Source organism: Malus domestica, chromosome 01 (genome assembly GCF_042453785.1).
Source record: "Malus domestica chromosome 01, GDT2T_hap1".
In the NCBI taxonomy this organism is placed as follows: domain Eukaryota; kingdom Viridiplantae; phylum Streptophyta; class Magnoliopsida; order Rosales; family Rosaceae; genus Malus; species Malus domestica.
In genome coordinates, this window is record NC_091661.1 from 23,994,172 (window position 1) to 24,097,920 (window position 103,749).

Genomic DNA, 103,749 nt, shown 5'->3' on the forward strand with positions numbered 1-103,749 from the left:
GCTGAGGTCTACCTTCGTTCAACTGTGAAAAACTCAGTTATAACAGCGACAGGCTACAAAAAAGGCCGGTGCCTGTTCTGGCCTAAATGTAATAAGTAATCATCAATGAGCCGACTGCTGCCGCGATTGCTTATGGACGTGGCAAGAAGTCTGGCTGGTATATATAGCAAGAGAAATATGATGATATTTGAATTGGGTTAGGGTACTTTGGCCTTTTCACTACTGACCATAGCATATAGCGTTTGTGAAGTAAAGGTCACTGCTGGAGATATACTCATCTCCGAGGTGAAGGCTTTGATAAGAAAATAGTGAATAATTGTGCTGGAAAAACAAAAGGAGACATAAAGTCGACATTAGTGGAAAATGCATGTGAGAAGGTAAAGAGGAGGCTTTGTGTTGAATAAGTGGCCAAGTGGCCAAGTGGAGAACAAAAATATAAAAAAAGCTTTTGGCTATTAAACAAATCAAAAGAAAAAAAGGACAACATGATTATGTTTCCTTGTTTTGTGGCTTGTTCTCTGGCTTTTTCAAAGCCATAATTATGGGTTTTTTTTTTCCCGATAGAAGAAATAAGGAAGGGAGAGCTCATTGTCAGTTAGAGAGCTCATTTTTTGCCGAGAGCAAGGAGAGTTGTAGAGAGCCCAAAACAAAGAAGAAGTTGCTGCTTCATTTGGTTAGTAATTATCCACCAAAGTAGTTGTTGTTGTAATAGCTTTGTGCTATATGTATAGAGAAGAAATTATTCATTATATTTCTTTCTCTATTTGTTTCTTTGGTGTGTGAGAGTTATTGGGTGTATTGGGTTATTTGGGTTGTGAGATTGCCAACACTTTGTAAACTTCCATTTGGTTGATAGTGGATTATTGGGTGAGCTCCTATTGCTCCGAGGACGTACTCCAGTTACACTGACTGTTGAGGAACCTCGTTAAAATCTTGGTGTTCTTTTATAATTTGTTCTTGCATTCCATTTGATATATTTCCTGTGGGTTAACTTGAGTTGGTTCCATAAGGTTTGGTGCTATCCTAGCACAACACTTTGATATATGCTTGAGACTGACGTTGACATTGTTGGAGGGGAAGGAGCTGTGCAAGGGCATTTATCCAGATGAAGCTGTGGCATATGGTTCAGCTGTTCAAGCTGCCGTGTTGAGTGAGAATAATGAAAATGGGAAGCTTCAAGACTTTGCACTCTTGGATGTCATCCCTCTATTACTTGGGGTGGAGACAACTAAGACAAGGTGGGAAAGTGGTTCTGACGATAAACATTTCATGCTAGTTGTGATCCCAAGAAACACCAGAGTTCCGATAAAAGAGAACGTTACTTTGTTTACTTCGGTTGACAACCAAGCTGTGGCCAGATTTTCAATTTATGAGGGCGAGAGTTCATCAACCTTAATAACGTTTTGGGTGGATTTCACATCCATGACATTTCTCCTGCTCCTGCCAGAGCTGCTAAATTCAAACTTTGCTTTGATATTGATGAAAATGGTTTCCTGAGTGTCTCTGCAGAGGACATGTCCACCGGCCAAAAGAAGGTGATTACTTTCAACTGTGACAGAAGAACTTGTGAGGGAATTGAGACATTGATATAAAAGTCGGTTGACTACTGCAAGAAACGTTCATTTCTAATTTCTCCAGCATGCTTCAGACTGAATAGACATTGGATTACAGGGGAAGCGTATTTTCTATGGTCGAGCTTCTCACTCATGCTCTGGTGATCTCATCCAACCTCTCTGTTATTCCATTATGATAGAGCCGTTGGAACAATAACAGAAAGTATGAGAATAATAAAATAATTCTAATGATGATAATCATAAAGAAATCACAACGCTAATTGTGTACAAGATTAATGTAAACAACTAGAGAGAAAGTAAGAATGACTACAAATTTGGAGATTGAGGCTTGCACAAATGCGATGTCCTAAAGACAAAATTTCGCTCTTGTGCTTGTAGTTCGGTAAGCGTCCATCTTCTAGAATTCAAGAATCTATAATACGAAGTTGAAGCACTGCAATTTTCGGACTCTCAAGACACAACTGGAATTTGACAAAGAAAAAAAAATGAGAAAAACAGAATCGAGAAACTCCTTCTCTTGATGCATATCTCACTGCTATACTGACTTGGGTTTATATCAAACCTAAGACACTGATTGACGAAGAGATGAAATCATGCATCTATTAGACGACACCATTTACTAAGGAAATGCACTGATCTGTGTAGAGTAATCTTTTCAATTTGAAAAGGTCCATACACAAAGTGTTTAGAAAAGAATAACTTTTCATTTCTTTGATAAAATTACAAGATAGTTGTATTTATACAACTCATTTACACATGTCACCATCAGCCACTCTAACTAACTAATTACACATTTCAACTAATTAACAAATATTGAACTATATCTCTAAAGTGTTAACTAACTCTTTTATTTACATAAGTGTCCTTAATATCCCCCCTCAAACTGAGCTGAGGGGTGCAAAGGGAGAGTTTGGATCTGAGATAATGAAAACGGTCCTTAGCAAGAGCCTTGGTACAAATATCGGCAACCTGTTGCTGAGTGCAAATATAATGAACAGAAATCTCTCGAACCTTTTCACAAGTGTAATGATAATCCAACTTAACATGCTTGGTACGAGCATGGAACGACGAATTCTTGGCCAGAGAAAGAGTAGAGACATTATCACACCACAATCGTGGAATAGAAGGTGATTTGTAGGCAATATCCACTAAAAGTTTGCAAATCCAAGTGAGTTCGGTAGCAGTATTGGCCAGAGATCGATACTCAGCCTCAGTGGATGAGCAAGCAATAATAGGTTGCTTTTTAGCGCTCCAGCTAATAAGAGAGGAACGAAGAAAAATGCAGAAACCTCCAATGGATTTTCTGTCAAGAGGACACCCCTCCTAATCGGCATCAGAGAATGCAGTAATGGATGGAGAATATGAGGTTTTGGGAAACCATAATCCCAAATCAAGAGAGCCCTTAAGGTACCTGAATATGCGTTTGACAGCTTGAAAATGAGAGTGACGGGGACTATGCATATATTGGCAGACTAAATTCACAGCAAAGGAAAGATCAGGCCGGGTCCAGGTTAAGTATTGAAGGGCGCCCACAAGAGATCAGTATTGAGCAGCATTGTCCAATAAGGGGGATGTATGATCAAGCTTAGATGTACTCAAAGGAGTAGCATAAGGTTTTGCCCCATCCATGTTAGCTTTCTTCAACAAATCCAGAATGTATTTAGTTTGGGATATGTAAATACCCTTGGAGGACCGCTTCACCTTAATGCCAAGAAAATAGTGTAGAGCACCAAGATCCTTGATAGGAAACATAGAACGAAGTTGAGTGATAACTTGTTGACAGGCGGACGTAGATGGTCCAGTGACAATAATGTCATCAACATAAACTAAGATGAACACCATTGGATCTGTCTTGACAAACAAGGAGTGATCGGATTGAAAACCAGTAAATCCCAAAGAGGTAAGTGCGCCATGAAGTTTGTCATACCAAGCTTGGGGAGCTTGTTTGAGGCCATATAGAGACTTGTGAAGATGGCAGATGTGATTGGGATGAAGAGAGTCTTCAAAGCCAGGTGGTTGTTGCATAAACACATGTTCAAAGAGAGTACCGTGCAGGAATGCATTGCTGACATCAAGCTGATGAAGAAACTAGTCATATTGAGCTGCCAAAGTGAGGAGAATTCGAATGGTGACCGGTTTAGCAACCGGACTAAAAGTCTCTGTATAGTCCAATCCGGCTTGCTGGTGAAATCCTTTTGCAACTAGACGGGCCTTATACCTGTCAATTGTACCATCGAGTTTGCGTTTGATTCGGAAAACCCACTTGCAACCTACTACATTGGTGGAGTGAGAGGAAGGAACCAAAGACCAGGTTCCAATTTGCTTCAAGGCAAGAAACTCATCCTGCATAGCTTGAACCCAGTGTGGATATTTAGAGGCCTGAAGATACATAGTGGGAACAAAGTCATGAGAAAGATGAGAGGGTATAAGATATTTGGTTGCAATTAAAGCCTTAGGCTTGTAGATGCCAGATTTAGCTCGGGTTTGCATAGGATGGATATTGGTAGGAAGATGTGACCGGGAAGGAGAATGGGAAGATGGATGTGAGTGTGATGGAGAGGCACAAATGGGAGAGGAGGAGATCAGAGAGACATTAGAAGGTTAAGAAGCTTGAGGATGTATTGGAGGAGAAGTACCTGGTATGGTGGTAGAAAAGGTTAACTGAGTTTGAATAGAGGGAGGGGGAGGGACAAGGGATGGTGGAGAGGATGTTGCAGAGACTTGCATGTGAAAAGGAAAGCTGGACTCATCGAATATAACATGTCGGGATACATAAATCCGTTAAGAAACAGGATCAAGACATTTATACCCCTTGTGATTAAGACTATAACCTATAAAGATGCACAGTTTGCTTTTAGGATCCAACTTTGAAGTAGAATAAGGCTGCAACCAAGGAAAGCAACTGCAACCAAATATTCTCAGTGTGTGATAAGACGGAGATCTGTGAAATAGTGATTCCCATGGAGAAGCTTTGGATGCAGTAGGCATTCTATTTATCAAATACACTGCAGTAGCAAACGCATGATCCCAATAGATATGAGGAACATGAGAAATAGTCAATAATGTCCTTGCTGTCTCCACTATATGCCGATGTTTACGCTCAGAGCAACCATTTTGCTCCGGAGTGTGAGGACAGCTGAGTTAATGGTGAATGCCATGCTCAACAAGAAATTTAGAAAACTGAGAGCTCAAATATTCACCACCAGAATCAGACCATAGAGTTTTAATTTTGGTGCACAACAAATTTTCAACATGAGCCTTGAACTTCACAAAAATACTAAAGACATCAGATTTGTATTGCATAGGAAAGAACAAACAGTATTTGGTAAAATCATCCACAAAAATGACATAATATTTGTGATGATGAACAGAAGATACAGATGCTGGCCCCCAAACATCTGTGTGAAGTAATTCTAAAGGGTTACATGTCCGACTTGGCACTGGAACAAACGGGAGTTTAGAACTCTTGCTCAATGCATAACCATTACAGAAAATAGAATGAGTATTGCTAGAAACAGAAATACAAGACGCAGAGGTCAACATATTTATGATCTTAGAAGAGGGATGGCCTGATTGTTGATGCCAAACATCCCTAGAGGCATTGACCGAAGCAGCAAATGCATGATGAGAATCATTCACCAAACTAGAGTTGAGAGGTTGAAAAGGATAGAAACCATTTTGCACTGGTCCTTTAAAGAGCATCTTCCCCGAAGAAATATCCTTCACAGTGAAGTGAAAGGGATAAAGATGCATAGAACACCAATTATCAATGAGAAATTGATTTGCAGAAAGCAAATTGTGTTTCAATTCAGGGACATGTAACACATTGCGAAGCTGAAAATTATAATGAGAGTAGGTAATTGAGAAGAGCCAGAGTGAAGAATTGGCAAACATTTGCCATCGCCAATGTAAACTTGCTCAGGGCCTATGTAAGGTTTTGGATTCTGAAGTTGATTATAAGAATTTGTCATGTGAGTGCTAGCACCAGAGTCCACAAGCCATGTTGGCGAAGAAGAAGTTGTACTGGCAACCATTGCAGAATGAGAGTGAGAAAGAGAACCAGAAAAATGGGGATTCATTCGTTGATGACAAGCTAAGGCTTCATGACCAAATTGGTGACAAATTTGGCAGGGAATCTTCTTGCCAGAGGAGTAGAAATTGGAGCGGCCACCTCGATTATACCTTTGGTAGACTTGTCAATTGGAATTTTGGCGAAAATTTTTAGATCGAAAGTTACCACGACCTTGAAAATTTCGAGGATAAGAGACGGAACCTCGAGCTGGAGTATTGGTGAGATCTGGTCCACGGCCTTGAGAATTGAAGTCTTGAGCCACCAAAAGAGCTTGAGAAGGCGGCGTAGGAAGAAGACCAGCAGAGGAATTGAAGGCTTGAAATGGCAAAGACGAAGATGTTTTCTTTCGATTCGTCAATTGAATCTCCTTGCTGAGAAGAAGGCCATGGAGGTTATCAATTTTCGTGGAACCAAGGCGAAATTGAATCGCATCAACAAACGAGTCATATTCAAGGGGAAGTCCATGAAGAATGACAGAGATTAACTCGGAATCTTCAATCGGAGCTCCGGCACTGGCCAGAGCATCAATAATCTCTTCAATTTGTTGAAGAAATCGTGCAGCAGAAGAATCGCCCTTAGTCAGAGTTCAAAGACGAGATCTGAGTTCATGAATGTGCGATTGAGACGCAGTCGCAAGCCGTGATTCCAATTTTTCCCACAGTTCTCGAGAAGATCAAACTCCAACAGTGTAAGGAATCAAGGAATCAGAAAGTGTAGAGTTGATCCAGATGAGAATGTTCTGATCATTCTTAAACCAGGTAACATAGGCCGGATTCAGAGTACGAGATCCAGTTGCATCAGTGAGAAACTGAGGCGGTGGAGGAATCGAGCCATCAACGATGCCTACAAGATTGTACCGACGGAAAATAGGAGCGAATAAAGCACTCCAGGTTAAATAATTCGTCGTGGTCAATTTGATCGGCACCAGAGATCCAATGTTCTGGATTGTGATGGAAGCAGTATGAGATGCACAAAAAGGATTAGGGCTGGAATCAGCGATCGGAGGAGCGTGAGAGCCAGAATTAGAGGAGGGAGAAGCGGCGGTCGCCATGGAAGAGAAGCGAAGAAATTAGGATTTCAGATGCAAGAAGCTTCAAGAAATGGAAGCTTAGCAGTGAAAAAAATTGAAGAGTCGCAAAAAGCGTAGTGACGAAGGAAAGAAAGAGGATCGGGTCGTTTGACAGAGGCGAGAGATACCATGTTTAGAAAAGAATAACTTTTCATTTCTTTGATAAAATTACAAGATAGTTGTATATATATAACTCATTTACACATGTCACCATCAGCCACTCTAACTAACTAATTACACATTTCAACTAATTAACAAATATTGAACCATATCTCTAAAGTGTTAACTAACTCTTTCATTTACATAAGTGTCCTTGATACAAAGTACTGCCACTTTGTATAAGATGGCACCAATTGTATAACATATCCATTTGTTACAAACGGTTAAGAAATTTTCATTCTAACAAGAGCTTCTCATCCATCCTCCTGATTTCAACTTGGAAATTGCAACTTCATGCTATGTTGTTTTTGTAACATATGAACTAGTATATATATATGTGTGTGTGACTGGGCATAAAACCACAGTTGTTCTATCATTTCTCAGCTGGTAGGTGATAATGTTCCTCTGCACGCTCCGATAAAGCTTATTTTTCTATCCACCAATTTTACAAAGCTGCTTTAAAAGGTCATCGAATCAGAAGAATTCTCGGAGGAGTACGTAGCTACTGAGATCTGTGCTAGGTTTCTATGTGCAACACTGCAAGTCCACTTCCGCTTTCTGTATGTGTAACTAATCTGCCGTTTTGTTTTCTGTTCATAGTTCAGTACACAAATAAATATTAAACTATGTATACTAGCTATCATTTGTCGCAGTTTTGTAGAACTAAATAAAGTTGTAAAGTTTTCTCATATAAAAAAGAAGGTAAAGTTATAAGGTAGTAAAGGTAGCAAAGAAGGTAAAGTTGGAAATGTAGTAAAGATAAAGTGACGTAACACAAAGTTGAAGAATTATAAGTGTAATTCTTTGAAGAATCAATAGTCTGGAATCCACCAGATTTGAGAGAAATCCTAAAAGTTGTGTTTGATTAATTGATTGAAAGATGATCACAATGGAAGCAGCTAATGGCTTAAATAATCTAATTACAACTCCTAAGACAACTCAAAGTCTTAGATAATTAAACAAAAGTCAAACAACCTTATTTAGACGGAAAATGAAATGTCCAATTTTTTATTACAGAACTTAAAACACAATTTTGAATTGCAACGTTCTTTTCTTTACAAAAAGGTATCATGCGCCCAAATTGGAGCTCAGATGCCAAAACTGCAAATTCCCACTACGTCTCTTTGTCTTCCGTCAGTCCATTTTCTCTTCAATCCACTTGACCATTTGTTCTACATCATAAAGTTATAAGGAAGTAAAGAAAGAAAGAAGGTAAAGGTTGTAAGAGTAATGCTACACTTACATATTTGTACCATCTTTCTAATAAAGGAAGGAGTCACTTATCTATTAGAGAGATGATACAAATGTAGTATGAAAAATATGATAAGAGTAAAATCTTTTAGATAGTAAAGGTAGTAAAGTTGGAAAGGCATTGCACACCAAAAGGTTTCAAAATTTGTGCTTTGGTTGATATACTTTAATTTGGAGAGATTTTTTAATGTGCTTGTAATACGGGATGGTACATCACATGTCATTATATATGTGGAGACACTTGAAAAATAAAATTTCTCTCCATATATATGATGACATGTAGTGTATCATCCTGCATTTCGGGTACAATGAAATATTTCCCATTAATTTGGCATAAACAGCCAACAGAAAATAAAATTTGGGGACGTATTGGATTCCAAGGTTTTTTGCACAAGAAGTTAGACAAGCAAAACATAAATGATTATTCGTTCCCAAGCATAACATAAATGAAGAAGATTACAACTTACTATACATTGCAACTTTATATTTGGAACTTAATGAACCAAAAGTGTCCAAAAGAAAAAGGATAATGAACCAAAAAGTGTCCAAAAGAAAAAGAATGACCTCTCAGACCGCTCTATGTTCCCCAGAATATCTTCTACTTTCAAGCACATATATTATCTTGATCTTCTTACTCTGCTGCCGTTCAGTTCTCTTCTTAGTACTGTTCTTCTTCCAGTTTCTCAGCTTAGAATGGCGGGAAAAGACAAAGCTGCAAGTCATGCAATCGGGATTGACCTGGGGACAGCCTACTCGTGTGTGGCGGTGTGGCAGTATGATCATGTAGAAATCATAGTGAACGATCAGGGCAACAGGACCACTCCATCTTATGTTGCTTTTACAAATACTGAGCGATTGATAGGTGATGGTGCATTCAACCAGGTCATAAAAAACCCAACCAATACACCATCTTCGGTATGTTCATCTCTTCCTGTATGTATCCATCTACATATATACCATTTTCCCATTAATTTATTTCTCAAATTAGTTTTTATTTTTCTCTGAATATTTATAACAGTATTTGAAGTTATAAAATGTGGGGTGTTGATGATAAGTTATAATTTAGTTAATGATTTTGATGATAATTAAAAAGGTGTAGTACATTTACAGTAGAGTGACAGAATTTGGGATAGTTACAACACCGTTTGTTTAACAATATGCTTTTATTTCAATCATATGACCTATTTCTTAGTAAGTTTTGGTTGTTGGGTTGTGTTTCTAATTCTGTCCTCAATTTGCAGACGCGAAAAGGATAATCGGTAGGAGGTTCACAGATGAATGTGTTCAAAACGATATAAAGCATTGGCCTTTTAAGGTCATTGGAGGTCCTTCTGACAAGCCAATGATTGTCGTCACATACAAGGGTGTAGAGAAACAATTTGCTGCTGAAGAAATCTCATCTATGATTCTTGTGAAAATGCGGGAGATTGCTGAGACCTACCTTGGTTCAACTGTGAAAAATTCAGTTATCACAGTCCCTGCTTACTTTAACGACTCACAGCGACAGGCTACGAAAAAGGCAGGTGCAACTGCTGGCCTAAATGTGATGCGCATCATCAATGAGCCGACTGCCGCAGCCATTGCTTATGGGCTTGACAAGAAGGCCGGTTGGTATAGCAAGAGAAATGTGATGATATTTGATTTGGGCGGGGGAACTTTGGATGTTTCGCTACTTACCATAGCTGACAGTGTCTTTGAAGTGAAGGCCACCGCTGGAGACACTCATCTTGGAGGTGAAGACTTTGATAACAGAATGGTCAACCACTGTGCTGAGCAATTCAAGAGGAAGCATAACGTGGACGTTGGTGGAAACTTCAAGGCCCTTAGGAGGTTAAAAAATGCATGTGAGAAGGCAAAGAGGAGGCTTTCATTTATGTCTGAGACTGACATTGACATTGATTGTTTGCATCAGGGTGTTGATTTTTGTTTGACTATTACGCGTGCTAAATTTGAGCAACTCAACATGGATTTTTTCGGCAAGTGCATGGAGCCTGTGAAGAAGTGTCTGGAAGATGCTAACATGGACATAAGCAGCGTCCATGATGTTGTTCTTGCTGTTGGCTCTTCTAGAATCCCCAAGGTGCAGCAGCTTTTGCATGAGGTTTTGAAGTGAAAGGAGCTTTGCAAGGCCATCAATCCGGATGAGGCAGTGGCCTATGGTGCCGCTGTTCATGCTGCTGTCTTGTGTGGGAATGGAAATCTGAAGCTTCAAGACTTTACTCTATTGGACGTCACCCCTCTATCACTTGGGATAAGGACTAAAGGAAAAAATGTCATGTCAGTTGTGATTCCAAGAAACACTAGGAAGCCGGTCAAAATAATCAAAGGTTTTACTACGCTCTATGACAACCAACGTGATGTTACTTTTGCCATTTATGAGGGTGAGAGTAGAATGACAAAAGATAATAACTATCTGGGAGCATTTGAACTCAATGACGTTCCTCCAGCTCCCAGGGGTGTTCCTAACTTTGATGTTGGCTTTGAGATTGATGAAAATGGCATCCTGCATGTCTCTGCTGAGGACATGTCCACCGGCCAAAAGAAGGGGATCACATTCAACTCTGACAGAAGAACTTATGAAGGAATTGAGACATTGATTTAAAAGTCAGTTGACTGATGTAAGAAACGTTAATTTCTCGCATGCTATAGACCGAAATATCTTGTATTAACCATATTTCCTGTCTCACTGGGTTTGCTCAAGTCCTAATCTTGACTCTTCAGTCTAAAGTTGGTGTTACTGTCTTTAATTAGGACTGGTCTTTACTTGAATTATGGCTCATGCAGACATGAATAGAACATTGGATTCCAAGGGAAACATAATTTGACAAAGAAAGACAAAGTGGAGAAGCTCGTCCTCTTCATGCATATCACACTATTATACTGACTTGGGTTTATATAAAACCTAAGACACTGATTAGCGAAGAGATGAAAACATACATCAATTAGACGACACCATTTACTAAGGAAATGCACTGATCTGTGTAGAGTAATTCTATTCAATTTGAAAAGGACCATACACAATGTACTGCCACTTTGTATAAGATGGCACCAATTGAATAACATTTACCGTTTGATAAAAACGGTTAAGAATTTTTCATTCAAACATTGAAGTAAATATTATAAAACATTATAATATATAAATTCCAACAAGAGCTTCTCACCCATCCTCCTGATTTCAACTTTGAAATTGCAGATTCATGCTATGTTGTTTGTGTAACATATGAACTAGTAAATATATATGTGACTAGGCATAAAACCACAGTTGTTCTATCATTTCTCAGCTGGTAAAGCTTATTTTTCTGTCTACCAATTTTCCAAAGCTGCTTTAAAAAGTCATTGAATCAGAAGAATTCTCGGGGAGTACGTAGCTACTGAGATCTGTGCTAGGTTTCAATGTGCAACACTGCAAGTCCACTTTCAGTATGTGTAACTAATATGCCGTTTTGTTTTCTGTTCAAATGTTCAGTACACAAGTAAATACCAAACTTTATATACTAGCTATTGTTTGTCGCAGTTTTGTAGAACTAAATAAAGTTGTAAAGTATTCTCAAATAAAAAAGAAGGTACAGTTTTAAGGTAGTAAAGGTAGTAAAGGAGGTAAAGTTGGAATTGTAGTGAAGATAAAGTGACGTAGTACGAAGTTAAAGGAGTACAAGTGTAATTCTTTGAAAGATGATTACAATGGAAGCAGCTAATGACTTAAATAATCTGATTACAACTCCTAGGCCAACTCAAAGGTCTAATGTAATTAAATGAAAGCCAAACGACATTAATTAGATGACAAATGAAAAGTCCAATTTTTATTACAGAACTTAAAACGCAATTTTGAACTGTAGCGTTCTTTTCTTTCAAAAAACATATGGGCCCAAATTGGAGCTTAGACGCCAAAACTGCAAATTCCTGTTGTGTCCTTTTGTCTTTCGTTGATCCATTTCCTCTTCTTTCCACTTGGCCCATTGTTCTACATAATAAAGTTATAAGGTATTAAAGAAAGAAGGTACATGTAGTAAAGGGAGTAAGAGTAATGCTACACTTACCATATTTATACCATCTCTTTAATGGAAGAAGGGTCATCTCTCTATTAGAAATATGGTACAAATGCGGTATGAAAAATTAAATTAAAACAAAACAAAAAGGGGCCCACCCACTCTTCTCCCACCCGAGACCTCCATCAAAGCAACTCCACCGGGGGGAGTAGCCCAATGGACCGACAAGAGAACAGGAGCCAATAACCCCAACAATGATGTCCAACCCATGCGGGCGATTGCGTAGGAGGGGGCCCGAGCGAGAGGCCCAGCTCGAATCGGTGGCCCGAGAGCCCGAGGTGGAGGTGATGCAACGCTGACGTCAGGGCGACGTCAGCCACAATTTAATTTTTTTTTTGCGTCAGGCGCGTGCATAACACATGCGCGTGGGGGCACGTCCCCGACAGGTTTTCAGGCGCTGGGGCCCATAACGCAGACCTCAGTAATGTTACTGCTGGAGGCCACGTGGCACCTTCGCATGCGTTGGATTTCAACGGTTACTTTTTCTAGACTATTGGATTTCCAAAGGTAAAAAAAAACATTCAAACCTTCATTAGTTTCAACTGTTGGATTTGAGATCAACGATCCATGTTATTCGCCTTTATAAATTAAAAAAAAATAACAGTAAAAACATATGAAATTTTACCATTGTACCACGTGGCACAATCTGGAGGGTTGGATTTAAAATTTTTTTAATCCAACGATAGAAATTAATTATGTGAATAAAAAATCAGAAAAAAAAATTGATTTTATTTTTTTTATAAATACCTTTTCATTATCTTCTACCTTACACCACAATTTCATATTTTCTCATATACTTTCAACCACATTCCAATCTTTCTCTTAAAGTTTCAATCCAATTTGTTTCCAACAAAATGACTAATGATATAGGTATGAATTGGACGCTTATTGAAGATGTTACGTTGTGTTCTAGCTGGGTTGAAGTAACTCATGGTCCAATTACGGGTAATGAGATGTCGTTGCGAGAAATGTAGAGTCTTATTCATACCAATTATCTTGAGAAAATTGGTGGGAAAATAACAAAAAAATCGATGTCCAGTCGTTGGAGAATACTCAGCTAATCGTTTAGTCTTTGGAGAGACGTGTTACACCCGCCCCTAATTTAAATCGTATTTTTACTAAGTTTGAGTTTATCTTGTTTTTAAAATTGTTTTGGGTCTTAAATGGTGTGCCCAAGGGCCCACCCTCTGTTTTGTCCCCCGTTCCTTTCCCTTTCTTTTATTTATTTTCTTTTTCTTCTGAAAAGTCTCTCTTTCTCTCTTCTCCCTCTTCTCTCCCTCGGCACAACTCTCTCCCTCTCACCCGTGCCCTTCCTCCCTGCAAATCCTCACTTCCACACCACATCAATGAAGATGACAGCACCCATCACAACCTCTGCAGTTTTCTCTCACCTGTTGTAGAAAGGACGACGAAATCCCAGAAGCCTCCGACGAGCATCGCCCCTTTCGAGGCAATTTTCGGCCAAACTACGGCGAGTTGGCCGGCGTACAAGGTATCAATCTCTTCGTCTCGTCAAGTACTACAACTTTCCTTTTTGTTTCACCCAATTTAGTTGAGTATTGAAGAAGTTATACTCATTTGAATCTTACCCAGTTTCCGGCGAGTCCGACGGCTTTCGATGCGTTTTTCGGTCAAACCACGGCGAGTTAGACGTCAGGTACCATTCTCTTCGTCTCTTCAAGGGCTACAACTTTCGTTTTTGTCTCGCTTGATTTCGTTGAATTTTGACAAAGTTATGGCCGTTTAAAGATTGTGCATTTTCCGGCCGAATTCCGGCTTTCTCTCCCATTGGGTCCGGCGACCCACCAAAACCAAGCCCTTTGGGCCTTCCCTGCTGAGCCCAACCCTTTTGGTTGTGAGGCCTTTGTGTTGGAAAGTCAATGAGATTTTACCTTATAAGGATTGATTTAGAAGAGAAATTGATTTGTAATTTATATGTAATTGATACATTAGTTAGTTTCCTTTGTTGTATAGCAAGATTGTAGGACGTCAGTTGTATAAATTAAGTTCATCAAATCAATGGAAAATATCCTGGCAGAATATTTTTCCATACCAATTTTATATGGTACCAGAGCAGGTTAATTCCTAGCTCTTTGCTTCCGCCATTGATCTCCTAGCTTAGAATATTGCGAGTTTCTTTGAGTTGTCCTCTTCACAATGGGCAGCAATCAAGACATCAAAGATGAAAGCAAGACTAATGCTTCTCATCCAGTTTTTCTTGATCACTCCAATATTTCTTGTAGTCTTCCTAAAGGTCTGTCAAAGTTAGTGCCTGATCTTCGTTGGATTATTGATAGTGGGGCAACGGACCACATCGTCTCAACCCCTAACTTACTAAATAGGAAAGTTATGAAGCCTTCTATGCCACAAGTGCTTCTTCCCAGTGGAGAGAGTGCACCCATCACTTCAACGGGGACTCTATCTCTTAACTCTTACCTCTATTTACGCGATGTCTTATGTGTGCCTACCTTTCAAGTTAATCTTATGTCTGTGAGTCGGCTTACAGAAGGATTACAATGTTCAGTGACTTTTTTTCCTCGTTGGTGTATTTTGCAGGACTTGGCTACGAGGACGACGATTGGCTTGGGTAAAGAACGTAATGGACTTTACTATCTCGTGGCATTGGCGTCTAACAAAGCACCTTCCATCCCTCGCCCAACCTGTCACCTAGCTATTTCTGCTGCTGATTTGTGGCACCGTCGTTTAGGACACATCTCTTCATCCCGTTTGCAGTTTTTAGCCAAGTCATCGTTAGATTGTCCATCACAATTCAATGGTGTGTGTGATGCTTGCCATTTGGCTAAACAGACTCGCCTTCCTTTTCCCATTAGTTCAATCTCAACTTCAAGACCATTTTCCCTTATTCATTGTGACATTTGGGGTCCTCATAAAATTCCTACCATGTCTGGGGCACACTATTTTTTTACTATAGTGGATGATTATTCCCGTTTCACTTGGGTTTCCCTAATGCACCATAAACATGAAACACAAGGCCTACTCAAATCTTTTTTTTCTATGGTTCGTACCCAGTTTAATACTAATATCCAAAACATCCGTGTGGATAATGGGGGAGAGTTTGTTTCGTTGAAAGATTTTTTCCTAGAACAAGGGACCATTTACCAACATACATGTGTCTATACTCCCCAACAAAATGGGGTAGTCGAGCGCAAACATCGCCATATCCTTGAAGTGGCCCGGGCTTTGCGATTTCAAGCACATCTTCCTCTTCCTTTTTGGGGGGAATGTATCTACACAGCGGTTTACTTGATTAACCGTTTACCTACTTTGCTTCTTTCAAAGAAAACCCCCTTCGAAAAGCTGCATAATAAATTCCCCTCTTATAGCCACATGAAGGTTTTTGGGTGTCTTGCCTTTGCCACTACTGTTGGACCTACTACCAAATTTGACCCTAGGGCCAAGAAGTGTGTTTTTCTCGGTTACCCACGAGGGCAAAAGGCCTACAAGCTTTATGATTTGTCTACCAAAAAAATCTTTACAAGTCGTGATGTTGTGTTTCACGAAAATGTTTACCCTTTTCAAGGTCAAGATCACAGCACCACCAAATCTATCATTCCCACTCCTGAACCAATCCTTGATTTGACTAGTCAACCACAAGAACTTCATGACTCATCAACAACCACTCCACAAAACCCCCAAGAACCTGACACCTCACTCACACCACCTCATGACTTAACCATTGTACCTAGTCAACCACAAGAACTTCATGACTCATCAACAACCACTCCACACAACCCCCAAGAACCTGACACCTCATTCACACCACCTCATGACCCAACTTTGACTTCTCCTGCGTCACCACCACAACCTGCCCCCTCAACTCCACCACCACAACCTATTCGCCAGTCAACACGTCTTCGAGGTCCTCCTACCTACCTCAAGGATTTTGTCTGCAACCAGGCCGCATTGCGGGGACCCAAACAATCGTTGTCTTCGTCTTCAAGTCTCACACCAGGTACACGTTATCCGCTTTGTAATTTCCTTTCATACCATCGATATTCACCCAAACATTTGGCCTTTATTAGCCAAATCAGTCGCGCTGTGGAACCCCATTCTTTTGCAGAGGCTAAATCTGATCCCCGATGGCAACAAGCCATGCAATCTGAAATTGATGCGTTGGAATCCACTAATACATGGACCTTTACCATTCTCCTTCCCGGGAAGCAACTCATTGGCTGCAAATGGGTCTACAAAATCAAGCATCGTTCTGATGGCTCTATTGAAAGGTATAAGGCTCGTCTTGTTGCCAAAGGTTTCACCCAAACTGAAGGCATTGATTACCATGATACATTTTCTCCTACTGCAAAAATGACTACTGTTCGTTGCTTGCTTGCTCTTGCTGCTGCACGTAATTGGTCACTTAATCAGCTCGATGTCAATAACGCATTCCTTCATGGTGATCTTCAAGAAGAGATTTACATGTCTCCTCCACCTGGTTTTCAGCGACAGGGGGAGAACCTAGTATGTCGCCTTAACAAATCATTGTATGGCCTCAAGCAAGCCTCTCGCCAATGGTTTGCAAAGTTCACGGAAGCTGTTCACGCTGCTGGTTATGTTCAGTCTAAAGCGGACTACTCTCTCTTCACTCGTAAATGTGGAAAGTCTTTTACTGCCCTTCTGATTTATGTTGACGACATATTAATCACAGGTAATGATGAAAAAGCTATCTCTTCCCTCAAACAGTTTCTTCACACTAGGTTTCGTATCAAAGACCTTGGGGATTTGAAATTCTTTCTGGGGATTGAAGTCTCTCGTTCAAAGAAAGGCATATGTATTTCACAAAGAAAATATGCTTTGGATATACTCAAAGATGCTGGCTTGCAGGGTACACGACCTGTCAATTTTCCAATAGAGCAAAACCTCAAGCTCTCAGATTCTGGCGAAATACTCAATGATCCATCTCGATACCGAAGGTTAGTAGGACGCTTAATATATCTAACCATCACTCGACCTGATATCACCTACACAGTTCACGTTCTCAGTAGGTTCATGCATGAACCTCGCAAACCACATCTTGATGCAGCTCTCAGGCTCTTACGGTACATCAAGACTACTCCAGGTCAAGGCTTGTACTTTTCAGCAGAAAATAATCTAAAATTTAGAGCTTATAGTGACTCTGATTGGGGAGGTTGTCGACTTACTCGGAGATCCACTACTGGGTACTGCATTTTTATGGGAAATTCATTAATATCTTGGCGGTCCAAAAGACAAAAGACAGTTTCACTTTCTTCAGCCGAAGCTGAATATCGAGCCATGGCAGGGACTAGTTGTGAACTTACATGGTTACGATACCTTTTACATGATTTGCAACTACCTCATTATGAACCTGTGACGCTTTTCTGTGACAACAAAGCAGCATTACACATCGCTGCTAATCCGGTTTTTCATGAGAGAACTCGACACATCGAGATGGATTGCCATTTTATTAGAGACAAGATTCAAGAAGGTTCAATTGTGACTAGTCATATTCGTTCTGCACAACAGCCAGCTGATGTGTTTACCAAGGCTTTGGGGGAAGTTGCTTTTACTGGAATTTTGCGCAAGTTAGGAGTTCTTGACATTCACTCTCCAACTTGAGGGGGAGTGTTGGAAAGTCAATGAGATTTTACCTTATAAGGATTGATTTAGAAGAGAAATTGATTTGTAATTTATATGTAATTGATACATTAGTTAGTTTCCTTTGTTGTATAGCAAGATTGTAGGACGTCAATTGTATAAATTAAGTTCATCAAATCAATGGAAAATATCCTGGCAGAATATTTTTCCATACCAATTTTATACTTTGGGCCATGTGTGTGTGTGTTTTAGATTGTGTGGGTGTGTGGGTGTGTACCCGTGTGTGTGTGTATGTATATTTAGTGTGTGTGTGTGCTGTGTGAGTGTGTGAGTTTGTGTGTGTGTGTTTAAGTGTGTGTGCGTGTGTGTATATGCATGACATGCATGCATGTGCATGCCGTGCATGTGTATGTGTGTTTGTGGTGTGTATGTGTTTGGGCTTAGGCCCAAACCCCATTTCTTCACCCTAAACCCTTTTAATCCAAAAATCTTAGGACCCTAAACCCAAAACCCAATAAATCCTAATCCTAGTTAACCTAAACCTAAACCCTAATCCAGATGTCAAGCCTAAAACCCATTTGACCTAATTTGACCGTTGACCCCCGGTCAACGTTGACTTTAGGGTGGACTTTTCAGGTTTTCGTCCGGAAGCCTTCTTAGGGTAATTCGACGTTCTGAATCCGTTTCCAATGTCCGTTTTCCCAAATTCAATTATTATAATAGAGTTTTATTAATTGGACCCTTTATGTGCTTAGGGGCAATATTTGTGACGTTTTCGTGGTTGCTAGTTTGCATGGCTCTTCGGCGGCTAAGTACTGTGAGTGGACCCCTTCTAAAATGCATGTTTTATAGTAGAAATGCATACATGAAAAGCATGATTTGATGATTACGTTTTACGAAACGTTTTGTAAGATAACATGCTTACTGAGGCCACTTTGAATTATTACTATTTTTCCTATAACCCGTGTTCTTATAGAATATCCGATGGATGACGATATGATATTTAGAACATGTTTCGAACACCTCTTTATAGTATAGATGATGGATGACTTTATACTATGAAGTTGTTTTTCAATATATATATGTTCAATGGTTTCGTACTTACCTAGTGGTCCTTTCCGCTACGGGACGTAGGGATAGATTCCGGTCCGTCTCGGGCGACGGTTTGGTGTTGGCATAGGGCCTGGAGTGTGTTTCCTCTGGCTATTTAGCACAGAGACGGGGAGCCGGCATGGGGCCTGAAGTGTATTTTCCTTTGACTGTCTGCTCAGAGACGGGGAGCCGGCATAGGGCCTGGGGGTTATCGGACAATTCACTAGTGATTATTATATATGAGTTATGATTTGAGATACTGCACATCATGCTAGGTTTCGGAAAACCTATGTTTATCATTATATATGTGTTTTCATAAACCTGGGGGTTAGTACGTTGATAACTGTTTTATTATATATATATCAACTTGGTCCACTCATGTTTGTTTTGCGCCCCCTTCAGGGCTTAGAATCGAGGCATACAATCCCGGCATCCAGGCACTTCCGCATCGATGTCTTCGAGTTCTTTTGGTGTGGGACCCATTCCTTTGTTCATTAAATTTTATATCGTTTTTTTTGTATTCTAGTTAGTCATATGCTTTGAACACGTTCCTTAAATGCTTATTCTTTTATATTTATAAGTCTTAGTTATCCTTTATTTTCACCAATTGCATCAATAAATGGCTTTCGTCACCCTCGGGTGTCGGCCAGCACGTGCCTATCCTGGTATTCGGGAAATATCGGGATCGGGGCGTGTCAGATTGGTATCAGAGCGTGGTTTGTTCAGAGCATACTTAGGATCCTCTTCTATTATCGTAAAGTGTTGGTTTTGACATCATTTGGATGTCCAGACTTCTAGATTTGGTGCCATTCGGCGCAGTCGTACGAATCTTCCTCTGTTTGAATTGTCACATTCGGGTTGATATACAAGAATTTGTGTCGGGATTGTGCCTCATCGGTGACGTGTTTGAATTGTTGGACGACTTTCAACTTCGGATCGATGCTCTGCGACGTGCATTCCCTGGGAATGACGGGTAGAGTTGGTGTTACCTGGAAGCGGCATGTTTTAGAAATCTCAGTTTAAGGAAGTCTGGTCAAGACCAGCTGTAAATCCGAAATGGCGATGCCACTCTGCAACATGCGTTCCCTAGGAATTGCGAGCAGAGTCGGCTTTGCATTGAAATCTTGGGAAACGGAAAAATTTTGGCAGTACGAATTGGTTAAAACCAACTGGAGATCTGAAGCGATGATATCACTCTGCAACATGCGTTCCCTAGGAATGGCGGGCAGAGTCATATCTATTGGAAATTGCTTGAAATATTCAAAGTGCGTGCTAAAGAAGCGAGTAAGTGCTAGTGGTGACGACGGTTAGTAGGTGGTAGTTGGTGGGAGCAAATCAATGTTCTCGGACTCATTACCACCGAAGAAATTTGGGTGAATCTTTATAACAATTCTCGGCGATTGTTCTATCGATTACCTTCTTGTTTACTCAATGAAGAAGACAAGTTCACGAACCTTTGATCGTCGACTTCACATCAAATCCTTCGGGAGTTGACTTCGTCTAGAGATTACACTTTTCTTGGGAAACTCCTCGGTAGCAGATGTTGTTCCCATCAATTTCCCAAAATGGAGTTACGATTCTCGTTGTTGTGGTAGTTGGACTTGGATGATGAAGATCTAGTTTTGTTTGGATAAACAAATTCCTTGAATTTCACCTGGGTCTGGTACTCGGTGGTAAAATGCCCCTTGTCCTTGTACTTTTCGGTAGAGGTAAACTTAACCTCTTGCTTGTAGCCCAACTGACCAGTGCTCTTGTCCGTTAACTGTTTAGCCTTGTAATTTTCAGTATAATGGCTTGAGACTCTACCATATTCATCATTGTACGAAGATCGAGCTTGACTCTAAACTTCTCTGGACTCATTGAGCTTTGGTTTGCTTAGAGGCATCACTTTAAGGTAGCCAATCGTGTCACTGCATGCATACGCAGACTGCTTCATATCTTTCTTCATCGTCATTCTGTTGATTCAGAGGTTCTATGTTTAATTTTAAACTTTGAAACAGCTCTCACAAAGTATTGTGAATTTCGAAATGTCTTTGGCCTCGTCAAATCTTATTAACAGTTCTTAACTATTCTTGAGATTAGACCTATTCCTTTTGGCTAAGAAACCCGTCAACCTTATTGTGATGATTAGCCAAATAATCATAAACAGTGACTTCTATTTCTGCATCTTCATTTTCCTTCGCTTGTTTGTTTCTCAATGTAAATTGAATCATGCCGGAACAAAAATAAATAAATTTGTTCTCAGCATGGTTTCTGGTTTAAATCCCGATATCTTGTACTCCAGTTTTAATGGACTTGTTTTGACTCTCAAATTCTTGAGTGTTCTTTTAGCCTTACCGACATGTTTTCTCGCTCAATCAGTGAGGAATTCACGATCGATCGATTCGGCGGAAGTGTGCACCCAATTCTTATCGTTTTGGATAGGAATGATGGGAGTATAATATTTTGACAAGCTTACCAGACTTACCAGAAAGAGTTCCTCGTGGGTGTGAAGTTTGAGTCGTCTTTTGGTAAGAGACCGGTGAAAGATTGTGATGCAGATGAGTAGCATATTGCATCACTATCTTCACGCTAATTGAATGGTCACCATTCATTATCTTGCTACAATTCATAACCATCATATCTTACTCTAGTACATCTTTTCGATGATGTGATGTGTTCGCCTCAACGCAGCTTTCCACTACCTCTCACCAGGATCATTCGGTTCGAGAGCACATGGGCGTGAGGTTTGAGCGGTCTTTTAGTAAGAGTTGGTTGAAGGTTTTAGTACAGAAGGTCAGCATATTGTATCACCATCTTACTAGAATTCATAGGCATCACATCGGTTATTTTCCAACGATATGTGTTCATCTCAACGCATATTTCCACTGCTTCACTTCTTAACCTTATTGTTGTGAGTAGGTGGATGTCGAAACACTTATAGCAGATCTGTTTGGTGCACTCTGGAATGACACCACCGCGTTGTCGATGTGAGAATCGGAAGATCTTTAAACTTCTCTTGAATGGGGTGTGCTCTCATGGGGTTTTTACGTTGATCACTTGAGAGTCCTTCTTCTTTCCACCAACTTTGACCTTGTTTGACTAGAAGTCTACAACTAAGCAAAAATGGAGAGGTGGATTGAGCATTACAACAACTCCCAAGAGATACTGTGTGTTGAGGAAGATGACTTCTCGTTTTCTGCTTGCTTGGTTCGAGCTTTTGGGTCTACTACTAACATGGTAGCCACTTCCCTTGAATCCCAAGGTACAGTTTTCAAAAGGGTTCTTTACTGGTGAAGCACTGGAGTAGTTAGTCACATTTGGAAGAACTGAGGAGGATAGGATGCTTGGTGATGGATAAAGTTTTACAAGGACAGTTCTTATTTTGTTCGGTTTGAGTATGGCACTTGTTGTTGCATGGTACGAGAGTTGGTACATGCAACACTGGTTAGCAGATGAGTATTGTGAGCTAGTAGTCGGAGGATTGAATTTTCGACGTGTAAAATTGTGCACCCTCAGTTAATTACTGCTTGCTTATCGAGACAACAAATGTGTGATCGATATCACAGGCGGCCGACTGTTGTATCGATAACTTATTTGTTGGGTTCGTTAAGCAAGTGGGCAGGAAGATCCGTCTACGGCAATTGTTACAGATTCGTTATTCTTGGGATTCGACCCAAAGGCACATCTTTTCTCGGAGTACGTGAAGTTACGAATTCTTGGGCGAGACCCACTCTCATCTTTCAGTTTTGGTTTTCAGTATAAGTATTTTAACTTCATTTACTTTGGTTATTTGTTTTTGGTGTTACAAATGTTTTGAGGAAAGTGTTTTCTGTTTTCAATTTTAAATTCAGCTCGAGTTTTTGACCTATATGTTAGTACATATCTATTTTTGACGCTATAGTATTTTGCGTACTTATTTTTGACCTTATGTCAATATATGTTTTTGACCTTATATCTTATTAATGTTTTCTACTTTTACACTGATGGGGATGAAAGTAAGAGTTTGGAGGCATGATAGAGGATTTTGCAACCCGCTCGCGACGGTGTGGCATATTCTCTTTGATGCACCCACTCTGACTTGATTTCTCTTTAGACATATATTCTTTTTACTATTTACGTGTATTTCAGTTTAGTAGGTGATTTTAAATTTCGGGGACGAAATTCTTTTAAGGGGGTAGATTGTTACACCCGCCCCTAATTTAAATCGTATTTTTACTAAGTTTGAGTTTATCTTGTTTTTAAAATTGTTTTGGGTCTTAAATGGTGTGCCCAAGGGGCCCACCCCCTGTTTTGTCCCCCGTTCCCTTTCCCTTTCTTTTATTTATTTTCTTTTTCTTCTGAAAAGTCTCTCTTTCTCTCTTCTTCCTCTTCTCTCCCTCGGCACAACTCTCTCCCTCTCACCCGTGCCCTTCCTCCCTGCAAATCCTCACTTCCACACCACATCAATGAAGATGACAGCACCCATCACAACCTCTGCAGTTTTCTCTCACCCGTTGTAGAAAGGACGACGAAATCCCAGAAGCCTCCGACGAGCATCGCCCCTTTCGAGGAAATTTCCGGCCAAACTACGGCGAGTTGGTCGGCGTACAAGGTATCAATCTCTTCGTCTCGTCAAGTACTACAACTTTCCTTTTTGTTTCACCCAATTTAGTTGAGTATTGAAGAAGTTATACTCATTTGAATCTTACCCAGTTTCTGGCGAGTCCGACAGATTTCGATGCGTTTTCCGGTCAAACCACGGCGAGTTAGACGTCGTGTGAGGTACCATTCTCTTCGTCTCTTCAAGGGCTACAACTTTTGTTTTTGTCTCGCTTGATTTCGTTGAGTTTTGACAAAGTTATGGCCGTTTAAAGATTGTGCATTTTCCGGCCGAATTCCGGCTTTCTCTCCCATTGGGTCCGGCGACCCACCAAAACCAAGCCCATTGGGCCTTCCCTGCTGAGCCCAACCCTTTTGGTTGTGAGGCCTTTGGGCCATGTGTGTGTGTGTTTTAGATTGTGTGGGTGTGTGGGTGTGTACCCGTGTGTGTGTGTGTATATTTAGTATGTGTGTGCTGTGTGAGTGTGTGAGTTTGTGTGTGTGTGTTTAAGTGTGTGTGCGTGTGTGTATATGCATGCCATGCATGCATGTGCATGCCGTGCATGTGTATGTGTGTTTGTGGTGTGTATGTGTTTGGGCTTAGGCCCAAACCCCATTTCTTCACCCTAAACCCTTTTAATCCAAAAACCTTAGGACCCTAAACCCAAAACCCAATAAATCCTAATCCTAGTTAACCTAAACCTAAACCCTAATCCAGATGTCAAGCCTAACACCCATTTGACCTAATTTGACCGTTGACCCCCGGTCAACGTTGACTTTAGGGTGGACTTTTCAGGTTTTCGTCCGGAACCCTTCTTAGGGTAATTCGACGTTCTGAATCCGTTTCCAATGTCCGTTTTCCCAAATTCAATTATTATAATAGAGTTTTATTAATTGGACCCTTTATGTGCTTAGGGGCAATATTTGTGACGTTTTCGTGGTTGCTAGTTTGCGTGGCTCTTCGGCGGCTAAGTACTGTGAGTGGACCCCTTCTAAAATGCATGTTTTATAGTAGAAATGCATACATGAAAAGCATGATTTGATGATTACGTTTTACGAAACGTTTTGTAAGATAACATGCTTACTGAGGCCACTTTGAATTATTACTATTTTTCCTATAACCCGTATTCTTATAGAATATCCGATGGATGACGATATGATATTTAGAACATGTTTCGAACACCTCTTTATAGTATAGATGATGGATGACTTTATACTATGAAGTTGTTTTTCAAAATATATATGTTCAATGGTTTCGTACTTACCTAGTGGTCCTTTCCGCTACGGGACGTAGGGATAGATTCCGGTCCGTCCCGGGCGACGGTTTGGTGTTGGCATAGGGCCTGGAGTGTGTTTCCTCTGGCTATTTAGCACAGAGACGGGGAGCCGGCATGGGGCCTGAAGTGTATTTTCCTTTGACTGTCTGCTCAGAGACGGGGAGCCGGCATTGGGCCTGGGGGTTATCGGACAATTCACTAGTGATTATTATATATGAGTTATGATTTGAGATACTGCACATCATGCTAGGTTTCGAAAAACCTATGTTTATCATTATATATGTGTTTTCATAAACCTGGGGGTTAGTACGTTGATAACTGTTTTATTATATATATATCAACTTGGTCCACTCATGTTTGTTTTGCGCCCCCTTCAGGGCTTAGAATCGAGGCATACAATCCCGGCATCCAGGCACTTCCGCATCGGCCTCTTCGAGTTCTTTTGGTGTGGGACCCATTCCTTTGTTCATCAAATTTTATATCGTTTTTTTTTGTATTCTAGTTAGTCACATGCTTTGAACACGTTCCTTAAATGCTTATTCTTTTATATTTATAAGTCTTATTTTCAGCAATTGCATCAATAAATGGCTTTCGTCACCCTCGGGTGTCGGCCAGCACGTGCCTATCCTGATATTCGGGAAATATCGGGATCGGGGCGTGTCAAGACGCCTTGGCACAAGCTAGTAGTAATCTTCGAAGTGGGGAAAATTTAGCAGATCAGGTAACAATATATTATTTATTTGTTTGTACTATACCCAAATTTACATTAGCTACTTTGATTATAATTATTTCTTTTCCCTCATTGTGTAGACACTTCAAGCACAAGCTTGGTATAATGCCAAAACCAAAAACAAAAACAAATCATTCACCCCCGGTGGGAATGTTGGAATATTGTCAAAGATTGTCCTAAATTCAGAGTTGTGCATATCGGTCCAGAAGTTGTCATGAACATCACCCATCTACACTCTACGCCCGATCATGTCTCACATGTTCATAAAGATGATGCAGAAGAAGTGCTGGAAATGCCCCATGAACAAGTGCCAGGGTCGACCCGTTATCCAATTAGGCTTTAAGGTAAGAAGGCTTCAAAGAGAAAAGAGAGTGCTTCCAAGAATGATTATGCAAAATATATGGAAGAACTTGCTCACCAAGGTGAATTGACTTTGGCATGGGAAATGGCTAAATTTGAGGTTCATAAGGCTAGAAAGGATGCAAAAGTTGCAGCTGTTGAGAGATTATTTCAAGCTAATGAAAGAGAAAGAAAGCTACTTAGGCAAGAAAGGGAAGCGCTTTGACATGCCTCGATCCTGATATTCCCCAAATATCAGGATAGGCACGTGCTGGCTGACACCCGAGGGTGACAAAAGTCATTTATTGAATGCAAATGCTGAGAATAAGGAATAAATAAGACTTATAAATTTACAAATAAAGAATATGCATTTAAGGAACGTGTTCAGAGCATACATCTACCTAGAATACTAAAATAATTAATATAAAATTGAATGAATAAAAGAATGGGTCCTACATCAAGAGGACTCGAAGATGCCGATGCAGAAGTGCCTGGACGTTGGGATTGTATGCCTCGAACTCTAAATCCTGAAGGGGGCGCAAAACAAACCTGAGTAGACCAAGTTGATATATATATATATATATATATATATATATATATATATATAATAAAGCAGTTATCAACGTACTAACTCCTATGTTTTATGAAAACACATATATATATCATGATAAACATAGGTTTTCTGAAACCTAGCATGCCGTGCAATGTCTCAAATCATACCTTGTATATATAATAATCACTAGTGAATGTCCAATAACCCCCAGGCCCCATGCCAGCTCCCCATCTTTGAGCAAATAGTCAGAGGAAAATTACCCCCAGGCCCTATGCTGGCTCCCCGTCCCTGTGCTAGTAGCCAGAGGAAAAACACTTCAGGCCATATGCCAACACCATAACTGTCGCCCGAGACAGACCAGAATCTGTCCCTACATCCTGTAGTGGAATAAGGACCACTAGGTAAGTACAAAACCATCGAACATACATACATTTGAAAAACAACTTCATAGTATAAAGTCATCCATCATCTATACTATAAAGAGGTGTACAAAACATGTTCTAAATATCATATCGTCATCCATCATATATTCTATAAGAACACGAGTTATAGGAAAAATAGTAATAATTCAAAATAGCCTCAGTAAGCATGTTATCTCATAAAACGTAAGCATTAAATCATGCTTTTCATGTATGCATTTCTACTATTAAAACATGCATTTTTAAAAGGGGTTCACTCACAGATACTTAGCCGCTGAAGAGCCACGCAAACTAGCGAACACGAAATCATCACAAATAATTGCCCCTAAGCACATAAATGGTACAATTAATAAAACTCTATCCAAATGATTTAATTTGGGAAAATGGACGTCAAAAATGGATCCAGGACATTGAATTACGCTAAGAAGGGTCTTGGTTAAATTTTGCAAAATGTTAACATAGGAATATTCCAGGAATTTTCCTTGGAATATTCCAACTGGATCTGGGCTAGGTTGGTGAGTTTGGGCTGAAGGGTGCTAGGCCCAAAGACCTAAATTCAAAGGATTTAGGGTTTAAAGTGCATGGGCCTAAGGCCCTAGAGAGAAATGGCCCAAAGGCCTTTAAATTAACAACATAATTAAAAAATAAAAGAAATAAAAGAGTTGGGTTGGGTTGGGTTGGGCTGTCCAGGGTTTTGGGCTTGGCATGAACGGCCCGAAGGCCTGGGATAAAAGGTTAAAGGGACACGGGTTGGGCTGCCCTAAGGGATGGGTCATAAAGGGTTTTTAGGTTAGGTTGAATGGCCCAAAGGCCTATCTACAAGGCCCACATTTTACACAGCCCCAAGGGCCTAGTTCGAAGAGGCTTTGGGCTTGAAAGGCAGACCTGAGTTCAAAACATGGGTCGTCGGGCCCAAAGGAAGGAAAATGCTGAAATTCGGCTGGAAACCTGAACAAACTTTAAACGTTAATAACTTTGTCAATACCCAACTCGCCGTGTTTTGGCAGGGAAACACCTCGAAAGCCGCAAAGATTGCCGAAAACTGGGTAAGATTCAAATGGATATAACTTCTTCAATACTTAACAAAATTGGGTGAAACAAAAAGGAAAGTTGTAGTACTCAGCGAGACGAAGAGGTTGATACCTTAAACGTCGGCTAACTCACCATGGTTTGGCCGAAAAGTGGCCTGAAAGTCACATGTATTTGTTGAAATCTGGGTTTAGTTCTCTGAGGTGGTTTTCCTGTGTTAAAACATCCCCAAGACAGTACCTATTTTCATTAAAATCACCAAAACGTTGAAAATGATGAATAAGTGATGGTATTTCGAGCCTCACCTAGTCAGGAATAGTAGAACTTGCTGGAGTGGGTGTGCTAAGCATGTTTGAGTGGTCTCTGTGCTTCACAAAGGATGAGGGAAAGACGAAAGGCCCAACGATGGTGGTGCTGTTGTCGTGTGTTTGTATGTTTGTTTGTGTGTGTGTGTTCGACGGTGAGGAGGGAATAATGAGGTCAAGAGAGAAGTGCAGAGAGTTTCGGGGAGAGAAAGAGAGAGAGATAGAGAAAGAGTTATAAAAATCAGAAAAAGAAAGAAAAGGGGAAAGGAATCGGGGGACAAATCAGAGGGTGGGCCCCATTGGGCTCACCAATTAAGACACAAAAACCATTTTTAAATAAAAACCTAAAACTACCTTTAAAATTGAGGGTGGGGTGTAACACGCTTAGAGAAGAAAGAAGGGCTCAACAAGATCGTGACATTATGAAGGAGCCTGTAGAGGCGATGTCTCTGAATTCTAAATATTTTTGGAATTTAGAGAAAGCGAATGTGGTGCGAAGGAGGCATACAAGAGAAGCGAGAGCAAGAGGAGATGATCCTAGCATGACAAGAGGAGATGATCCTAGCACCAGAAATTGGTTAGGTGATGATTTTCCATTCACGAGGGACTAGGGAATTTGTTTTTAATCGGAGCCCATAACTTTCCAATCATTTTGGGTTGTAATTTCTTATTTATTGAATAGAGTACTTTATGTTGTTTCCAATTTATTGAATTTAGTACTTTATTTAAACTAAGAGTATATTTATTTAATTTGGTAATTTATTTAAACTAAGAGAATTTTTATTCAAATGACATAAACACACCAAATAAAATTACAGAAACATACCAAATAAAATTACAAACATACAAAATGAAAAAAAACTCACTAAATGAACTTAAAAAACACACCAAATAAAATTAAATAAACACACCAAATAAAAACAAACACACTAAATGAACTTAAGTTTCTTGAGCTTGTTTCAATTCCCATTGGTGCTCTATCAAGTCAATTTGCCGGCCATTGTGCATATATGGGTTCTGAAGTGCAGTACATCGTTGAATGAGCTTTTCATTGTAATGTCCATCCCTTTGTTATGGCTCTTGTTGCATGGGTTATTCGGTGGCATCATGAGCACAATATATTTGTGTTCTAGAATTGTTCATCGTGTCTGCCTCATATTCATCAATGGCATCATAATTGTACTCATTTTTCATAATCATGTTGTGAAGAATGATGCACGTCATCATGATGGATCGAAACGACTCTAAATCAAACATTTTGGCATCACCCCTGACAATCGCCCAACGAGCTTGGAGGATACCAAAACAACACTCCACATCCTTCCTACACCTCTCTTGATAGCTTGCAAAGTGTTTTTCCTTTGCACTTCGCGAACGTGGCACTGTGACAAATGATGACCACCTTGGGTAAATGTCGTATGCTAGGTAGTATGGCCTGTGGTACTTATGTCCATTGACCCAATACGTGACTCTTGATGCTTTTCCTTGCAAGACATCATTGAACAATGGGGATTGGGTAAGGACATTGAGGTCATTTTGAGCCTCCGAAACACCCAAAAAAACGTGCCAAATCCATGTATCAAATGAAGCCACCGCCTCCAAAATGAATTTTTTTTTTGCTCATTTTTTGTTCTCATAAGCTCTTTGCCATGCACTTGGACATTTTTTCCAGGTCCAGTGCATACAGTCGATGCTTCCAATGTGAAATCCCATTCCCGGATTTCATTGCTTAAAATTATGTATTCCGCATTTCGTATTCTTAGTTTCGACGTTTTATATGTACGGCGTATTCGACCCCTACGTATTTTTCCACGTATCCTTATATATCTGGATAGTACTTGTCGATACGAATGCATGGGCGCCAACATAATGTGATTCAAAATTATAACGAAGATTTTATAAGGTTTTGAATGTTGAGGATATTTTGGTAAATTGATAATTAATTGGACATGTGATATTTTTGTCAAACCATTGGGTGAGTGTCACGTGGGCACCCAAAAATGCTGGAACTCTCTCTCTTCTCCCTTTTCTCTCCCGTTCTCTCTAGAGTTCTCTCACTCTCTCTCAGCTCTCCCTTTCTTCCTGTGAAACAAACCACCATCATCACCAAAAATTTTGGCTTGTTGAACACCAAAACCACCATTATTTGCATGTCTTCACCACCATAAACCCAGTTTTGAGTTTTGTTTCATTGAAAGCGAATCCTAACCTCGAGGTCGAAGAACAAGGTTTTGGGCTGAGACTTCTAGGCGTGATTCAGACAATTTTCAGTCATCTTTTGAACTCAAAATAGGTAAAAATCGATTCATCTCATCGATTAGATAAATTTTCATGTTTGGGTCGTGTGATTTGGTTGAGAAATGAGAAAGTTATAACGATTTGAAGTTTGCCCAGTTTTTGGCAAACCCGTGACATTCCAGGCCATATTCCCACCAAACCACAGCGATTTAGCCATCAGAAAAGGTATCAATCTGTTCTTCTCGTTCCAAGCTATGATTTTCGTTTTTGAATCACTCGATTTCGTTGAGTATTGACAAAGTTATGGACGTTTAAAATTTGCCCAGAAATTCTGGCGAGTTAGCAGTTTTCCCGCAAACAGCCGTCTTTCGGGCCATTTTCCGGGAACCTACAACCACCATTTGGGCTTTAAGAAGTATAATCTTATTCTATGCTTCTCTAGCTTCGTTTTGGTATATTATGGGTCGAATTTGGGTTATTATGGGTTGAATTTGGGTGAGAAACGAGTTAGATATGGAGTTCTAAAGATTGCCCAGAAAATCTGCAAAATCTGCAGAATCCGGCGAAATTTCGTTAAGGTCTGCCACTTGAACATTATAGCAATCAACAATCAAACCGTTGGATCGTCACCAAACTTTGATACATTATAGTACATAATATTTAAGGACCTTAGGAACTTACAAATCCAAAATCTCATGGTTGGATCTCACGGAGCAAGTGACGTAGGATCTTGGACCATACTTTTGAACGACGGTTTGATTCTCATTAAATGTTGTTGTTGTGGAGGACGTATGGGAGTTTTTCAGTATGTGAATTATCGAAGGAAATCTAAATGTGGACTTGTACTTTGTTTTAGGCGATGATAGTGCCTAACGTCTCAATTCTTCCGCTAGGGTGCGTTAGTGCAGGCTCCAGGTGAGTGACTTTAATATATGTGATATTGGTGATTACCCTGTTTTCTTAATTGTTATCCTGTGTGGATATGATTTGGTTTTATAAATATGTTTTCTATTGAATTGTTATTTTTAATGCTTAGCCATCGATTTATGTTTATGAAATGAGATTTGACATGTATATTTGAAATATGGTTTGACTTGTATGATTGGCATGTTGTGATGAAATGTGAGGGCTAGTAGTGGACTGTTAACCCATTGTGACTGGGATTTTTTGCTTCCATATTGTTTCGTTTCTCGCTTCACTGATTCGTTCTAAGTTTCGTATTTGTGTCTTGTTTCACTTTGTTGAGCTTTTGTTAAATTGAGTAACTTGTGACTTGTCTCGTTTCTTTAAGCCATTGTATATTATGGTTGTTGGCCTTCCGCTCGATTTCGTTGAGTGATCCGGAACTGGGTTTCCGCTGGGGTTCCGTTGAGTGGTCCGGTTCCCTACTCTGTTTGGATTCCGTTGAGTGGTTTGGAATCCCTTGTAATCTGTGATTCCATTGAGTGGTCTGGAATCGTATCCATCTTGGATTTCGTTGAGTGGTCTGATATCCATTGTACTCCACGATTCTGTTGAGAGGTCCGGAATCCCTTTTACTCTGTGATTCCGTTGAGTGGTCCGGAATCCCATTTGGTATTATGGTTCCGTTAAGAGGCCTGGAACCAGATTAATTGCTTTGTTGATTCTTCGGATTGAGTTTGGATTGAGATAGCTTCAGAGATGTAGACTTCAGCCGGACTATGTCGTTGTAGCCTTACTTTTCATTGTGTTGTATGAGTCTATGGTTGTGAGCTTTTGTGACTTGTTTCAGACGAGCCGTTGGATGTCACCATTATGATTTCATAAAATATGATTTTATATTTGATGTATATAAACCGTGATTGATAGATGTTTTATTAGTATCACATACATCGAATTATTGTCACTCACACGAGTTTTGCGGTTTATCCAGATTGTTGTTTGCTCGGTGCACCATTCCCATGGTGTAGGGATGATTGTGCAGGTTTTAGTAGATATGGGGAACTTTGGGGGTAGCAAGCAGAGTTTAGAGGGCTTGGAGTGTTAGGTTACCCTTATACTTTTCCTTAAAAATATGTGATTATTGTTGATTTCAACTCAGTAGTTCAGTTTGTATTGGCATCCCTCTACAGTCTTCTGTCGCGCGTCGATCCTGGATGTACTTCGGGATCGGGGTGTGACATCCAATCATCCCACAAAAACCTCGCACCTCGACCTTCTTTAGAAGCCTTTGCAAGTCCATCTTAGTAGGTTTCCGAAGGTACTCTGCGGTGTAGAGAGATTCGATTGTGGAGCAAAACCTCATTAGGGAGTCATGAATGGTTGATTTCCCTATCCTCGCTATCTCATCCACTTGGTCTGCAGATGCTCCATATGTAAGCATCCGCAAGGCAACAGTAATTTTTTTTCTCAAGAAGGAAACCCATAACACCAAAAACATCATTCTTTTGAACAAAGTAAGAATCATGGTTGCAAACAACAATTATGATTTTATTAAACAAATGTCGTTCCATTCTAAAATGACGTCTAAAGTACGTATCAGGGAATGCACTGTTACGGACAAAATAATCGTCCAAGAGATCCGTACCTCGTCATTGCCTACTTCTATCAATTTTTGCGGAACGCCTAGGCCTGCAGATCTGAGCCACAACTTGGATGACTCGATGGAAATATGAGGCTCTTTGGCTTCTTGCTTCATCATCTATTCTTCTACGCTTCTCATCCTCTTTCTCTTCCATCTCATTTTCACCCACCTGGAGATTGAGCATTTCTTCCCCTTGCTTAAACAATTCTTTCTCTTGCTCATCAATTTCCCACAACGTCCTTGAAGAAGACATTGTAAGAAGGATGCAGAAACTATGAATAATGATAGAGATTTTGATTTTGTTATGTGATTTCTAAGGACGGATGGTGGGTTATATGGAGGAAAAAGAAAGGATTAGGTTGTAGATAATGCCACGTGGCATGCGGTCATTCGTTAAAAATTTGATCGAAATCTATCCTCAAATATTGTAAACAGATTGTGACACGTGACACGAGGTGATTGGTTAAAAATCTTATCGGAAATCTATCATCAACGATTTTGAAAAGGTAACGACATGTGACACGACGGTATTGGATAAACATCTTATTGAAATCTATCACCAAAAATTGTCTTCTTGGATAATGACACGTGGTGTAACGAGAACGATTAAAAATCTTATCCAAAATTACAAATAAAATTATTTTGTATTATTTTATAAAATAAAAAATACTAATATTTTATTGCTTATTGCCATGGCTATTTAGTTTTAGGGGTGGAGATGCAAAAGACAGTTACTGTTCATTAATGGAAGTTACTGTTCACTAGAGGCTATTCAATAGTGAGTTGCCCTAAGAGGCCTTTGCAACGCTGGTGTGAAATCCCGTTCCTGGATTTCACTGTTATAATCTACATAATTGTATTATTGAGATTTTATGTTATTTTTGAGAAATTATATTAATTTATTTGGATTTAGATTTTAATTAAATTAGTTACAAAGTTTGAAGTTTAGAAAGTAATTATCTAAAATTTGTAGACCTTTCGAAGTCACAATTTATATTGTTGAATAGATATCGAGATCATGAACGCATAGGCGAAAGTCGTTTGTGAGTCCAGATTATAATGGTATAGTTATGGACGTTTGAAGTTGTTGCTAAAAAATAAAAAATGAAAATGAAAAGAGAAGAAAAAGCCACGCGAGTGGCTGAAAGAAAAAAAAAAGGAAGCCCAGCCTTCCTTTGCACCTGTGCACCAACCTAACTCCATTTTTGGCGGTCTCCGCCATTCTTTCCGTCGATTCATCACCATCCATCACCTACAACCTCTTCCTCAACCTTCCCTCTACCATCTTCACCCATATTTGAGAGTTTTTAGGCCCAATTTCATGAAGAACTTCACCGGGTTCGCGGGTGAGTTCGACGGTGATTCCGTCGTTCCAGCGACTTGCACCACTTACCACCACCCTTAATCAACTTCCCTTGGACCCAGGAACAAGACCCAACAGGTGGTTGGAGCGTTGGAACACCAAGGAAGCCGAATTGAAGAACACCCACCTTAGGGTTTCGACGGGTGCGAGCCAATTTGAGGGCCTTCCTGGCCAAATTGGACTTGGCCACAGGTATAAAGTTTACTCTACTTGTTGAGACCTTCATTCTTGTAAAATTTGAGAATTTTTGGAAAAAGTCGAATTTCCAATGTGTGACATTAGATTTATGAAATACTTCTTTCATTACCAAGCATCTAGACCTAGAAGGGAATTATAGTTGAAATGACATCCTTGTTAATCTTGTGCTTATTTGAGTGTGTTTGATTGGGGTTTAAGAGTTTAGATTGTTTACTAGTAGTTATATTCAAGTTATTAGTAAACGATCCAGTTTCTCTTAATATATATAGATATATATATATATATATATATATCTATATCTATATATAGATATCTATATCTATATATAGATATCTATATCTATATATAGATATCTATATATAGATATAGATATATATTGCCGCATATACATGTCAAAAGGGGTAGTGGCATGAGTGAAGAGGTGGTGTTTTAAGTTGAAAAACCATTAACTTTGGGTTGGTTTATTAAAGGATGGAGAATGAAGGTTACAAGCATAGGAATATAACGTTAAAATGTTGATTTCATGGATGAGAAATAATATGTATGGTTACTAGTATAAAAGGGTGAGTGACTTTAATATATGTGTTATAGGTGATTACTCTATTTTCATAATTATTATCCTGAGAGGGTATGAGACGATTTTATGATTATGTTTCCTATAAAGTGCCATCGTTATAGTTTATGATGTGGAATTTGACGTGCATATTAGAAACATGGTTTGCTTTGTGTGGTTGGCTTGATGTGATGAAATGTGAGGACTAGTGGTGGACTATGAACCCATTGTGATTGGGGATTTGTTGCTTCGATATTGTTTCTTTTCCCTCTTCGTTGATTCGTTTTAAATTTAGCATCTGTGCCTTATTTCCCTTGGTTAAGCTTTTGTAAATTTAGTAGCTTGTGCTTGTCTCATTTCTTTGAGCCGTTGTACATTATGGTTGTCGGCCTTCCGCGATTCCGTTGAGTTGTGTTCCGGAATCGTATCCACTTGGATTCTGTGAGAGATGGTTCAAAATCTCTTCTACTCCGCGATTCCGTTGAGTGAAGTTTCGGAATCGTATTCACCTTGAGTTTCATTGAGTTTGGATTAAGATAGCTTCAAAGGTATAGGCTTCGGCCGAACTATGTCGCTCTAACCCTACTTTTCATGGTGTTGTATGAGAATATGATTGTGAGACGTTGTGATTGTTTCAGACGAACCGTTGGATGTCTGGGTGACTCCTTCGGAGTTTGCGAATGTTTGGTATTAATTTCTTATGAATGATTCATATTCAAAGTTTATAAACTGTGATTGATAGTTGGTTTTATCACTATTATCACACTTTGTATTATTGTCGCTCACCTGAGCTTCACAACTTATCCAAGATCTGAATTGCCCAGTGCACCATTTCCATGATGTAGGCACTGATTTTAAATGCAACAAGTCTGGATAGATTATGAGAAACCGATTGATATTTTGGTTCCGTTGAATGGTCCGGAACCCGATGTCGTTGGATTCCGTTGAGTGGTCCGGAATCCTTACTCTTGCACATTCCAAAAGGTTAGTCTAGAACCCTAGATTCGAGCGAATGGGAATTATCCATAGACCTTGTGAATATAAATTAGAATTACCATGTTATTACTCATAACCCAAGTAGGGAATTATATAGAGTTCTCTAATTGAATTGGTGAAATGGTATGTTATCTCATTGATTGATTAACGTAGTTAAATGCTAAGATCAGCATCCTTGATTCATGAAGGGATTAATTGATGGGAATTGTGGAATGACGTTGGATATGATTGTTATTATTATGATTATTTAGTGATCAATGTGGCTGAAGAATAATATTGTGCTTCGTTGGTTATTGGATAAGTTACATGTTGTGGATGGAGATATCACGTTGAAAACATAGTGATTTATATGATAGATGGAATGGAAACCTTGAATGTCATGTGGATTTGTTATGTAACCATGAATCTAGTAATTCATGCTTGTTAAGTTCTAATAATTTATTGAGGAATGCTATGTTTTTCGATTTGAACGTATTGTGATAAACGTCGAGGTGTAATGAATGGCAAACTACGAATGACAAACTACGAATGTCTTGATCCCAAATGAGGGTACGTAGGCAGTCTAACGAGGAGGTTAGATGCAGCCATAAAGTATACGAAAAATTCTATGCAATTCGAGGCATGGCATGTGCTTGATACATAGCCCAGGGGACAGGTATGTTAGATATGTGGTTATTTGATGACGTCACGTGTCGATCCCAGACGTATGTCGGGATCGGGGCGTGACAGCTGGAGTTGCTCTCACCATCTCCTTCTTTCTCCAATGCCTGTACAAAGTTCATAGTTGTGTGCAAAGCTGCTGCATTTTCTCCCATTTCTCATCACATTACTGCCCCAAACCCTTATCACTCTTCCTCGGATCACGGATGATAAAACCCGACCCAAAATTTGAAACCCAAAACCCAGTTGCCTATTTGAGTTCTGGAGCTCAATATGAAGGAATGTTAGATAAATAACATTATTATTTAACATATCGGGTGGAACAAAATATTGTATAAAATGTCAAATTGCCACATAAACCATCAAATATCATTTTAATGTTTAAAATTTGACATTTTCTTTGGAGATGCTCTAATATGTTATTTCTCATGATCATGCATCCTTCTGGTTCTTACATATAATTATGTTGTTTGGGGGATGCAAAGCCACTTTTACATCTCCCGAGATGTAGAGCTCATTTGTACGTGTTTTTAAAATGACTGAAAGCGCTTTTGATGAGAATATTTTTAGAATCAATCATTAGTAAATATGTAAGTAAATCCTGGAAAAGCACTTAAAGTGCTTCCTGGAAGAAGCACATAATTGGTGCTTCTTGCATAAAGCACTTAAAGTACTTTTGAAGCCCAACAATAATTTTTCTAAAAGCGCTTTCATTCATTTTAAAAGCACATCCAAATGAGCCTGTAAATTTTAGTTTTGCTCCAATGCGTATAGATCTAAACGAGAAGATGAAAATTTTGATTTTCAAGTGTTCATTTATTTTTGTGTAGATTTTTTTTTTTAATTTTTGTTAACATAATTTTTTCCCGCACAATTCAATAAAAAAATTTCAAAATTTGGACAACGTTGATTTCATCTCATTTAGACGCTGATTTCATAAGAAAAAAGCTGAAGCAAAACTAGAAAAACTTTGAAGAGGAAATGTTTTGTGTGAGAATTGCCAGTAGTATTTTTTTTTCTTCAATGATAGAGAACATTCATTAATCGAAGTCCTACCAAAGGGATTGCAATTTACATAGCCTTAGAAATGATCAACATACAGATAGAAGACATCACTTATGCAACATAAATAGGTTTCAATCTAAAAAGAAAAGTTCCACAAAGCCCATAATGTGGCTAATAGAGAATCTTCTAAAAGCAGTAGTGGATGATCCGCCGTAGCTATCCAGAAACAAAAAGCGACCGACAACCCTTGTGTGAGAAACTGAAAAAAAAACCCCGGAAACAAGAAGCGACCGACAACCCTTGTGTGAGAACTGAAAAAAAAAAAAAAAAAAAAAATTGGTGGATGGATGAACGAAAGGTTATGCCTATGTATAAAGGAAACTGTTTTCTTTTTAAATAGTATTTTGCATCCCACGGAACCTCTCTTTTTCTCTTGTGGAGCCCAATTTTTGTGATGCAAACTCAGATGCAAAAATGGATCTTTACTTGCCTTATCCGGTGAGTTGCAAAATTTGCAACTTATACATCACCAAGACTCGAGCAACTTCCGGCAGCAGTAAACGGAATTGCATGTTTTTGTGCAGGTTTAGTAGAACTGGAGGGGCAGATTTTCGCTCTTATGGTTGATTTTCGACAACTGTAACGGCAGCCACACTTCCTTACGCCTCTGTGACTTCGTCACTAGCCGACCCTACTTAGTGGGAATGCTTTGTTGTTGTTTAATAGTAATATAGTATTGGTATCCTTTGTATGTGTAGACATCGAAATTTCAGTGAAAACAAATGTTCACCAACACATTAAATTTCGACATGCTAGAGCATGATATATTTCACAAATTGTACACATAGATGTGACTCATCAAAACCGAACAAGTCATCAAAAGAGACACGTGGTGACATTTAGCGGAAAATAGTTAAAAAATTATCTTTATTAAATTTTTAATTAATTTAAATTTTAATCAAACAAATGAATTGATTTAAATTAATTGATGGAGTATCACGAATCAAGCCTCAATTAACTCCTAGTTCTTTCGTCAGTGAATCAAGTCCACAATCATGGGCAAATCTAGCCGTAGGCAAGACTTGGAGAGTGTATAAATATGAGGCTCCAGACAAAGAAAGGGTGAGAAATTCATCCAAACACCGAGACGCACAAACTCCTAATTTCCCAATCACTTAGAAGACTCAGTAAACTCTTTGCGTTCTTCATCAAACCCATGAGGAATCATCAAGCACCACTACAAGTGCCGATTGTTCCATCACCACAAGCCAAAACTTTGAGGCGTTTGTTCATTCGAGATTAAGGGCTAGTTTGGTATTGTTGTGCTTTTTAAAAAAAAATTGTTTCTATTGTGCTGTAAGAATAAACAATTGTAAAATAATGTTGTTAAGTGTTTGGTAAACTTTTTGTTGTAAAAGTGATTTTATTAAAAAAAAAAGTAGTGTCTGAGTGTTTGGTAAATTTTTATATAAATTGCTTTGAATATGTAAAATGACTAAAAAAGATATAGTATTTAATGTGATATAATAATTGTCAAAGACAAAATGTAGGGCAAATATTGTAATTTTGTAAAACATGTGGGGGTATACTTGCCATTTGAAAAGTTCATTAAATGAGCATTAATTACTATTCTTTGAAAAAAAAACACTTTTTTTAAAAGCATGGTAAACCCTGCTTCTGCATTTCTATGCTTTTCTACTTTCATTGACAGCATTTTAAAAAAAAACATTTTTTTTTTAATTTTACCAAACACATTTAATGTTCCAGCTTTTTTAATAAGATGCTTTTATTGGAAGCACCACAATCCCAAGTCAACCCTAAGTCATTGCGACCCTCGGATCAACAACACACACATTTTTCACCCCGGAGATCGAATCAGAGAATTCGAAGTTGTAAAGAGATTGTAACCATCCATTTACATTGATACACATTTTATTTTTTACACGTATTTTTGTGTTATTTATCACTATGTTTGGTTTTTTTTTTTTTTGTATAATTAATAAAGTTATAAGGTAGAAAAAGTATGCACACCAAATTTGTATTTTTTTTCTTGAACAAACGATATTATCTACAATAAGAGATGGGGGTGAACTAAGCTGCACAATGAGCCAAGAATAATGTGGTTCAAATTCACTTTTGGTGATTGACACACCCCGATCCAGAGGATCCAGGTGTGCTGGCCGTCACGTGGGTGTGACGTAACCATAGGTGCGACACGGAAGTGAAACAACCACAAAAGTAAGCAGGAATTCAAACCAAACTCAAACATATCAACCTACGAACATAACCGGACGAGTTATAAGGTAAACACATGAGTTCAGAGCATAGGTTAATTGCAGTCAAGTAGGACTAAAATAAAGATACATCACCCTAAGGTGAGTCCTACATGTCGAGAGTCTGTCAGAAAGCCGGAATAAGACCTCGAGAGCCACCAACCGCTAAACTAGAACCTGGAGGGGCGCAAAACAAAATGAGTGGGTCAGTAAAATCAAATAGTTTTCCAAAACAGTTCATTAAAAACAATTTTATCCCCTCGCCGTAAAACCTGTATACTTTCCCAGAAAATAGTATATATACATATATATATATACGCAACATCATAACTCAGCATAAAACCATCATCATAATATCTCAGAAATGATATGCCATGCCCAAACTATAATCAGAATGCATCAATAATAGTCAGGTGAATAATAAATCAACCGGAGACCCTATAATGGTCCTGTACGGCTGATTCTAAAGCTCAACATCCAAACCAACCGGAGTCACCTCGGTGACCTGTACGGTTCAACTCTGCACGTCACTCGGAACTACATATAGTAGTCTGTACGATGACAGGTGTATGAATACGCTCTAGTGCTTCTCACATCAATCATCAGCGCGCATAACTAAGGTCACCCACTAGTTGGAATCACATCTAGTGATCTGTACAACTAGCATGTCGGAACCCTCACTTGGTCTGTACGACATCCACTTACTTGGATCCAAGACGAGCGTGCGTTGTGGTGAATAATAATATAAGCACTATCACCTAGGTGCAGGTTATGAGTTTTCAATGCAATTCAATATAAATAACTTAGCTGGAAAATAAATAAACTCACCTGAGCGTCCATCGCGTCATTTCACATATATATGCATCAATACTCAAGCTAGATATCTAACTTAGCTGGAAAATAAATAAACTCACCTGAGCGTCCATCGCGTCATTTCACATATATATGCATCAATACTCAAGCTAGATATCTCAATAATTTCATGCATGGCAATTAATTTCATAACTTTCATAAAAACGTATTTTCTGGGAAAATAAATGTATATAGGTAAATACGAAATCAAAATTGCCCACTCACTGATAAGTCGACGGGTCGTAACCCCCGTGGCGTCTCCTTCTTCCTTGGCTCGCCGAACTGGTTTTTCTGGCGGCTGTTTTCCGGCGAGTTTTAAAACTCTTCGTTCTCCTTCGTTTTTCACCCATTTTCTTCGTATTTTATATCAAATTGAAGCCCCAAACATGTAGAATCACGATAGACTAGTTTAAGGCTCTAAAAATCAAGAAATCTCACCGGAAAATTCCCAAGAAATTCGGCCAAAATGGAACCACGTGATCCCGACGTCCAAATCCTTCAAACGAAGTACTCCGAGCCTCCTTAGGACTTCACTAAGCTCACCACAAGCTTAGAATTTCCTGAAACACAACATTTTACGTTCGCATGAACAGTGACAAAAAATGGAGGTTCGAGTTTCACGTGATTCCGAAGGTTTCACTTCCTAAAACTAGTACCAATGAACTCAGAACGTCAAAAGGATGAAGATGCATACCTTGGTTGCCTCGATCCATCGAGTTTTTGGAGGATTTGGGTGTGTGCCGTACGTTTTGGGTGAGAGAGAGTGAGAGAGGGTCGTGAGGGACGAGAGAGAGAGAGCCACGGGTTGGGAGAGAGAGAGAGCAGGAGAGTTGTGATGTCCCAAAAACAATCTCCACCATCCATTTTCTAATTCCCTAATCAACTTAACAAATATCAAATCAATAAACCAACTCATCTTATAATTTCTTCCAACACATATCTAATATTAAACCAAATAATGTCACACACCCACGAACCTTAATACCCTTCAAGGGTAATCCCATCATTTCACATTCCCGTCAAAAGTACCTCCGGGACGGGCTGTGACAGTGATAATCGAGTCTAAAACATCTCACGCTAAATTTGTATTAAGCACTTCAAATTCAAATTTTGTGCTTTGGCATTGATGAACCTTAATTTGGCATAAACAACGAACCAAATATAAATTGTTGCTCCCTGCACAACTATTTAGACAGAAAAAACATAAATGAGTCTACATTTCCCAAGTATAAATTAATTCCCCAGCCAAATTCATCTCCCTATTACTCTCTCTGCAACAGTTTTTCTTCTGCTTTATACTTACTGTACATTGCTTCCTTAAATTTGGAACTTAATAAAGAAGATTACTTCATGAAGAAGATTACAACTTACTGTACATTGCTTCTTAATTAAATTTGGAAATTAATGAACCAAAAGTGTACCCAAAAGAAAAAGAATAAAGAATCAAAAGTGTCCTATGTTCCCCATAATATCTTCTACTTTCAAGCACATAATATTCTCTTTTATCTTCTTTCTCTGCTACCATTCAATTCTCTTCTTTAGTACTACTCTTCTTCCAGTTTCTTAGCTTACAATGGCGGGAAAAGACAAAGCTGAAGGTCATGCAATCGGGATCGACCTGGGGACAACCTACTCGTGTGTGGCCGTGTGGCAGTATGATCATGTAGAAATTATAGTGAACGATCAGGGTTACAGGACAACTCCATCTCACGTTGCCTTCACTGATGCCGAAATACTGGTTGGTGATGCTGCATTTAACCAGCTCATCAGAAACCCTTCCAACTCCATCTTTGGTAAGGTTCTTCTCACTTGTACTTTCCAAATTGATAATGAGCTTTTCTCAAATCGATAATTACACATATTGTGTTATTTTAATAAAAGAGGCTGAAAGATTTGCTTAATTTTGTTATGGTGATCTTAATGGGAGGCTTAAGATTGATGCTTAAGAAGTCATAGTCGAACTACAATGATAGTATTAATGTTTGCACCAGTTTTCTGATTCAAATTATTGTTATTCTATACAATTTTTATTTACAATTTTTTTTAATTATTTTAATTTGTTAGATTAATTGTTTTCTAATTGTGGCACCAATTTTTAGATGCAAAGCGGTTAATTGGTAGAAGATTTAGTGACGCATGTGTCCAAGATGATATTAAGTTGTGGCCTTTCAAGGTCATTGAAGGTCCTCATGATAAGCCTACGATTGTGGTCACTCACAAGGGCCAAGAGAAGCAGTTTTCTGCTGAAGAAATCTCATCCATGCTTTTGGGAAAGATGCGAGAGATTGCTGAGGCCTTCCTCGGCTCAACTGTTAAGAATGCGGTCATCACAGTCCCTGCTTACTTCAGTGACTCACAGCGTCAGGCTACAAAAAATGCAGCTATCAGTGCCAGCCTAAAGGTGTCACGTATCATCAATGAACCAACTGCTGCAGCCATTGCTTATGGCCTTGACAAGAAGGCTGGCTGGTACAGCAAGAGAAATGTTATGATGTTTGATTTCGGTGGTGGTACTTTAGATGTGTCACTAGTTACCATTAGTTGCGGCGTGTTTGATGTGAAAGCCACTGCTGGGGATACTCACCTTGGAGGTGAAGACCTAGATAACAGAATGGTGAAGTACTGTGTCGAGCAATTCAAGAGGAAGAATAATTTAGACGTGACTGGAAACTCCAAAGCACTAAGGAGGTTAAAAAATAGTTGTGAGAAAGCAAAGAGGAGACTTTCATTTACGTCTTCAACAGACATTGAAATTGACTGTTTGCATGAAGGTAGTGATTTTTGTACAACTATTACTCGGGCAAAATTTGAAGAACTCAATAGGGATTTCTTTATCAAGTGTATGGAGCCGGTGAATAAGTGTTTGGAGGATGCTAAAATGGACGTAAGCAGCATCCACGATGTTGTTCTTGTTGGTGGCTCTTCGAGAATTCCTAAGGTGCAAGAACTCTTACAAAATGTCTTCAAGGGTAAGGAGCTGTGCAAAGGCATTAATCCGGATGAGGCAGTGGCTTACGGTGCTGCTGTTCAGGCTGCAGTCCTGAATGGGAAGGGAAATGAAAAGCTTCAAGACCTCACTTTGTTGGATGTCACGCCGCTATCACTCGGGGTGGAGACTGGGCGTGAACGGGACATGACTGTTGTGATACCAAGAAACACTAAAATGCCCGTCAAGAGGAATTATACTGTTACCACTCGGCATGACAACCAAGCAGTTGTTAGATTTGCCGTTTATGAAGGCGAGAGTACAACAACAGTGAATAATTACTTTCTGGGTGATTTTAGGCTCAAAGACATTCCTCCAGCTCCGAGGGGTGTTCCTAAATTCAATATTGTCTTTGATATTGATTCCAATGGGATTCTGAACGTATCTGCTGAAGACATGTTGACTGGCCAGAAGAAGGGGATAACTCTCACAAATGACACAACTTGTGAAGGAATTGAAAGAATAATGTAAGAAAGAATCTTATGTCATGCTAAAGACTGAAACATGATTTGTTTTACTTATACGTGCCTACTGTGTAATTTATCTTGATAAAATGGTTCTAATGTTTCAACTATTATGTTAATTTTGAATTCGTGCTTTCACACGTTTACCCTTTATTTATATACCTATAACAATTAGGGTTTTAATCTTCCAAAATAAAAAATTAATAATTAGGGTTTTTGAAACAATGACCTAATCCTTCATCTAACAAACAATGCACAAAACCAGTACAATTATTTACACACTTTAATAGAGATGCATCATATCAGGGATGGAACCAGCTGGATCTAAAAACGGGAGGGCCGAAAGCATGAATCTATGCGTAAAACATACAAATTTCAACAAATATATAAACCTTTGGAAAAGTTGTTGGGGCCATGGCCACTGCAGGCTCAACATCAGTCCACCCTATATCCTATCAATATATATCAGATTTACTTGTATATATACGAGTGTGTGTTGACAAGTGTATTGATTTTATGTATTCAAAGACGACAAAAAATTAACACTTTACCAAAATTTATACAAACCAACATGTTTTGGGACCTAGATGAAGCCAATATGTGATTTATATTCCTATCTCCGCTCGATTTGTCAAGGGACAAGTTAGTCCTTTCCTGCAGTGTGGCATTAGGACCATGCTGAACTTCAATTTGATATTGTAAGGCACCTACATTTTTTTTCCTTTTCAAAACTTCCTTTTATCACTTGCACCTTGATCAAAACTTATTTGCTCTTCATTGCAAGTGGTGGATTGCCCAGTGAATATGGCTCCTTTTCAACTCACTACTTTTTAGATGCAAGCTATCTAATTCCGAAGATATTTTTGATATAGCTTAGAGTAATAGTATCGCTTCTAATAAATAAATAAATAAATTGAAAGAAAGAAAAAAAAAACCTATTTGTTCTTCATTATCTTTTCCCTTTCATTTAGTACCATGAAATTCCGAAGACATATATATCTGGTTTGTGGTGAAATATGTATAACTAATAATTTTGTATATAAAATTCATTCTCTTAGTGTGGGAAGGGAGAATTGAACTTGAATATTGGGTGCATGAGTAAAAGCTCTTAACCATACATATCCCTTGCAAGTATTATTATTTTATTTTTTTAACTCTGTTGAGGCTGCAATCTTATTGAATTTTAGAAAGTGAGACGGCCAGTAGCTTAATTTGATTTGAGTTGTGTAATTAAAGGAGTTGCAATTGATAAGTTTAACCGTAGAAACTTGTTCTTTTTGTTTTATAGGTTTTGCGCTTTGGCATGGATGAACCCTTTGTTGTGCCTTGGCCGTTCGTTAGTGTGGAAACGAGATTCAGATTATAACATCACCAAGTCATACTCAGTTGAACAGAATAAAATACAAGAAATAAAGACACTGAGAAATTTACGAGGTTCGGCAAAAACATGCCTGCGTCCCCGGAGAGATATTGCTCTTCATTATGAATAACAGTACAAGTACACATGAATAACAGTTCAAGTAAACATGCATACCCTAAGAGTTCTTTCACTGGAATACTTTTCACTCCAACTCTCTTGATTTTCTCACAACCCATGTTCAACCTTTCCCATGGGAGAGCCTAATGCTCTCTCCACCTTGGATGCTTTTCTGATGCAAACCTTCTCCCTCGGCAAGCACACATAATGCAAGCATTTCCTTGCATTAAATAAAGGTCAAGCCATCATCACATTTCTTGCATAATGTTCCCAAAGTCAAAAGGCAAACCCACTTTTGCTTTTACTTTACAGAACTTGTCTGTAACTTTTATGCAACACACACCATGTGATATTTCTACCGAAAGCAAACACACGTCACTTCATTATTGCCAGCTCAAAATATGAGCCAATCACAACACCTTTAACAAACAATTAACCAAAACTATCGGTTGTTCTTCTTTGAGTTAGCGGTGAGAATGTCAGGAGAAGAAGAAGAATTCTCCCAATTTTCCAAATATGCCGTAAAAAGTCATCGAAACAGAAGAATTCTCGGAGTACTTAGCTACTGAGATATGCGCTAGCTTTCTATCTGCAAAAGCCCAGATCCACTTTCAATAAAAAAAAGAAGGTAAAGTTAAAAGGCAATAAAGGTAAAGGTATAAAGTAATGCTTGTCGTTTATGTTTTTTTTATTTAGGAAAATTAATAAAAATTGTTTGAAAATTTTGAGTTTTAACGATAAGAATAAAATAAAAAGTAAAATGAATAGTACCAAGATTAACTTTTAATGTAAAAATGTGATTTTTCGTTAAACTGAACTGTACCGAAACTTTTCGTTAAAGTTCCCTTTTTTTTTTTTTGGTAATCGTTATCGTTTGTGCTTTGGTTGCTGCATCATTTGGCATAGAACAGGCAACAGAAAATAAATTTTGGAGACTTATTGCATTCCAACGTTTTTTGCACAAAACTTTAGAAAAGCAAAAGATAAATGATTCTTCGTTCCCAAGTTAGATCTAAGTTATGAAAGACACCACTCTGAACTCTTTCTCTTCCCCAATAATTTCTGACTCACTCTCTCTAGTCCCTCCCTATTACTCTCACTGAAATAAATTTTCTTCTCTGCTCTTCTTCTTTATCTTGTTCCCGTGCAGAGAATGGCAGGAAAAGAAGGCCACGCAATCGGGATTGATCTGGGGACAACGTACTCGTGTGTCGCAGTGTGGGAGCACGAACGTGTGGAAATCATAGTGAATGATCAGGGTAACAGGACCACTCCATCTTGTGTTGCCTTCACTGAGACTGAGCGATTTGTTGGTGATTCAGCCATCAACCAAATCATCAGGAACCCCACCAATTCCATTTTTGGTTAGCTCCTCGTTTATCTGCTATTAATTTAACAGTGTTTAATTTCGGAGTTAGTTCATGGAAAATGCTTATATGCCATAGAATTTATTTTTTTAACACAACAAAAAGCTGTAAGTACGAACATTATGAAGTTGAATTATAACTATCTCTGCAGCGTATTTTGTCGTTAAGATGAGTTATTCATTAAATATTCGAATAACTTATCTTACTAACCACATAGAAATTGTTCTTTCTTTGTAGGAATGTGTTTTTTTTTTTTAATTAATCATTTATTTGCAGATGCAAAGAGGTTAATTGGTAGGAGATTCAGTGATGCCACGGTTCAAAGTGATTTGAAGCTCTGGCCATTTAAAGTCACTGAAGGTCCTGGCGGCAAGCCCTTGATTGTGGTTACCCACGAGGGACAAGAGAAACAGTTCGCTGCCGAAGAAATTGTTACAATTTGGTAAGGTTAATTCTATGGAAGAAGAGAAGATGAATAGTTTTGGAATGAAACAGGGAGAGAAGAATGAGGTTGTTCTTTTCTCTGCAAAGTCACAGAGGAATAAATGATTTCATTAATTGTCTCTCACTATATTGCACACAACGTGCAAAGAGAGATATAATGCCTTTTACAAAACTGAGCTGGATCAGTACAATTTGAAATAGATCTCAGCCACACATTCAGCTAATAGCTAAGATCATCACACATGGCACTCATGGCCTTTTATACCTATATACCCTCTCACTTAGTATTTAACATAAGTGCATACACATATTAACATCACAACTTATTTCTAATCAGATTTTGGACTTATACTTCAACACTCCCCTTTAAGTCCAAAGCTGATATAACTCCTAGCTTGTCCCTGAGATAGTTAAACCTGTCCTTTGGTAATGCCTTGGTGAAAATGTCTGCCACTTGTTCTTTGGTAGGACAGTAAACCAAGTCAATTATCCCTTGCTGCAAGGCATCCTTGATGAAGTGATATCTCCTGTCAATGTGTTTTGTCTTCTGGTGAAACACAGGGTTCTTGGATATTGAGATTGCAGATGTGTTATCACACTGCAGAGGGGTTGCATCAACTTGTAACTCTCCAAAATCTTCCAGAACAAATCTGAGCCATATGGCCTGAGCTGTGGCTTCAGAAGCACTGATATACTCGGCTTCTGCAGTAGAAAGAGCAACACAGTGTTGTTTCACAGAGGCCCATGAGAACACTCCACTTCCAAAAGAAAATGCATAGCCTGAGGTGCTTTTGCTGTCTTCAAGAGATCCTCCCCAGTCACTATCGCAAAAACCAATTAAGACTGCCTTCTTGCCTTTCTCATACTTCAAACCATAGTCCAATGTGCCCCTAACATATCTGAGCACTCTCTTAGCTGTTCCATAGTGTTTATTGGTAGGACAATGCATATATCGAGCTAATAAACTAGCTGCATACATTATATCCGGTCTTGTAGCAGTAAGATACAGTAAACTGCCTACAAGCTTTCTGTATTTCTCTTCATCTGCTGCACCACTGCCATCTTCTTTACTCAACTTTTCAGTAGCCACAAGAGGTATAGAGACAGATTTACATTCTTTCAATCCAAACTTATCCAACAGGGAAGAGGCATACTTCTTTTGATGAATGAAGATGCTAGATTCTGTTTGAATTATCCCCATTCCCAGAAAATGATGAAGAAGGCCCAAGTCTGACATCTCATACTTCTCCTTCATATCTTCTTTGAACTCATCCAACATGTCTTGATTGTTTCCAGTATACACAATATCATCCACATATATGGAGACTATTAGTATATCCTTTTCTCCCCTTGTCTTAGTGTAGAGAGTTGCTTCACTTAAGCTTTTCTCAAACCCACACTTAGTAAAATAACTGTCAATCTCTCCATACCAGGCTCTAGGTGCCTGTTTTAACCCATAAAGAGCCTTATGCAATTTGTAGACCTTGTCCTCCCTGCCATTAACTACAAACCCCTCAGGTTGATCTACATATACTTCTTCCTGCAATTCTCCATTCAGAAAAGCAGATTTAACATCTAGTTGATATAATTTCCAGCTTCTCTGTGCAGCAAGAGCTATCAAGGTTCGGATTGTGTCCAATCTTGCAACCGGGGCAAAAGTCTCATTGTAGTCAATTCCTGGTTTCTGCACATACCCCTTGGCAACTAGTCTTGCCTTGTTCTTTTGGACTGAACCATCTAAGTTCAACTTAGTTTTGAACACCCATTTAACTCCAATCACCTGCTTATCACTTGGTCTGTTAACAAGCTCCCAAGTTCCATTCTTCTCAATCATTTGCAGTTCTTCTTCCATTGCCTTTATCCAAGCCTGATCTTGTGCAGCTTCTTCGAATTTTTCAGGTTCCACAATACAGAGATTGCACTGTGCCATAATATCATTTATGTTTCTCCATTTCACTGGAGTATGATCATAAGACTGAGGGATCTCAACAGATTCTTGAATGCTGCTTTCTTGTTCTTCAGTATGAGAGGAGGTATAGGAACTGGAGGCACTGTCTTGAATCTCACCCAACTCATGTGAATTCTGAATGTGGGTCACAGCAACAGAATTCTCTGAATGTTTCTTCCAATTCCAGGTTATAGTTTCATCAAAAACTACATCTCTTGAAAGAATTAACTTCTTAGTGCATGGATCAAACACTCTGTATCCCTTCTCACATGTAGCATATCCAACAAACACACCTTTGACACTCTTAGCATCTAGCTTCTGTCTTATTTCAGATGGTATATGCACATAGCATACTGATCCAAACACCTTTAAATGGCCAACCCCTGGTTTTCTGCCACTGTAAGCCTCAAATGGTGTTAAATTATTGAGTGCCTTTGTAGGTGATCTGTTCAAAATGTACACAGCTGTGTGTACTGCTTCTGCCCACAGAAAGTATGGCATGCTTTTATCATGAAGCATTGCCTTAGCCATTTCTACAACCGATCTATTCTTCCTCTCCACTACTCCATTTTGTTGTGGAGTGTAGGCCATAGATAACTGTCTTTGAATCCCTGCATCTTCACACAGTTTGTTGAATTCACAAGATGTGAATTCTCCCCCTCTGTCACTCCTCAAACATTTTATCTTAAAGTCACTTTGTAATTCCACCATGGACTTGAATTTTCTAAAACATATCAATGCATCTGACTTGTATTTCAGAAAATAAACCCACATCATTCTTGTACAGTCATCTACAAGAAGCATGAAATATTTGTTGCCCGCAAGTGAATCATTCTGCATAGGACCACACAAATCCACATGCACCAGTTCTAGAGGTTTACTTGCTCTCCATGCTTGATTCTTTGGAAACCACTCTCTATGTTGTTTCCCAAACTGACAACCTTCACAAACTTCATCCATTTCTTCTAAAACTGGGAGACCATGCACCATTTCTTTGTTTTTAAGCTGCTGAAGACCCCTAACATGCAGATGGCCTAGTCTCTTGTGCCATATCCAAGTAGACTTAGAAATACCTGCCCTCAGTACAACCTGATCATTTGGTATCAGTGTCAAGGGGTAACACCTGTTCTTTTTCATTTCAACTTTGAGTACAAGACAATCCAATGAAGGTCCATCAAAAATACTGCACATTTTTCCCCCAAATAACAGATAGTAACCGTGTTCATCCATCTGCCCCACACTTAACAGATTTTCCTTCAACCCAGGTAGATACATTACATCTTTGACATATTTTCTGCCTTTGCTAGTATCTATCATAAGTGTTCCAAAACCTGCCACATTCATGAGTTCCCCTGTGGGCATTTGAACCTTGCCAACCACATTTGTCTTCATGTCTATTAACAAATTAGAATCCCCTGTCATATGGTTGCTACAACCACTGTCTACATACCATTCTCCATTCACTTTTGATTCAGTGATTGTGCTATTTGCATAAAACAGGTTCCCTGTCACCTCTACCTGATTAGCATTATTTGCCTTTTGCACTAATTTACCTACTGTGTACTCTCTAGCCCAGTGACCAAACTTTTCACAGTTATAGCATTTAGGTTTCCCTTTATACCTACACTCTCCAAAGTGAAACTTAGAACATACCCTGCACTGTGGTTTTGTACCTATCTGCCCCATTGACTGTGCATTATGTGCAGGACTAGCAGGAAATTTCTGCTGAAACTTAGGTTTTGAACCCCATTTCTTGCCCTTATTATTCCATTTTTTCTGGAACTGAGATGAACCAGATTGACCTTCACCCCTATTCTGCTCTTTTGAATTCACTGAGAAAGATGAGAATGCTTTCCCAGTAGTATCAACAGTATGCAGATCAAACCGTTGTTCTTGACTCTTCAAGATTGCAACTACTTCCTGCAATTCTACAGTCTCTAGACACTTTGTGTTTTCTATAACCAAACAGATAGAATCATAAGGTTTACTAAGACTAATCAGAACCTTCTGCACAAGTCTCTCATTCGACAGAGATTCACCAAATGTTCTCATTTGATTAATTAGCTCATTCAGCCGTGTAAGATAGCTAGATAAAGACTCATCATCTCTCATCCTAGCATATTCAAACTCTCTCCTAAGATTCTGCAATTTCACAGATCGTACCTGATCACCACCATGATACTCCCCGTATAACAAATCCCATGCCATCTTAGCTGATTCGGCATTGGCGATTCGTGGGAAGATCTGATCCGAGACTGCATTTTGAATGATTCCTAGAGCCTTCGCATCCTTCATGAACACAGCAGCCATTTCTTCATCGACTGCATCGTCCGATGACCCTTCAACTTCCTTCTTCTTCTTCGAGTCAGGGGTTGTAATCCCTTTGTCCACCAGCTTCCATAACCCAAGCGATTTGAATATCGTTACCATCTTAATCCGCCAGAACTCGTAGTTCTCACCAGAGAAGATTGGGGTTCTCACCTCCGAGCTTCCAGATCCAGACATCTTGATCCGTCTGTTGCTTTCTCGCCTCAAATGAAAACTCCGGCGACTTTCACCGAGCTTTGACTTAGCTTAGTGACTTCACAGCTTCACGCCCAGATTCAATTGATCGAAAATCGGCTCTGAGGCCATGTTACAATTTGGTAAGGTTAATTCTATGGAAGAAGAGAAGATGAATAGTTTTGGAATGAAACAGGGAGAGAAGAATGAGGTTGTTCTTTTCTCTGCAAAGTCACAGAGGAATAAATGATTTCATTAATTGTCTCTCACTATATTGCACACAACGTGCAAAGAGAGATATAATGCCTTTTACAAAACGGAGCTGGATCAGTACAATTTGAAATAGATCTCAGCCACACATTCAGCTAATAGCTAAGATCATCACACATGGCACTCATGGCCTTTTATACCTATATACCCTCTCACTTAGTATTTAACATAAGTGCATACACATATTAACATCACAACTTATTTCTAATCAGATTTTGGACTTATACTTCAACAGAAATTTCAGCCATGGTTCTATCGAAAATGCGGGAGATTGCTGAGGCCTACCTCAACTCCACTGTGAAGAATGCAGTTATCACTGTCCCTGCTTACTTCAATGATTCACAGCGTCAGGCTACAAAAAATGCTGGCAACGCTGCTGGTCTAAATGTGATGAGCATCATCAACGAACCAACAGCTGCAGCAATTGCTTATGGCATTGACAGGAAGGCTGGTTGGTATAGCAAGAGAAATGTGATGATATTTGATTTAGGTGGTGGTACTTTAGATGTTTCACTACTTACCATAGGTGATGGTGTGTTTGAAGTGAAGGCCACGGCTGGAGACACTCACCTTGGAGGAGAAGACTTCGATAACAAAATGGTGGACTTTTGTGTTGAGCAATTCAAGAAGAAACATAATTTGGACGTGAGTGGAAACTCTAAAGCACTAAGGAGGTTAAGAGACGCATGTGAGAAAGCAAAGAGGAGGCTTTCGTTTACTTCAGCCACTGACATTGAAATCGACTGTTTGTATGAGGGAACTGATTTCTATACAACTATTACCCGTGCCAAATTTGAGCAATTGAATATGGATTTCTTTAACAAGTGTATGGAGCCAGTCGAGAAGTGTTTGAAGGATGCCAATATGGAAGTAAGCAGTGTCCATGATGTTGTTCTTGCCGGTGGATCTTCTAGAATTCCCAAAGTGCAGGAACTGTTGCAGGATGTGTTCAAGGGGAAGCAGTTGTGCAAGAGTATCAATCCGGATGAGGCAATTGCGTATGGTGCCGCTGTTCAAGCTGCAGTCTTGAGTGGGAATGGAAATGGGAAGCTTCAGGACTTCACTGAGGATGTCACCCCTTTATCACTTGGATTTGAGTGTCTTGAACGTGGTAGTTCCAAGTTATTCATGAACATTGTGATTCCAAGAAATTCTAGAATTCCAGTCATGAAGAAAACTAGTGTAACTACCGTTTATGACAATCAAGATTTGGTGGACTTTGCTGTTTATGAGGGTGAAAGCTGCATAGCTAAAAACAATAACTTTTTGGCTAAATTTACCCTCGATGGTATTCCTCCAGCACCGAAAAATGTTCCTTCATTTGAAGTTTGTTTCAATATTGATGCCAATGGTATCCTGAATGTCTCTGCCGAAGACAAGTCCACCGGCCAAAAGAAAGGGATTACAATCAAGAGTGACAGTGACATTCGAAATTTTGAAGGAATTGAGAAAGTGAACTGAAGACGTTATGATGAATTTTGGTAGGCTGGATCAGATTGGAACATTAGTATTGGTATTAACGATCAATTAGTTGAATGAGGCGTTGTTAGAGTTTTCATTTTGCATTCCGATGTTAAATCCTTATTATGATGAATTTTGATGAAGTTTTAATAGACTTTCATAAATTCTATATGTATGATTTGTGTAAATTTCTTCAAAATCTCATAGGGATGAATTCGAAGAGGTATGATTTGTCAAATCTTGATTGAATATACCCTATTAAACTTTGTAGGCTCCATTAAAATTTTGATTGAATACATCCGAATTTTACTTTTATAAAAATTTATAAATCCTAATTAAATATAGAATAAATTAGGTTTCATTTCCAACCACTGGGCTAAAATAAACTCTGGAAGAAAAATATATTTCTAGGCTAGATTCTTTTCAACTGGGCTAAAAAACAATTATTTGACAACTAATTTAATCATATTATTATCCAAGGGCGAAAGACCTTTTTATAACTGACATTACACGCTTCTTAAAATGTTTGAACGTGTTTAAAAATAGAGAAAATAGTATTTAATGAACAATTGATTGAATCACATTATTACTAGCCTATTGTGAGGTACTAATTATTAAAAAATACTATTAAAAATGACGAAAATACCTCTGCCATATTTGATGCATTATTTTGGTTTGCTTTTGAAGCTTTTTGTTTGAGGGGCATTTTTGTCCAATTTCTTTTGGTGAAGCTTGTCACACCGAAAAACATTGTTCATTGAATGCTTGGCTTTATATATGAAGATTATACTCTTTGGACCCAGATCCTCTCCGGATCAGTCCTGTGGGGATCCTCCTGACGAATTGATCTCATCGGTTGGGTCGGATTAGTTGCATGTCTCTCCTTCCCTTTCCGCAGCTCTCCCTTCCGCTTCCTCTCTTCCCCCTCAACTCCTCTCTGCCTCACTTCGATGCACCCACCACCACCCCCTGCATCTTTTCGGTCTTCTTCAGCCCAACCCAACCCACCCCAATTAAATTCCTTGTTTACTTTTTTAATTCTTATTTTTTAGTCTTGCCGTTTGTTCTTTGATATTTTCTTAGCTCCTTCAAATTGGGACTTTATTCAACAGGAAGAGGAATTTGCAGCTGGGGACGCTGGGGTGGGAGAGAGCTGGAAAGGGTTGCTGGGTTGTGTAAGATGTGGGATTACAGTGGCGGCGGGTGATTCGAAGTGAGGAAGAAAGAGGAGTTGAGGTGAAAAGAGGACGGGGAAGAGAGAGCTCCGAAATGAGAGATTTTTCAGTGTCACTGTCATACGAGATGGTACACCACGTGTCCCTATATAAATGATTGGTTATGTGTGTTAAAAGGTTAATAACTTAAAAATTAAAATTTTTCACCACTTGCATAAAACCACATGGTGTACCATAGTGTTACCGTCACAACTAAAAATTTCTCCTCTGAAAGGGGGAGAAAGACTTGCAACTAAGTTGAACCATTGGATTTGTACGAACGGATGAGATCAATTCGTCAGGAGGATCCCCACAGGATTGATCCGAAGATGATATGAGTCCATACCCCTTAGACCATCTCCAATCCTGACTTAAAACCTAAAAATATTTAGCCCAGAAGATTTAGGTTTTAGCCCAAAAACAGTTTTTCTACTTCAACCTTTTTGGCCTAAAATTTTAGCCCCAGATTATCAAAAAATGAATTAAGGCTATTTTTTTAAATTAAATTTAAAAAAAAAACAAATTATGTAGACTATCCTAAATTAATTTTATGAACATTTTAACCTAAAAATATTTAAATTCCGATAAATTTTGAAAAATCATTAAATCAATACATGAAAATCATGATAAAGCACATAAACTTAAAAAAAAAGTATTCTAGCCGTTGGAAAAAAATATTTAAATTCCGATAAATTTTAAGATTATTCTAGCCATTGGATTTAAATTTGGACCGTTAGATTTTTTTTTTTACCATTAGATTTAATTATATTCAATTTAAGCCGTTGGATTCAATAAATATATAAATATAAAACAAAAAAAAATTGAATGTGGACCGTTGGATTAACCAACGGTCCAATTACCACCACCACCAATGAAGAAAAGTAGCCGTTGGCTACAGGACAAGACCCACTTTTCACTCTCATCCGTGAGTCCCATCAGCTTTTGTGGGCTAAATTTGTGACCTATATTTACCTTCATTTTAAGTTTTAGGTTTTAGGTTTGGTTTAGGTTTTGGGTTGGAGTGGATTTGGGGGGGGGGGAAGGGGAAAATTTAGGTTATAAGCCACTATTGGAGATGGTCTTAATGGCAGCTGGTATACTTAAAAATCCCTAACAATAAAAATAAAGGAAAAATAATAAACAAAAACTTTAAAACTTTGAGTTTTAATTAAGGGAATTGATTAGCACTTCAAAAATCTTATTTTGCACTCTTCAAAAGTGTATTTTTCTTTCTAATTATAGAAAGTTTGGAGTGCCAAATGAGATTTTTGAAATGCTAATGACAATTTCCTTAATCAAAAGTAATTTAATAATTTTATTTAATGATAAAGACAAAAGAAATAAAAGGAAAACAAAACCCCAATCAAAAGTGCGTGCAAGGCGCATGTCATTAGATGATTTTTTTTGTTAATAAAAAGTTCGGAAAAACCTTTTTCATTAAAGATTCCTAAAACTAGAGCATAAAACCTACAATTTAACTCTCTAACGGGTGATTAAGGCAATCAAAATTCAATCCTATTTTACATTCATAACAGACTGCCTACATTCCAATGGGTTGTTCTTCGTTGAGTTTTCATGCTGAGAATGTTGAGAATGTCAAGAGAAGAAGAAGAAGAAGAAGAATTCTCCCATTTTTTCCAAAGCTGCCTTAAAAATTCATGAAAGCAGAAGAATTACTGTTGCGAGTTGAATATGTGTGGATAGTTTATCCCACTTCAATGAGGGACAAGGCTAAATAAGGGTTTATATGATGTCAAGCTATTTCTCATAGTGCCTATTGGTTGTAGTTATGATAGAATCTTAATTTTATTATGGTATTAGAGTATGTTTCTCTTGCGTGAAAGTCCAAAGGGCTACACATGCTCACGTGCTCATGTGTCAGTTTGTCCCACAACGGTGAAGGACAAGGTCAGCTAAGGACTTACATGGTTTTGGATCACTCTCTATATTGCCAACTAGTTTTATGGTAGAGCTATTGAGATCTCTGCAACTAATTTGCAGTTTTGTATTCTGTTCATATTTTATTTTTTTTTTGTCCAAATTTTATGTTCATAGTTCAGTACACAGATAAACATTGAACTTAATTTGTATACTAGTTATCATTTGTCGCTGTTTTGTAGAATTAAATATAAAGTTGTAAGGTTCTATCAAAATGTTGACATCATTCGTATTTGGGATTAGGCTGGAAATCTTTTTACGAAAATCCGAAACCAAACTAAAAAATCACGATTCCATACTAAAAAATTTCTAAGCCAATAATACGGAAATTTTCTGGATCCATACTGAACCAATCCCAAACTTTTTGGTACGGGAATCGAGATTACATATTCAATGGTTCAGGAATGTCGAATCGAACCATATATATATATATATATTTTTTTTTTTTTTTGGTTGCATGCATATTGAAGGTTGAGTTTAAGTAGTTTGATAGTAGATTATATTAGAAATAGAAGTATGAAATTAAGTTGTTTGGAACTTTGGAATGTCAATTTAACTTGATATGAAATTTCAAATTGGTATAAGATAAAAAACCTAAATTTCAATTGATATGAAATTGGGCAACAAAATTTAAGGCTAAAACCCAAATTTTAGCCGACATCTCCAAAATCTCAAATTTTGGCCCAAAAGTCAAAAATCCAAAATTCAGTCCCAATCTATCTCGAAATATTTTCAATATTTCGGAAATTCCAAAAATTAAGAATACCAAAATTTTAATTTGGGATTGATTTTCAAATTACGTCAAAAAAAAATTCAGTTTGAGATTCAGGATCCTATTTTTTATTCGGGATTCCATACCAAAATACCCCAATATGCAAAAAAAAAAAAAAAAAAAAAAAAGAGGAAAGTCAAAAGGTAGTAAAGAAGGTAAAGTTATGATAGACGAAGCTCTGAACTCTCTCTTCCCCACTAAACTAGCCAGACTCACTCTTCCCAGTCCCTCACCATTACTCTCACTGAAATCAACTTTCTTCTCTTCTCTTCTTCTTTATCGTGTTCCCGTGCAGAGAATGGCAGGAGAAGAAGGCCACGCAATCGGGATTGATCTGGGGACAACGTACTCTTGTGTCGCAGTGTGGGAGCACGACCGTGTGGAAATCATAGTGAACGATCAGGGTAACAGGACCACTCCATCTTGTGTTGCCTTCACTGAGACTGAGCGATTGGTTGGTGATTCGGCCATCAATCAAATCATCAGGAACCCCACCAACTCCATTTTTGGTTAGATCCTCGTTTATCTGCTACTAATTTAACAGCATTTTGATGGAAAATGGTTATATGCTTATTTTCTTAATGAAAATAGCTTAAACTTTGAGTTTTAATCAAAAGAACAGAAAAGTGTTGTAAGAGAATAATATTAGAGTGACTATTTAGAGTAAAAATGTCTTAAAAGTTCATAAAATATATTTTTGAACAAAAAAAGCTACAAGTATAAACAGTATGAAGTTGGATTAAAACTATCGTTGCAGGATAACACTTTTGATTAAACCAAATAAGTCATTGGGTTGTTTTTTATATTTGATCTATTGATTCTTAGCTGTTTTTCTTTCTAGGAGTGGTTTTTAATTTAGTCATTTATTTGCAGATGCGAAGAGGTTAATTGGTAGGAGATTCAATGACGCCACTGTTCAAAGTGATTTGAAGCTCTGGCCATTTAGAGTCACTGAGGGTCCTGGCGGCAAGCCCTTGATTGTGGTCACCCACGAGGGACAAGAAAAACAGTTTGCTGCCGAAGAAATTTCAGCCATGGTTCTAGTGAAAATGCGGGAGATTGCTGAGGCCTAGCTCAACTCCACTGTGAAGAATGCAGTTATCACTGTCCCTGCTTACTTCAATGATTCACAGCGTCAGGCTACAAAAAATGCTGGCAACACTGCTGGTCTAAATGTGATGCGCATCATCAACGAACCAACTGCTGCAGCAATTGCTTATGGCTTGACAGGAAGGCTGGTTGGTATAGCAAGAGAAATGTGATGATATTTGATTTAGGTGGTGGTACTTTAGATGTTTCACTACTTACCATAGGTGATGGTGTGTTTGAAGTGAAGGCCACGGCTGGAGACACTCACCTTGGAGGAGAAGACTTCGATAACAAAATGGTGGACTTTTGTGTTGAGCAATTCAAGAAGAAGCATAATTTGGACGTGAGTGGAAACTCTAAAGTACTAAGGAGGTTAAGAAACGCATGTGAGAAAGCAAAGAGGAGGCTTTCGTTTACTTCAGCCACTGACATTGAAATCGACTGTTTGTATGAGGGAACTGATTTCTATACAACTATTACCCGTGCCAAATTTGAGCAACTGAACATGGATTTCTTTAACAAGTGTCTGGAGCCAGTCGAGAAGTGTTTGAAGGATGCCAATATGGAAGTAAGCAGTCTCCATGATATTGTTCTTGCAGGTGGATCTTCTAGAATTCCCAAGGTGCAGCAACTATTGCAGGATGTGTTCAAGGGGAAGCAGTTGTGCAAGAGTATCAATCCGGATGAGGCAATTGCATATGGTGCCGCTGTTCAAGCTGCAGTCTTGAGTGGAAATGGAAATGAGAAGCTTCAAGACTTCATTCTCTTGGATGTCATGCCTCTGTCACTCGGGGTTGAGACTGAGGAAGACTATTGTGAGACGTTCATGTGGGTTGTGATTCCAAGAAACAGCAGGATTCCCATCAAGAGGAACACAACTCTACAAACTCGCTATGACAATCAAGTGACGATCAAGTTCCCCATTTATGAAGGTGAGAACCCAAACACCAAAAATAATAATTTTCTGGGTCAATTTAATCTAGAGGGTATTCCTCCAGCTCCAAAGGGCGCTTCTAAATTCGATGTTTGGTTCAGTATTGATGCCAACGGTATTCTAAGTGTCTCTGCTGAGGATAAGTCTACAGGCCAGAGGAAAGGGATTACAATCATGAGTTATAAAGACATAAGGAACTTTGAAGGAATTGAGGCAGTGAACTAATTAAGAAGCCTAGTCCTAGAACTGAATTAGGACATATATTATAAAATCAGCTTTACGTTTTAATTTTTGGAGGAGTTGTTTATCTTTATTGGAATATGAATGTTGGACAAAGCTTCAGTAGAAAACATGGGAGTTGGTACTCAGGAGAAACATACATGAACTAGTGAACTTTGGGCCCATTTGATATCTTTGTGCGAATCTTTGGGCCCTTTTAATATCTTTACGGAAACTTGTTCACATTCTTCATAAGAAAACATGGAATGCAAAGGATTACATAACATAAATACAGAAAAGGATCATCTTCGGATCCTCTTTATGGGGATCCAAGGATCAATAAATTATGTCCGTTCATTGTAGATCGTGCGGTCAGAAATCATTTTAAATATACAATTTAACATTGAATATAAATAGTACCTAACGAAAACTGATTGCACGATATACGATGAACATACATGATTGATTGATCCCCCTAGATCCTCACAAAGAGGATCCGGAGGGGATCCTTTTCCACATAAATACAGCTGCAAACAGTGTTATGAATTTTCACCGTTTCACTGACCAAATTGGAGTTGTTCTCCCATGGGCGGACTATTGGAGGACCGAGGATGTATCCCGTCTTGTTGAGAATGAATCATACATTGATGGAAATAGAGATCTTGCATGTGCTTATAAGAAGTTTGGTTACTTTTCATATTACCAAGTGGTTGTATGCTATAACCCAACTTCTTCACATCTCACCCCAGTGCAACATACAGTTTTCGCCTGGCACGCCTGAAGGCCCACTTCCACTTCCCGAGCAAATGTCCCACCAACAAACTCCAATGTTCTCCACCATCAAACCACCCCTTTCGAAACACCATTTGTCCAAAAGAAAGGGATTACAATCAATAGTGACAGAAGAACTTTAGGAATTGAGAAGATGAGGTAAGAAATGATAATTTGTGGCATACAAAGGCTGAAAATAGCATATACATTATTGTGGATGCAAATTTCCGCCATCTTCTCTTTAGACGAAAATGCACCTGCAAAATGATAACACCTAAAATTAAGGTCAAAAGCCTCACACACCCATGATGAATGGGGGGGGGGACTTTGCCCGAAGAATCTCCGATGCCAAAGTTAGAATTTGAGAGAAAATGTATTTGAGAATTTTTTGGAGAGAATAAACCCAGGATTTTAGTGGAGATATGGGGCTATATATAGGGGTGTGGTCGGCCCTAGGCCTGGCAATTCCTGACACGACCCGATAACCCGACACGACACGACACGAAATTAACAGGTGTTCGGGTCGACACGATAACGAAACGGGTCGTTATCGGGTAACCCGATAAGCACCTGTTAAGATAACGGGTTTGTTCGGGTATACACGTGGGTAACACGATAAGCAGAATATTAATTTAATAATTTATAACCCTAAAAAAATACTATAATAATTATATATATATATATATATATATAAATTTAACAATTTTATACCCCTAAAAACTATAATAATTATATATATATATATATATATTAAATTAACTATAATAATTATAATAATTATATATACTATAATAATTATACCCAAAATATTAACTATAATAATTATATATATATATATATATTAAATTTTATACCCCTAAAAACTATAATAATTATACATACAAAATAAATAGATTTAAATCTACTTAATAAATAAATATATATATATACACACACACACCATTGAACTTCATGGGATACGAATTATACGAAACTAATTTCAACGATCCAACCGTCAAACATGTTTGTATATACTTCGAGATCGCATACGCCAAAAATTGCAAAAAACAAACATTCAGAGAGCAAGTACCGGGACAAAACATTTTGACGGTTATAAACGAAAAATCACGATTTAACGGTCATTTTAACTCCGATTTTGATGATTTTTTAAAACCACACTCCTTTACCCTATATGAATACAATGATTCAATTCGATCTTCAATTTAAAATATTTACACTAGTGGATACCACAAAATCTTATGTTATACTTAATAAAAGTATAAATAAATTCTTAAGTATTAGTGAATCTATTGTTTTGATGGGATACTCATTCTACAAAACTAGTTTCAATGATCCAACCGTTAAACATGTTTGTATATACTTCGAGATCGCATATGCCAAAAATTGAAAAAAACAAACATTCAGAGATCAAGTAATGGGACAAAAGTTTTCAACGGTTATAAACGAAAAATCACGATTTAACGGTTATTTTAACTCCGATTTTGATGATTTTTTACAACTACACTCCTTGACCCTATATGAATACAAGTAATGAATTCGATCTTCAATTAAAAATATTTACACTAGTGGATACCACAAAATCTTATGTTATATATACTTAATAAAAGTATGAATAAACTATTAAGTATTAGTGAATCTATTGTTTTGATGGGATACTCATTCTACGAAACTAGTTTCAAAGATCCAACCGTCAAATATGTTTGTATATACTTCGAGATCGCATACGTCAAAAATTACAAAAAACAAACATTCAGAGATCAATTAACGGGACAAAACTTTTCGACGGTTATAAAAAGAAAAATCACGATTTAACGGTCATTTTAACTCTGATTTTGATGATTTTTTGCAGCTACACTCCTTAACCTTATATGAATACAATGATTGAATTCGATCTTCAATTTCAAATATTTACACTAGTGGATACCACAAAATCTTATATTATACTTAATAAAAGTATGAATAAACTATTAAGTATTAGTGAATCTATTGTTTTGATGGGATACTCATTCTACGAAACTAGTTTCAATGATCCAACCGTCAAACATGTTTATATATACTTTGAGATCGCATACGCCAAAAATTGCAAAAAAACAAACATTCAGAGATCAAGTAACGGGACAAAACATTTCGACGGTTATAAACGAAAAATCACGATTTAACGGTCATTTTAACTCCGATTTTGATGATTTTTTACAACTACACTCCTTGACCCTATATGAATACAATTATTAAATTCGATCTTCAATTTAAAATATTTACACTAGTGGATACCACAAAATCTTATGTTATATTTAATAAAAGTATGAATAAACTCTTAAGTATTAGTGAATCTATTGTTTTGATGGGATACTCATTCTACGAAACTAGTTTCAATGATCCAACCGTCAAACATGTTTTTATATATTTCGAGATCGCATACGCCAAAAATTGCAAAAAACAAACATTCAGAGAGCAAGCAACGGGACAAAACTTTTCGACGGTTATAAACGAAAAATCACGATTTAACAGTTAATTTAACTCCGATTTTGATGATTTTTTACAACTACACTCCTTGACCTTATATGAATACAATGATTGAATTCGATCTTTAATTTAAAATATTTACACTAGTGGATACCACAAAATCTTATGTTATACTTAATAAAAGTATGAATAAACTCTTAAGTATTAGTGAATCTATTGTTTTAATGGGATACTCATTCTATGAAACTAGTTTCAATGATCCAACCGTCAAACATATTTGCATATATTTCGAGATCGCATACGCCAAAAATTGCAAAAAAAAAAACATTCAAAGAGCAAGTAACGGGACAAAACTTTTCGACGATTATAAACGAAAAATCACGATTAAACGGTTAATTTAACTCCGATTTTGATGTTTTTTTACAACTACACTCCTTGACCTTATATGAATACAATGATTGAATTCGATCTTCAATTTAAAATATTTACACTAGTAGATACCACAAAATCTTATGTTATACTTAATAAAAGTATGAATAAACTATTAAGTATTAGTGAATGTATTGTTTTGATGGGATACTCATTCTACGAAACTAGTTTCAAAGATCCAACCGTCAAACATGTTTCTATATACTTCGAGATCGCATACGTCAAAAATTACAAAAAAAAAACATTCAGAGATCAATTAACGGGACAAAACTTTTCGACGGTTATAAAAAGAAAAATCACGATTTAACGGTCATTTTAACTCTGATTTTGATGATTTTTTGCAGCTACACTCCTTGACCTTATATGAATACAATGATTGAATTCGATCTTCAATTTAAAATAATTACACTAGTGGAAACCACAAAATCTTATATTATACTTAATAAAAGTATGAATAAACTATTACGTATTAGTGAATCTATTGTTTTGATGGGATACTCATTCTACGAAACTAGTTTCAAAGATCCAACCGTCAGACATGTTTGTATATACTTCAAGATCGCATACGTCAAAAATTACAAAAAACAAACATTGAGAGATCAAGTAACGGGACAAAACTTTTCGACGGTTATAAACGAAAAATCACGATTTAACGGTCATTTTAACTCTGATTTTGATGTTTTTTTACAACCACATTCCTTGACCCTATATGAATACAATGATTGAATTCGATCTTCAATTTAAAATATTTACACTAGTGGATACCACAAAATCTTATACTATACTTAATAAAAGTATGAATAAACTATTAAGTATTAGTGAATCTATTGTTTTGATGGGATACTTATTCTACGAAACTAGTTTCAATGATCCAACCGTCAAACATGTTTATATATACTTCGAGATTGCATACGCCAAAAATTGCAAAAAACAAACATTCAGAGATCAAGTAACGGGACAAAACTTTTCGACGATTATAAACGAAAAATCACGATTTAACAGTCATTTTAACTCCGATTTTGATGATTTTTTACAACTACACTCCTTGACCCTATATGAATACAATGATTGAATTCGATCTTCAATTTAAAATATTTACACTAGTGGATACCACAAAATCTTATGTTATACTTAATAAAAGTATGAATAAACTCTTAAGTATTAGTGAATCTATTGTTTTGATGGGATACTCATTCTACGAAACTAGTTTCAATGATCCAACCGTCAAACATGTTTGTATATATTTCGAGATCGCATACGCCAAAAATTGCAAAAAACAAACATTCAGAGAGCACGTAACGGGACAAAACTTTTCGACGGTTATAAACGAAAAATCGTGCGGTTAATTTAACTCTGATTTTGATGAGTTTTTACAACTACACTCCTTGACCTTATATGAATACAATGATTGAATTCGATCTTCAATTTAAAATATTTACACTAGTGGATACCACAAAATCTTATGTTTATACTTAATAAAAGTATGGTATAGTACTATTGTTTTATTTTTTTTCATAATTATTTTGGTAAACTTCTCATAATTTGAATGATTTTTAATGTTTGGTTTTTCTATGCTTAGTTTATGCAGAAGATAGTTATGACGTGGAAAACCTTACTGAAAACATCATCAACATAACTCTTGAAGGCAATAGATCAAGCCAAAGTTCCAATGCAATTTCATGATGATCGATGTAAATCGAGGATTTTGTAAATTGAGGTTTAAATTTTTGAGAAAGATTTCACAACCTTGAAAACAAAAACTGTTTCATTTTGCATATCCTTGCACATTTAAAATTTGTAATAGATTAGTAGTGTATGTATTATTTTTTTATTAGGCTCTTATTTTCGAGTGTAGATGTAGTACTTAAACGACAAATGTGTTTTTATGTTTTGAAGTAATATTTATGTGGCAATGTGTGGTATGTGCAAATTTAAGAAAAAAAATATATTTTTCTTAACGGGTCATAACGGGTCGGGTCACTTTACCCGTTGGGTAAAGTGACACGACCTGTTAAAGACCCGTTAAGATAACGGGTGTGACACGACACGACCCGTTAAGATAACAGGTATTACACGAAAACGACACGAACACGACTGACACGACCCGTTTGCCAGGCCTAGTCGGCCCTATTTGGAGAAATAGGGACCGGCCACTTATGGTGGTAATTGGAATGTAATTGGCAATTAATCAATCAATTAGGCAATTAATCAATTAATTTGCTAATTAATCCCAATTTGAAAAGAATAATTAGGAGTTACCTTGTGGGGAGGATTTGATGAGGATTGATAATAAGGTTTTGAATAAATACCATTTTGATCACCTTTGACCTTGATTGAGCTGTTATTATCCATTGTATGCGCGTGAAAATTTGGGTGTGCCTCAAGAGTAATTTTGTCCTTCTAATCCAAAAATCCACATGTCACCTTCATAATTTTCTTAATTATTTTTGGCACCACAATTATGAAATCAATTTGATACTCTACATGTTTAGCTGTGAGTTCGGATGGTTTTGTTTCTGCCAGGTGAGACGGAGCCTCCAACGCACTAACCCTGGTTGTGTTGCTTTGGGCTTATCGAAAAATTAGGGGAAGCAAACAGTTTATAGGCACTCCGTTTGCTTGCTTGTCATGCATCATAACATCGTTTTGATACGCTGGTTGTTTTTGTTATGAAAGAAATCATGTGTTGAGTTCTGTGATCTAGCTACAGCTCAGTGCGCGAGACGAGTTTAATGAAAAATTTGACATAGATAAACAACTGATGTGTCATGTTTGCTCTGTTTCATGAAATTTCTTGAGTCATTACAAGATTAGGATTCTTTTTCTTCTTTAGTTTAGTACGTTGGAAGTCAGACTCCATGATGTTTGTTGCAAGACAACGGGAAATGGGTATGTTACTGTTCTGTAGGATCGATAATACTACCGTGAGAAGATTTAGCAACTGCTGATAATCTAATCCAAATCTTTGTAAAACAAAATGTCAATTTTATAAACTATGATTCATAAATAAGAATTTAATGACTTTATTTGCACCTACTTTTGAAAATTAAGTTTGTTCAGACATCCAATCTGCTTTATGTGTGCGTATGAACATAATTCGTTGAGCTCGATCAAGCTCATTGTAAAAGCTCAAACAAATCATTGAAATAGAATACTTTTTCCGTTTGGCAATTGAATGAATAAGATTACTTAAACTAAATCCAAATCACATTTTTTTTAATTATCTAGTCTTATTAGATTTGGAACTTAATGAAGAAGGTTACAACTTACTGTTGCTTCTTTAATTTTGGGACCACAAGTGTCCAAAAGAAAAAGACTAGTGAACCAAAAGGTGTCCAAAAGAAAAAGAATAACCTTTCAGACCGCTCTATGTTCCCCATAATATCTACTTTCAAGCACGTATATTCTCTTGATCTTCTTTCTATGCTACCATTCAGTTCGCTTCTTTAGTACTATTCTTCTTCCAGTTTCTCAGCTTAGAATGGCGGGAAAAGACGAAGCTGCAGGTCATGCAATCGGGATCGACCTGGGGACAACCTACTCGTGTGTGGCGGTGTGGCAGAATGATCATGTAGAAATCATAGTGAACGATCAGGGCAACAGGACCACTCCATCTTATGTTGCTTTCACAAATACTGAGCGATTGATAGGTGATGGTGCATTCAACCAGGTCATAAAAAACCCAACCAACACCATCTTCGGTATGTTCATCTCTTCCTGTATGTATCCATCTACATATATACCATTTTCCCATTAATTTATTTCTCAAATTAGTTTTTTTTTTCTCTGAATATGTATAATATTTGAAGTTATAAAATGTGGGGTGTTGATGATAAATTATAATTTAGATAATGATTTTGATGATAATTAAAAAGGTGTAGTACATTTACAGTAGAGTGAAAGAATTTGGGATAGTTACAACACCGTTTGTTTAACAATATGCTTTTATTTCAATCATAAGACCTATTTTAGTTTTGGTTGTGGGTTGTGTTTCTTGTTGGGGCTTAAAAAGACTTCACTACTTTGGAGGTGTTTATCTCACATAGAAGAATGTAATGCAGCGGAATTGATAGGCAAGAGAAAGAAAGAATACTCAAAGTATTACACAAGATTTTTATTCACTCACAAACTTAATACAAGAGGAAACACTCAAACATTCTTAGAAGCTTTGTTGCTTCTTCCTACTTCTCACTTGGCACTCTCACTTCTCACTACTTGCTCTCTTGGTTGTTACAAATGGTGTGGATGCCTTCTCCTTTTATAGGCATGGATGGAACCTTGGAGAAGCATGGAAACATCATGCTAGAGATATCTAGATAATTCCACTACCTTCCTAAGCTAGAATTATCTACACTAATTTTGTATGTTGGTGGAATCCTCACCATTATTCTAGACTCTTCCACCAATTTGAACTTTGCTAGAATTCTCTAGCATGTGCATGGATCTTTCTTTGTGCATGGGCTGGATTCATTATCTTTGGGCCAAGACAAGATTACTATTCAACATTTCTAATTCTGTCCTCAATTTGCAGACGCGAAAAGGATAATTGGTAGGAGGTTCACAGATGAATGTGTTCAAAACGATATTAAGCATTGGCCTTTTAAGGTCATTGGAGGTCCTTCTGACAAGCCAATGATTGTCGTCACATACAAGGGTGTAGAGAAACAATTTGCTGCTGAAGAAATCTCATCTATGATTCTTGTGAAAATGCGGGAGATTGCTGAGGCCTACCTTGGTTCAACTGTGAAAAATTCAGTTATCACAGTCCCTGCTTACTTTAACGACTCACAGCGACAGGCTACGAAAAAGGCAGGTGCTACTGCTGGCCTAAATGTGATGCGCATCATCAATGAGCCGACTGCTGCAGCCATTGCTTATGGGCTTGACAAGAAGGCTGGTTGGTATAGCAAGAGAAATGTGATGATATTTGATTTGGGCGGGGGAACTTTGGATGTTTCGCTACTTACCATAGCTGACAGTGTCTTTGAAGTGAAGGCCACCGCTGGAGACACTCATCTTGGAGGTGAAGACTTTGATAACAGAATGGTCAACCACTGTGCTGAGCAATTCAAAAGGAAGCATAACGTGGACATTGGTGGAAACTTCAAGGCTCTTAGGAGGTTAAAAAATGAATGTGAGAAGGCAAAGAGGAGGCTTTCATTTATGTCTGAGACTGACATTGACATTGATTGTTTGCATCAGGGTGTTGATTTTTGTTTAACTATTACCCGTGCTAAATTTGAGCAACTCAACATGGATTTCTTCGGCAAGTGCATGGAGCCTGTGAAGAAGTGCCTGAAAGATGCTAACATGGACATGAGCAGCGTCCATGATGTTGTTCTTGCTGGTGGCTCTTCTAGAATTCCCAAGGTTCAGCAGCTTTTGCAGGAGGTTTTCAAGGGAAAGGAGCTTTGCAAGGGCATCAATCCGGATGAGGCAGTGGCCTATGGTGCCGCTGTTCAAGCTACCATCTTGAGTGGTGGCAATCTAACTGGAAAGCTTGGGGACTTTGCACTGGTGGATGTCACCCCTCTCTCACTTGGGGTGGAGGTTCTTGTAGAAGAAGAACATATCATGAAAGTTGTGATTCCAAGAAACACTAGAATACCGGTCAAAATAACATTCAAAGGTTTTACCACGCTCTATGACAACCAACGTGATGTTCGTTTTGCCATCTATGAGGGTGAGAGTAAAATGGCAAGAGATAATAACTATTTGGGAGAATTTGAACTCAATGACATTCCTCCAGCTCCCAGTGGTGTTCCTAAACTTAAAGTTTGCTTTGATATTGATGAAAATGGCATCCTGCATGTCTCTGCTCAGGACAAGTCCACCGGCCAAAAGAAGGGGCTCACGTTCAATTGTGACAGAAGAACTTGTGAAGGAATTGAGACATTGATTTAAAAGTCAGTTGACTGATGTAAGAAACATTAATTTCTCGCATGCTATTGTCCGAAATATCTTGTATTAATCATATTTCCTATCTCACTGGGTTTGCTTAAGTCCTAATCTTGACCCTTCAATCTAAAGTTTTTATTACTGTCTTTAATTAGGACTGGTCTTTACTTGAATTATGGCTCACGCAGACATGAATAGAACACTGGATTCCAGGGGAAACATAATTTCTTTGAGGATGTTCTCTGTTTACTCCATACGCGCACTCACCCTGAGCTCTGTTAACGTGTTATTTTCAGATTCAAAGTGTTTAATAGGAAGGAGATTTAGTGATCCTTCTGTTCAAAATTATAGGAAGCTGTGGCCATTCAAGGTCACTGAAGGTCCAGCTGAGAAGCCCATGATTGTGGTTACACATGAAGGTCAAGAAAAAACAGTTTTGTCCTGATGAAATCTCATCCATGGTTTTGGTAAAGATGCGGGAGATTGCCGAGGCCTATCTCGGCTCAACTGTGAAGAATGCTGTGATCAAAGTCCCTGCTTACTTCACTGACTCGCAGCTTCAGGCTACAAAAGATGCTGGTACCACGGTTGGCCTAAATGTCATCCAATCATCAAAGAACCAACTGTGGCAGCGACTTGACAAGAAACCCGGTTGGTATAGCAAGAGAAACGTCAAGATGTTTGATTTGGGTGGTGCTACTTAAGATGTGTCTCCACTTACTATAGGGAATGGTGTGTGTTTGAAGTGAAGGCCACTGCTGAAGACACTCACCCATGGAGGTGAAGACTTCGATAATAGAATGGTGATTTACTCTGTTGAGGAGTTTACGAGGAAACATGGTTTGGCATCAGTGGAAACTCGAGAGCACTTGAGAGGTTAAGGAATGCTTGTGAAGGCAAAGAGGAGACTCATTTACGTCTTTTGTACAAGATGAAACTGATTGTTTGTATCAAGCTACGGATTTCTATATAAATATACAAGTGTTTGAGGGATGCTAAAATGGACATAACCAGTGTCCATGACGTTGTTGTTTCTGGTGGCTCTTCTAGAATTCCCAAATGCAGCAGCTTGTACAGGAGGCTTTCAAGGGAAAGGAGCTTTGCAAGGGCATCAATCCGGATGAAGTGGTGGCCTATGGTGCCGGTGTTCATGCTGCTGTCTTGTGTGGGAATGGAACTGGGAAGCTTCAAGACTTCACTCTATTGGATGCCACCCCCTTAACATTTGGGATGGAGACTTTAGGAAAACATGTCATGGGAGTTGTTATTCCAAGAAGCATGAGAGTTCCCATGGAGAAGAAGATGACTTTAGTTACTATCTGTGATAACTAAAGTACCATTACCTTCCCCATTTATGAGGGCGAGAGCAAAACAACTTTGAATAATAACTATTTGGGTGAATTTAAACTCCATGACATTCCTCCATCCCCCAAGGATGTTCCCAAATTTGACGTTTGCCTTGAAATTGGTGCAAATGGTGTCCTGGCTGTCTCTGGTTAGGACACGCCCACTGGCAAAAAAAGAAATTAAGGGATTACAATCAACAGTGACAGAAGAACTTTTGAAGGAATTGAGAAGCTGAGGTAAGAAATAATTTGTGTTATACCAATTTGATAGTTACTAATGCCAGGTGAGCCGAAGCCTCCATCATGTGCAGGTTGTATTGCTTTAAGCTGAATCAAAATTGGGGGAAGGAGGCAGTTGATAGGAAAATGTTTGCTAGCTGGTCGTGCTTTATGACATTGATATGATATGCTGGTTATTTTGACAGAGATAAAATTGTTCTTTCTGTCCTGTTTGCAACTCATGAAAATGCTCGTTCCTTTATAAGATCTGCATTACACTTTTTTAATATATTGTAATTCAAACTTTCAAACTCCATGTTGTAATTCTTCTGAGCCATGGCAATGGCGTTGGCCAGTGACCATAGGAACCACTTGATATGGCTCAAAATCGAGGTGACATTGACGGCTGAGTGTAAGGGATTGATTGGAGGAACGGCTTTGTAGAGGATGAACCTGATTCTGAGAGAGAGCGAGAAAGAGATGCATAGTTTTCGGTAATGACACTTGTGCACAATTTGAAAAGGTGTAATACACTTTAGCCACTTTGCTTGAGTGACTGAAAGGTATATAGTGACAGAATTCGGAATAGTTACCAGTTACAACACCATTTCCTTATCGGTCTTTTTTTTTTTCAAATTTTGCATCAATATTCTTCAGATGAGAAAAAGTTAATTAGTACGAGTTTCAGGGATGAATGTGTTCAAAATGATATGAAGCATTGGCAATCCAAGGTCTCCTTCTGATAAGTCAATAACCGTTGTTACCCACAACGGCGTAGAGAAACAATTTCGTGCTGAAGAAAATTCATTCTTGGAAAAATACAGGATATTGCTGAGGCCTACCTTGGTTCAACTGTGAAAAACTCAGTTATAACAGCGACAGGCTACAAAAAAGGCAGGTGCCTCTTCTGGCCTAAATATAATGAGTAATCATCAATGAGCCGACTGCTGCCGCGATTGCTTATGGACTTGGCAAGAAGTCTGGCTGGTATATATAGCAAGAGAAATATGATGATATTTGAATTGGGTTGGGGTACTTTGGCTGTTTCACTACTAACCGTAGCGTATAGCGTTTGTTAAGTAAAGGTCACTGCTGGAGATATACTCATCTCAGAGGTGAAGGCTTTGATAAGAAAATAGTGAATAATTGTGCTGAACAAACGAAAGGAAACATAATGTCGACATTAGTGGAAAATGCATGTGAGAAGGCAAAGAGGAGACTTTGATATATGCTTGAGACTGACATTGACATTGTTGGAGGGGAAGGAGCTGTGCAAGGGCATTTATCCAGATGAAGCTGTGGCATATGGTTCAGCTGTTCAAGCTGCCATGTTGAGTGAGAATAATGAAAATGGGAAGCTTCAAGACTTTGCACTCTTGGATGTCATCCCTCTATTACTTGGGGTGGAGACAACTCAGACAAGGTGGGAAAGTGGTTCTAACGATAAACATTTCATGCTAGTTGTGATCCCAAGAAACACCAGAGTTCCGATAAAAGAGAACGTTACTTTGTTTACTTCGGTTGACAACCAAGCTGTGGCCAGATTTTCAATTTATGAGGGCGAGAGTTCATCAACCTTAATACCTTTTTGGGTGGATTTCACATCCATGACATTCCTCCTGCTCCTGCCAGAGCTGCTAAATTCAAACTTTGCTTTGATATTGATGAAAATGGTATCCTGAGTGTCTCTGCGGAGGACATGTCCACCGGCCAAAAGAAGGTGATTACTTTCAACTGTGACAGAAGAACTTGTTAGGGAATTGAGACATTGATATAAAAGTCAGTTGACTGCTGTAAGAAACGTTCATTTCTAATTTCTCCAGCATGCTTCAGACTGAATAGACATTGGATTACAGGGGTATTTTCTATGGTCGAGCTTCTCACTCATGCTCTAGTGATCTCATCCAACCTCTCTGTTATTCCGTTATGATAGAGCCGTTGGAACAATAACAGAAAGTATGAGAATAATAAAATAATCCTAATGATGATAATCATAAAGAAATCACAACGCTAATTGTGTACAAGATTAATGTAAACAACTAGAGAGAAAGTAAGAATGACTACAAACTTGGAGATTGAGGCTTGCACAAATGCAATGTCCTAAAGACAAAATTTCGCTCTTGTGCTTGTAGTTCGGTAAGCGTCCGTCTCCAAGGATTCAAGAATCTAAAATACGAAATTGAAGCACTGCAATTTTCGGACTCTCAAGACACGATTGGAATTTGACAAAGAAAAAATGAGAAAAACAGAATCGGGAAACTCCTTCTCTTGATGCATATCTCACTGCTATACTGACTTGGGTTTATATCAAACCTAAGACAATGATTGACGAAGAGATGAAAACATACATCTATTACACGACACCATTTGCTAAGGAAATGCACTGATCTGTGTAGAATAATCTTTTCAATTTGAAAAGGTCCATACACAATGTACTGCCACTTTGTATAAGATGGCACCAATTGTTTAACATATCCATTTGATACAAACGGTTAAGAAATTTTCATTCTAAAAGAGCTTCTCATCCATCCTCCTGATTTCAACTTGGAAATTGCAACTTCATGCTATGTTGTTTGTGTAACATATGAACTAGTATATATATATGTGACCGGGCATAAAACCACAGTTGTTCTATCATTTCTCAGCTGGTAGGTGATAATGTTCCTCTGCACGCTCCGATAAAGCTTATTTTTCTATCTACCAATTTTACAAAGCTGCTTTAAAAGGTCATCGAATCAGAAGAATTCTCGGAGGAGTACGTAGCTACTGAGATCTGTGCTAGGTTTCTATGTGCAACACCGCAAGTCCACTTCCGCTTTCTGTATGTGTAACTAATTTGCCGTTTTGTTTTCTGGTCATAGTTCAGTACACAAATAAATGTTAAACTCTGTATACTAGCTATCATTTGTCGCAGTTTTGTAGAACTAAATAAAGTTGTGAAGTTTTCTCATATAAAAAAGAAGGTAAAGTTATAAGGTAGTAAAGGTAGTAAAGAAGGTAAAGTTGGAAATGTAGTAAAGATAAAGTGACGTAACACGAAGTTGAAGAATTACAAGTGTAATTCTTTGAAGAATCAATAGTCTAGAATCCACCAGATTTGAGAGAACTCCTAAAAATTGTGTTTGATTAATTGATTGAAATATGATTACAATGGAAGCAGCTAATGGCTTAAATAATCTAATTACAACTCCTAGGACAACTTAAGGTCTTAGATAATTAAACGAAAGTCAAACGATCTTAATTAGACGACAAATGAAAAGTCCACTTTTTATTGCAAAACTTAAGACGCAATTTTGAACAGCGAAGTTCTTTTCTTTCCAAAAATGAATCATACACCCAAATTGGAGCTCAGATGCCAAAACTGCAAATTCCCTCTACGTCTCTTTGTCTTTTGTCGGTCCATTTTCTCTTCAATCCACTCGACTATTTGTTCTACATCATAAAGTTATAAGGTAGTAAAGAAAGAAAGAAGGTAAAGGTAGTAAGAGTAATGCTACACTTACATATTTGTACTATCTTTCTAATAGAGGAAGGGGTCACCTATCTATTAGAGAGATGATAAATCTGGTATGAAAAATATGATAAAGAGTCATTATATATGTGGGGACACTTGAAAAATAAAATGTCTCTCCACATATAATATGATGACATGTGGTGTACACCCTGTATTTCGGGCACACTGAAATATTTCCCATTACTTTGGCATAAACAGCTAACAGAAAAAAAAATTTGGGGACATATTGGATTCCAAGGTTTTTTGCACAACAAGTTAGACAAGCAAAACATAAATGATTGTTCGTTCCCAAGCAGAACATAAATGAAGAAGATTACAACTTACTATACATTGCTTCTTTAAGTTTTTTGCACAACAAGTTAGACAAGCAAAACATAAATGATTGTTCGTTCCCAAGCAGAACATAAATGAAGAAGATTACTTAACGAAGAAGATTACAACTTACTATACATTGTTTCTTTAAATTTGGAACTTAATGAACCAAAAGTGTCCAAAAGAAAAAGGGTAATGAACCAAAAAGTGTCCAAAAGAAAAAGAATAACCTCTCAGGCCGCTCTATGTTCCCCATATTATCTTCTACTTTCAAGCACATATATTATCTTGATCTTCTTACTCTGCTGCCATTCAGTTCTCTTCTTAGTATTATTCTTCTTCCGGTTTCTCAGCTTAGAATGGCAGGAAAAGACAAAGCTGCAGGTCATGCAATCGGGATCGACCTGGGGACAACCTACTCGTGTGTGGCGGTGTGGCAGTATGATCATGTAGAAATCATAGTGAACGATCAGGGCAACAGGACCACTCCATCTTATGTTGCTTTTACAAATACTGAGCGATTGATAGGTGATGGTGCATTCAACCAGGTCATAAAAAACCCAACCAACACCATCTTCGGTATGTTCATCTCTTCCTGTATGTATCCATCTACATATATACCTTTTTCCCATTAATTTATTTCTCAAATTAGTTTTTCTTTTTCTCTGAATATTTATAACAGTATTTGAAGTTATAAAATGTGGGGTGTTGATGATAAGTTATAATTTAGATTATGATTTTGATGATAATTAAAAAGGTGTAGTACATTTACAGTAGAGTGAAAGAATTTGGGATAGTTACGACACCGTTTGTTTAACAATATGCTTATTTCAATCATATGACCTATTTCTTTGTTAGTTTTGGTTGTTGGGTTGTGTTTCTAATTCTGTCCTCAATTTGCAGACGCGAAAAGGATGATCGGTAGGAGGTTCACAGATGAATGTGTTCAAAACGATATAAAGCATTGGCCTTTTAAGGTCATTGGGGGTCCTTCTGACAAGCCAATGATTGTCGTCACACACAAGGGTGTAGAGAAACAATTTGCTGCTGAAGAAATCTCATCTTTGATTCTTGTGAAAATGAGGGAGATTGCTGGGGCCTACCTTGGTTCAACTGTGAAAAATTCAGTTATCACAGTCCCTGCTTACTTTAATGACTCGCAGCGACAGGCTACGAAAAAGGCAGGTGCTACTGCTGGCCTAAATGTGATGCGCATCATCAATGAGCCGACTGCTGCAGCCATTGCTTATGGGCTTGACAAGAAGGCCGGTTGGTATAGCAAGAGAAATGTGATGATATTTGATTTGGGCGGGGAAACTTTGGATGTTTCGCTACTTACCATAGCTGACAGTGTCTTCGAAGTGAAGGCCACGGCTGGAGACACTCATCTTGGAGGTGAAGATTTCGATAACAGAATGGTCAACCACTGTGCTGAGCAATTCAAGAGGAAGTATAACGTGGACGTTGGTGGAAACTTCAAGGCTCTTAGGAGGTTAAAAAATGTATGCGAGAAGGCAAAGAGGAGGCTTTCATTTATGTCTGAGACTGACAGTGACATTGGTTGTTTGCATCAGGGTGTTGATTTTTGTTTAACTATTACCCGTGCTAAATTTGAACAACTCAACATGGATTTCTTCAGCAAGTGCATGGAGCCTGTGAAGAAGTGTCTGGAAGATGCTAACATGGACATAAGCAGCGTCCATGATGTTGTTCTTGCTGGTGGCTCTTCTAGAATTCCCAAGGTGCAGCAGCTTTTGCAGGAGGTTTTCAAGGGAAAGGAGCTTTGCAAGGGCATCAATCCGGATGAGGCAGTGGCCTATGGTGCCGCTGTTCAAGCTACTGTCTTGAGTGGTGGCATTCTAACTGGAAAGCTTGGGGATTTCGCACTGGTGGATGTCACCCCTCTCTCACTTGGTGTGATGGTGAGGGTGGAGGCTTGTGAAGAAAGTATCATGTCAGTTGTGATTCCAAGAAACACTAGAATACCGGTCAAAATAATCGAAAAAGGTTTTACTACTCGGTATGACAACCAACGGAATGTTAGGTGTGCCATTTATGAGGGTGAGAGTAGAATGGCAAGAGATAATAACTATTTGGGAGAATTTAGACTCAATGACATTCCTCCAGCTCCCAGGCATGTTCCTAACTTTGATGTTTGCTTTGATATTGATGAAAATGGCATCCTGTATGTCTCTGCTGAGGACACGTCCACGGGCCAAAAGAAGGGACTCACGTTCAACTCGGACAGAAGAACTTGTGAAGGAATTGAGACATTGATTTAAAAGTCAGTTGACTGATGTAAGAAACATTAATTTCTGGTATGCTATAGACCGAAATATCTTGTATTAACCATATTTCCTATCTCACTGGGTTTGCTTAAGTCCTAATCTTGACTCTTCAATCTAAATTTTTTTATTACCGTCTTTAATTAGGACTGGTCTTTACTTGAATTATGGCTCACGCAGACATGAATAGAACATTGGATTCCAGGGGAAACATAATTTGACAAAGAAAGACAAAGTGGAGAAGCTCGTCATCTTCATGCATATCACACTGCTATACTGACTTGGGTTTATATAAAACCTAAGACACTGATTGACGAAGAGATGAAAACATACATCAATTAGACGACACCATTCACTAAGGAAATGCACTGATCTGTGTAGAGTAATTCTATTCAATTTGAAAAGGACCATACACAATGTACTGCCACTTTGTATAAGATGGCACCAATTGAATAACATTTACCGTATGATAAAAACGGTTAAGAATTTTTCATTCAAACATTGAAGTAAATATTATAAAACATTGTAATATATAAATTCCAACAAGAGCTTCTCACCCATCCTCCTGATTTCAACTTTGAAATTGCAGATTCATGCTATGTTGTTTGTGTAACATATGAACTAGTAAATATATATGTGACTAGGCATAAAACCACAGTTGTTCTATCATTTCTCAGCTGGTAAAGCTTATTTTTCTGTCTACCAATTTTCCAAAGCTGCTTTAAAAAGTCATTGAATCAGAAGAATTCTCGGGGAGTACGTAGCTACTGAGATCTGTGCTAGGTTTCAATGTGCAACACTGCAAGTCCACTTTCAGTATGTGTAACTAATATGCCGTTTTGTTTTCTGTTCAAATGTTCAGTACACAAGTAAATACCAAACTTTATATACTAGCTATTGTTTGTCGCAGTTTTGTAGAACTAAATAAAGTTGTAAAGTATTCTCAAATAAAAAAGAAGGTACAGTTTTAAGGTAGTAAAGGTAGTAAAGGAGGTAAAGTTGGAATTGTAGTGAAGATAAAGTGACGTAGTACGAAGTTAAAGGAGTACAAGTGTAATTCTTTGAAAGATGATTACAATGGAAGCAGCTAATGACTTAAATAATCTGATTACAACTCCTAGGCCAACTCAAAGGTCTAATGTAATTAAATGAAAGCCAAACGACATTAATTAGATGACAAATGAAAAGTCCAATTTTTATTACAGAACTTAAAACACAATTTTGAACTGTAGCGTTCTTTTCTTTCAAAAAACATATGGGCCCAAATTGGAGCTTAGACGCCAAAACTGCAAATTCCTGTTGTGTCCCTTTGTCTTTCTTTGATCCATTTCTTCTTCTTTCCACTTGGCCCATTGTTCTACATAATAAAGTTATAAGGTATTAAAGAAAGAAGGTACATGTAGTAAAGGGAGTAAGAGTAATGCTACATTTACCATATTTATACCATCTCTTTAATGGAAGAAGGGTCATCTCTCTATTAGAAATATGGTACAAATGCGGTATGAAAAATTAAATTAAAACAAAACAAAAAGGGGCCCACCCACTCTTCTCCCACCCGAGACCTCCATCAAAGCAACTCCACCGGGGGGAGTAGCCTGATGGACCGACAAGAGAACAGGAGCCAATAACCCCAACAATGAAGTCCAACCCATGCGGGCGATTGCGTAGGAGGGGGCCCGAGCGAGAGGCCCAGCTCGAATCGGTGGCTCGAGAGCCCGAGGTGGAGGTGATGCAACGCTGACGTCAGGGCGACGTCAGCCACAATTTAATTTTTTTTTGCGTCAGGCGCGTGCATAACACATGCGCGTGGGGGCACGTCCCCGACAGGTTTTCAGGCGCTGGGGCCCACAACGCAGACCTCAGTAATGTTACTGCTGGAGGCCACGTGGCATCTTCGCATCCGTTGGATTTCAACGGTTACTTTTTCTAGACTATTGGATTTCCAAAGGTAAAAAAAAAAATTCAAACCTTCATTAATTTCAACTGTTGGATTTGAGATCAATGATCCATGTTATTCGCCTTTATAAATTAAAAAAAAAAAGAAATAACAGTAAAAAAATATGAAATTTTACCATTGTACCACGTGGCACAATCTGGAGGGTTGGATTTAAAATTTTTTTAATCCAACGATAGAAATTAATTATGTGAATAAAAAATCAGAAAAAAAAATTGATTTTACTTTTTTTATAAATACCTTCTCATTATCTTCTACCTTATACCACAATTTCATATTTTCTCATATACTTTCAACCACATTCCAATCTTTCTCTCAAAGTTTCAATCCAATTTGTTTCCAACAAAATGACTAATGATGTAGGTATGAATTGGACGCTTATTGAAGATGTTACGTTGTGTTCTAGCTGGGTTGAAGTTACTCATGATCCAATTACGGGTAATGAGATGCCGTTGCGAGAAATGTGGAGTCTTATTCATACCAATTATCTTGAGAAAATTGGTGGGAAAATAACCAAAAAATCGATGTCCAGTCGTTGGAGAATACTCAGCTAATCGTTTAGTCTTTGGAGAGACGCCTTGGCACAAGCTAGTAGTAATCTTCGAAATGGGGAAAATTTAGCAGATCAGGTAACAATATATTATTTATTTGTTTGTACTATACCCAAATTTACATTAGCTACTTTGATTATAATTATTTCTTTTCCCGCATTGTGTAGACACTTCAAGCACAAGCTTGGTATAATGCCAAAACCAAAAACAAAAACAAATCATTCACCCCCGGTGGGAATGTTGGAATATTGTCAAAGATTGTCCTAAATTCAGAGTTGTGCATATCGGTCCAGAAGTTGTCATGAACATCACCCATCTACACTCTACGCCCGATCATGTCTCGCATGTTCATGAAGATGATGCAGAAGAAGTGCTGGAAATGCCCCATGAACAAGTGCCAGGGTCGACCCGTTATCCAATTAGGCTTTAAGGTAAGAAGGCTTCAAAGAGAAAAGAGAGTGCTTCCAAGAATGATTATGCAAAATATATGGAAGAACTTGCTCACCAAGGTGAATTGACTTTGGCATGGGAAATGGCTAAATTTGAGGTTCATAAGGCTAGAGAGGATGCAAAAGCTGCAGCTGTTGAGAGATTATTTCAAGCTAATGAAAGAGAAAGAGAGCTACTTAGGCAAGAAAGGGAAGCGCTTTGACATGCCTCGATCCTGATATTCCCCAAATATCAGAATAGGCACGTGCTGGCTGACACCCGAGGGTGACAAAAGTCATTTACTGAATGCAAATGCTGAGAATAAGGAATAAATAAGACTTATAAATTTACAAATAAAGAATATGCATTTAAGGAACGTGTTCAGAGCATACATCTACCTAGAATACTAAAATAATTAATATAAAATTGAATGAATAAAAGAATGGGTCCTACATCGAGAGGACTCGAAGATGCCAATGCGGAAGTGCCTGGACGTTGGGATTGTATGCCTCGAACTCTAAATCCTGAAGGGGGCGCAAAACAAACCTGAGTAGACCAAGTTGATATATATATATATATATAATAAAGCAGTTATCAACGTACTAACTCCTATGTTTTATGAAAACACATATATATATATCATGATAAACATAGGTTTTCTGAAACCTAGCATGCTGTGCAATGTCTCAAATCATACCTTGTATATATAATAATCACTAGTGAATGTCCAATAACCCCCAGGCCCCATGCCGGCTCCCCATCTCTGAGCAAACAGTCAGAGGAAAATTACCCTCAGGCCCCATGCTGGCTCCCCGTCCCTGTGCTAGTAGCCAGAGGAAAAACACTTCAGGCCATATGCCAACACCATAACTGTCGCCCGAGACAGACCAGAATCTGTCCCTACATCCTGTAGTGGAATAAGGACCACTAGGTAAGTACAAAACCATCGAACATACATACATTTGAAAAACAACTTCATAGTATAAAGTCATCCATCATCTATACTATAAAGAGGTGTACAAAACATGTTCTAAATATCATATCGTCATCCATCATATATTCTATAAGAACACGGGTTATAGGAAAAATAGTAATAATTCAAAATAGCCTCAGTAAGCATGTTATCTCATAAAACGTTTCATAAAACGTAAGCATTAAATCATGCTTTTCATGTATGCATTTCTACTATTAAAACATGCATTTTTAAAAGGGGTTCACTCACAGATACTTAGCCGCTGAAGAGCCACGCAAACTAGCGAACACGAAATCGTCACAAATAATTGCCCCTAAGCACATAAATGGTACAATTAATAAAACTCTATCCAAATGATTTAATTTGGGAAAATGGACGTCAAAAATGGATCCAGGACGTTGAATTACGCTAAGAAGGGTCTTGGTTAAATTTTGCAAAATGTTAACATAGGAATATTCCAGAGAATATTCCAGGAATTTTCCTTGGAATATTCCAACTGGATCTGGGCTAGGTTGGTGAGTTTGGGCTGAAGGGTGCTAGGCCCAAAGACCTAAATTCAAAGGATTTAGGGTTTAAAGTGCATGGGCCTAAGGCCCTAGAGGGAAATGGCCCAAAGGCCTTTAAATTAACAACATAATTAAAAAATAAAAGAAATAAAAGAGTTGGGTTGGGTTGGGTTGGGTTGGGCTGTCCAGGGTTTTGGGCTTGGCATGAACGGCCCGAAGGCCTGGGATAAAAGGTTAAAGAGACACGGGTTGGGCTGCCCTAAGGGATGGGTCATAAAGGGTTTTTAGGTTAGGTTGAATGGCCCAAATGCCTATCTACAAGGCCCACATTTTACACAGCCCCAAGGGCCTAGTTCGAAGAGGCTTTGGGCTTGAAAGGCCGACCTGAGTTCAAAACATGGGTCGCCGGGCCCAAAGGAAGGAGAATGCTGAAATTCGGCTGGAAACCTGAACAAACTTTAAACGTTAATAACTTTGTCAATACCCAACTCGCCGTGTTTTGGCAGGGAAACACCTCGAAAGCCGCAAAGATTGCCGAAAACTGGGTAAGATTCAAATGGATATAACTTCTTCAATACTTAACAAAATTGGGTGAAACAAAAAGGAAAGTTGTAGTACTCAGCGAGACGAAGAGATTGATACCTTAAACGTCGCTAACTCACCATGGTTTGGCCGAAAAGTGGCCTGAAAGTCACATGTATTTGTTGAAATCTGGGTTTAGTTCTCTGAGGTGGTTTTCCTGTGTTAAAACGTCCCCAAGACAGTACCTATTTTCATTAAAATCACCAAAACGTTGAAAATGATGAATAAGTGATGGTATTTCGAGCCTCACCTAGTCAGGAATAGTAGAACTTGCTGGAGTGGGTGTGCTAAGCATGTTTGAGTGGTCTCTGTGCTTCACAAAGGATGAGGGAAAGACGAAAGGCCCAACGATGGTGGTGCTGTTGTCGTGTGTTTGTATGTTTGTTTGTGTGTGTGTGTTCGACGGTGAGGAGGGAATAATGAGGTCAAGAGAGAAGTGCAGAGAGTTTCGGGGAGAGAAAGAGAGAGAGATAGAGAAAGAGTTATAAAAATCAGAAAAGAAAGAAAAGGGGAAAGGAACCGGGGGACAAATCAGGGGGTGGGCCCCATTGGGCTCACCAATTAAGACACAAAAACCATTTTTAAATAAAAACCTAAAACGACCTTTAAAATTGAGGGTGGGGTGTAACACGCTTAGAGAAGAAAGAAGGGCTCAACAAGATCGTGACATTATGAATGAGCCTGTAGAGGCGATGTCTCTGAATTCTAAATATTTTTGGAATTTAGAGAAAGCAGATGTGGTGCGAAGGAGGCATACAAGAGAAGCGAGAGCAAGAGGAGATGATCCTAGCATGACAAGAGGAGATGATCCTAGCACCAGAAATTGGTTAGGTGATGATTTTCCATTCACGAGGGACTAGGGAATTTGTTTTTAATCGGAGCCCATAACTTTCCAATCACTTTGGGTTGTAATTTCTTATTTATTGAATAGAGTACTTTATGTTGTTTCCAATTTATTGAATTTAGTACTTTATTTAAACTAAGAGTATATTTATTTAATTTGGTAATTTATTTAAACTAAGAGAATTTTTATTCAAATGACATAAACACACCAAATAAAATTACAGAAACATACCAAATAAAATTACAAACATACCAAATGAAAAAAAACTCACTAAATGAACTTAAAAAACACACCAAATAAAATTAAATAAACACACCAAATAAAAACAAACACACTAAATGAACTTAAGTTTCTTGAGCTTGTTTCAATTCCCATTGGTGCTCTATCAAGTCAATTTGCCGGCCATTGTGCATATATGGGTTCTGAAGTGCAGTACATCGTTGAATGAGCTTTTCATTGTAATGTCCATCCCTTTGTAATGGCTCGTGTTGCATGGGTTATTCGGTGGCATCATGAGCACAATATATTTGTGTTCTAGAATTGTTCATCGTGTCTGCCTCATATTCATCAATGGCATCATAATTGTACTCATTTTCCATAATCATGTTGTGAAGAATGATGCACGTCATCATGATGGATCGAAGCGACTCTAAATCAAACATTTTGGCATCACCCCTGACAATCGCCCAACGAGCTTGGAGGATACCAAAACAACACTCCACATCCTTCCTACACCCCTCTTGATAGCTTGCAAAGTGTTTTTCCTTTGCACTTCGCGGACGTGGCACTGTGACAAATGATGACCACCTTGGGTAAATGCCGTATGCTAGGTAGTATGGCCTGTGGTACTTATGTCCATTGACCCAATACGTGACTCTTGATGCTTTTCCTTGCAAGACATCATTGAACACTGGGGATTGGGTAAGGACATTGAGGTCATTTTGAGCCTCCGGAACACCCAAAAAAACGTGCCAAATCCATGTATCAAATGAAGCCACCGCCTCCAAAATGATTTTTTTTTTTGCTCATTTTTTGTTCCCATAAGCTCTTTGCCATGCACTTGGACATTTGTTCCAGGTCCAGTGCATACAGTCGATGCTTCCAATGTGAAATCCCATTCCCGGATTTCATTGCTTAAAATTATGTATTCCGCATTTCGTATTCTTAGTTTCGACGTTTTATATGTACGGCGTATTCGACCCCTACGTATGTTTCCACCTATCCTTATATATCTAGATAGTACTTGTCGATACGAATGCGTGGGCACCAACATAATGTGATTCAAAATTATAACGAAGATTTTATAAGGTTTTGAATGTTGAGGATATTTTGGTAAATTGATAATTAATTGGACATGTGATATTTTTGTCAAACCATTGGGTGAGTGCCACATGGGCACCCAAAAATGCTGGAACTCTCTCTCTTCTCCCTTTTCTCTCCCGTTCTCTCTAGAGTTCTCTCACTCTCTCTCAGCTCTCCCTTGCTTCCTGTGAAACAAACCACCATCATCACCAAAAAATTTGGCTTGTTGAACACCAAAACCACCATTATCTGCATGTCTTCACCACCATAAACCCAATTTTGAGTTTTGTTTCATTGAAAGCGAATCCTAACCTCGAGGTCGAAGAACAAGGTTTTGGGCTGAGACTTCTAGGCGTGATTCAGACAATTTTCAGTCATCTTTTGAACTCAAAACAGGTACAAATCAATTCATCTCATCGATTAGATAAATTTTCAGGTTTGGGTCGTGTGATTTGGTTGAGAAATGAGAAAGTTATAACGATTTGAAGTTTGCCCAGTTTTTGGCGAACCCGTGACATTCCAGGCCATATTCCCACCAAACCACGGCGATTTAGCCATCAGAAAAGGTATCAATCTGTTCTTCTCGTTCCAAGCTATGATTTTCATTTTTGAATCACTCGATTTCGTTGAGTATTGACAAAGTTATGGACGTTTAAAATTTGCCCAGAAATTCTGGCGAGTTAGCAGTTTTCCCGCAAACAGCCGTCTTTCGGGCCATTTTTCGGGAACCTACAACCACCATTTGGGCTTTAAGAAGTATAATCTTATTCTACGCTTCTCTAGCTTCGTTTTGGTATATTATGGGTCGAATTTGGGTTATTATGGGTTGAATTTGGGTAAGAAACGAGTTAGATATGGAGTTCTAAAGATTGCCCAGAAAATCTGCAAAATCTGCAGAATCCGGCGAAATTTCGTTAAGGTCTGCCACTTGAACATTATAGCAATCAACAATCCAACCGTTGGATCGTCACCAAACTTTGATACATTATAGTACGTAATATTTAAGGACCTTAGGAACTTACAAATCCAAAATCTCGTGGTTGGATCTCACGGAGCAAGTGACGTAGGATCTTGGACCCTACTTTTGAACGACGGTTTGATTCTCATTAAATGTTGTTGTTGTGGAGGACGTATGGGAGTTTTTCAGTATGTGAATTATCGAAAGAAATCTAAATGTGGACTTGTACTTTGTTTTAGGCGATGATAGTGCCTAACGTCTCAATTCTTCCGCTAGGGTGCGTTAGTGCAGGCTCCAGGTGAGTGACTTTAATATATGTGATATTGGTGATTACCCTGTTTTCTTAATTGTTATCCTGTGTGGATATGATTTGGTTTTATAAATATGTTTTCTATTGAATTGTTATTTTTAATGCTTAGCCATCGATTTATGTTTATGAAATGAGATTTGACATGTATATTTGAAATATGGTTTGACTTGTATGATTGACATGTTGTGATGAAATGTGAGGGCTAGTAGTGGACTGTTAACCCATTGTGACGGGGATTTTTTGCTTCCATATTGTTTCGTTTCCCGCTTCACTGATTCGTTCTAAGTTTCGTATTTGTGTCTTGTTTCACTTTGTTGAACTTTTGTTAAATTGAGTAACTTGTGCCTTGTCTCGTTTCTTTAAGCCATTGTATATTATGGTTGTTGGCCTTCCGCTCGATTCCGTTGAGTGATCCGGAACTGGGTTTCCGCTGGAGTTCCGTTGAGTGGTCCGGTTCCCTACTCTGTTTGGATTCCGTTGAGTGGTTTGGAATCCCTTGTAATCTGTGATTCCATTGAGTGGTCTGGAATCGTATCCAGCTTGGATTTCGTTGAGTGGTCCAATATCCATTGTACTCCACGATTCTGTTGAGAGCTCCGGAATCCTTTTTACTCTGTGATTCCGTTGAGTGGTCCGGAATCCCATTTGGTATTATGGTTCCGTTAAGAGGCCTGGAACCCGATTAATTGCTTTGTTGATTCTTCGGATTGAGTTTGGATTGAGATAGCTTTAGAGATGTAGACTTCAGCCGGACTATGTCGTTGTAGCCTTACTTTTCATTGTGTTGTATGAGTCTATGGTTGGGAGCTTTTGTGACTTGTTTCAGACGAGCCGTTGGATGTCACCATTATGATTTCATAAAATATGATTTTATATTTGATGTATATAAACCGTGATCGATAGATGTTTTATTAGTATCACATACATCGAATTATTGTCACTCACACGAGTTTTGCGGTTTATCCAGATTGTTGTTTGCTCGGTGCACTATTCCCATGGTGTAGGGATGATTGTGCAGGTTTTAGTAGATATGGGGAACTTTGGGGGTAGCAAGCAGAGTTTAGAGGGCTTGGAGTGTTAGGTTACCCTTATACTTTTCCTTAAAAATATGTGATTATTGTTGATTTCAACTCAGTATTTCAGTTTGTATTGGCATCCCTCTACAGTCTTCTGTCGCGCGTCGATCCTGGACGTACTTCGGGATCGGGTGTGACATCCAATCATCCCAGGAAAACCTTGCATCTCGACCTTCTTTAGAAGCCTTTGCAAGTCCATCTTAGTAGGTTTCCGAAGGTACTCTGCGGTGTAGAGAGATTCGATTGTGGAGCAAAACCTCATCAGGGAGTCATGAATGGTTGATTTCCCTATCCTCGCTATCTCATCCACTTGGTCTGCAGATGCTCCATATGTAAGCATGCGCAAGGCAGCAGTAATTTTTTTCTCAAGAAGGAAACCCATAACACCAAAAACATCATTCTTTTGAACAAAGTAAGAATCATGGTTGCAAACAACAATTATGATTTTATTAAACAAATGTCGTTCCATTCTAAAATGACGTCTAAAGTACGTATCAGGGAATGCACTGTTACGAACAAAATAATCGTCCAAGAGATCCGTACCTCGTCATTGCCTGCTTCTATCAATGTTTGCGGAACGCCTGGGCCTGCAGATCTGAGCCACAACTTGGATGACTCGATGGGAATATGAGGCTCTTTGGCTTCTTGCTTCATCATCTATTCTTCTACGCTCCTCATCCTCTTTCTCTTCCATCTCATTTTCACCCACCTGGAGATTGAGCATTTCTTCCCCTTGCTTAAACAATTCTTTCTTTTGCTCATCAATTTCCCACAACGTCCTTGAAGAAGACATTGTAAGAAGGAAGCAGAAACTATGAATAATGATAGAGATTTTGATTTTGTTGTGTGATTTCTAAGGACGGATGGTGGGTTATATGGAGGAAAAAGAAAGGATTAGGTTGTAGATAATGCCACGTGGCATGTGGTCATTCGTTAAAAATTTGTTCGAAATCTATCCTCAAATATTGTAAACAGATTGTGACACGTGACACAAGGTGATTGGTTAAAAATCTTATCGGAAATCTATCATCAACGATTTTGAAAAGGTAACGACATGTGACACGACGGTATTGGATAAACATCTTATTGAAATCTATCACCAAAAATTGTCTTCTTGGATAATGACACGTGGTGTAACGAGAACGATTAAAAATCTTATCCAAAATTACAAATAAAATTATTTTGTATTATTTTATAAAATAAAAAATACTAATATTTTATTGCTTATTGCCATGGCTATTTAGTTTTAGGGGTGGAGATGCAAAAGGCAGTTACTGTTCATTAATGGAAGTTACTGTTCACTGGAGGCTATTCAATAGTGAGTTGCCCTAAGAGGCCTTTGCAACGCTGGTGTGAAATCCCGTTCCTGGATTTCACTGTTATAATCTACATAATTGTATTATTGAGATTTTATGTTATTTTTGAGAAATTATATTAATTTATTTGGATTTAGATTTTAATTAAATTAGTTACAAAGTTTGAAGTTTAGAAAGTAATTATCTAAAATTTGTAGACCTTTCGAAGTCACAATTTATATTGTTGAATAGATATCGAGATCACAAACGCATAGGCGAAAGTCGTTTGTGAGTCCAGATTATAATGGTATAGTTACGGAGGTTTGAAGTTGTTGCTAAAAAATAAAAAATAAAAATGAAAAGAGAAGAAAAAGCCACGGAAGTGGCTGAAAGAAAAAAAAAAGGAAGCCCAACCTTCCTTTGCACCTGTGCACCAACCTAACTCCATTTTCGGCGGTCTCCGCCATTCTTTCCGTCGATTCATCACCATCCATCGCCTACAACCTCTTCCTCAACCTTCCCTCTACCATCTTCACCCATATTTGAGAGTTTTTAGGCCCAATTTCATGAAGAACTTCACCGGTTCGCGGGTGAGTTCGACGGTGATTCCGTCGTTCCAGCGACTTGCACCACTTACCACCACCCTTAATCAACTTCCCTTGGACCCAGGAACAAGACCCAACTGGTGGTTGGAGCGTTGGAACACCAAGGAAGCCGAATTGAAGAACACCCACCTTAGGGTTTCGACGGGTGCGAGCCAATTTGAGGGCCTTCCTGGCCAAATTGGACTTGGCCACAGGTATAAAGTTTACTCTACTTGTTGAGACCTTCATTCTTGTAAAATTTGAGAATTTTTGGAAAAAGTCGAATTTTCAATGTGTGACATTAGATTTATGAAATACTTCTTTCATTACCAAGCATCTAGACCTAGAAGGGAATTATAGTTGAAATGACATCCTTGTTAATCTTGTGCTTATTTGAGTGTGTTTGGTTGGGGTTTAAGAGTTTAGATTGTTTACTAGTAGTTATATTCAAGTTAGTAGTAAACGATCCAGTTTCTCTTAATATATATATATATATATATATATATATATATATTGCCGCATATACATGTCAAAAGGGGTAGTGGCATGAGTGAAGAGGTGGTGTTTTAAGTTGAAAAACCATTAACTTTGGGTTGGTTTATTAAAGGATGGAGAATGAAGGTTACAAGCATAGGAATATAACGTTAAAATGTTGATTTCATGGATGAGAAATAATATGTATGGTTACTAGTATAAAAGGGTGAGTGACTTTAATATATGTGTTATAGGTGATTACTCTATTTTCATAATTATTATCCTGAGAGGGTATGAGACGATTTTATGATTATGTTTCCTATAAAGTGCCATCGTTATAGTTTATGATGTGGGATTTGACGTGCATATTAGAAACATGGTTTGCTTTGTGTGGTTGGCTTGATGTGATGAAATGTGAGGACTAGTGGTGGACTATGAACCCATTGTGATTGGGGATTTGTTGCTTCGATATTGTTTCTTTTCCCTCTTCGTTGATTCGTTTTAAATTTAGCATTTGTGCCTTATTTCCCTTGGTTAAGCTTTTGTAAATTTAGTAGCTTGTGCTTGTCTCATTTCTTTGAGCCGTTGTACATTATGGTTGTCGGCCTTCCGCGATTCCGTTGAGTTGTGTTCCGGAATCGTATCCATTTGGATTCTGTGAGAGATGGTTCAAAATCTCTTCTACTCCGCGATTCCGTTGAGTGAAGTTCCGGAATCGTATTCACCTTGGGTTTCATTGAGTTTGGATTAAGATAGCTTCAAAGGTATAGGCTTCGGCCGAACTATGTCGCTCTAACCCTACTTTTCATGGTGTTGTATGAGAATATGATTGTGAGATGTTGTGATTGTTTCAGACGAACCGTTGGATGTCTGGGTGACTCCTTCGGAGTTTGCGAAGGTTTGGTATTAATTTCTTATGAATGATTCATATTCAAAGTTTATAAACTGTGATTGATAGTTGGTTTTATCACTATTATCACACTTTGTATTATTGTCGCTCACCTGAGCTTCACAACTTATCCAAGATCTAAATTGCCCAGTGCACCATTTCCATGATGTAGGCACTGATTTTAAATGCAACAAGTCTGGATAGATTATGAGAAACCGATTGATATTTTGGTTCCGTTGAATGGTCCGGAACCCGATGTCGTTGGATTCCGTTGAGTGGTCCGGAATCCTTACTCTTGCACATTCCAAAAGGTTAGTCTAGAACCCTAGATTCGAGCGAATGGGAATTATCCATAGACCTTGTGAATATAAATTAGAATTACCATGTTATTACTCATAACCCAAGTAGGGAATTATATAGAGTTCTCTAATTGAATTGGTGAAATGGTGTGTTATCTCGTTGATTGATTAACGTAGTTAAATGCTAAGATCAGCATCCTTGATTCATGAAGGGATTAATTGATGGGAATTGTGGAATGACGTTGGATATGATTGTTATTATTATGATTATTTAGTGATCAATGTGGCTGAAGAATAATATTGTGCTTCGTTGGTTATTGGATAAGTTACATGCTGTGGATGGAGATATCACGTTGAAAACAAAGTGATTTATATGATAGATGGAATGGAAACCTTGAATGTCATGTGGATTTGTTATGTAACCATGAATCTAGTAATTCATGCTTGTTAAGTACTAATAATTTATTGAGGAATGCTATGTTTTTCGATTTGAACGTATTGTGATAAACGTCGAGGTGTAATGAATGGCAAACTACGAATGGCTTGATCCCAAATGAGGGTACGTAGGCAGTCTAACGAGGAGGTTAGATGCAGCCATAAAGTATACGAAAAATTCTATGCAATTCGAGGCATGGCATGTGCTTGATACATATCCCAGGGGACAGGTATGTTAGATATGTGGTTATTTGATGACGTCACGTGTCGATCCCAGACATATGTCGGGATCGGGGCGTGACAGCTGGAGTTGCTCTCACCATCTCCTTCTTTCTCCAATGCCTGTACAAAGTTCATAGTTGTGTGCAAAGCTGCTGCATTTTCTCCCATTTCTCATCACATTACTGCCCCAAACCCTTATCACTCTTCCTCGGATCACGGATGATAAAACCCGACCCAAAATTTGAAACCCAAAACCCAGTTGCCTATTTGAGTTCTGGAGCTCAATCTGAAGGAATGTTAGATAAATAACATTATTATTTAACATATCGGGTGGAACAAAATATTGTATAAAATGTCAAATTGCCACATAAACCATCAAATATCATTTTAATGTTTAAAATTTGACATTTTCTTTGGAGATGCTCTAATATGTTATTTCTCATGATCATGCATCCTTCTGGTTCTTACATATAATTATGTTGTTTGGGGGATGCAAAGCCACTTTTACATCTCCCGAGATGTAGAGCTCATTTGGACGTGCTTTTAAAATGACTGAAAGCGCTTTTGATGAGAATATTTTTAGAACCAATCATTAGTAAATATGTAAGTAAATCCTGGAAAAGCACTTAAAGTGCTTCCTGGAAGAAGCACATAATTGGTGCTTCTTGCAGAAAGCACTTAAAGTGCTTTTGAAGCCCAAAAATATTTTTTCTAAAAGCGCTTTCATTCATTTTAAAAGCACATCCAAATGAGCCTGTAAATTTTAGTTTTGCTCCAATGCGTATAGATCTAAACGAGAAGATGAAAATTTTGATTTTCAAGTGTTCATTTATTTTTGTGTAGATTTTTTTTTTAATTTTTGTTAACATAATTTTTTCCCGCACAATTCAATAAAAAAATTTCAAAATTTGGACAACGTTGATTTCATCTCATTTAGACGCTGATTTCATAAGAAAAAAGTTGAAGCAAAACTAGAAAAACTTTGAAGAGGAAATGTTTTGTGTGAGAATTGCCAGTAGTATTTTTTTTTTCTTCAATGATAGAGAACATTCATTAATCGAAGTCCTACCAAAGGGATTGCAATTTACATAGCCTTAGAAATGATCAACATAAAGATAGAAGACATCACTTATGCAACATAAATAGGTTTCAATCTAAAAAGAAAAGTTCCACAAAGCCCATAATGTGGCTAATAGAGAATCTTCTAAAAGCAGTAGTGGATGATCCGCCGTAGCTATCCAGAAACAAGAAGCGACCGACAACCCTTGTGTGAGAAACTGAAAAAAAAAAAAAAAAAAAAAAGAAGAAAATTGGTGGATGGATGAACGAAAGGTTATGCCTATGTATAAAGGAAACTGTTTTCTTTTTAAATAGTATTTTGCATCCCACGGAACCTCTCTTTTTCTCTTGTGGAGCCCAATTTTTGTGATGCAAACTCAGATGCAAAAATGGATCTTTACTTGCCTTATCCGGTGAGTTGCAAAATTTGCAACTTATACATCACCCTTATACATCACCAAGACTCGAGCAACTTCCGGCAGCAGTAAACGGAATTGCATGTTTTTTGTGCAGGTTTAGTAGAACTGGAGGGGCAGATTTTCGCTCTTATGGTTGATTTTCGACAACTGTAACGGCGGCCACACTTCCTTACGCCTCTGTGATTTCGTCACTAGCCGACCCTACTTAGTGGGATTGCTTTGTTGTTGTTTAATAGTAATATAGTATTGGTATCCTTTGTATGTGTAGACATCGAAATTTCAGTGAAAACAAATGTTCACCAACACATTAAATTTCGACATACCAGAGCATGATATGTTTCACAAATTGTACACATAGATGTGACTCATCAAAACCGAACAAGTCATCAAAAGAGACACGTGGTGACATTTAGCGGAAAATAGTTAAAAAATTATCTTTATTAAATTTTAATCAAACAAATGAATTGATTTAAATTAATTGATGGAGTATCACGAATCAAGCCTCAATTAACTCCTAGTTCTTTCGTCAGTGAATCAAGTCCACAATCATGGGCAAATCTAGCCGTAGGCAAGACTTGGAGAGTGTATAAATATGAGGCTCCAAACAAAGAAAGGGTGAGAAATTCATCCAAACACCAAGACGCACAAACTCCTAATTTCCCAATCACTTAGAAGACTCAGTAAACTCTTTGCGTTCTTCATCAAACCCATGAGGAATCATCAAGCACCACTACAAGTGCCGGTTGTTCCATCACCATAAGCCAAAACTTTGAGGCGTTTGTTCATTCGAGATTAAGGGCTAGTTTGGTATTGTTGTGCTTTTTAAAAAAAAATTGTTTCTATTGTGCTGTGAGAATAAACAATTGTAAAATAATGTTGTTAAGTGTTTGGTAAACTTTGTTTTTGTAAAAGTGCTTTTATTAAAAAAAAAGTAGTGTCTGAGTGTTTGGTAAATTTTTATATAAATTGCTTTGAATATGTATAATGACTAAAAAAGATATAGTATTTAATGTGATAAAATAATTGTCAAAGATAAAATGTAGGGCAAATATTGTAATTTTGTAAAACATGTGGGGGTATACTTGCCATTTGAAAAGGTCATTAAATGAGCATTAATTACTATTCTTTGAAAAAAAAACATTTTTTTAGAAGCATGGTAAACCCTGCTTCTGCATTTCTATGCTTTTCTACTTTCATTGACAGCAGTTTAAAAAAAACATTTTTTTTAAATTTTACCAAACACATTTAATGTTCCAGCTTTTTTAATAAGATGCTTTTATTGGAAGCACCACAATCCCAAGCCAACCCTAAGTCATTGCGACCCTCGGATCAACAACACACACATTTTTCACCCTGGAGATCGAATCACAGAATTCAAAGTTGTAAAGAGATTGTAACCCTCCATTTACATTGATACACATTTTATTTTGTACACGTATTTTTGTGTTATTTATCGCTATGTTTGGTTTTTTTTTTTTTTTGTATAATTAATAAAGTTATAAGGTAGAAAAAGTATGCACACCAAATTTGTATTTTTTTTCTTGAACAAACGATATTATCTACAATAAGAGATGAGGGTGAACTAAGCTGCACAATAAGTTCAGAATAATGTGATTCAAATTCACTTTTGGTGATAATCGAATCTAAAACCTCTCACGCTAAATTTGTATTAAGCACTTCAAATTCAAATTTTGTGCTTTGGCATTGATGAACCTTAATTTGGCATAAACAACGAACCAAATATAAATTGTTGCTCCCTGCACAACTATTTAGACAGAAAAAACATAAATGAGTCTACATTTCCCAAGTATAAATTAATTCCCCAGCCAAATTCATCTCCCTATTACTCTCTCTGCAACAGTTTTTCTTCTGCTTTATACTTACTGTACATTACTTCTTTAAATTTGGAACTTAATAAAGAAGATTACTTCTTGAAGAAGATTACAACTTACTGTACATTGCTTCTTAATTAAATTTGGAAATTAATGAACCAAAAGTGTACCCAAAAGAAAAAGAATAAAGAATCAAAAGTGTCCTATGTTCCCCATAATATCTTCTACTTTCAAGCACATAATATTCTCTTTTATCTTCTTTCTCTGCTACCATTCAATTCTCTTCTTTAGTACTACTCTTCTTCCAGTTTCTTAGCTTACAATGGCGGGAAAAGACAAAGCTGAAGGTCATGCAATCGGGATCGACCTGGGGACAACCTACTCGTGTGTGGCCGTGTGGCAGTATGATCATGTAGAAATTATAGTGAACGATCAGGGTTACAGGACAACTCCATCTCACGTTGCCTTCACTGATGCCGAAATAGTGGTTGGTGATGCTGCATTTAACCAGCTCATCAGAAACCCTTCCAACTCCATCTTTGGTAAGGTTTTTCCCACTTGTACTTTCCAAATTGATAATGAGCTTTTCTCAAATCGATAATTACACATATTGAGTTATTTTAATGAAAGAGGCTGAAAGATTTGCTTAATTTTGTTATGGTGATCTTAATGGGAGGCTTAAGATTGATGCTTAAGAAGTCATAGTCGAACTACAATGATAGTAGTAATGTTTGCACCAGTTTTCTGATTCAAATTATTGTTATTCTATACAATTTTTTTTTACAATTTTTTTTTAATTATTTTAATTTGTTAGATTAATTGTTATCTAATTGTGGCACCAATTTTTAGATGCAAAGCGGTTAATTGGTAGAAGATTTAGTGACGCATCTGTCCAAGATGATATTAAGTTGTGGCCTTTCAAGGTCATTGAAGGTCCTCATGATAAGCCTACGATTGTGGTCACTCACAAGGGCCAAGAGAAGCAGTTTTCTGCTGAAGAAATCTCATCCATGCTTTTGGGAAAGATGCGAGAGATTGCTGAGGCCTTCCTCGGCTCAACTGTTAAGAATGCGGTCATCACAGTCCCTGCTTACTTCAGTGACTCACAGCGTCAGGCTACAAAAAATGCAGCTATCAGTGCCAGCCTAAAGGTGTCACGTATCATCAATGAACCAACTGCTGCAGCCATTGCTTATGGCCTTGACAAGAAGGCTGGCTGGTACAGCAAGAGAAATGTTATGATGTTTGATTTCGGTGGTGGTACTTTAGATGTGTCACTAGTTACCATTAGTTGCGGCATGTTTGATGTGAAAGCCACTGCTGGGGATACTCACCTTGGAGGTGAAGACCTAGATAACAGAATGGTGAAGTACTGTGTCGAGCAATTCAAGAGGAAGAATAATTTAGACGTGACTGGAAACTCCAAAGCACTAAGGAGGTTAAAAAATAGTTGTGAGAAAGCAAAGAGGAGACTTTCATTTACGTCTTCAACAGACATTGAAATTGACTGTTTGCATGAAGGTAGTGATTTTTATACAACTATTACTCGGGCAAAATTTGAAGAACTCAATAGGGATTTCTTTATCAAGTGTATGGAGCCGGTGAACAAGTGTTTGGAGGATGCTAAAATGGACGTAAGCAGCATCCATGATGTTGTTCTTGTTGGTGGCTCTTCGAGAATTCCTAAGGTGCAAGAACTCTTACAAAATGTCTTCAAGGGTAAGGAGCTGTGCAAGGGCATTAATCCGGATGAGGCAGTGGCTTACGGTGCTGCTGTTCAGGCTGCAGTCCTGAATGGGAAGGGAAATGAAAAGCTTCAAGACCTCACTTTGTTGGATGTCACGCCGCTATCTCTCGGTGTGGAGACTGGGCGTGAACGGGACATGACTGTTGTGATACCAAGAAACACTAAAATGCCCGTCAAGAGGAATTATACTGTAACCACTCGGCATGACAACCAAGCAGTTGTTAGATTTGCCGTTTACGAAGGCGAGAGTACAACAACAGTGAATAATTACTTTCTGGGTGATTTTAGGCTCAAAGACATTCCTCCAGCTCTGAGGGGTGTTCCTAAATTCAATATTGTCTTTGATATTGATTCCAATGGGATTCTGAATGTATCTGCTGAAGACATGTTGACTGGCCAGAAGAAGGGGATTACTCTCACCAATGACACAACTTGTGAGGGAATTGAAAGAATAATGTAATAAGAAAGAATCTTATACCATGCTAAAGACTGAAACAAGATTTGTTTTATTTATGCATGCCAATTGTGTAATTTATCTCGATAAAATGGTTCTAATGTTTCAACTATTATGTTAAGGGAAATTTTATTTAAACTCATGTAACCTTATTCTATACCCAACTTAAACTTAAAATATGAATTGTCTTTTTTACCCTATTGCATAATTACCATTAAGTACAAGACGAAATTAACTATAAAACTAAAATTTATCAATAAACCCACACCCAATAATCAAGCCCTACCATCACGAGACAAAACTATGAGGCACAAAATGATGGAGAAACGAAACATGCAACAAAAGAAGGAATTGAAACCCGAACATCAGTATTAACCTTAACAACAGTCAACACAGATGACTGATCTTACAAGTTTCAAAATGCATCAGACGAGGTATAATCTAGTTACCAATAAAGCACTTAATATTCCTTTCGAAGCATGGAGAATCATACCGCAGGAACTCATCAACTATGCATCATTCCTTTGCATTTTGAAAGAAGAACATAGGCCACCATAGCTGAAGATTGCCTTTATTTGTTAACAGAGGACTATCAGTCTATCAACAACAGAACTTATAGCTGAAGAGGGCACCATATATACACGCTCACCATATATGGTCCTTCTACCCTTAAACATGCATAAGAAAAACTATGATAAACAGTATCTCCACGGATCATATTCTTTCTGGCAGATATAACACCTAAAACTATCAATTCGCTTTGAAGTGAGACCTGTTATAAGTGGTTTACCTCCTCCAGCATGAACGTGTGCACCGATTTTGGGTTGCATTGGATTTTTATTTTACAAATGAGTGTGAAGATAAATTTACATCATGAATTAGGGTTTTAATCATCCAAAAAAAAAAAATTAGGGTTTTTGAAATAATGACCTAATCCTTCATCTAACAAACAATGCACAAAATCAATAGAATCATATACACACTCTAATAGAGATGCATCCTACCATGGATGGAACCAGGATCTAAAATACAGGAGGGCCGAAGCATAAATCTATAAGTAAAACATACAAAATTTCAGCAAATATATAAGCCTTTGGAAAAGTTGTGGAGGGACATGGCCACTGCAGGCTCAACATCGGTCCACCCCTGCATCCTATCAATATATGTCAGATTCACTTGTATACGAGTGTGTGTTGACAAGTGCATCGATTTTGTGTATTTAAAGAAAAAAAAAGTAACATTTTACGAAAATTTATACAACCAACATGTTTTGGGACTTGGATGAAGCCAATATGTGATTCATATTCCCATCTCCACTCGGTTTGTTAAGGAACAAGTTAGTCCTTTCTTGCAGTGTGGCATTAGGACCATGCTGGACTTCAATTTGATATTATAAGGCCCTTACACCTTTTTTTTATCCTTTTTAAAACTTCCTTTTATCACTTGCACCTGGACCAAAACTTATTTGCTCTTCATTGTAAGTGGTGGATTACCTAGTGGATATGGCTCATTTTCAACTCACTACTTTTTGGATGCAAGCTATCGAATTCCGAAGACATTTCTGATTTAACTTAGAGTAATAATATGACTTGTAATAATTAAAAAAATTGAAAACAAAAACTTATTTGTTCTTCATTATCTTTTTTTTTTTTTTTTTTCATTTAGTGCCATGAAATTTCGAAGGCATATCTGGTATTTTGTATATAAAATTCATTTTCTTAACGTGAGAATGGAGAATTGAACTTAATGTTACATCCCACTCCCGATTTTAAAAGTAGTTTTAGGTTTTTATTTAAAAAATTGTTTTTTAGGTGGGCCTAGGGAGCCCACCTTGTGTCCCCCGGCCTCTCTCCTCTCTGTGCTCCCCGAGCTCTCTTGCTCTCCTTCAACTCTCACTCTCCCTTATCTCTCCCTCTCGACTCTCTCTGCAAGCTCCTCCCCCGAGCACCTCACACACACACGCAAGCACCCATTCCCTCCGGCGAGCACCATCAACCACCTGGACCTCCCCAACGGGACCCCAGACCAACATCAGTGGCGAAGCTACCTGAGGGCGAGGAGTGGCGGCCTACCGTCCTTCGCCAAAAAAAGCCCCTCCGCTTTCGTCAAAAATGAGAAGTCTTATCCTACTTCAACCATCATCAACCCCATCCCGTGGCTTCGTTGGCTTCGGCATCATGTGCAAGCTTTAAGCTCACTCGATAAGCCGATATTGAGTCCTTAACCGAGAAACCCCAATTTAAAGTCCTCCCAGATTTCGTCGGGGTAGTCTCGAGGAGGGTGGCAAAGGATGGTGGCTTGGGATAATGAGATGGAAGGCTGTATATGGGTGCGATTTCAAAAGGAAAATTAAACTGAATTTGAAAAAAAATCCAGATTGAATGAGGGTTGGATGGGTTGAATTTGGGTGGTATAGGCTTCTTGGTGGTGGCCCTGGTGGGAGAGGATGATGGCTTGGGATAATGGGATGAAGGCTAGTAGTTAGGGGTGGGTTCGGTTCAAATTGGTTCGGTTTTTTGCTAAAACCGAAACCGAACCGAAATTTCAGTTCGGTTCGGTTCGGTTAAATTTTTTTCCGGTTTTTTTCGGTTCGGTTTTTTCCGGTTCGGTTTTGGTTTTTTTTCAAAAAAATGAAAAAAATTTGAAATCTTAAATTTTAACATATCCAACACAATCATAACATAAATATTCTGACTAGACTTAAAGATAATGAAAATAAACATTTAAAGTTCAACTAGAATTATAACATAAAGGTTTTTTTAAAATATTTTGGGTTTAAAGTTTAACTGTAAATAGATTTCTTTTTAGACGATGATGATAAAGTACGACCTTATTCATTCCTCTCTTTCTCTCAATCTCTCTCTCTCTCTCTCTCTCTCTCTCTCTCTCTCTCTCTCTCTCTCTCTCTCTCTCTCTCTCTCTCTCTCTCTCTCTCTCTCTCTCTATATATATATATATATATACATGTATTCTTCACTAGTAATAAGATAAACATTCTATAATATGCTATTTATTTTGATTATTGTCTAGTTAACAATTTTTGATATTTTCTTTATCTTTATGGTCCAAATTCTTTTTATCCATATATGTGGTTACATAATATAACTTCTACATTATGTGTTCAGCTTCTACCACCAGCAAATTTTGAAGAGGTGTTCATCAATATTTTTGAATATATTGATATACTTTTCAAAATTGTTAGGCCACGGAAGCTACTATACTTGGCCATAAGTGAGAAAGTTTGATTTTTTTTTTTTGATCTCGTAGCGTTTAATAAACTCATGAGACTTTTATACGTTCTTTGCTTTCCTTAATCAACTGCAGTGCAGTTGAGATATGTGTTCTTATATATGTGTTGCACTTAATGATATAAACTAGAAATATTGCATGTAATGGTATAAGTTCTAATTATTTTGTAGATGGAGAAGCTGACAAGACAATTTGAATTGGAAAGCAAACAAGTCCTACCAAAGCAGCAGTCCGAAGTATCATATTCTAATATAATAAAATCAAATAATTAAATAAAAAAAATATTAATTTAATTATTTCGGTTCGGTTTGGTTTGGCTCGGTTTCTAGACCACCAAAACCGAACCGAACCAAAAGAGTTCGGTTCGATTCGGTTTTTTCAATTCGATTCGGTTTTTTTGTTTGGTTCAGTTTTTTCAGTTTCGGTTTGGTTCGGTTTTTGGTTTTTTTCGATTTTCGGTTTTTTGAACCCACCCCTACTAGTAGTATTTCAGTGAGGGAGAAGACCTGTTTGGATAGCATGATAGCATATGTTTAGAAAACAGGATAAAGGCTGGTCGATATGTTTGCTTCTTAACATAGTGAAAGTGTAACAAAGAATTAAAGGGACAGATGTGCTGACTTTACTAGCCCATATCATTTGGTCAGTAAATTGGGTACTTCCCGGTGACTACTCAAGTATTATATTTTCCCCACTATTTTTTTTTCTCTTCTAACCCCATCTTTTTTTGTTGTTTGTTAACCCATTTCTCTTTTTTATTTATTTATTATTCTTGTATGTATTTTTTTCCTCTTTTTAAGACTCCTAGCTTATTTATTTTAAACTTTCACATTATCTATAAATATTGTATTAATTTTTTTAAAATAATGTAAATATTGTTCAATGCTTATTTTACGATAAAAGAAATTCATTTAAATCCATCTAGATTTCTGCCTAAATCTTGCCTAGGCGCCTAGTTGCTAGGCTCCAGTACACTGCCTAACTAGTGCCTAACGTTTTTAAGAATCTAATCCTAACCAATTTAAGCTTGTTACATGGCTTTGATATTATCGCTTACAACCGCATTGGTGAAGAGACTGTTTTCTGTTATGAATATTGATTCAAAACTTTGCACTCTTCAATGTGAAAGCAACCGCTTCGATTGAACCTTACACTCTTTTGAATTTCGCCCCTCCCCTTGGCAAATCCTGGCTTCGCCACTGACCACCATGGTTGTCCTCCTTCTTCCCCTCTCACGGAACAATGACACCGTCACTATTCAAAGTGTGCTCCGGCGAACCCCAACATAGATAAGTTTCAAAACTACTCTAAAACTTCCCTTTGTGGTCCTCTTAAGTCATTTATGATCATATGTGTGGGTTTTGGACGTGAAAACTATGAAGAAACATGTTGGGGAGACTTCCCTGGATTCCAGCGAAGAACCTGTCACTTTCAAGCCAATTTACAGCCAAACCACAATAAGTTGACCGGCGTGCAAGGTATCAATCTCTTCGTCTCGCTGATTACTACAACTTTCCTTTTTGAATCACCCAATTTCGTTGAGTATTGAAGAAGTTATATCCATTTTAATCTTACCCAGTTTCCGACAACCTCTGAGGCTTTCGAGGTCTTTTTTTTCGGCCAAACCACGGTGAGTTAGATGTCATGTGAGGTACCATTATCTTCGTCTCATCGAGAAATATGATTTTCGTTTTTGAATCACTCGATTTTGTTGAGTATTAACAAGGTTATAAACGTTTAAAGTTTGTCCAATTTTTCGGCCGAAATCGGGCCTTCTTCTTCTTAAGGTCTACCAAACTCAGGCCCTTTGGGCCGTAACCAACATCGGGCCTTGGCCCACTAAAACCTCAAACCCAAATCTTTTTAAGTCTAGGCCTTGGGCCGGATTACCCAAGCCCAACCCAATTATTTTATCTTTATTTATTTATTTCTTTTTTAAAAAAAAAAACCCAAAGGCCCTTAGGCCATTCGAATAGGGCCTTCGGCCCGTGAACTTAAAAAGCCCTTTAAGGCCAGCCCTTTTGGGCAACCCTGAAACGTTTGGGCTTTGGAACACAAACCAACTTCTTTAGGCCCTTTGACCCAAAACCCCTTTAAGCCCTAACCCATTAACCTAACATTTAACCCTAGCCCAAGTCCTTACTAAACCCTTTAACATTTCAAAGCCTAAAATCTAACCGGCCCATACCCTTTATGAGGAATATTTCGTTAGGAAATATTCCATTAAGGAATATTTCGTCAGGGAATATTCTTGTGTTGACTTTTCGGAAATTGAACCAGAACCTTTCTTAGGGTAATTCGACATCTTGAATCCATTTTTTATGTCCGTTTTCCCAAATTCAATCATTTGAGTAGAGTTTTATTAATTGGACCCTTTATGTGCTTAGGTGCAATTAATAACGGCGGTTCTGTTATTCCTTTTGGCAAGGCTTTGCACCAACGGTGTACGGTGAGTGGACCCCTTTCAAAAATGCATGTTTTAATAGTAGAAATGCATACATAAAAAAGCATGATTTAATGATTATGTTTTATGAAACGTTTTATGAGATAACATGCTTATTGAGGCTAGTTTGAATTATTACTATTTTTCCTATAATCCATGTTCTTTATAGGATATATGATGGATGCTGATATAATATTTAGAACATGTTTCGAACACTTCTTTATAGTATAGATGATGGATGACTTTATACTATAAAGATGCTTTTCAAACATAGATATGTTCAATGGTTTTGTACTTACCTAGTGGTCCATATTCCGTTACGGGGCGAAGGATAGATTCTGTCACTGGCGAGGTTACAGTGTTGGCATAGGGCCTGAATGAAATTTTCCTCTGGCAAATTGGCACAAAGACGGAGAGCTGGCATGGGGCCTGGAGTGAGATTGGACATTCACTAGCGATTATATATATATGAGATGTGTTTTGAGACATTGCACGACATGCTAGATTTCGAAAAACCTATTTTTATCATTGTTGATGCACAAAACCGGAGGTCTTGGAACAACATAAATTTGACCGTGAATCTGCAAGAAATGTAAATAACACAAGATGTATCGTGGTTCACCCCAAAGTTTGGGCTACGTCCACACTAATTATGTATTTATCTGAGGGAGAGAGAGAGCCCTGAGAGTGAGAGCTTTGAGAGGGGGTGAGAGAGCCTAAGAATTAGCCTCCCCCAATTGTGAGGGTGATTAGTCATTTTATAGAATAAGGGCTCCTCACTTATTACATATTTGCCCCTTCCTTTATTACATAATTACATTTGAGTCCCCCGAGTATTTGTAAGAGATCTAAATACGAAGGCCCTAAATATGGTATAAACAGTAGTCCCCCAAGTCTTCAGTCAAGAGAATCTTTTGGCTGGAGACTTGAAATTCAGTCCATGTGTGGGCCGAAGTAACTAGATGCTGTCTTGAACTGATGCTCGATATGAGGCAGTGGTCAATCTGAAATGATGCTTAACTAGAAGAAGCACACACTGCGAGGTTGCTCGGCTTATGGTTTATGTTGCCTTGGTTGGCTCGGTTTTGTGGCGTTTGAAGGTGAGGGAGTCCCTTTTATAAAATAAGGGCCTCGCTCCTTAATACATGAATGATGGGCTAGAGTTGATGCTTGCGGCGAGGCAGTTGCTCAGTAGGCGGCGATGCTCTCTAATAGTGGTGAGGGGATCCCTTTTGTGAGAGGGCCAGGCCTGGGTTGGTTTCAGTAAGGTATCTCGGCCTGACGTTCGACCTTCAACTTGTTTACTTCTTCAAGGAGCTGTAGGACAAGGGGGTCATAAGTGGAGTTATGTACCACCAGAATTTTCTTTCGTAAGTCTCCATCGCCTCTTAGAAGTAGGAAAGTTTGAGCATGGGCGTGTGGTTTTTTCTTGGACTCGCCGTACTGACTTTTAGGGCGAGTCTGTCAAAATATCTTAGAGATCCCCATACCTTCATGTTCCTCTGGGACCTGTCATTCCTTCCCTAGATTGGCAGCTGGCCTGGGTCGTGGGAGGGGACCAAGTCTTTCAGAAACCCTTGGGTCATTGATCTTCGAGCATATGTGGAGGGGATTCTCTCGACGTTGCGTTAGGAAGTCTCAGCAGTCACGATAAACGACTTTCGATCCTTCCAACCCTTCTGCAATGATGTGTCTTCCTTCATTTCTTCTACTTCGGGTCGAAGCATCTGGGTTGAGAGAAGTCTCATGTTGATTAATATTTAAATGATTAGCTCGCTCCTCATCAGAAATACCCATGTCGAAGGGAGG

General features: G+C 38.2%; 5 protein-coding genes, 2 long non-coding RNA genes and 3 pseudogenes across 9 annotated transcripts; all 10 read left to right on the forward strand.

Moving 5' to 3' along the window:
• The first annotated feature begins 8,873 nt into the window (after positions 1-8,873).
• On the forward strand, positions 8,874-10,852 carry LOC139187712 (heat shock cognate 70 kDa protein-like; annotated as a pseudogene).
• A 7,646-nt stretch (positions 10,853-18,498) lies between these two features.
• Positions 18,499-19,469, forward strand: LOC139194416 (uncharacterized). The gene is made up of 2 exons (XR_011579216.1): positions 18,499-18,562; positions 19,240-19,469. It is a non-coding gene; the product is annotated as an uncharacterized lncRNA (long non-coding RNA).
• Positions 19,470-23,271: 3,802 nt separating this feature from the next.
• Positions 23,272-25,202, forward strand: LOC114824383 (uncharacterized). The gene is made up of 4 exons (XR_011579214.1): positions 23,272-23,410; positions 23,512-23,580; positions 24,313-24,374; positions 25,052-25,202. It is a non-coding gene; the product is annotated as an uncharacterized lncRNA (long non-coding RNA).
• Positions 25,203-42,221: 17,019 nt separating this feature from the next.
• Positions 42,222-44,308, forward strand: LOC103450210 (heat shock cognate 70 kDa protein-like). The gene is made up of 2 exons (XM_008389523.4): positions 42,222-42,525; positions 42,832-44,308. Exons 1-2 carry the CDS (start codon positions 42,306-42,308, stop codon positions 44,187-44,189), a joined length of 1,578 nt encoding a protein of 525 aa, XP_008387745.2. The 5' UTR covers positions 42,222-42,305; the 3' UTR covers positions 44,190-44,308.
• A 2,244-nt stretch (positions 44,309-46,552) lies between these two features.
• Positions 46,553-53,839, forward strand: LOC103426394 (heat shock cognate 70 kDa protein-like). 2 transcript variants are annotated; one of them, XM_070818889.1, is made up of 2 exons: positions 46,553-47,023; positions 52,426-53,839. In XM_070818889.1, the coding sequence occupies exons 1-2, from the start codon at positions 46,813-46,815 to the stop codon at positions 53,649-53,651; spliced, it is 1,437 nt and encodes a 478-aa protein (XP_070674990.1). In that variant the 5' UTR covers positions 46,553-46,812; the 3' UTR covers positions 53,652-53,839. The 2 variants fall into 2 exon arrangements, with proteins under 2 accessions (XP_070674990.1, XP_070674993.1); XM_070818892.1 differs by lacking the exon at positions 46,553-47,023 and adding an exon at positions 47,338-47,468.
• A 3,868-nt stretch (positions 53,840-57,707) lies between these two features.
• On the forward strand, positions 57,708-59,948 carry LOC103417118 (heat shock cognate 70 kDa protein-like; annotated as a pseudogene).
• A 6,915-nt stretch (positions 59,949-66,863) lies between these two features.
• On the forward strand, positions 66,864-69,649 carry LOC103426400 (heat shock cognate 70 kDa protein-like). 2 transcript variants are annotated; one of them, XM_070818904.1, is made up of 3 exons: positions 66,869-67,181; positions 68,012-69,400; positions 69,534-69,649. In XM_070818904.1, the coding sequence occupies exons 1-2, from the start codon at positions 66,962-66,964 to the stop codon at positions 69,382-69,384; spliced, it is 1,593 nt and encodes a 530-aa protein (XP_070675005.1). In that variant the 5' UTR covers positions 66,869-66,961; the 3' UTR covers positions 69,385-69,400; positions 69,534-69,649. The 2 variants fall into 2 exon arrangements, with proteins under 2 accessions (XP_028956972.1, XP_070675005.1); XM_029101139.2 differs by lacking the exon at positions 69,534-69,649 and having other exon boundaries at positions 66,864-67,181; positions 68,012-69,478.
• LOC103435842 (heat shock cognate 70 kDa protein-like) lies at positions 69,419-71,106 on the forward strand (annotated as a pseudogene).
• Positions 71,107-74,970: 3,864 nt separating this feature from the next.
• On the forward strand, positions 74,971-77,149 carry LOC103434136 (heat shock cognate 70 kDa protein-like). The gene is made up of 2 exons (XM_008372447.4): positions 74,971-75,348; positions 75,673-77,149. The coding sequence occupies exons 1-2, from the start codon at positions 75,015-75,017 to the stop codon at positions 77,049-77,051; spliced, it is 1,713 nt and encodes a 570-aa protein (XP_008370669.3). The 5' UTR covers positions 74,971-75,014; the 3' UTR covers positions 77,052-77,149.
• A 17,122-nt stretch (positions 77,150-94,271) lies between these two features.
• Positions 94,272-96,357, forward strand: LOC114824385 (heat shock cognate 70 kDa protein-like). Its single transcript, XM_070818906.1, has 2 exons — positions 94,272-94,589; positions 94,897-96,357. Exons 1-2 carry the CDS (start codon positions 94,370-94,372, stop codon positions 96,252-96,254), a joined length of 1,578 nt encoding a protein of 525 aa, XP_070675007.1. The 5' UTR covers positions 94,272-94,369; the 3' UTR covers positions 96,255-96,357.
• The last annotated feature ends 7,392 nt before the right edge of the window (positions 96,358-103,749 follow it).

Bases quoted from the DNA above. Each gene is read 5' to 3' on its own strand.
- LOC103450210 (XM_008389523.4), top strand. From the start codon at position 42,306: ATGGCGGGAAAAGACAAAGCTGAAGGTCATGCAATCGGGATCGACCTG. The intron at 42,526-42,831 runs GTAAGGTTCTTC...ACCAATTTTTAG, and splicing joins CCCTTCCAACTCCATCTTTG to ATGCAAAGCGGTTAATTGGT.
- LOC103426394 (XM_070818889.1), top strand. From the start codon at position 46,813: ATGGCAGGAAAAGAAGGCCACGCAATCGGGATTGATCTGGGGACAACG. The intron at 47,024-52,425 runs GTTAGCTCCTCG...ATACTTCAACAG, and splicing joins CCCCACCAATTCCATTTTTG to AAATTTCAGCCATGGTTCTA.
- LOC103426400 (XM_029101139.2), top strand. From the start codon at position 66,962: ATGGCGGGAAAAGACGAAGCTGCAGGTCATGCAATCGGGATCGACCTG. The intron at 67,182-68,011 runs GTATGTTCATCT...CTCAATTTGCAG, and splicing joins CCCAACCAACACCATCTTCG to ACGCGAAAAGGATAATTGGT.
- LOC103434136 (XM_008372447.4), top strand. From the start codon at position 75,015: ATGTTCCCCATATTATCTTCTACTTTCAAGCACATATATTATCTTGAT. The intron at 75,349-75,672 runs GTATGTTCATCT...CTCAATTTGCAG, and splicing joins CCCAACCAACACCATCTTCG to ACGCGAAAAGGATGATCGGT.
- LOC114824385 (XM_070818906.1), top strand. From the start codon at position 94,370: ATGGCGGGAAAAGACAAAGCTGAAGGTCATGCAATCGGGATCGACCTG. The intron at 94,590-94,896 runs GTAAGGTTTTTC...ACCAATTTTTAG, and splicing joins CCCTTCCAACTCCATCTTTG to ATGCAAAGCGGTTAATTGGT.